We start from the raw sequence: 106,730 nt of genomic DNA, 5'->3' as shown, positions 1-106,730 counted from the left end.
AGGAAATCAGTTCCAAGTGATTTTAATTTAATTTGCGGTCTACAAATGATTTGTAATTCCGTTCTGGCCCCCTGACCATCCGCTCAAGAAAAAATAGTCCCGCAGCTGAATCTAGTTGATGTGTAAGGGGGGAAAAAGGTGAAATTATAGGATGGGCAAATGGGGGCTTGCTCCCCTTTTGTAAGCCTGTGGATCAATTCTCTCTACCCCATGGTAAAATGAGTAGAATTGCAGTAAAATTGCTCTACAACTGCAACGTTTTTCTCTACGCTGTCAAGAGGAGGGCCCAAAATGTTTTGCTGGTAAGGTGTGGAGGCCCCCGAACACAATGTTGCTTAGGGCCCCCAAAAGGCTACTTTAATTATTTTCTGACTGCATCTGTGGGTATGGATGTGTGTACGCAGACCCGCAAACCACTGCGGCCCCTCATGATGAGTTCAGATTTTTTTGTGGCCCCACCCCACCATCACAGTTGCCCATCCGTGTTTGAACTAATACAATTGCACAGAGAAAGGCATTTTGTTTAAAAAGTAATACTTTTTATCTTAAAAAGGTAGGGGTCAAAATTATTGACACCCCTGTTTTCAATGCCTTTCAATATCTCACCTTGGGAGGATAACGCCACTCCGCTTTTATATCAAATGTTTGATGAGTTGGAGAACACATTGGGAGGGATTTTAGACCAGCAGTGGTGGGTTTGGTGTCGAAATGAGAATGCATGAGCAGAAAATAATCCCATACCTACTGTAAAATATTGTCACGTTCTGACCCTAGTTATTGTGTTAATTGTTTGTTTTAGTGGGTCAGGACGTGAGTTGGGTGGGCATTCTATGTTATGTGTTTCTATGTTGGGTTCATGTTAACTAGCCTGATATGGTTCTCAATCAGGGACAGGTGTTTTACGTTTCCTCTGATTGAGAACCATATTTAGGTAGGCTGTTCACACTGTTTGTTTGTGGGTGATTGTTGCTGTGTCGGTGTTTGTGCACCACACGGTACTGTTTAGTTTTGTTTAGTCTGTTCGTGCGTTCTTCGTGTTTATGTTAGTTCGCATGTTCAGGTCTGTTGATGTCGTTTGTTGTTTTGTAGCTTGTATTTTCGTATTTGTTATTATAATTAAATATCATTATGTCTACATACCTCGCTGCGTGTTGGTCCGATCCATGCTCCTCCTCGTCTGAGGAGGAGAACGACTTCGACAACCGTTACAAATATGGTGGTTTGAAGTTATTGGGCTATTTTGTTTCAACTCAACTGGTCATCATGAACTTTACCCAGTACCAGGACATTTTAGCCAAAAACCTGATTGCCTCTGCCAGGAGGCTGAACCGTGGCCACAGCTGGATCTTCCAGAAAGACAATAAAGAAATGGTTAATTGGCCACAAAATCAAGCATATTTTAAAACAAAATGTAATATACTTAAATCATACTTCATTAATATATTTAAGTATGCCCCTGATATACTAAAGCATATTTAAAATGATTTAAATTTGAACTATTTTTAATGCATTTAATGTCAATTTTATTTGTGTTTTATTAGCATTGCATTCGGAAAGTTAAGACCCCTTCACTTTTTCCATTACGTTACAGCCTAATTCTAAAATGGATTACATACATTTTTCCCTCACCAATCTACACACAATACCCCATAATGACGAAGTGAAGATAGTATTTTTTTTTTTTTTTTTGCAAATTTATAAAAAAAAATATTAAAAAAATACCTTATTTACGTACCGCACCTGTCAAAAGTTTGGACACCTACTCATTCAAGGGTTTTTCTTTCTTTTTAGTATTTTCTAAATTGGAGAATAATAGTGAAGACATCAACACTATGAAATAACACATGGAATCATGTAGTAAGCAAAAAAGTGTTAAACAAATCAAAATATATTTTATATTTGAGATTCTTTGCCTTGATGCCAGCTTTGCACACTCTTGGCATTCTCTCAACCAGCTTCAAGAGGAATGATTTTCCAACAGTCTTGAAGGAGTTCCCACAGATGCTGAGCACTTGTTGGCTGCTTTTCTTTCAATCTGTGGTCCGACTCATCCCAAATCATCTCAATTGGGTTGAGGTGGGGTGATTGTGGAGGCCAGGTCATCTGATGCAGCACTCTATCACTCTCCTTGGTCAAAAAGCCCTTACACAGCCTGGAGGTGTGTTGGGTTATTGTCCTGTTGAAAAACAAATGATAGTCTCACTAAGCCCAAACCAGATGGGATGGCTTATCACTGCAGATTTCTGTGGTAGCCATGCTGGTTAAGTGTGCCTTGAATTCTAAATAAATCATTGACAGTGTCACCAGCAAAGCACCTCTACACCATCACAACTCCTCCTCCATGCTTCACGGTGGGAACCACACATGCAGAGATCTTCCGTTCACCTACTCTGGGTCTCACAAAGACACGTCGGTTGGAACCAAAAATCTTGAATTTGGACTCATCAGACCAAAGGACAGATTTCCACTGGTCTAATATCCATTGCTCGTGTTTCTTGGCCCAAGCAAGTCTCTTCTTATTATTGGTGTCATTTAGTAGTGGTTTCTTTGAAGCAATTTGACCATGAAGACCTGATCCACGCAGTCTCCTCTGAACAGCTGATGTTGAGATGTGTCTGTTACTTGAACTCTGTGAAGCATTTATTTGGGCTGCAATCTGAGGTGCAGTTAGCTCTAATTGTCACACCCTGATCTGTTTCACCTGTCTTTGTGCTCGTCTCCACCCCCTTTCCAGTGTCGCCCATCTTCCCCATTATCCCCTGTGTATGTATACCTGTGTTCGCTGTTTGTCTGTTGCCAGTTCATTTGTTAATGAAACCTACCAGCGTTTGTTCCCCTGCTCCTGCCAGTTTCTTGCTCCTGTTTTCTAGTCCTTCCCGGTTTTGACCGTTCTGCCTGCCCTGACCCTGAGCCTGCCTGCCGTTCTGTACTTTACCTCACCTTACTTGATTATTGACCTCTGCCTGCCCTGACCCTGAGACTGCCTGCCGTTCTGGACCCTTTGCACCTTCTCTGGATTATTGACCCCTGCCTGCCTTTGAGCTGTCATTTGCCTGCCCTTGTTTTAGAAATAAGCTTTTGTTTCTTCAACACTGTCTGCATCTGGGTCATACCTGACACGTGATAATAATGAACTTATCCTCTGCAGCAGATGTAGCCGGTTTCATTATAGCGCTTGATGGTTTTTGCGACTGCACTTGAAGAAACTTTAAAAGTTCTTGAAATTTTCCAGATTGACTGACCTTCATGTCTTAAAGTAATGATGGACTGTCATTTCTCTTTGCTTATTAGAGCTGTTCTTGCCATATGGACTTGGTCTTTTACCAAATAATCTATCTTCTGAATACCACCCCTACCTTGTCACAACACAATTGATTGGCTCAAATGCATTAAGATGGAAAGAAATTCCACAAATTAACTTTTAACAAGGCACACCTTTTAATTTAAATTCATTCCAGGTGACTACCTCATGAAGCTGGTTGAGAGAATGCCAAGAGTGTGCAAAGCTGTCATCAAGGCAAAGGGTGGCTACTTTGAATAACACTTTTTTGGTTACTACATGATTCCATATGTGTTATTTCATAGTTTTGATGTCTTCACAACTATTCTACAATGTAGAAAATAGTACAAATAAAGAACAACCCTGGAATGAGTAGGTGTGTCCAAACCTTTGACTGGTACTGTATATTTCTCATAAATTAGAAGTATACTAAAATGGTATTTGAATTAGAATTCCTGTATTATTATTTTTACAAATAAAGTGTATTTATAATGTTTCAAGTTTACTTTTACAAATACACTTCTACTCATTAACCACATTAGTGTTGTAATTAGCCATGTATAGGTTACCTTTTTTCAGTGAATGTTCAAATCAAATGTATTTATATATACTTACATCAGCTGATATCTCAAAGTGCTGTACAGAAACCCAGCCTAAAACCCCAAACAGCAAGCAATGCAGGTGTAGAAGCACGGTGGCTAGGAAAAACTCCCTAGAAAGGCCAAAACCTAGGAAGAAACCTAGAGAGGAACCAGGCTATGGGGGGTGGCCAGTCCTCTTCTGGCTGTGCCGGGTGGAGATTATAACAGAACATGGCCAAGATGTTCAAATGTTCATAAATGACCAGCTTGGTCAAATAATAATAATCACAGTGGTTGTAGAGGGTGCAACAGGTCAGCACCTCAGGAGTAAATGTCAGTTGGATTTTCATAGCCGATCATTCAGAGTATCTCTACCGCTCCTGCGGTCTCTAGAGAGTTGAAAACAGCAGGTCTGGGACAGGTAGCACGTCCGGTGAACAGGTCAGGGTTCCATAGCCGCAGGCAGAACAGTTGAAACTGGAGCAGCAGCACGGCCAGGTGGACATGTTAACATGCTATATAGAAAGCAGGTGTGGCTGGAGCAACAATTTAAAAGTAACATATATGATGCAGTACTTGTGCATCAGTGGCATTTCACACTTTAGTTGTTCACATTACAGTGATAAAGTACCATTTCAATAAAATGTGTAATTAAAAGCACAACATTATTCCGTTTGAAAATGAACATCAAAACATTTGAATAAGCTAAAAATTTGAACAATATAATATTATAAATGATAAAAAACTGTAGAAAAGGATGCTATTATTATTATTAACTATTATTTTTTAACGTAAACTTTAAATAAATTTTGTGGACATTTAAGTTAAATATACTTTTGTGAAAGTATACTTAAGTATATTTTCTTGAGATATGAAAAGTATACTTTCAGGAAGCATGTTCCTCAGCTGTGCATGTTTCCTTCGTGGAATAAACAATTGTCATCATTGTCAATTTTCTCTGCACTCTTCTGAACAGGAATTAAGAAAATACTTAAAAACTCCTCATTGGCACTGAAACTACATTACCTCGCAAAAGTATTCATACCCCTTTGGATTCTTCACATTTTATTGTTACAAATGGGACTATGCATTTAATGTGATATAGATTAGATTATAAATCAGGCAGGGTTGTCATCATGGAGAGAATTTGCAGAGATGATCACATGTACTGTTGACAAAATACTCCGGAGTCAGTTACCATGTTGAGGATGACAAGAAACACCCACATGCTTATTACCAGTTGGCCAGATACTGGTTAGATGAGTAATAGAGGCCTACGGAACTGGCTCCATACTCCTTTGGACTTATTCACATTTTATTGTTACAAAGGGGGATTAAAATGGATTTAATTGTCATTTTTTGTCAACAATCTACACAAAATACTCTGTCAAAGTGGAAGATTTTTTTTTTAATTGTAAAGATTGATAAAAATGTAATAGTTAAAATATAGTCATTGCATAGGTATTCAGCCCCCTGAGTCAATACATGTTAGAAACACCTTTGGCAGTGATTACAGCGGTGAGTTATCTTGGGTAATTCTCTAATTGTTTTACAAACCTGGATTGTGCAATATTATCCCATTATTCTTTTCATAATTGTTCAAGCTCTGTCAAGATGTTGGGGATTGTGCATTTCCCTCCCAGTGTCTGATGTAAAGCAGAATGAAGCAGGTTTTTCCCTACAATTGTGCCTGTGCTTAGCTCCGTCCTGTTTCTTTTTATCCTGAAAAACTCATCAGTATCTGCTGATGTCAAGCATAGCCATACCATGATGKGCTTACCACCATGCTTGAAAATAAGTAGGCAGTTACTCAGTGATGTGTTGTGCTGGATTTACCCCCAAACATAAGGCTTTGCATTTAGGCCAAAAAGTGTATTGCTTTGTCGTGTGTTTTAGCAGTCTTACTTTAGTGCCTTGTTTGCATACAAGATGCATGTTTTGAATTTGTATTCTGTATATTCGTATTCTTCTTTTCACTCTGTCATTTAAGTCATTGTGGACTCACTACAATGTTGTTGATTCATCCTCAGTTTTCTCCCATCACAGGCATCGAACTCTAACTGTTTTAAAATCACCAAAACGGTTAAAGAGAATTTGAGTTCATTGTTGACAAAAATAATTTTATTAAATACATTTTAATCCCACGTTGTAACACAATATAGAGTGAAGAATACACTTGCTGTATACTTAAGTTTCTGTATACTTATAGTGTACTTGATCACTCATAAGCAGAGTTTGAATGAATATACTGAATTCCAATTAGTGTTTGAAGTTGAAGTACAGTTTTAATGAGTCTGTACGTTTAATGATAGTGAGCATATAGTATACTTAAAGACTGAAAAACAATTAATTTAAAGTACACTTTTAATAAGCATATTGAAGGTTGATGATAGTGTATTTATAGTATACTAAAAGGCTGAAATAGCAATGAATATAAAGTACAATTTTAATAAGTGTGTTGAAGTGTAATTATAGTATATATATATATACTGTATATACAGTGGGGCAAAAAAGTATTTAGTCAGCCACCAATTGTGCAAGTTCTCCCACTTAAAAAGATGAGAGAGGCCTGTAATTTTCATCATAGGTACACTTCAATGACAGACAAAATGAGATTTTTTTTCTCCAGAAAATCACATTGTAGGATTTTTAATGAATTTATTTGCAAATTATGGTGGAAAATAAGTATTTGGTCACCTACAAACAAGCAAGATTTCTGGCTCTCACAGACCTGTAACTTCTTCTTTAAGAGTCTCCTCTGTCCTCCACTCGTTACCTGTATTAATGGCACCTGTTTGAACTTGTTATCAGTATAAAAGACACCTGTCCACAACCTCAAACGGTCACACTCCAAACTCCACTATGGCCAAGACCAAAGAGCTGTCAAAGGACACCAGAAACAAAATTGTAGACCTGCACCAGGCTGGGAAGACTGAATCTGCAATAGGTAAGCAGCTTGGTTTGAAGAAATCAACTGTGGGAGCAATTATTAGGAAATGGAAGACATACAAGACCACTGATAATCTCCCTCGATCTGGGGCTCCACGCAAGATCTCACCCCGTGGGGTCAAAATGATCACAAGAACGGTGAGCAAAAATCCCAGAACCACACGGGGGGACCTAGTGAATGACCTGCAGAGAGCTGGGACCAAAGTAACAAAGCCTACCATCAGTAACACACTACGCCGCCAGGGACTCAAATCCTGCAGTGCCAGACGTGTCCCCCTGCTTAAGCAGGTACATGTCCAGGCCCGTCTGAAGTTTGCTAGAGAGCATTTGGATGATCCAGAAGAAGATTGGGAGAATGTCATATGGTCAGATGAAACCAAAATATAACTTTTTGGTAAAAACTCGCCGTGTTTGGAGGACAAAGAATGCTGAGTTGCATCCAAAGAACACCATACCTACTGTGAAGCATGGGGGTGGAAACATCATGCTTTGGGGCTGTTTTTCTGCAAAGGGACCAGGACGACTGATCCGTGTAAAGGAAAGAATGAATGGGGCCATGTATCGTGAGATTTTGAGTGAAAACCTCCTTCCATCAGCAAGGGCATTGAAGATGAAACGTGGCTGGGTCTTTCAGCATGACAATGATCCCAAACACACCGCCCGGGCAACGAAGGAGTGGCTTCGTAAGAAGCATTTCAAGGTCCTGGAGTGGCCTAGCCAGTCTCCAGATCTCAACCCCATAGAAAATCTTTGGAGGGAGTTGAAAGTCCGTTGCCCAGCAACAGCCCCAAAACATCACTGCTCTAGAGGAGATCTGCATGGAGGAATGGGCCAAAATACCAGCAACAGTGTGTGAAAACCATGTGAAGACTTACAGAAAACGTTTGACCTCTGTCATTGCCAACAAAGGGTATATAACAAAGTATTGAGATAAACTTTTGTTATTGACCAAATACTTATTTTCCACCATAATATGCAAATAAATTCATTTAAAATCCTACAATGTGATTTTCTGGATTTTTTTCTTCTCATTTTGTCTGTCATAGTTGAAGTGTTTTCATATTTTAAGCATATTATTCAATTTTTTTATATTTAAGTACACTTTAGTATACTTGTAATTTATTTTTGCTTTGGATTTCATTCTCCGGACTTGAAACCCACTGAAAACCTATGGTTTGAATTGAAGAGGGCAGTCTATAAGCACAGACAAAGGATATCAAGGATCTGGAAGGATTCTGTATGGAGAAATGGTCTTAAGATCCCTCCCAATGTGTTCTCCAACGCATAATTTTTTTCCGAAAAAGACTTCACGCTGTTATTCTCGCAAGGCGAGGTATTGAAAACAGGGGTGTCAATCATTTTGACCCCTACCTTTTTGAGAGAAAAACATAATTACTTGWTAAACAAAGTATTTTTCTCTGAGCAATTGTATGAGTTTAAAATAATAGAATTTCCCCATTTATTTGAGCATAGCTCAGTATTTTAATTATTTATTTCATACAGTCATTTTTGCTCATCTTTATCAAGGCTGTCAATAATTTCAGACCCCACCGTGTATATACAAATTTAAAACACTCACTGATAAAATGTTTTCTGATTATGTTCCCGCCTCCCAAAAGACTTAACTCTCCACCAATTTTTTTTTAAATACATAATTATTGCTTGCTTTTACTGAAAATGTGTTAATTATGGAATAGCACTGAATAACTAGAATCACTGTTTTGTGACTATGAAATACATTTACCACCATTTGTTCAAGACACCTGCTACCCTAGCAGGGGAAAGTGTTACATAGTGACTCATATTCATCACAGTGTGTATTTAAAGCTGCTTTTTGGATCAAGGTCAGAGAATTACTGGCCAGTTGAAATTCAATTAATTGAATGCAGTTTTGGGAGTTCAATTGTAGTTTCGATAAAGATTTAAATATTTTAACATCTGATGTTGTGAGAGATAAGATTATCTAAATTTAACTTACTCAACATGAGACCCCCACCTATACTTTAGAAAATGTTCTGTGTGAAATAACTATGTGAAATGAACTTTTACTGCATAGTGTGGGAGTGTATTGCCAACCCATGTCCAATGTGGATAGTAGAGCAGCATTTTGAATTGAAACCCCTGTGTCATCAGTATTACTGTGAAACCCAGCGCTTTAATAGTTTTGTATTTTCAGCAGATTCTCTAAAACACAAAACTCATCCCATGTGATTGGTTGTGGCTCAGCATGCTCTATTGTGCCTCGAGGCCGTTTGTTCGCCTGGTTTCCGACACACAAACTTAACTTTCCTGCCATCCTGGGCAATACTGGGCTCCGGAGTGCATTGACAACCCCCCTGTATTATTGGAATTTCTGACTTTTTTTTCAAAAAGGATATAGGTAGGTTATTACTTGCCTAAAATTTGACGTCATGTGTGCTTTGACATAATGTAGGTGACTTAAAGTTAATATTTCTTCATAGAAAGGACAGAAAGAGGACAGAAGAGAGAGGACAGAAGAGAGACAGATCAGTCATGTCAGGGTAAATACAGTGTATCAAAGCCAAAACTAAACCACATTTGAAAATACCTTGCTCTAACAAACTGTCTAAAAGCAGCAGGCCTATGGTAAAACAAGTGAATATGAATGTGTACCTTGAAAGATTATTCTTTGGAAAATGTAATTGTTCAGACCCTTTCAACTATTCAAAGCATGCAATGTTGTGTTACTCTATGCTGTATTCACCAGCCATGTCCCAGCCAGTTGTACTGTAGGATAACTGTCTCCTCTGTCAGTGTGCTTGGCAGGATGTACAGCTTCATGGGCGGTGGGTTGTTCTGGCTGGAGTCGGGAACATACTCCTTATTATCTCCACAGCAACCGATTACTGGATGCAGTATCGTCAATCTAACAACACATATGCATCAGGGCCTGTGGCGCTACTGTTGCCAGGGAAATGCATGACACATACAGATAGCATTGGTAAGAGCAACATGTCTCCTTTGTCATCAAATGTACTGTAAGTTAAATAAAGGCCTTGATGAGGTACATCTCAGTCACTTGTTCCATGCTGTGAATATCTAGTGTAAAATTATTTACACATAAAGGAATCAGCTCCTTTTATTTGAGCAGGTTTAGTTGGGAATAAATCACCACATTTCAATATTTGGTGCAATATATTGAATATTGTGTAATAAGTAATTGTTAAGTGATGTCACATTTTAGTAAAGTGTGAAATGTAATTCAGTAGTAGACAGGAATGGTAGTAATGCTTATTGGGTAAGTACCTGTACTGTCATGAGTATCAGCCTTGTCCTCTCTGTGCCTCTCTGTCACCAGCGTACTGGGATGCCACCCGTGCCTTCATGATCCTCTCCCTGCTGGCCTGCTTCATTGGCATCGTGATCGGCGTCATGGCTTTCATACGCTCCTCCTCCTTCAGTGGGTTTGACAAGACGTTTGCTGCCGGCATCCTCTTCTTCATCTCCTGTAAGTGTTTCCTTCCCACTTCTACTGTAATTTCTCCCTGTCACTCTCTATATCAAGCATAGAAATAGAAGGAATTCATTCCATGCTATCAAGTCCCTGTTGAGGGATGTGATAAAGGGAATAAAGCAGTGTTTGATTGACTACTCTCCACAGGTTTCTTTGTACTGCTGGCGATGGCTGTGTACACTGGGGTGACGGTGAACTACTACGGGAAACGATATGGGAACTGGCGCTTCTCCTGGTCCTACATCATGGGTTGGGTGGCCGTGGTCCTCACTTTCTTCTCAGGTAGGATGATGTGGTTCTGCCTTTAGAGCTAAATGCATTACTTTTCTATCTGTGTCCCAAATGGCATACTATTGCCTTTAGTGTTCTACATTTGACCAAGGCCCATAGGGCTCTGGTCAAAAGTAGTGCACTATATAAGCAGTAGGGTGCCATTTGAGATGGCTCAGAATATTTTCTTCTTCTTCACATAAGTAAATAATCCAGTGGACAGTATGTCCATGAACTGAATGGTATTGTCTTCCCATTTTCTTGTACAGGTATCTTCTACATGTGTGCCTACAGGATGCATGAATGCCCGAGAAACTCCAACTCCCGCTGATTTGAAACAACAAAAAACACAGCTGACACCGGGGTTTACACACCAACAGTAGCTACGTCATTTCTTGTTTACCTGACCACTATTGAATAAGCAATAAAAAGGCTAAATCCAATTGTGTTTCTTCTTTCTATTGAGTGTTATTCATCTGTCTGATAAAAATATACACCACAGTTATGATTATGTTCAGTTATAAGTTAGAACATTTCTTTAATGCTGCATTGTGTAACTTTTTGGGTGACCAGACAAATTCATAAAAATGTGAGTTATAGATCAGTCACTCTGATTAATAGCAAATCAAAGTGGTAAATATGTTTTTATTTGCACCATTTCTATGCTTCCCTTAAGTTTCATTTTTGCATCTTTTACTTTCAGTTTTGTACACCAGCTTCAAACAGCTGAATATACAATATGTTTCATTATGGAAATATATTTCAGCGGTTTAAATGGTACAGTGATTCTCTCCACACACTACATGTGTTTTTTTTGTCACAACTGAAATTAGGCAAACTATTATAATTTTAGCAACCAGGAAATGGCGAGTGATTTCTGCATAGCACAGCTTTAACATCTATATGATAAACCCTGATGGTCATCAAGACTGCCATAGGTGTCAAAATTAAAGGAGGATCTGGAAGAGTGTGAATTCAAGAGATTCTTTATTTTTTAATAGTTATCTTTAGCCAACAGTGCAGTGCAAAGGCAAAAACATTTTGCAGTCACAGAATTCCACTTGTGAAAAACCTGCTCTGTATAGTAACCATTCACTGGTTGAACTGAAAACGTTTAACAATAGGTAGAACAGTGCCCATGAAAAATATTCAATTAATTGGTTGCTTTCAGCATAAAAAGATGAATGACCAAAACAAACAAAAGTAGTCAATGCAGATTGTGAAAATAAATGTTCAGCCCATTTCAAGCTTTAGAATGGTGACCACTATTTAGCCATATCCAATCAGGAGTAAAGGTATACTCTGAATGGTTTAGTAGACTTCCTCAATGGTTGGTCCAGAGGATCCGCAGTGCGTCGACACCGACCTCGGGGACGACCCGGGGGGCGAGGCGCAGGGAGATCCGGATGGAGACGGTGGAACTCTCGCAGCATAGAAGGATCCAACACGTCCTCCACCGGAACCCAACACGTCCTCCACCGGAACTCAGCATCTCTCCTCCGGACCATATCCTTCCCAGTCCACGCGGTACTGAAGGCCCCTCGCCTGACATCTCGAATCCAGTATGGAACGAACAGAGTACGCCGGGGCCCCCTCGATGTCCAGAGGGGGTGGAGGAACCTCCCGCACCTCAGACTCCTGGAGCGGGCCAGCCACCACTTGCCTGAGGAGAGARACATGGAAAGAGGGGTTAATGTGGTAATCGGGGGGAATCTGTAACCTGTAACAAACCTCGTTCACTCTCCTCAGGACTTTAAATGGCCCCACAAACCGCGGACCCAGCTTCCGACAGGGCAGGCGGAGGGGCAGGTTTCGGGTCGAGAGCCAGACCCGGTCCCCCGGTGCGAACATCGGGGCCTCACTGCGGTGACAGTCTGCGTCAACTTTCTGGCGCAGAACCAGTCATTCACAGAACCAGTCATTCACAGAACCAGTCATTCACAGAACCAGTCATTCACAGAACCAGTCATTCACAGAACCAGTCATCCACAGCAGGAGCCACGGTCTGACTGATGCCCCAATACACACTGGAAGGGAGAGAGGCCAGTGGAGGAGTGGCGGAGCGAGTTCTGGGCTATCTCTGCCCAGGGCACGAACGCTGCCCACTCCCCCGGCCGGTCCTGGCAATAAGACCTCAGAAACCTACCCACATCCTGGTTAACTCTCTCCACCTGCCCGTTACTCTCGGGGTGAAAACCTGAGGTACGGCTGACTGAGACCCCCAGATGTTCCATGAACGCCCTCCAGACCCTCGACGTGAACTGGGGACCCCGATCAGACACTATATCCTTAGGCACCCCGTAGTGCCGGAAGACGTGTTTAAACAGGGCCTCCGCAGTCTGTAGGGTCGTAGGGAGACCGGGCAAAGGAAGGAGACGACAGGACTTAGAAAAATGATCCACAACGACCAGGATCGTGGTGTTACCCTGTGAAGGAGGAAGATCGGTCAGGAAATCTACCGACAGGTGCGACCACGGCCGTTGTGGAACGGGTAAGGGTTGTAACTTACCTCTGTGCAGGTGCCTAGGAGCCTTACACTGGGCGCACACCGAGCAGGAGGAAACATAAACCCTCACATCCTTAGCCAAAGTGGGCCACCAGTACTTCCCACTAAGACAGCGCACCGTCCGACCGATCCCAGGATGACCAGAGGAGGGTGACGTGTAGATCAGCCGGTCGCAGACAGCAGGCGGAACGTACAGACGCCCAGAGGGGAGCGGGCTCTGCACGTGACGCCCGCACAATGTCCGCGTCCAGCTCCCACACTACCGGCGCCACCAGGCAAGAGGCGGGGAGTATGGGAGTGGGATCCATGAGCCGCTCCTCTGTGTCATACAATGCGTCTGCCTTAACTGATCTGTAAGAAAGAGTAAACACAAAACGGGTGAAAAACATGGCCCACCTTGCCTGGCGATGGTTCAGTCTCCTCGCCGCCCGGATGTACTCCAGATTGCAGTAGTCAGTCCAGATGAGAAAGGGTGTCTAGACCCCTTAAGCCAATGTCTCCACGCCTTCAAGGCCTTAACGACAGCAAACAACTCCCGTACCCCCACATCATAGTTTCGCTCCGCCGGGCTGAGCTTCTTCGAGAAGAAGGCACAGGGGCGGAGCTTCGGTGGCGTACCCGAGCGCTGAGAGAGCACAGCTCCTATCCCAGCCTCGGACGCGTCCACCTCCACTATGAACGCCAGAGGGATCCGGATGGGCCAACATGGGAGCCGAGGTAAACAGAGCCCTCAGGTGACTAAAAGCCCTGTCCGCCTCAGCTGACCACTGCAAGTGCACTGGGCCCCCCTTCTGTAGTGAGGTAATGGGAGCCGCTACCTGACCAAAACCCCGGATAAACCTCCAGTAGTAGTTGGCAAACCCTAAGAATCGCTGCACCTCCTTTACCGTGGTGGGAGTCGGCCAATTACGCACGGCTGAAATGCGGTCACTCTCCATCTCCACCTCTGAGGTGGAAATGCGATACCCTAGGAAGGAGACAGACTGTTGAAAGAACAAGCACTTCTCAGCCTTGACGTACAGGTCATGCTCCAATAGGCGACCAAGCACCCTGCGCACCAGGGACACATGCTCGGTGCGTGTAGCAGAGTATATCAAAATGTCATCAATATACACCACCACACCCTGCCCGTGCAGGTCCCTGAAAATCTAATCTACAAAGGCTTGGAAGACTGATGGCGCATTCATCAACCCGTACGGCATGACAAGGTACTCATAGTGCCCTGAGGTGGTACTAAAAGCCGTCTTCCAATCGTCTCCCTCTCGGATACGCACCAGGTTGTAAGCGCTCCTGAGATCTAGTTTAGTGAAGAAGCGCGCCCCGTGCATTGACTCTATCGCTGTGCCTATGAGTGGTAGCGGGTAACTATACCTCACTCCCTCCTTCTTCGTCACAAAAAAGAAACTCGAGGAGGCTGGTGAAGTGGAGGACCGAATGTACCCCTGACGCAGGGATTCGGAGACATATGGTTCCATAGCCTCCGTCTCCGCCTGTGAGAGGGGATACACATGACTCCTGGGAAGTGCAGCGTCTACCAGGAGATCTATCGCACAATCGCCCCGTCGATGAGGTGGTAATTGTGTCGCCTTCTTTTTGGAGAAGGCGAGAGCCAAATCGGCATATTCCGGGGGAATGCACGGTGGAGACCTGTTCTGGACTCTCCACCGTAGTACCACCAACGGAAACCCCTAAACACCTACCTGAGCACTCTCGCGACCACCCCGTGAGAGCCCTCTGTGGCCAAGAAACAGTGGGGTTATGACAAGCTAACCAGGGTAGGCCCAAAACCACGGGAAATGCAGGAGAGTCAATAAAGAAAATACTAATTTTCTCCGTGTGACCCCTCTGCGTCACCATGCCCAAAGGAGCAGTGACCTCCCTAATCAACCCTGACCCTAATAGTCGACTATCTAAGGCGTGAACGGGGAAAGGCACATCCACGGGAACAATGGGGATCCCTAAACTATGGGCTAACGCTCTATTCATGAAATTCCCAGCCGCGCCTGAATCGACGAGCGCCTTATGCTGGGAAAACTCAGGAAAAGTGACAAACACAAACAGTTGTGCAACAGAGGGCTCTGGGTGAGAATGGTCCCGGCTCACCTGGGGTGATGCCAGAGCGCCCTGCCTGCTGCCTCGCTTCTTAGAGGAACCAACCCGGCACCGACCAGCAGTGTGACTTCTGCGGCCACAGATGGTACACGAGCGGGAACCCCCTCCGGTCTCCCTGCGTACCGCCCCTCCCAGCTCCATGGGTATCGGAGAGGGGGTGCGAGAGGATGGAACCACCAGACCCTGATCTGAACATCCGCGAGTAGCCAGCAGATTGTCCAGCCTGATGGACAGGTCCACCAGCTGGTCCAATGTGAGGGTGGTGACACTGCAGGCCAGCTCCCGGTGGACATCCTCGCACAGACTGCAGCGGTAATGGTCGATCAGGGCCCTGTTGTTCCATCCCGCACCGGCAGCCAGGGTCCTAAACTCCAGTGCGAACTCCTGAAGGTTCCTCGTCTCCTGCCTCAGATGTTAGAGGCGTTCACACGCCGCTCTACCCTCGGGCGGGTGGTCGAAGACTGCCCGGAAACGGCAGGTGAACTCCTCAAACTGGTCCAACGCCACATCTCCCTCTCTCCACATGGTGTTGGCCCACTCCAGGGCTTTCCCGGTGAGGCATGAGACGAGGGCGGACACCCTGTCACGGCCAGATGGAGCCGGGTGGACGGTGGCCAGGTATAGCTCCAGTTGAAGTAGGAACCCCCTGCAGCCCGCAGCCTCTCCGTTGTACTCCTGGGTCAGGGAGAGACGAATCCCATTGGAACCAGGATGAAGAGGGGCGCTCAGGGGAGACCCCGGRTGTGCTGGTGGAGGCGCTGGAAGAACTCCCTGTCTCTCCCAGCGGTCCATTTTCTGGACAACGCGGTCCATGGCGATACCAAGATGGTGAAGTATTGCTGCAAGCTCCTGGACGCTCTCCTCCACCTCTATGGCCGGGGTACCTTGTCCTGCTGACTAAATGGGTCGGTGATTCTGTAATGGGTGCGTGCTGGTGGCAGGGAAGTCAGGCGCAGGAGAGTGAACTTGGTATAAACGGAGCAGTTTAATAAATGCTAAAAAACTCTGAAAAACAATATATACAACATTTGTATYAAAGGATTCAAAACCCGTCACACACCAGAACATGACTTGCACAAAACATACAACAAACAATCACTGACAAAGACATGAGGGGAAACAGAGGGTTAAATACACAACATGTAATTGATGGGATTGAAACCAGGTGTGATGGAAGACAAGACAAAACCAATGGAAAATGAAAAATGGATCAGCGATGGCTAGAAGGTCGGTGACGTCGAACACCGCCCGAACAAGGAGAGGGACCAACTTCGGCGGAAGCCGTGACATTCTCTCTACTATTATTCTGACATTTCACATTCTTAAAATCAAGTGGTGATCCTAACTGACCTAAAACAGGGAATTTTTACTAGGATTAAATGTCAGGAATTGTGAAAAACTGAGTTTAAATGTATTTGGCTAAGGTGTATGTAAACTTTTCACTTCAACTGTATACCTATATATATATACCTAATCAATTTCACAGTATTATTCCAACCTCATAGTGTAGACATATATATGTCTACACTATGAGGTTGGAATAATACTGTGAAATTGATTAGGTGGGATGGAGTTTTTGACTGCTTAGCGACATCACCAGGGGGTAAATTAGTTGATAGACCAATAAGAAAGACAGTTCCAAAATTGTCTGCGAATAACAGTTTGTTTTCAGTTTTCCCCTCCCCACTCAGACCACTCCTAGAGTCCTAGCTTAGTTCTTGCTTGAGAAATGGCTCTTTGCTAAGAATCTATTTTTGTTTATTTTTGTCCTTTTAAATTGAAAACTATCTCAGTAAGGTACTAAATTGTAACCCAGAAATGATTTGATATTGAGATGAAAACAGATTTTTTTGTGACGCTTGCATTCAACTAATTGCCTCTCCCCTACCTTTTGGAGAGCAATTGTATGAGTTTAAAAGAATAGAATTTCCCCATTTATTTGAGCATGGCTCATTATTTGAATTATTTATTTTATACAGTCATTTTTGCTCAACTTTATCAAGGTTTTATCAACTTTATCAAACTTTATCAAAGAATTTCAGACCCTACCGTGTAAAATGTTTTGATAAAATGTTTTCTGATTATGTTRCCGCCTCCCAAAAGACTTAACTCTCCACCAAAAATGTTTGAATACATAATCATTGATTGCTTTTACTCAAAATGTGTTACTTAAGGAATAACACTGAATAACTAGAATAACTGTTTTGCGATTATAAAATAAATGTACCATCATTTGTTCTAGACACCTGCTACCCTAGCAGAGGAGTGTTACATAGTGACTCATATTCATCACAGTGTGTGTTTGAAGCTGCTTTTTGGATCAAGGTCAGAGAATTACTGGCCAGTTTAAATTAAATTAATTGTAAGCAGTTTTGGGAGTTCAAATGTAGTTTCGATAAAGATTTGAATACTTTAACATCTGATGTTGTGAGAGATAAGTTTATCTAAATTTAACTTACCCAACATGAGATCCCCAACTATACTTTTTAAAAATGTCTGTGTGAAATAACTATGTGAAATGTACTTTAACTGCATAGTGTTGGAGCCTATTGCCAACCCATGTCCACTGTGGATGGTAGTGCAGCATTTTGAATTATACCCCTGTGTTATCAGTATTACTGTGACTTACCCAGCACTTCAATAGTTTTGTATTTTCAGCAGATTCCCTAAAACACAAAACTCATTCCCTGTGATTGGTTGTGGCTCAGCATGCTCTAGTGTGCCTCGAGGCCGTTTGTTCGCCTGGTTTCCAACGCACAAACTTAACTTTCCTGCCATCCTGGGCAATGTCAGGCTCCGGAGTGCTTTGACAACCCCCCTGTAATATTGGAATTTCTGACTTTTTTCCAAAAAGGATAATAAAGGTAGGTTATTACTTACCTAAAATGTTATGTCATGTGTGCTTTGACATAATCTAGGTGACTTAAAGTTAATATTTCTTCATAGAAAGGACAGAAGATATGACGTGATCTGTTTCTTCTGTCCTGTCAGGTTAAATGCAGTGTATCAAAGCTAAAACGATGTAATGGCCATTTGAAAATACCTTGCTCTAACAAACTGTCTAAAAGCAGCAGGCCTATGGTAAAACAAGTGGAATATGAATGTGTACCCTGAAAGATTATTCTTTGGAAAATGTAATTGGTTTCAGACCCTTTCAACTATTCAAAGCATGCAATGTTGTGTTACTCTATGCTGTATTCACAGCCATGAGATGGTAGTGTATAGAGAGGCTTCAGTGTCCAGCCAGTTGTGCTGTAGGCTAACTGTCTCCACCTCCTGTGCTTGGCAGGATGTACAGCTTCATGGGCGGAGGGTTGTACTGCGCTGGAGTCGGCTCAGCTCATTTTATTTGAGCAGGTTTAGTTGGGAATAAATCACCACATTTCAATATTTGGTGCAATATATTGAATATTGTGTAATAAGTAATTGTTAAGTGATGTCACATTTTAGTAAAGTGTGAAATGTATTTCAGTAGTAGACAGGAATGGTAGTAATGCTTATTGGTAAGTACCTGTACTGTACTGAGTATCAGCCTTGTCCTCTCTGTGCCCTCTCTGTCACCAGCGTACTGGGATGCCACCCGTGCCTTCATGATCCTCTCCCTGCTAGCCTGCCTTCATTGGCATCGTGATCGGCGTCATGGCTTTCATACGCTCCTCCTCCTTCAGTGGGTTTGACAAGACGTTTGCTGCCGGCATCCTCTTCTTCATCTAACCACTAGGCAGGTAGCCAAGTGGTTAGAGTGTTGGATTAGTGACCGAAAGGTTGCAAGATCGAATCCCTTAACTGACAAGGTAAAAATCTGTCGTTCTGCCCGAGCAAGGCAGTTAACCCACTCTTCCTAGGCCGAATTAGAATTTGTTCTTAACTGATTTGAATATGTATGTTGGCAGCAGCCTCTATGTTAGTGATGGTTGTTTAACAGTCTGATGGCCTTGAGATAAAATAGCTTCTTCAGTCTCTCGGTCCCAGCTTTGATGCACCTGTACTGACCTCGCCTTCTGGATGATAGCGGGGTGAACAGGCAGTGGCTCGGGTGGTTGTTGTCCTTGATCTTTTTGGCCTTCCTGTGACATCGGGTGATATAGGTGTCCTGTAGGGTGCCATTTGAGATGGCTCTGTCCAACATGATTCATTTGAATTATTTTTTCTTCTTCACATAAGTAAATAATCCAGTGGACAGTATATCCATGAACTGAATTGTAATCTCTTCCAATTTTCTTTTACATGTGTGCCTATAGGATGCATGAATGCCCGAGAAATGCCAACTGCCGCTAATTTTATATAAAAATTTTAAAAAACACAGCTGAGACCGGGGTTTACGTACCTACGTAATTTCCTGTTTACCTTACCTCTACTGAATAAGCGTTAATTAAATTGTCTGTGTCTTCTTTCTATTGAGTGGTATTCATCTGTCTGATAAGAATATACACCACAGTTATGATTATGTTCAGTTATAAGTTAGATCATTTCTTTAATGCTGCATTGTGTAACTTTTTGGGTGACCCGACAAATTCATAAAAATGTGAGTTATAGATCAGTCACTCAGTAAAAGCAAATCTAAGTGGTAAATGTTCTATTTGCACCCTTTCTATGCTTCCCATTCTGAAGTTTAATTTTGGCATCTTTTACATTTCAGTTTTGTACACCAGCTTTAAACAGCTGAATATACAATATTTTTGGTTATGTAAATATATTMCAGCTGTTTAGATGGTACAATGATTCTCTCTATACACTATGTGCTTTTTTTTGTAACAACTGAAATAAGGCAAACTATAATAATTTTAGCAACCAGGAAATGGCAAGTGATTTCTGCATAGCACAGCTTTAACATCTATATGATAAACCCTGATGGTCATCAAGACTGTCATAGGTGTCAAAATTAAAAGGAGGATCTGGAAGAGTGTGAATTCAAGATATTCTTTATTTTTTAATAGTTTTTTTTGGCCAACAGTGCAGTGCAAAGGCAAAAACATTTTGCAGTCACAGAATTCCACTTGTGAAAAACATGCTCTGTATACAGTAGTAACCATTCACTGGTTGAACTGAAAATGTTTAACAATAGGTAGAACAGTGCCCATGAAAAATATTAAATCCATTGGTTGCTTTCAGCATAAAAAGATTAATGACCAAAACAAACAAAAGTAGTCAATGCAGATTGTGAAAATAAAGGTTCAGCACATTCCAAGCTATAGAATGTGGACCATTATTTAGCCATATCCAATCAGGAGTAAAAGTATACTCAATGGTTTAGTCAACTTCCTCAATGGTTGGTCCAGAGGATCCGCCTCCTCCGGGTGTGGAACCACCAGCCCCTGGCATCCCTCCTGGCATCCCCCCGGGCATGCCCCCTGCACCCTGGTACAGCTTGGTGATGATTGGGTTACACACCTTCTCCAGCTCCTTCTGGTGGTGCTCAAACTCCTCCTTTTCTGCAGACTACAAGGAGAGAGAAAGAGAAAGATAGACATTAGTGCTCCAACCTCCTTGTTGAACCACCAGACATTTGTATAATCAAATTACAATGAGGGACTCAGAGCGCAATACTTGATTTTAAATATGAATGTTAACCCACTCCATTCTGGTTGAAAGACCCAGAGCCAGCACTGTACCTGGTTCTTATCCAGCCAGCTGATGACCTCGTTGCACTTGTCCATGATCTTCTGTTTGTCCTCGTCGCTGAGCTTGCCCTTGAGCTTCTCGTCCTCCACGGTGGACTTCATGTTAAAGGCGTACGACTCCAGGCCGTTTTTGGACGCCACCTTGTCCCTCTGGACGTCGTCCGCAGCTTTGTACTGCTCAGCCTCCTGGACCATGCGCTCTATGTCCTCCTTACTCAGACGACCTATGGAGAGAGGGACAGACATTGAGATGGCTTTGTTAAAGCATTGTTGGAGAGAACATCCCTATTTAAAAATGGTGTGCATACCTTACAATGGCATAGTGTTTAAAGCTCATTCTGGGATTTGGATGTTCAAGAATTAAAGGGTAAATATCAACAATTTAATTGCCATGAACAGATACCCAGATCCCAGACTATAGATTTACAAGGCAGACTATAGATTTACAAGGCAATCTGTGATTGGTTCATCCATGTTTGGACTTTTGAATATACATCTACACACACCTAGTCATTCAAGGGTTATTCTTTATTTGGACTATTTTCTACATTGTAAAGTAATAGTGAAGACATCAAACTATGAAATAACACATATGGAATCATGTAGTAACCAAAAATGTTAAACAAATATATATTTTATATTTGAGATTCTTCAAAGTAGCTTCAAATTCTAGTCCAACAGTAGTACCCCGTCGGAACCAAAAATAATATTCAAATATTACACGTTTCTAATTTTGTCAGAAAGTCATTTTCATTTAAGTTGAAGTGTACTGTTAGCGAGCTAGCTAATGTTAGCTGGCTCTCTAGCGAACTTTACGTGCATGATCTTTGTAGAAATATTATTCATACCGCAGAGCAATTTGCTTGCTAGTTATAGACTAATGTTAGCTAGCTAACATTGAACCTGGTTTTTGTTGCCTGCAGATCCATGCAGGGTAGTAACGTCATGAGCTGGGATTATGGATCATTGTTTAGCTAGCTACATGTCTTAAAAGTTAATGATGTCACTGCGACAACTGTTGATAGACGTTGTTGGTAAATTCAGAGCGCAGAATAACTGACAAATTTACAAACGCTCAACAGCCATTGAATATGGCCCATGTCAGTAAACGTTGGGAAAAAAGCGCAATTAAATTGTTGCCAGCAGCACAGTTGCAGTCACTTACGATCTGGATAACATAAAACAGCCTAACCAGCTCTGCTAGGACAAGTAAAATGGTCAGAGTGAGCTGTTCTCTCATTTGTGTCTGGAAGTCGCTAGCAAGCTAGCCAATGTTAGCCAGTTAGCTAGGGTGCTTGACTGCTGTTAGGACAGAATGCTTGGATCTACCCTACTCCTCGGCCTCACATGCAAATTCTTAAAGAGATGGGTGGGGCTAAAGCTTAAGAGGGTGTGAACGATGCTGAATAGGTGTAGACAAAGAGGGGCTCTCCAGTAGATGCACCAAAACATTCCAAGGTCATTTTCTCTCTAAGTTTATCAAACWTTCAAAGCAGAATTACTTTCCCATTGTTCCTCAACTGTAGCGTATGATATACCATTATCCAGCTCAGTCTCCACTTTGATCCAAAGTAAAAAATGATTGAACATTTTGCTACATAAGACCGGATCGAGTCGGTCGGTCACATATAAGCTAGTTTAATTAACTCCTTTGTTTGTAAACAATATAATTGTAAACAAACACTGTTCAGCCTCAAAACATGGTTAAAACTAGAATTTTGATATCATGGATGATCAGTCCTTGCATCTATAGCTAGGTCTATAAATTTGAGAGTGGGTACATTTCTCCAGCCCCATCCCTCAACTTTTCCCCCAAAACAGTGGCGGGTGGGTGCTATTTTATTGTTTGAAAATCAGATTTGTCCTTTAACTGTAACTACTACTAAGTCTACCTTTGTCATTGGTGATGGTGATCTTATTCTCCTTGCCAGTGCTCTTGTCAGAGGCGGACACGTTCATGATGCCGTTGGCGTCGATGTCAAAGGTGACCTCTATCTGAGGCACACCCCGGGGGGCTGGTGGGATCCCACACAGCTCAAACTTCCCCAGTAGGTTGTTGTCTTTGGTCATCGCTCTTTCCCCCTCATACACCTGACAGGACACAAACACACACTCAGGTCAACACATGTGGATACATTCAAATTCTCATCTCGAGTTTAAATGTAAACACTAACAAATAAATGAGTGTGTGGGTCAATATTGACTCCGATCCAAATTCAACTTAAATATCAACTGGAGTATATGCTAACATTTTGACACTGATGGACACAATCCATTGAGGTACCTAGGAATGAGTCATAGTACATTCCGCTCACCTGAATGAGCACCCCAGGCTGGTTGTCTGAGTATGTGGTGAAGGTTTGCGTCTGCTTGGTGGGGATGGTGGTGTTCCTCTTGATGAGCACAGTCATGACCCCTCCGGCCGTCTCAATGCCCAGGGACAGAGGTGTGACGTCCAGCAGCAGCAGGTCCTGCACGTTCTCAGACTTGTCTCCGGACAAGATGGCCGCCTGGACAGCTGTCAACAGACACAGGGTCATCACTCATTCTTAAACAAACCATCAAAGAATTTACAATGTCCTTTCCATATTAGTCTCCACCCGGCACAGCCAGAAAAGGACTGGCCCACCCCTCATAGACTGGTTCCTCTCTAGGTTTCTTCCTAGGTTTTGCCCTTTCTAGGGAGTTTTTCCTAACCACCGTGCTTCTACACCTGCATTGCATGCTGTTTGGGGTTTTAGGCTGGGTTTCTGTACAGCACTTTGAGATATCAGCTGATGTAAGAAGGGCTATATAAATACATTTGATTTGATTAGGGCTTCTCTGGATGAAGATTAGAAATGGTAGAACAGAAAAAGTAGGTTGTGACAAGAAGGTTTACTGGGCAAAGCTTTAGATAAAAGAGGGAGCTCGAAAAATAAAGAGCCTCACCTGCACCATAGGCGACAGCCTCGTCAGGGTTGATGCTCTTGTTGAGCTCCTTCCCGTTGAATAAGTCCTGCAGCAACTTCTGGATCTTGGGGATGCGCGTGGAGCCTCCCACCAGGACAATGTCGTGGACCTGGGCTTTGTCCATCTTGGCGTCCCTAAGAGACTTCTCAACAGGGTCCAGGGTGCCTCTGAACAGGTCAGCGTTCAGCTCCTCAAAGCGAGCCCTGGTGATGGAGGTGTAGAAGTCGACACCCTCATACAGAGAGTCGATCTCGATGCTGGCCTGGGTGCTGGAGGAGAGGGTGCGCTTGGCACGCTCACAGGCAGTGCGCAGACGACGCACGGCCCTCTTGTTGTCGCTGATGTCCTTCTTGTATTTGCGCTTGAATTCTGAGATGAAGTGGTTGACCATGCGGTTGTCGAAGTCCTCTCCTCCAAGATGGGTGTCTCCGGCAGTGGACTTCACCTCAAAGATCCCGTCTTCGATGGTCAGGATGGACACATCAAACGTACCACCGCCCAGGTCAAAGATTAGGACGTTTCTCTCCATTCCCACCTAAAAACATTTTTTGGGTGAGTTAAATTATTTTTAGGGTGAAATTTGTCTCTCAAAACACATGGTCAATGGGCCTCAGGTACGCATTACAGTTCTGGGTTCTAAGTACTGTTGTTAGTGTTGATAAATATACATAAATTAACCTTCTTGTCCAGGCCATAGGCGATAGCAGCAGCGGTTGGCTCATTGATGATGCGGAGTACGTTGAGACCTGAGATAGTCCCTGCGTCTTTGGTTGCCTGGCGCTGAGAGTCGTTGAAGTAAGCTGGCACAGTGACCACTGCATTGGTTATAGTCTGCAGGAGGAAATATTTACAACTAAGTGAACAGACAAGACAGTCTTCATTTTTGAAAGTCACCTCTAGTGTGAGAAAAATGCATTTATATTTTGTTAAACCATTCAGTAACACCCAAAAGACCATAACATGCGTTGCTATGAAGACAGAGTGATAGGACTGTTGTGATGCTCACCTTGCCCAGGTAGGCCTCTGCAATCTCCTTCATCTTGACCAGCACCATGGAGGAGATCTCCTCTGGGTAGAAGGCCTTGGTCTCTCCCTTGTACTCCACTTGGACCTTGGGCCGTGTCGAGTCGTTGATCACTGTAAACGGCCAGTGTTTCATGTCTGCCTGGACAACACTGTCGTCAAACTTCCGCCCAATCAGCCGCTTCGCATCTGGATAAAGATAAGGGGGTAAACAGGAGTTAATGCCACACGTACATCTTACATACCGTACATGGTATTCGATCAATTTCTCCAAGTGAATTTCTTACCAAACACTGTGTTTGTGGGGTTCATGGCCACTTGGTTCTTGGCGGCGTCCCCAATTAGCCTTTCTGTGTCTGTGAAGGCGACGTAGCTGGGTGTGGTCCTATTGCCCTGGTCGTTGGCAATGATCTCCACTTTGCCATGCTGGAACACACCCACACATGAGTAGGTGGTGCCCAGGTCAATGCCAACTGCTGGTCCTTTTGACATGGCGTCTGAAAATGAAGAGTGATATCATTAAAACAAACTGTGTGGTGGCAAAGTAGAGATTTTTTAAGAGATCTAGGTATGAACTCATTGACCCAGGTAAGTGATCCTGGGGGTAGACTCTAGGGGACAACTCTGTACAACTGGTCAAGTTGGGTCTATTTTGGTATAGGCCTGTGACACATGATGCTATTTTCAGAAAAGTTCATACAATAGTAGCCTATTGTGTCATTGAAAGACCCCGGGACCACCTGTTCAAAAAGGAGTATCGCATTATTGGATACTCACACTGCTCTCAAGGCAGCTCTGCTGGTTTTTACTAGCGGAAGTGACTTTTCATAGCAGGTTTATGAGAACTTAAGCAGCAGGTTAGGATAATTAATGTGGCATGTTAGGAGAATTAATCTGTAATGTTAGGATAATTAGATTAAGGTTAGGAAAAGGGTTAGAAATTGCTAAAATTGTCCCAACCCCACAAATCTAGATACAAACAGGTCTGCCCTGAGAACAGTCTTGGTTTCCACTAATGCGATTCTGCATTCAAAAAAAGACTCATCCCTGTCTTGACCTTCAGTGTAACAGCTGTCTTTCAACCAGACATTCTTCAAAGCATTTCGTCTCGATACAGACAGTTATTTTAGTAGCAGGTTAGAAGAGCCTGCTACGACAAAGTAACTTCGGTATCGAAGCAGCGTGAAGAGTGTTTCTCTAGTTACAGGTTGGGAGTAGGCAGGGGGGTAAAGAAGACGTGCTTTATTACAGCATTTTACATTTTAGTCATTAACAGACACTCTTATCCAGAGCGATTGACAGTTAGTGCATTCACAGGCATAGAAAGTACATTTTTCCTCAAAGTAGCTATCGGCAGTCAGAGTTAGAAAGAGGGGGGGTTAAGTACTGTTTACGTTTTTTTTTAATGTCCGCCTGTTTTAACTGAATAGCTAAAGTAATTCCATGCTTAACACTTTAACCAAATGAACATGATAGAACAAATCCTGGAAGCGATTCCTCACTATCACCTACTAAAATACAAAACAAACATTTTGCCGGGAGTTGTGTCACTGAGGGCACGCCCCTGCCCTGCGGCGGGTGTGTTGGGAAATTGCTAGAACATTCCGTTCAGCTTCATCACCATCCAACTCACGTAGGCTAGACTTGATAGGCTTGCCATTAAAATAAGTTTCACACCCAATTATTTAAACTCGAACATATGTTACATCGAAAAAGTAAACCAATTGTTCAACTGAATAGGTTAATGTTGGAAGGCAAGCCTTCTTCACAGTTAGCCTAACAAGAGAGCGTCCCTTTAAACTGGAGGCAAACTGAAACTGCCATATCCGATGACGCAAACGTTGAAACTATTTTTGCATTCAAAAATAATGTAGCCATTTTCAATTAGAATCTGGGTTTACAGGAGACGTTGAATATGAAACCCAACCGTAGGTAACGTTTCCTGTGAATCCATATTATGCCTAATATAGCCACTTATTGCTTGCTGTTTCAGTATTGCTTCAAGTTTGTTAGCCTGACTTACTGTTTTTCCATCTCCAACAATTGTAATGCTGATATTCAACCTCCATTTCAAAATGCTTACCTTATTAAAGATTAGAAATCAGCCAGAAAATGTAGCTTCACCCTGAATAGTACAGAAGGTTTCCGCCTCTACAATATTCTCGGAAGAAAGTAGGCGGGCTGGTGATTTCTGAGGAATATAAAGATTTCCGCAGAACAGTCTAGAACTGAGCGATGTAGCCAATCAAGTCAAGCTTCTTGTGTGCCACAGGGAGGGGCAGTTAATTGAATGCAAGTGTCACAAAAAAAAAGTGATGGTGATGTCCTAGGCAGGCCAAAACTCCATCCCACCTAAACAATTTCACAGTATTATTCCAACCTAATTTCTTCTTTTTTTTAACCTTTATTTAACTAGGCAAGTCAGTTAAAAACGAATTATTATTTACAATGATGGCCTACTAAAGCATCAGCTACTCTTCCTGGGGTCCAGCAAAATTAAAGCAGTTATAAACAACTGAAAACATTACATTTCACAACAGATTTCACAACACATTAAGGGTGCGTTCATAAATTCACTCTGGCTGTCTACTCCGTTTTCAGAGCACTCTTGTCTGAGAGTGCTAGTGTTCAGAATAACTGATTAATTTATGAACGCTCAACACCTGTTGAATATGGCCGGTGTCAGTAAACATCGGCAAAAAACGCGTAATTAAATTGTTGCGAGCAGCACAGTTACAGTCACCAACGCTCTGGGGAAAAAAAATGGAAACAGCCAAACCAGCTTTGCTAGGGCAAGTAAAATGGTCAGAGTGAGGTGTTCTCTCATTTGTGTCTGGAAGTACTGTAGCTAGCAAGCTAGCCAACGTTAGCCAGTTAGCTTGGGTTCTTGACTGCCTTTGTGAGGTCAGAACTCTCGGATCAAACCTACTCCTCCGCCAGAGCATCCAGTATGCGGTCTGAACGCTCGGATAGAAACGCTCGGAGTACACTCTGGCACTCCAGAGTGAATTTACGAACATATGCCCTCCGGCCACTACTCTATTATTACATATCTACAACACAAAATCCATGTGTACATGTGTGTATAGTGCGTATGTTATCATGTGTGTGTCTCTTCACACTCCCCACTGTTCCATAATATGTATTTGTATCTCTTTTTTAAATCAGAGTTTACTGCTTGCATGAGTTACTTGATGTGACATAGTTGAATGTAGTCATGGCTCAAGGTAGTTCTGTGAGCCTCCCATAGTCTGTTCTGGACTTGGGGACTGTGAAAAGACCTCTGTTGGCATGTCTTGTGGTATGGATGGGTGTCTAAGCTGTGTGCTAGTAGTTTAAACAGATGCATTCAACATGTCAATCTCTCCACTTACTTTGAGCCAGGAGAGATCGACATGCATATTATTGTTAGCTCTTCTTGTACATTTAAAGGCCAGCCGGGCTGCCCTGTTCTGGGCCAATTGTAATTGTCCTAAGTCCCCTTTTGTGACAAAATTTGGGCCTGTAGGACCTGCCTTGTTGATAGAGATGTTAAGAAAGCAGAGCAGCGCTTTATTACGGACAGACCTCTCCCCATTTTTCGACAACTGTTGTATATGTTTAGACCATAATAGTTTACAATCCAGGGTTACTTCAAGCAGTTTAGTCTCCTCAACTTGCTCAATTTCCACATTATCCATTACAAGATTTAGTTGAGGTTTAGTGAATGATTTTTCCCAAATACAATGCTTTTCATTTTTGAAATATTTAGGACTAACCTATTTATTTGAAGTTACACTACCGGTCAAAAGTTTTAGAACACCTACTCATTCAAGAGTTTTTCTTTATTTTTTACTATTTTCTACATTGTAGAATAATAGTGAAGACATTAAACTATGAAATAACACATATGCAATCAAAAAAGTGTTAAACAAATCAAAATATATATTTATATTTGAGATTCTTCAAATAGCCACCTTTGCCTTGATGACAGCTTTGCACACTCTTGGCATTCTCTCAACCAGCTTCATGAGATAGTCACCTGGAATGCATTTCAATTAACAATTGTGCCTTCTAAAAAGTTAATTTGTGAAATGTATTTCCTTCTTAATGCGTTTGAGCCAATCAGTTGTGTTGTGACAAGGTAGGGGGTATACAGAAGATAGCCCTATTTGGTAAAAGACCAAGTCCATATTATGGTAAGAACAGCTCAAATAAGCAAAGAGAAACGACAGCCAATCATTACTTTAAGACATGAAGGTCAGTCAATATGAAACATTTCAAGAACTTTGAAAGTCTCTTCAAGTGCATTCGCAAAAACCATCAAGCGCTATGATGAAACTGGCTCTCATGAGGACCGCCACAGGAATGGAAGACCCAGAGTTGCCTCTGCTGCAGAGTATAAGCCTCGGAAATTCCAGCCCAAATAAATGCTTCACAGAATTCAAGTAACAGACACATCTGTGTGAATCAGGCTGTGTGAATCAGGCCATCATGGTCGAATTTCTGCAAAGAAACCACTACTGCCGTTGTGAGGTCAGAACTCTCGGATCAACCCTACTCCTCCGCCAGAGCATCCAGTATGCGCAAATAATAAGAAGACACAAATAATAAGATGAGACTTCSTTGGGCCAAGAAACACGAGCAATGGACAGTGGAAATCTGTCCTTTGGTCTGGAGTCCAAATTTGAGATATTTGGTTCCAACAGCTGTGTCATTGTGAGACGTGATGTGGGTGAACGGATGATCTCCGCATGTGTTTTATCCACCGTAAAGCATGGAGGAGGAGGTGTTATGGTGTGGTGGTGCTTTGCTGGTGACAATGTCAGAGATTTATTTAGAATTCAAGGCATACTTAACCAGCATGGCTACCACAGCATTCTGCAGCAGTAAGCCGACCCATCTGGTTTGGGCTTAGTGGGACTATCATTTGTTTTTCAACAGGACAATGACCCAACACACCTCCAGGCGGTGTAAGGGCTATTTTACCAAGAAGGATAGTGATGGAGTGCTGCATCAGATGACCTACCCTCCACAGTCTCCCGACCTCAACCAAATTGAGATGGTTTGGCATGAGTTGGACCGCAGAGTGAAGGAAAAGCAGCCAAGAAGTGCTCAGCATATGTGGGAACTCCTTCAAGACTGTTGGAAAAGCATTCCAGACGAAGCTGGTTGAGAGAATGCCAAGAGTGAGAGAATGCCCTTGAATGAGTAGGTGTTCTAAAACCTTTGACCGGTAGTGCATGCTCGACCCGCTCAGATTTCCACCACAAGCACAAAAAAATTGCCCAAAACAATAAAACCATCTCACCTGCTTTTACACTATGATTTGACACTGGTTTTCATCCAACCTTTTAATGTTTTCATCCAACCTTTCAAAACAACATTTCTCTGTCAACTTTCCAAATGTTGACAAAACAAAATACGCTAGACCAGGTGGATCGTTTTATGTGGTAAAATTAATTACACGAAAAATGTTGGTGGAAACGCTTTTATGAGCAAATATTGATATAGGCCAATAACCATTATATCAAAGTAAATTTGGAGTCACGTGATGACATGTTGTGTGGTCCTCCCACTACGACTCATCAGGAAAGCATACAGTTTATGAAGTTAAAGATTAAATAAATGATGATGAACTTCACAGGGTTGGGAAAGTGCAAGGTGATGAGCTTTATTCTCCTTTCCAATAAATATCGATGGTCTTATTCTGGTTACATGATAATCTATGCTTGGCAAATACAAATAAACTCGCTATTTTGTCCATAATAATCTCATAATGTAAACTATACAACCGCAGATAGTACTGTTGGCTAGAGCGCCCCTAACAATACCCGAGCGGGCACACTCGCTATATAACCCAACATTTGTTGTGAGAAAACCATCAGTAGAGTTGAAAATGCGATGGAAACCCATTTAACTTGTAGTTTTTTATTCGGTACATTGGAATTTAACRGCAAAATGTTATTTTTATGTGCACTACGTCATCACGCACAACCTTTTAGTAAATTTTATGGAAACACACATCTTTGGTGCGGATTTTATTTTATGCGGATTTTTGAATATTCGCATGAAAATCTGTCACTAATTGGATGGAAACCTACCTACTGAGATAAATATTGAAAAAAGAGTTCAGTTCACATAACAGGGCTGAACTTGTGGGACAGGTTGTTGTTTTCTTGCCAAAATATTAATAATAATCTTCAGAAATGACATTTTTCGAAGCAACAAAATAACGAGGGTTTTACAATGATGGTGAAAACTTGGAGAAATGTTGGGCTTAAGTGGGTGAAAATCTTACTAGTAGTCACAGAGGATGCATGTCAAAATGCATGTAAAAATGCTGAATTGTTGCACTTTAGCAAGTCTTGTTTCCGGAGTTATTGAATTTTTCATGCAATGTGTTCTATATTAAAGGGTATTATTTGTACACAATTTCTACTTAAAATATCAAAGTGACGCAAAATACACTCATTTCGTGGAATGACCTCTCATGGTCTTTCACTTTAGTTGTTTAATTTATACTGTCAGCAAAGAGCATAGGCCTACCATGTAATTGTAATATGCATTGCATTTTGCATATCAACAACATAATGTGAGTCTGGTTTTATATAATTAATGACACTAAACTGAAGAAATTATATTTATCGTTATTCTACTGTTKGAAAGGTCAGGTGTCATATCATGAAAAAGGAACAGAGACAAGTCAAAACATGCAAACAGTCCCCTGTTGCTATGTGGGGTTTGTTTGTCCATTGCTCATGTTGTTTGTGCTTGGATGGAATGGAATAGGGAAACTAGAGTACACGAGATGAGAGCAGAGAACATGTTTGTCTCCTCTCCTGCCATCTGACTCATACCCCTGAGAGAGAGAGAGAGTAAGAGAGAAAGAGAGAGAGAGAGAGAAATAAGTTTGGGATTTAGCTAAAGAGGGTGCCTCACTGAACAATTGCTGCCGTCTGGCCTGGAGCAGGTTGATAGAGAAAGCCTGCACAGAAAGAAGAAATAGCTGCAGGGTGGAGTGCCATTATCAGAGAACCCTTCAGATTATAGATGAAAAATAATGAAAGACATATGTCAGATACATGGTGGCAGTCCTATAAATGTGTTGTTTGTTTATGGTTCTTATGTAATGGTAAAAACATCTCTAGGCCTACAGTAAACAACACCAATGGCATGCCTTGGAGAAAAATAGATATACATATAGTAAACAAAGGCAAAATCCAAARGGACTTTTATCATTGGATACCTCAAGAGTAATCTAACATGGGTCTTTATTGGGCTGTCCTCATACAGGCTATTGTAGTGCTGTCTCTGGTGGATCCAGGGAAGTTAGAAGTCCCTTTCATGTTGGGGTGCCACACAAAAGACCCTGGCTCTCTCTCTTCAATAGGTGTGTCTTTTATTCCTGGACAGGGAATADATATTCTGGTTAGTGCCAGTTTGCTCTGTTCTGTGAAGGGAGTAGTACACAGCGTTGTACGAGATCTTCAGTTTTTTGTCAATTTCTCGCATGGAATAGCCTTAATTTCTCAGAACAAGAATAGACTAACGAGTTTCAGAAGAAAGTTATTTGTTTCTGGCTATTTTGATCCTGTAATCAAACCCACAAATGCTGATGCTCCAGATACTCGACTAGTCTAAAGATGGCCAGTTTTATTGCTTCTTTAATCAGAACAACAGTTTTCAGCTGTGCTAACATAATTGCAAAAMGATTTTCTAATGATCAATTAGCCTTTAAAATGATKAACTTGGATTAGCTAACACAATGTGCCATTGGAACACAGGAGTGATGGTTGCTGATAATGGGCCTCCTTTCACCTATGTAGATATTCCATTACAAATCAGCCGTTTCCAGCTACAATAGTCATTTACAACATTAACAATGTCTACACTGTATTTCTGATAAATTGTATGTTATTTTAATGGACAAAAAAATGTTATTTTCTTTTAAAAACAAGGACATTTCTAAGTGACCCCAAACTTTTGAACGGTAGTGTACTTGAATTGAATGTGCTTGTTACATTATGCCCGAGACTATTCATTATGTAGTCTTTACATAACACCATTAATGCCTATTAACACCTTAATAATAACACCTTCCATCCAACCTACCATCACGGCTCTCTTTTCCATGGACAGTATGTGCTTGGTGTGGACTTGATTGTAACTCAATTGAGACAGACATAAAATTACATTAATTATGTCATCAAGTTGTTRCRSGAGCACTGAGCTCATCCTGTGGCTCTATATCAGATCCACAACTCTGTTGAAGTCAATTGGCTTTAATCAGCACAAAAATCATACAATTACTGTCAGAGGATATGTKATGAAATTGTCTGACTTTAAAGTGCATTCGTGTACTTCTTTTCACCATGTTAATAATTCACTTTTAGTCTTGCATTCTAAAGCGTCATTGTAGGTATGTCTACTGACAGATATCATTGGCAAAATACGAAATTTCAAAAAAAACAAAAACTTAATAATTAAGTATATAGCCATGTTGAAAATACAACAACATACAGTGCCTTCGGAAAGTATTCAGACCCCTTGACTTTTTCCACATTTTGTTACGTTACAGCCTTATTCTAAAATGTATTAATGTATTGTTTTTTTCCCCCTTCATCACTCTACACACAATACCCCAATACCCCAATACAATATAGACAGGTGTGTGCCTTTCCAAATCATGTCCAATCAATTGAATTTACCACAGGTGGACGCCAATAAAGTTGTAGACACATCTCAAGGATGATCAATGGAAACAGGATGCACCTGAGCTCAATGTTGAGTCTCATAGCAAGGGTCTGAATGCTTATGTGAATAATTTTTTAAAGTTTGTTATTGTTAATACATTTTCACAAAAATGTCATTATGGGGTATTGTGTGTAGATTGCTGAGGAAAAACWTTTATTTAATCCATTTTAGAATAAGGCTGTAACATAATAAAYTGTGGAAAAAGTCAACGCGTCTGAATACTTTCCGAAGGCACTCTACAGTAGTGAGATGTTTCTGAACATCCATATCCCATGTTGTCTTTTGTATGGGATGTTTTTCTTTCACTCCCTTCTGCACCTTAGGAGGCCAGTATAAATACAGGGAGCTGGAGAAAGAGATAAAGACAAGATGAACACTTACAGGGTCTTTTTTTTGCCATATCTCTGGAATGTCATCAACCAGAGGAATATTAGCTTATTTTCTTAATAATATATGCATAAAAATGTGTGCTTTAATTAGTGCACAAATGTAAGAAGCTTGTTTGCCTTTAATCTATTAATGTGCAAGATTAATCAGTAAAATCTTTCCTGTTTCCTGTTTATTTGTGATTTTGTAATTGGCTAACCTTTTCAAAAAGTGGATTGTGAGTTTATAGACAAAGTCATATCGATGTGTGATGTTTTTTCAGATAATGGCCTCAGAAGAAGTTGGTGAATGCCTTGATCCTCATTGTGGTGTGTCTTGTACTTGCAGACTGAGAACAATGTGGCTGCCCCTGCTTCTGTGTCAACTTGGCCTGATTCTGCAGAGTGAGGCCCAGACACGCACACACCATTCAGACCACCAAGTTAGTGAATACACTGCTCAGGTGATACAAGTACTTCCATCCCCTCTTATTTCAACAGAGGTTAGGGTGATAATAAAACACATCAACATCACCAAAATGTCAGGTAATTACTATTATAGTATTTCAGTATTATTGTACCACATTGTACACTATTCCTTTGCCTTATCTAATGGTTCATATCTCTGGTCTTTCTCAGTGAACTTTGACATCACATTGACCTGTGGTACTGAGGTTATGGAGATGAGTATCTTGTTATGCCCAGTCTACTGATGGCCCTTAATGCACAGTTCCTCCTCCCTGAGTGCTATGGAATGCCTGACTGCTCCTGAAATTCAATCTGTCAATAACTGCTGATCCTGTGGCTGTCTGCTCCAACACATTCAGGGTAAATCAACTACAGGAATGTAGTTACCTGCTGGTTAATTAGAGGATATAATTTAACTTCAGTATGGTGAGGCAAAATTAGTATTTGATTTGTTGAGTTGCCCCTACTGTTCTAAACTGGGTGTTTTTGTCACGTTCCTGACCTTATTTCCTTTATTTTGTCTTTGTTTAGTATGGTCAGGACGTGAGCTGGGTGGGRATTCTATGTTATGTGTTTCTATGTTGGGTTCTTTTCAATTAGCCTGATATGGTTCTCAATCAGGGGCAGGTGTTTTACGTTTCCTCTGATTGAGAACCATATTAAGGTAGGCTGTTCACACTGTTTGTTTGTGGGTGATTGTTGCTGTGTCTGTGTTTGTTGCACCACACGGTACCGTTTCGTTTCGTTCTTTCCTGTTCGTGCGGTCATTGTTATATGTTCTCAAGTCTGTTTACGTCGTTTTGTCATTTATCAAGTGTGCTTCGTGTTCGTCTTTCTTTAAATAAATCATTATGTCTTCATACCTCGCTGCATATTGGTCCGATCCTTGCTCCTCCTCAGAGGAGAACGAACGTTACKGTTTTGAATCTATTTGTCTTGACTGCACATAATCAATTAAGTTGGGACTGGATTATTTTCTGACTTCTCAAATGTCTAGTTTGTTATATATCTGGCATCATCAACTCGTTGGACTCCAGTGCGGCTATTGTCACCTATCTCCTGTCGCTACCCTCTGCAGTATCTGGTCAACAATAGTAAAGTCGCGGTGTTCACCACCTACTCTACTATAACTCCAAGTATAATTCTGCATCCTTTCATCTAATGACTCAATTATTGAGTGTTAACCATGTACAGTATGTGTCTCTGTAACATTCCCCCCACTTGATTGTCCACAGATCGGGTGTGAGTCTGGCAGTGAGGGACAACAGCGGCAGCTTCGTCAGTACTCTGAGTATGTGGCTCTACAGTGTAAGTGGTTTGTCTTTGTGTGTACCTTGAGCACATGGCTGCCATAAGTACACAGTGCACTTCTACAGGATATGAAGCAATTGTGTTGTGCTTATAATAGACTGGTGTTTTGCTGTGAAACAGGACACTGACTACACTCAGAAACTCATTGTTCCAGAGAATGGAATAAATCTGAAGACCTGAATCTTTGTGGGGGTGAAAGCCACCAATCTAACAGAGGTTAGGACTACAATACACAGATAAAATCTAACTCAATAAAAGCCTTTTGTAAAGTACCATACTGCAAAACGTACAATGTATCACAAGAAAAAACATATCTTTAAGAAAAAAAGTGTTGTAGTTATACTGCATTCTAGAATCAGTCCCTCTCTTCCTTTCCACGTTCTGCTTGACCGATGCTACGCAACAACAAGTCCCGTTCCCAACAACAGCACCTAATATGACCTCTTTGTTGGGTGAGTCAATATTATTCACCCAGTTTAATTTCTATAGATTTATGATAACTCTGTAACTGAAACTGAAGCCTTTTTTGTTTCCGGTCACGCCTAAATCGTGTATGCGTACAGTATGTGTATGATTCATATCTCTTGTCTCATAGAAGGTGTACGTACACATGATGGACAAACCAGGGTCAAGTTGAATGGAGCGTCTCAGCATGCACACCTTCCGTTTCATTGAACACAAGAACATGACCGTCGCCACTTTCTATCTGCACTGTCACCCGACTCTGTGAGGTGTCCTCCTGTTCGTCCTTAGTAAGTATCAACAATTAGAAAATAACACACAGGTCACTGCCTTCACTCAGAGAAACAAAACTAAACGTTTTGCGACAATACATTGTGGCGGTCACGATCCCGTTCACCATATTGCTTTTTGACTCTCTAGACATCTGGGATGCCTACAACAACGTTCTAATGTTCCGGCTTAAAACCTGTTGCCTAGAGTCTGGGTTTCACAGACATTATTACCCTCTGAAGAACTCAAATTTCTTAGACAACCAACCCTATGCTATTCTAAGCTTATTCAACTGACTAGACAAATGTTTCAAACCGGTAGGAACTGAAAACTGACTTCCTGTCTGAACTTTGCCTGTTTGATCTCAGAATTGTTCAGATATCTCTAGGAGAAAGAGAGGACAACGGTGTAGCCATACTATACCACTGGACCAGTGGTGTGACATGATATCAGACATGAATGATATATCAGACATTAATTAATGGCACTTGATGAGAGTGAAATTGATTAGTCACCTCATTGCTCATACAGTATGAGTAATTAAATGGATCGTTATGTAAGTCACTTCATTCTTGACCACCTTATTCTGTTTCCCTCTGCTACAGGTCTTCCAACAGCTTCACAATGTAAGAAATTCTTCCAAGTTGCCCTTGATAATCACAGTCATCAAAGCCTATGGCTTTCATTAAAATAAAATAAATGTGCTACAGTGTTGATATATCCCTCCTGCCCTTCCAACAGTCTCCTCCCAGTCCCAGAGAAGCCCAATGGGCCGTATGGACGTCACAACTTCGGTGCTGGTTGTGATCTGTCTCTCCATGGCCCTGTTCATTGGTCTGTTCCTGAGGAGGGGAAGGTTATCCATCCTCCAATTAAATATGGTCTAGGACTAGGGACACCGTCTCTCCTGACATGGCTGAAGACTGGGACCAGTCTCCTAGCTAACAGTCAGTGGGGTATTTTACATTCCTAGAACATGTAGACAGCTGTTGTGAATACATGATACAGTGGCAGGTTATGAGTAAAATTAGTAAAGGATGGTAGTTCTGAATCCATGAGTAAAGGATGATTAGTTCTCAGTTCATAAGTAAAGGATGGTTAGTTCTCAATCCATGAGTAAAGGATGGTTATTTCTCAGTTCATAAGTAAAGGATGGTTCATTCTTGGTAACAGGAGTAAATAATGGTTAGTTATCAGTTCATGAGTAAAGGATGGTTAGTTCTTAGTAACATGAGGAAAGGATGGTTAGTTACCAGTTCATGAGGAAAGGATGGTTAGTTCTCAGTTCATGAGTAAAGGATGGTTAGTTCTCAGTTCATGAGTAAAGGATGATTAGTTCTTGGTAACATGAGTAAAGGATGGTTGGAGTTTCTCAGTTCATGAGTAAAGGATGTTCAGTTCTGAGTCACATAAGTAAAGAATGGTTAGTCTAAGTTCATGAGTAAAGGATGGTTAGTTCATTGTACATGACAGTAAAGGAGGGGGGGGTGTTAGTTCTCAGTTCATGAGTAAGGAAGGTGGTTAGTTCTTGGTAACATGAGTAAAGGATGGTTAGTTCTTCGTACATGAGTAAAGGATGGTTAGTTCTATCAGGAGTAAAGGATGGTTAGTTCTTGTAACATAAGTAAAGATGGTTAGTCCTCAGTTCATGAGTAAAGGATGGTTAGTTATTGGTAACATGAGTAAGGATGGATTAGTTCTCAGTTCATGAGTAAAGGATGTTTAGTTCTTGGTACATGAGAAAGGATGGTTAGTTCTTGTAACATGAGTAAAGGATGGTTAGTATCTCATTGGAACAGAGTAAATGGATGGTTAGTTCTCAGTTCATGAGTAAAGAAGGTTAGTTCTCAGTTCATAAGTAAAGGATGGTTAGTTCTCAGTTCATGAGTAAAGGATGGTTAGTTCTTGGTAACATGAGTAAAGGATGGTTAGTTCTTGGTAACATGAGTAAAGGATGGTTAGTTCTCAGTTATTGTAAAGGATGGTTAGTTTCTGGTAACATGAGTAAAGATGGTTAGTTCTCAGTTCAATGAGTAAAGGATGTTTTAGTTCTTAGCTAACATAAGTAAAGATAGGTTAGTTCTCGTTCATGAAGAAAGGATGGTTAGTTCTGCAGTTCATGAGTAAAGGATGTTACTTCTTGGGTAAATTCATGAAGTAAAGGATGGTTAAATTCTCGTAGCATGAGTAAAGGAATGGTTAGTTCTCAGTCATGAGTAAGGATGGTTAGAGTTCTCAGTTCATGAGTAAAGGATGGTTAGTTCTCAGTTCATGAGTAAAGGATGGTTAGTTCTCGGTAACATGAGTAAAGGGTGGTTAGTTCTCAGTTCATGAGTACAGGATGGTTAGTTCTCAGTTCATGAGTAAAGGATGGTTAGTTCTTGGTAACATGAGTAAATAATGGTTAGTTCATGCATATTGTTAAGAAACATAGCAATTTATAATTGAAGTAGCAGCAGGGCACTAGAGGTAAACCTCTACACACCTAAATGTATAGTTCCTATATGGCATGTACAGATTTCTGTAAGAATCTTTTGTATGGTAGCTGACTGCTAGTCAGAGTAAATGTTTGATAGCTAAAGGCCAGAGCAAATGTTGTATGCACTTGCTTGACAGATTCATATTAAAGTATTTTATTAATATTTTTTGTGTGAAATAATTGTCCATCCTCCATATCATTTTTAGATGTTTGCTCTTGGGCCAACAAAACTGGCAACTCTAGTCTTGGCCTTTACCTAAGAATAGTTATACTAGTTTGATTCTCCTATCTTTTATTTTGTGACAGTGCGTGCCTTATTACTGGGAAAGCAGCCGTGGACTGTCAGTGGGGAGAGTATCATGGATGTCTTGGTTGGGTGATTATGTAGATGTATCATACAAATGTTCAAGTGTAGCTTCAGCTTGATTATAGAGAATGTTCTCCCTTTGTGCAACAAGTCAAAACAGCAGCATGTTGAAAAGCTTTCACAGAACCTACACAAGTAATTATTTTTGACTATTTGTCTTATTTAAGAAATTTCACCTGGRACCTATCTTTTGGTTTCTGTATATTCAGTAGCCTAAATACAATATTAGTTCAGTCAAAGAACGTGTAAAAGTCTAAAGAAAACCTAAACCAGCAGCATAACAAAGTACAGTTTTGGTAACAGATTTAAGTACTAGTAGTCTAAATACTCACATCCATCAGTATTCTAAAACACTCTTTTGGCGTGATATGTATGTACAGAACTGTTTGGGTTCTCTTTGGGTGTGTGTACTGAATGCCTAGTTGACTGGCAGGGCTTTTTTGGGCTGCACACATCCTGGCTATGGTCTGCCAAGAAATGGATTAAGACGATAAAGAGATAAATTACTCTTCAAACCCACAAGAGAAAAAGGAGCTGATGGACTTTTTAGGCACAAGAAAAGGCATAAAAACGTTATAAAAAAGGAGAGTTAATATATTATCCCATAGGTGACAAACATGTAAAGCAATTCAAAATGTAGCAGGGGGTGGCACCCACTAATGTACGAAAATTGTACTGTGTTGTACTGTACAGTATTGCACTGTGGGAAACTTCTAAATAAGGAATGCACATAGCTCTGCGTCTCTGCCACTAACAGTTTCATACTTATATTTACCCCTATGACTCATGGTCTAAATCCCAAATGGCACCCTATGCCATTGATAGTGCACTAATTTTGACCAAAGCCCTGGTCAATAGTAATGCACTATATAGGGAATAGGATGCCATTTGGGARGCTGATTGAGACATTGACTCTCCACTGCCCTGGATCAGATGCACCTGTTCCCTTTACACTCTGAGGGAGGGCTGGGAGCCAGACGTGAGGTTGAGGTCTTTTGAGACGGTGCTGACGGACCGTCAGCTGTACTGCAGTGACACGCTGGCCCAGCTCTGTATCTCCCTCTGCTTCTCCAGCACCATGGAGTTCATGAGCAACCAGCCCTGTCTCAATGATCACTTCTGTCATCACCTGGGAACCCTCACAAAGCCCACTAGTGTGAGGATGTAGAGATGACAATTAACATACATAATATATACAGTGTATATACAGTGGGGAGAACAAGTATTTGATACACTGCCGATTTTGCAGGTTTTCCTACATACAAAGCAGTCGATGTTAAATTTTTGCATCATAGGTACACTCAACTGTGAGAGACGGATCTACACACAAAATCCAGTAATCTCATTGTTTTGCATTCTTTATTGCCTGACAATAAGTATTGAATCACCTACCAACCAGATAGAATTCCAGCTCTCACAGACCTGTTAGTTTTTCTTTAAGAAAGCCCTCCTGTTCTCCACTCATTAACCTGTATTAACTGCACCTGTTTGAACTCGTTACCTGTATAAAAGACACACCTGTCCATCACACTCAATCAAACACGACTCCAACCTCTCCACAATGGCCAAGACCAGAGAGCTTGTGTAAGGACATCAGGGATAAAATTGTAGACCTGCACATGCTGGGGATGGGTACAGGACATAGGCAAGCAGCTGGAGAGAAGGCAACAACTGTTGCGCGCAATTATTAGAAAATGTGGAAGAAGTTCAAGATGACGGTCAAATCACCCTCGGTCTGGGGCTCCATGCAAGATCTCACCTTGTGGGGCATCAATGTCATGAGGAAGGTGAAGGATCAGGCCCAGAACTACACGGCAGGACGCTGGACAATGACCTAAGAGAGCTGGGACCACAGTCGCAAAGGAAACCATTAGTAACACACTACGCCGTCATTGATGAAATCTCCGTGCAGCGCACGCAAGGTCCCCTTGCTCAAGCCAGCGCATGTCTAGGCCGTCTGAAGTTTGCCAATGACCATCTGGATGATCCAGAGGAGGAAGGAGAGTCATGTGCGGTAGGTCGATGAGACAAAAATAGAGCTTTTTGGTCTAAACTCCACTCGCAGTGTTTGGAGGAAGAAGAAGGATGAGACAACCCCACGACTCATCCCAACCGTGAAACATGGAGGTGGAAACATCACTTCTGGGGATGCTTTTCTGCAAAGGGGACAGGACGACTGCACCGTAATTGAGGGGAGGATGGATGGGGCCATGTATCGCGAGATCTTGGAAAACAACCTCCTTCCTCAGTAAGAAGCATTGAAGATGGTCGTGGTGGGTCTTCCAGCATGACAACGACCCAAACACACAGCCAGGGCAACTAAGGAGTGGCTCCGTAAAGAGCATCTCAAGGTCCTGGAGGGGGCCTAGCCAGTCTCCAGACCTGAACCCAATAGAAAATCTTTGGAGGGAGCTGAAAGTCTGTATTGCCCAGCGACAGCCCCGAAACCTGAAGGATCTGGAGAAGGTCTGTATGGAGGAGTGGGCCAAAATCCCTGCTGCAGTGTGTGCAAACCTGGACAAGAACTACAGGAAACGTATGAAACAAAGGTTTCTGTACCAAATATTAAGTTCTGCTTTTCTGATGTATCAAATACTTATGTCATGCAGTAAAATGCTAATTAATTACTTAAAAATCATACAATGTGATTTTCTGGATTTTTGTTGAAGTGTATCTATGATAAAAATTACAGACCTCTACATGCTTTGTAAGTAGGAAAACCTGCAAAATCGGCAGTGTATCAAATACTTGTTCTCCCCACTGTATATATACAGTATATATATATATAAAGAGAGAGAGAGAAGATAGCCCTATTTGGTAAAAGAACAAGTCCATATTATGGCAAGAACAGCTCAAATATGCAAAGAGAAATGACAGTCCATCATTACTGTAAGACATGGTCAGTCAAGAACTTGATCAAGCCCCACAGGAAGCACTATGATGAAACTGGCTCTTATGAGGACCGCCACAGGAAAGGAAGACCCAGAGTTACCTCTGCTGCAGAGGATAAGTTCATTAGAGGTAACTGCATCTCAGATTGCAGCCCAAATAAATGCTTCACAGAGTTCAAGTAACAGACACATCTCAACATCAACAGGCAACATCAACTGGCAATAAGAAAGCAAGGCTATATATTCCCAATATTCAACATCAACTGTCCTTTAGTAGTGGGTTCTTTGAAGCAATTCGACCATGAAGGCCTGATTCACGCAGTCTCCTCTGAACAGTTGATGTTGAGATGTGTCTGTTACTTGAACTCTYTGAAGCATTTATTTGGGCTGCAATTTCTGAGYCTGGTAACTCTAATGAACTTATTCTCTGCAGCAGAGGTAACTTTGGGTCTTCCATTCCTGTGGCGGTCCTCATGAGAGCCAGTTTCATCATAGCGCTTGATGGTTTTTGGGACTGCACTTAAAGAAACTTTCAAAGTTTTTTTGACTGACCTTCATGTCTTAAAGTAATGACGGACTGTCGTTTCTCTTGCTTATTTGAGCTGTTCTTGCCCTTATATGGACTTTTTTTTTCTCCAAATAGGGCTATTTTCTGTATACCCCTACCTTGCCAACTCAACTGATTGGCTCAAATGCATTAAGAAGGAAAGAAATTCCACAAATTAACTTTTTAGAAGGCACACCTTTTAATTGGAATGAATTCCAGYTGACTACCTCATGAAGGTGCTTGAGAGAATGCCAAGACTGTGCAAAGCTGTCATCAAGGCAAAGGGTGGCTATTTGACGAATCTCAAATATAACATATATTTTGATTTGTTTAACACTTTTTTGGTTACTACATGATTCCATATATGTTATTTCATAGTTTTGATGTCTTCACTATTATTCTACTTTGTAGAAAATTGTAAAAATAAAGAGAAACTATGGAATGAGTAGGTGTTCTAAAACCTTTGACCGGTAGTATAGATATATATATATTGTCTACCAAAAAGATCCCATTCCAGAATGATACCAACAGTTTGAAAATAATGAAAATCAGTCACAGGTTCCCAAACCAACAATTTCCTGACCTTGCATGGTAAAATAATAGTCCTGCTGTTTGAGTGTTGGTCCATCTGGTGGGGCTGCTGATGCAGTGCGCTTAGTGCTTTCTGGCCAAAGTGATCTGTCACACTATGTACAAAGTCACATGTAGTGAGGGCCGTTACTCAGGCAGTTATGTTTGAAGAGATGGGTACAGAGTAGACTGTACATCACCCCCACACACAGACAGACCATGGAGCTACTAAAACTTTTCACATCTTCTGGACTAACTATCAATTCTCAAAACACTGAATACTCATCATTGCACATTCTTTAATTTTGGTTAATAATGTTAGGATGTACATTCGTCATGGAAAATTCTGTCATAACAAATATAAATAATGGAGTGAGTAAGCTTGTTGTAATTGAGGATTAAACACCAAAAATAAGTGTGTTTTGGCTGATGATAATAATAATATTTGGCTTGTATGATTATCATTAATATAACAAATGTATTAAAGAGACATATGATCATCAAKTTGTTCAGTAGATTTTTACAAGTGCTTCTTCATTCCTATATATTCCAATATAAAATGTATTTGATTCATCTAGATTACACATCACAGTATATAATATAAAAAGCAACAATGTTATTTAAACTGTGGCAGGTTGAAGACTTTCTCTCAGAGTCGTTCTCATTTTAGCACAGTCTTTGCTGTGGTCAGCATTCTCAGTGGCAGCACATCCTCCACCCATTCGTTTGGAGAGGTCATCATTCGTTCCCATAGAGCTACCTCGTCAGCATTCGAGTCCATCCAATTCACCACCGCCCCATAACTTCTGCCTGTATGGAGAGATGGAGAGAATCTAGGCTTAGCCATTGTAATCAATTGAATAAAATGAATGTGTTTCTATGGAGAAATCTAGAAAATGTAATAGAAAAGTCCATTAGTACCTGTGCCAGGCCCCAGTCTTAGACCCCCCAGGAAGTTACTAGCCAACTTGTCACGGTCCCACACGGTCAGCTCCACGCAAGCCTCCTTCAGGTCTTCCTGTCTGAAGCCGTCGTACACCATGGTGTGGTTAAACACCGGCTCCACCGTCCTCCTCAGCACCCGTGTCTTCTGACGACCCTTTCTGCTCGTGTCTGGGAGCACGAAGCTACGGAGGAGATAGTCTCACAAGTCAGGCAATTGTTTCAGAAATATTACATATACAAGCTACAACTATCCTGAGCAAAGCAAATTTGAAAGGCTGGAAATCGAGGCTAAGAAGGAAATATGTCTTTATGATAGGCCTCCACATCTTCTGTTCTCCCCAGATACTGTAGTTCTCCTTGATCATATTTTGCCATTCATACATTTCAAATGTTGATATTATTTATGGCATGTGTCGTACGTACCACTTGACATATGGGTCGACGGTGGCCCCTCTAATGAGGGGAAGGTTCTTGCAGTCTTTCACCCAAATGTGAACCTCACCTTTGTTAGAGGGGGGGTCCTTTCCTAGGCCTAGGGATCAGAATCAAGCATGATTCAGTGAACGTGTACACAAGCTTTCTATTGCACAAAAGTCATATTTTAATGTAAGGTAACTAGTTAACGAAAGCAACACATTTTCTTGATAAAATATACATTTTCTATATAATAAATTGCTTATAGAGACTGGTGACAGTTAAGACATGTGAGGCGTACAGACTTTTACTGTGGGAGACTTGAGGCAGGAAGCGTATGGCCAGTTTCATCTCCCCTCTGTCATCTGAGGGCTGCAGACTGGAGGTGGGCTGAGGAGACCAGGGGAAGAAAGTCAGCACAGAGAGTACGCCAATTTACGATATAGCACCACCACCTCACTGGACACACTCCAAACCACACTCACACCTCCACAACCTACTGTGTATAGCAGCATACACATGTCATGTCAAACAATACTAACACGCACAGCCATTGAAATAAATAACAAAAGCAGAGATATGGATTTCAGTCTTGGATTATTGTTTTAGTACAGTACTGAATGAGACCAGTACACAGACAAAGCAGATGTGTTGTTGTCTTACTCTGGATTTCAGAGCTAAGTAGTTCATCTGGGTGTGGTTAAAGTCCCATTTGGACAGGTCCACATCCACCTCCCCCAGAAAACTGTTCCTGCCAAAGGTGTCATGGTGCCAGACGGAGAGAATGAGGGTCTGAGTTCGGAGGTACTCCATACGAAGCCGATACTGATAAAGGAACAAAAGAGAGAGCTTTTGCTAAAAGCACTTTATGTCAGACCTGATGTATGTGTAATGATACATTACTCTATTTAACGTAAATCATATAGAGTTTTTAGAAAATCTCTTACTCTGAGGAGCTCGTTGAAAATGGGGTTGACAGTCTTCTTCTTCACAGACGTTTTCCTCTTCCCTAGATTGGCTTTGTCAGGCACCAGGTAACTTTTAACATACCTACGACAAGAAACACAAGAATCATACACACAAAGTACCATGTATTTCAGCAGTGTCCAATCAATTATGGAGTAGTAAATAAGAACGCAAGGCTATATATTCCCAATATTCAAGGACCATAAGGAATCCAATCAGGGGCCTAGTGTAATAGTGGTACTATACTCACGGGTCAGAGCGGCCCCTCTTGGGTTCGATGGCCGCCAGATCTTGGCACTGAGCCACAAAMATGTGGAACTCCCTGAGCTTCTGGACGTAGTTGATGGAGAACTGGATGTTCCCCTGCACCTCCACACCTCCATAGTCGCCACTGTACATTGTCATCACACTGCCACTCAGCTAACACACACACAGAGTTAAAAACGTTTAAACAGTTTACATAAAACCATAGCCTTGCAGGCAGTTCTCATTAAAGTCAGGATGTGAAAAACTATCAAATTTGTGGTTAACGGGACAATTAAGAGATTTAATAAGACTGTTAATATTGTATAATCATGATAGTTGCCAATAGAAAATGCCAGTTAAACTTGGTTAGGCAGAAAATGTGCATGCTTTGAATGTGAACAGTGGTTGCGTCTTAGCAGGGCATGCGTGAAGTGAACATACAGAGGACACAGATGCCATGCCAGAGGAGCTGCTGAGTTTAGTCATAGATCTGCCCGTGTTCTGCCTGCCACCATGGTAACTGTCCTCAGAGGAGGAGTCAGTGTCTCTGCCATCGCTCTAGAACACAGACAGCAGAGCTAGAATGCCCAGTGCACATACAGACATACAGTGTTCTTTGACCTAAAGCGCTCACATGGAATAAAGCTGCAGTGACTTTACCTCATTTTGCAGGAACGAGGGAACAGATTTGCTCATCTTCTTCAAATGTTCAGTGTCAGAGTAGAGGGATGAGGAGGGAGAGGGGAGGGTAGATGCTGAGGGAGGACATAACAAAGAGAGGGATGAGAGGTTAATTGTTCGGCTTGGTACCTAAAACCCTCAGAAACTTTTACAGATGCACAATTGCGAGCATCCTGTCGGGCTGTATCACAGCCTGGAACGGCAACTGCACCGCCCGCAACCGCAAGACTCTCCAGAGGGTGGTGCGGTCTGCCCAACGCATCACCGGAGGCAAACTACCTGCCCTCCAGGAAACCTACAGCACCCGATGTCACAGGAAGGCRAAAAAGATCATCAAGGACAACAACCACCTGAGCCACTGCCTGTTCACCCCGCTATCATCCAGAAGGAGAGGTCAGGGACCGAGAGACTGAAAAACAGCTTCTATATCAAGGCCATCATACTGTTAAAAAGCCATCACTAGGCGGCTTCCACCCGGTTACGTAACCCTGCAGCTTAGAGGCTGCTGAACTACAGTTGAAGTTGGAAGTTTACATACACTTAGGTTTAAGTCCCTTTGAACGGGGTATGGTAGTAGGTGCCAGGTTGTAATGCTGCTGGGTTCCACTCGACAAATTTCTTGTTAACAAACTATAGTTTTGACAAGTCGGTTAGGACATCTACTTTGTGCATGACACAAGTAATTTCACTTATAACTCACTGTATCACAATTCCAGTGGGTCAGAAGTTTACATAKACTAAGTTGACTGTGCCTTTAAACAGCTTGGACAATTCCAGAAAATGATGTCATGGCTTTAGAAGTTTCTGATAGGCTAATTGACATAATTTGAGCCAATTGGAGGTGTATTTGTGGATGTATTTCAAGGCCTACCTTCAAACTCAGTGGAGTTTAGGAAAATCATAAGTAATCAGCCAAGACCTCAGAAAAATAATTGTAGACCTCCACAAGTCTGGTTCATCCTTGGGAGCAATTTCCAAACGCCTGAAGGTACCACGTTCATCTGTACAAACAATAGAACTCAAGTATAAACACCATGGGACCACGTAGCCGTCATACCGCTCAGGAAGGAGACGCGTTCTGTCTCCTAGAGATGAACGTACTTTGGTGCGAAAAGTGCAAATCAATCCCAGAACAACAGCAAAGGACCTTGTGAAGATGCTGGAGGAAACGGGTATCTATAGCCACAGTAAAACGAGTCCTATATCGTCATAACCTGAAAGGCCGCTCAGCAAGGAAGAAGCCACTGCTCCAAAACCGCCATAAAAAAGCCAGACTACAGTTTGCAACTGCACATGGGGACAAATATCATACTTTTTGGAGAAATGTCCTCTGGTCTGATGAAACAAAAATATAACTGTTTGACCATAATGACCATCGTTATGTTTGGAGGAAAAAGGGGGACTCTTGCAAGCCGAAGAACACCATCCCAACCTTGAAGCACGGTTGTGGGGGTGCTTTGCTGCAGGAGGGGCTGGTGCACTTCACATAATAGGTGGCATCATGAGGATGGAAAATGATGTGGATATATTGAAGCAACATCTCAAGACATCAGTCAGGAAGTTAAAGCTTYGTCGCAAATGGGTCTTCCAAATGGACAATGACCCCAAACATACTTCCAAAGTTGTGGCAAAATTGCTTAAGGACAACAAAGTCAAGGTATTGGAGTGGCCATCACAAAACCCTGACCTCAATCCTATAGAAAATTTGTGGGCAGAACTGAGAAAGCGTATGTGAGCAAGGAGGCCTACAAAACCCAACTCAGTTACACCAGCTATGTCAGGAGGAATGGGCCAAAATTCACCCAACTTATTGTGGGAAGCTTGTGGAAGGCTACCCAAAACGTTTGACCCAAGTTAAACAATTTAAAGGCAATGCTACCAAATACTAATTGAGTGTATGTAAACTTCTGACCCACTGGGAATGTGATGAAAGAAATAAAAGRTGAAATAAATCATTCTCTCTACTATTATTCTGACATTTCACATTCTTAAAATAAAGTGGTGATCCTAACTGAAGACAGGGAATTTTTACTCAGATTAAATGTCAGGAATTGTGAAAAACTGAGTTTAAATGTATTTGATTAAGGTGTATGTAAAGTTCCGACTTCAACRGTATGTCTCACAGCCCTTTGCCTCTTGTTTCTTAGTTTTTCCCGGTTCTGACCGGTTCTGACAACTGTACATAAACTTGAAATCACTGGCCACTTTAATAATGGAACACTAGTCACTTTAATAATGTTTACATATTTTTGCTTTACTCATCTCATATGTATATACTGTATTCTATTCTACTGTATTTTAGTCAAAGCCACTCTGACATTGCTCATCCTAATATTTATACGGTAAGGGAAAAAAGTATTTGATCCCCTGCTGATTTTTTACGTTTGCCCACTGACAAAGAAATGATCAGTCTATAATTTTAATGGTAGGTTTATTTGAACAGTGAGAGACAGAATAACAACAAAAAAATCCAGGAAAACGCATGTCAAAAATGTTATAAATTGATTTGCATTTATTGAGGGAAATAAGTATTTGACCCCTCTGCAAAACATGACTTAGTACTTGGTGGCAAAACCCTTGTTGGCAATCACAGAGGTCAGACGTTTCTTGTAGTTGGCCACAAGGTTTGCACACATCTCAGGAGGGATTTTGTCCCACTCCTCTTTGCAGATCTTCTCCAAGTCATTAAGGTTTTGAGGATGACGTTTGGCAACTCAAACCTTCAGCTCCCTCCACAGATTTTCTATGGGATTAAGGTCTGGAGACTGGCTAGGCCACTCCAGGACCTTAATGTGCTTCTTCTTGAGCCACTCCTTTGTTGCCTTGGCCGTGTGTTTTGGGTCATTGTCATGCTGGAATACCCATCCACGACCCATTTTCAATGCCCTGGCTGAGGGAAGGAGGTTCTCACCCAAGATTTGATGGTACATGGCCCCCGTCCATCGTCCCTTTGATGCGGTGAAGTTGTCCTGTCCCCTTAGCAGAAAAACACCCCCAAAGCATAATGTTTCCACCTCCATGTTTGACAGTGGGGATGGTGATCTTAGGGTCATAGGCAGCATTCCTCCTCCTCCAAATACAGCGAGTTGAGTTGATGCCAAAGCGCTCCATTTTGGTCTCATCTGACCACAACACTTTCACCCAGTTGTCCTCTGAATCATTCAGATGTTCATTGGCAAACTTAAGACGGGCATGTATATGTGCTTTCTTGAGCAGGGGGACCTTGCGGGCGCTGCAGGGTTTCAGTCCTTCACAGCATAGTGTGTTACCAATTGTTTTGTTGGTGACTATGGTCCCAGCTGTCTTGAGATCATTGACAAGATGCTCCCGTGTAGTTCTGGGCTGATTCCTCACCGTTCTCATGATCATTGCAACTCCACGAGGTGAGATCTTGCATGGAGCCGAGGGAGATTGACAGTTCTTTTGTGTTTCTTCCATTTGCGAATAATCGCACCAACTGTTGTCACCTTCTCACCAAGGTGCTTGGCGATGGTCTTGTAGCCCATTCCGGCCTTGTGTAGGTCTACAATCTTGTCCCTGACATCCTTGGAGAGCTCTTTGGTCTTGGCCATGGTGGAGAGTTTGGAATCTGATTGATTGATTGCTTCTGTGGACAGGTCTTTTATACAGGTAACAAACTGAGATTAGGAGCACTCCCTTTAAGAGTGTGCTCCTAATCTCAGCTCGTTACCTGTATAAAAGACACCTGGGAGCCAGAAATCTTTCTGATTGAGAGGGGGTCAAATACTTATTTACCCCATTAAAATGCAAATCAATTTATAACATTTTTTACATGCGTTTTTCTGGATTTTTTTGTTGTTATTCTGTCTCTCACTGTTCAAATAAACCTACCATTAAAATTATAGACTGATAATTTCTTTGTCAGTGGGCAAACGTACAAAATCAGCAGGGGATCAAATACTTTTTCCCCCTCACTGTATATCCTTACTTCCATTATTTTACTTTTAGGTTTGTGTGTATTGTTGTGAAGTGTTAGATATTACTGCACTGTTGGAGCTAGAAATACAAGCATTTTACTACACCCGCAGTAACATCTGCTAAACATGTGTATGTGACCGATACAATTTGATTTGATTAACCTTATCATAGATCACTTACTGTAGCTATTGAATTACCCAACAATGCTAGCATTCTACAACATAGAATAAAAAGTCTGTATTCTACATTATATTTGGTATAAACTGTTTAACCCAATATCAATCCAAAGGCAAATAACATGTATAAGAAAGGTACAAAACAAATCTTAACCATCACTGCTTCGCCTGATGTCATCAAGAGGAGCTAGCCTTCTATCTTGTCCTGTAGGGAATGGTGGAAAACAAAGACAACATTACTTTTTCACCTCAACCTGCATTAATACTGGTACCTGAGCCATCCTGACAGCACCCCTATAATGCTTGTATAGTGGTTGAGAAGACAAGGGACATTTCTCACGTGGTGGCATGGATGCTGTGATGTCCTCAAGACTTTTGGCCAGATTTCGTGGGCGGGCCTGAGCTCTCTTCAATGCCTTCTGTACATGGTCCTGATCCTCATCATAATTGTCACCTAAAACATCAGACATTAGAGAAAGAGTTGCTCATACTGTACATGCAGATGCCTTCAATAAAGACCACACATGGACGTGTTAAAAAAAACATTACATGCGGCCTCTTTACACTGATCATTTACACTGAGGGTACAAAACATTAACCTTCCTAATAATGAGTTGCACCCCCCCTTTTGCCCTCAGAGCAGCCTCAATGTGTCAGGCATGGAATCTACAAGGTGCCGAAAGCGTTCCACAGGGATGCTAGCCCATGTTGACTCCAAAGCTACCCACAGTTGTGTCAAGTTGGCTGGATGTCCTTTGGGTGGTGGACCATTCTTGATACACATGGGAAACTGTTGATTGTGAAAAACCCAGCAGCATTACAACCTGGCACCTACTACCATACCCCGTTCAAAGGGACTTAAATCTTTTATCTTGTCGATTCACCCTCTGAATGGTACAAGTATACAATCCATGTCTCAATTGTCTCGAGGTTTAAAAACCTTTTTAACCTGTCTCCTTCCCTTCATCTACACTGATTGAAGTGGATTTAATAAGTGACATCAATAAGGGATCATAGCTTTCATCTGGATTCACCTGGTCAGTCTATGTCATGGAAAGAGCAGGTTTTCATAATGTTTTGTACACTCAGTGTATGTAGTCTGTTGTTTACACAAGCTTCTCTAGAGTTTTTAAGTTGAAAGAGAAAAATATATTTGAGGTTGTCGAAAATCATTTGTTTTACTGGCTATATTGTAAATATCACCACTCATAAAAGTAAACTCAAGAATGTTCTTGATCTATCCTGAACTGGAATGCTTAACTCAAACAAAGCAAAACTTGGCTACTTGGCTGTTGGCTCTATTAGAAAACCATGTGATGTCAATAAAGTTACAAAAGCATATTGTCCAACCCACAAATTAAACACAGGCAGCTGATTCCCTTCACACACTCTATTTACACTGACACAGATAGCCAAGGACACTGCATCCTGGATGCTGCCTCATCTACAAAAACATCAACAAGTAGATGACTTCACATGGAACCCAGATAAACTAATAAATATTGTATATTTTCATGAAATGACACAGGTTACATAACACTTGTACTAAGACAACAGGGTGTTACAGTAGATCATCAAAACTCACGGTTTGAACTGATCCTGGAGTTAGACCAAGTTTCAGACGTGCTGCTCGATGCTCTCTCAGACGCACTGAATGATGACTCATGTCCTGTGTCAGTGCTGCCCTGGTTTGACCAGAGGGCCAGGGGGCGCTGGGTTACCTTGCTGTTCCTCCTGCTGTAGCGCTCCTCTGAGCCCACTAGGGTGCTGGATCTGACAAGCCCACAACTCAGGTCAAGTTCAGCCCCAGGCGGGCCTTCTGCCTCCTCCTGCTCCTTCACTGCCAGGGCCAGAGCAGTGTGGACGCTGGTCTTCTCTGTGATCCCCAGGTAATGGCGGTAGTCTCTGGGAACAAAGGCCCGAGCGCGAGGTGTCAGAGTTTCAGACTCGTCTGATGATTTTGAGGACCTCCTTGGACCAAGAAGTGCTTGCTTGTCAGCACTCTGTCGTCTACCCTGTGTCCTTTTAGCTTGAAAAGGACCAATATCTAGTGTCTTTTTAGGGTACAACAGAGAAGTTTGGTCCTGTTCCTCATTCATGTCTAATGTGAACATACTGGTGGCACGCCGAAGGGAACTTGCACGTCCACTTCCACTTGAGTTTCCAAAACTGTCTTTTCTAGCTTTGTGAGACCAAGATTCCTTTCCTGAGGTGCTTTTGGGCTTCCGGGCCTTTTCCTCTTTGGTGAAGTCCTGTTCTGAGCCCCTTGGTACACCAGGGGCTCTTTGCAGCTCTGACTCTACGGTGACTTGAGGTGAGAAGTTGGCTTTAGTGTCAATCATAGCTCCTGATCCCACCCCAACTGATCTAGACTTTGACTGGTGCGCTTTAGTGTCAATCATAGCTCCTGAACCCGCTCCAATCGATTTAGACCTCGACTGGTGCRCTCTGTRTTTGTTCCCCCTGACTAAAGATGGAGGGCGAGATGGAGAAGATGGTGAAGAAGGTGAAGATGTTTTCTTAAGCCGACTCTCATCCAAAGGTGGTCTAGCACTGACCTTTTGTGACTGGCCGGGGGAAGATTTGCTATAGAAATCAGGATCAACACATTGCTTTAACTCAAGCATGGAGTTCTGGGCATCCATTGGCTCCTTCTTTTTGAGGCTTTTGGGTTCGTCAGAAGAGATCGGCCCTCTGCTATTCGAAGTGGCCTCACCCCAGAAGTTACGAAGATTCTTAAACTGCGAGCGGTTTGCTCCAAGACCTGGGGACGACTTCTCCAGTCTTTGATTCATTGTGAAGACTGTGAAATTCTGTCTTTTTCTGTCAGAGGAAAGGTTGGAATKSCCTTTGTGGTCGCTGTCTGATTCGTTGCAGATTGACCTCAGGTCAAACTCAGACTTGGTAAACCTTTTATTCAGCTTTCCTGGGGTCGATGATGGAATTTGAGTCATGCTGGAGTCCCCTGCTTCTTTTGATTTACCTGTATAAAATATAGGCCTGTTCTTCTCCTGCTCCCAGAAGCACTTGAGCTGCTTTATCTTGTCTGCCTTGCTGTCCTGCCGAGGGGGAACCTGTTTCAGAGTGTGTGGGCTATTTCCTTTATCTGTAATGGTGTGGTCTTGTTTTTTACTGGACACACTTGACTGCACAAAATMTCCTTTCAATTCTTTACCCTCCTTTGTTTCTTCATTGACATAGCTCTGCTGAGTTTTGGGGAAAAACTGTTCACTTTCTTTTTCAACCTTGTGTCTAGACTGATGGAACTTCTTAGAGTCTGGGCTGGTTGCAGGCTGGAAGAGTAGTTCAGGCAGTGGATTGGGACTGAACGGCATGTCAGGTTGGGGTTTTGGTATGGCAGGTGAGAGCTTCACAGGCTGGGGGTTAACTGTGGGCTGGAGGAGCAGTTCAGGCTGAGTACTAAGTGTGGATGGGGAGAATCTCTGAGGTTCTGGACTGAGTCTGGACTGGGACACCGTGTCAGGCTGAGGATGGAGTCTAGTTAGGAAGACTATTTCGGCCTCTGAGCTTCTTCTGTCTACTGTCATTGGGGATCTTCTGAGATCTTCTTCTGTTAATGTCAAATCATCCTCCTCACTTTGAGCCCCAGGAGTGTAGCTAACATCCCAGGTTGGCAGTGTACATATCTCTATAGATGGAGCAATAACAACACTCTGTTTGGGTGTGTATACCTCCTGTTTGTAAGGCCTAACACTCGGCTGAACACTTCTCACATCTTGACTAGCAGAGTTTTGTTGAGTATCTAGGCTTAACCGTTCATCCTCTTTTCCATCCCAGAGATTCTTCCTGGACGACCCCTCCACACTGTATGACTCAGAGCCAGGAACAGTTCTATGAGACTTCTCTGCTAGTTCTCTCTCTTTCTCTTTCTTCATTTGTTTCTGTGCTTTGTCAGTGATTGATCTGCTGATGAGTATCTTGGGCCCGGTATTGCCCTTCTCCCAGAAGGACTTCAGGTGGGAGATTTTGGGTGGTTGGTTCTCATCTTGGAACTCCTCCTTCTCTTTGACTTCCTGTGTTGTGACCTGTGGTCCAGTAGCTTTGCCTGGAGGGCCACTGACCTTCTTCACATCCTCTTGCCTATATATCACATCCTCTTCTCTATCTAACATCACTTGCTTGAACTCCTTCCTATATGCTGCTCTCAGCCTCTCAGCCTCAGACATACGTCTCTTGGGCTGGTATGATCTTTCTGTATTCAGAGGTGACTGGTCAGGAGGTTGATTCACAGAGGATTCAGACTGAGATCCATCCTCTACATCTGGTGTTAAACACACTGACACTCCTTCTCCAATACTTTGTATATCCAGGCTGGGGTCAACATGTAGAAGCTTTCTCTTCATCTCTGGAGCTTTCCCCTCCGTCTGCTGAGACCTGCTCTCAAAGGTAGGCCGATCATCTGTATCTGTTTTCGCAGGGCCAATCAAGTCTTCCTCCATGTCTGGATGATCACTTTCAGTCTCCAGCCAGTCATTGCTGTCTGTGCTGCGGCTGAACCACTCTAAGACTTTAGATATGGAGTCGCCCTCCTCCCCTGTGGATTGGGGACTACGGGGGGCTAATTTAGAGGCAGGTTTGTGCCCTAATCGTTTTTTACGAACATGCTTATCAGGCTTATCCCCAGGGTTATGGAGTTCATGATGCATCCATTGATCTGAAAAAAGAAAGTTAATAAAAGTGTTATGATGAATGAGAAAATAAGCTGAAAAACTGAAGGTTTGACATTTCAACAGTGGCCTAGTAATATCCTTCATCATTAGTGAGAATTCCATTGATTGATCACGTTCATGTATAAACAGTACCCTTGAGCCAAGCACTTGAATGACTTTGAATACATTTTCACACTGGTTTTAGATTGTAGTGTGGGCTCCATGAATTCTCACTTTCTGTCTTTGGACTTACCTACAGTGCTTGGAAGCAGACTATGGTCCTCCTGTCTGATTGCGGTTCCCACATTGCAGGGTCTTATCATCTCCTTGTCCTGCATCTCAATTAGTTGAAAGGCTGCATGCTGAGAAGCCTGGTGGTGAGTAGGGGCTGTTAGTTCTGAACTCGGAGAGAGTGGTATGGACAGAGGTTCTGAAAATGGACCATCAGACCTCTCTCTGCCCTGAGGAGGACCCACACTGACAAACTCTCTCTGGATGAGACCATCGCTACTCTTCTGACCACCTGTGTAGGATTTATCTGTGTGTCTGTCATTATCAGAGTGTGTGGCTGGTCTAAGGTCCAACAGTCTGAGAGGCTTTGGCTCACTCAGGGGCCTCAATGGAACTTTGGAACTCTCAGTTTCCCTAAGAAGAGAGGTGGCCCTCACTGAGTTATCTGAGGGCTCCTCTGCTCTCTTCTCTCTCTCATGGGCCTCTTTCTCTCTCTCCAGCTCAGTATTGGTGGAGACTAGGGTTAAATCCTTCAGTGGCTTATGGGAGAGGTGACTCAAAGTGTTCAGTTGCTGACTAGAGGGAGAAACTGGAGTTGCATTGTTCTGTAACTCACAGATGGAAGATGGAGTAATTTTCTGTGACTGAACGTCCAATGCCCCCTGGCTGGACTGGTTGGAGCCCCAGCTGGAGCCATGTTGGAGACTTCCCTGAGTGGCAGGGGCGGTAACCTTTGACCCAGCTACATGACCTTGCTGCCTAGGGACGGAGACATCACTGCCTGTAAGAGAGCTCTGAGAGCGCCGGGAGAGGAAGGTTCTCTTCTTGGGCACAGGCCTGAATCCTAGAGAGGACCCTTCGGAGGTGGCAGACCCTGCTGAGTTGTGACTGGTGGAGTCTGCTGTCATGTGAATCTTCAGGGGAGATAAGGGCTCTGTGTGCGTGAGGAGATGGAGGAAATTATGATTATTTACTATGATAAGTTCTTGCCTTGTCACAGGCCTGGTTGGCATCAGTATCAACTTACTACAGATGTAGGATCTTAATTTGACCTATATTGCCACAGCTGAAATAATCCCGCAGCAAAAGGATTTGAAAGTTTAGTCCATAATGTTGCTTGATCGTGAATATGCTATTATCTAGCCAAAAGGTGGCTCCATGAAAAGTGCAATACTGTTAATATAAACGTGTGTTTTTTCAGAATTTATGTAAATCACGAAGCTCATCTGAAGTCCAGGAACATTCTGAGCAACAAAAGAATGACCAAATGAAGATCCTACATTTGTAAATCCTTATTGTGAATCAGCCAAAATAGGTTCTCATAGCATCCTGAAAGATCAGGTTACTCAATTTGACTCAACCTCTTTTTCTTCTATTTACCTGTATGTTTGCATAATGCTTGATTGTGTAAAAAGGTGTATGCACTGCACTCTAACCTTTTTCAGATGCTTTCTCTGCATCTTGATTTCCATTGGATAACTGTTTTTCTGTCTTCTCTACCTCCAGAATAAGGGATGCTCGATTAAAAGGATTGTGCCTTGGCTGGAATGAGAAGAGAAGAACATGATTAGGAAATGCAATTGGTTTATGATTCTATATTTCATAATACTGTCGTACTGTGATTGGAAAAACAGAAGTAAATCAGAACAAGATGAAAATGCTTTGTTTGGTTATTCTGTTCATGCTTCACATATATTCTCTGCAAATGAAATCTCACATACCCTTCCCGGGGAGCGCACCACTGAATTTAGTCTCTCTTTCTCTGCATCTGATGCACTGAGGCTTTCGCTGCAAAAAAAGACAGAATAACCACAATCAAAATAGAATAGGCTTTGGGGTTGGGGCTGTATACTATAAATGAGTAGCCCTCAGAGCACCAGGATACACTGTACTGTAATCTGTGGCTTATTTGCATTTCCTCATTAAATTCCTGAGCACCTCTGTGACTGGCTGTTCAGTGAACACGCCTCCTGCATAACTGATGCCTGCTCACATGTGATTAATTGTGACATCAAAGGGAGGCAGGGCTGTGGAAGAGCCGACTCACCTAGAGAGCTGGCTGCTGCCCACTGGGAGTCAGGGAGGTAAACACAGCCCATATGACCTCATGCATAGCATGCCAAACACACCAAGCTTCACTACAAGACTTCACTTTGTATTGACTTTAAGAAGTGGTTTAAGATATCAGAATTAAACATTTTCGGGAAACAATTTCCAAAATCTTCCAAAACCCCTCCCTACGCAAACCCTTGGCAGCCCCCCTCCGAAACTTGAACCGATTCAAATACAAGTGACTGGGCAGAGAATCATACTGCCACGTTATCTGTACAGTAACAGCCAAAAGTAAAATAACAGGAAAATCAAATMGAATTACCGACTTCTCAAAATTATTACTTTTTATAGCATTCCCATAGTGACTGACTCCTAGCCTCGTGAGACCACATCCTGTAAGTATAACAGAGCAGACAGATTCCATGCAAACAGTGAGCACCACCTATGTTGACTCCAATTGAGTCACGAGACACACCTAAGACGCACACACACCACAGGACTCAGGAGCTGTTCAAACACCCGAGTATCTCACTCACTCTGTGCAGGTAAGCACTATGATTGATCAATCATGATGAACTGCTATACTGACTTAGCCTTAAGCCATGGTTATGAGACTAGGTAAAGTTATGAGACTAGTAAAGAGGAATGGGTTAGGGATGGATGAGGAAAGAGGGGTGCATTGGATCACCTGTTCTCTTGGGGACGTGTTGGTGCCACCAGGAGCCTGGCAGGTTTTGGAGGGGGGGTGATGTCTGAGACTTTACCGCTGACTGCTCTGGGTCTGGACAGAGACCCATCTGCAAGAAAGAAAGAAAGAAAGAAAGAAAGAAAGAAAGAAAGACAGACAGACAGACAGACAGACAGACAGACAGACAGACAGACAGACAGACAGACAGACAGACAGACAGACAGACAGACAGACAGACAGAGACAGACAGAGACAGACAGACAGACAGACAGACAGACAGACAGACAGACAGACAGACAGACAGACAGACAGACAGACAGACAGACAGACAGACAGACAGACAATAAGTGCTTCCAGTACCCTCACTATAAACTCAAAAACCCATGTCTGCTGATCTGTACATACCAACCCGATATCATAAACTTTTCTTATACCACAGCATTGTTGAATAGTCGTTCCTGATTGGTTAGAAGGGCGTTCTAGAATAGACATTAAAACCAGATAATGGGACAGTTGGAAAGATATCGGGACACCTTGCAATCATGACGCAATAAGCGTTTAGTACTAAATACAGTACCTTTGCGGCCTGACTTTGAACTCAAAACAGTGTGGTTTGGTAGCACTCTTCCGTACACATTCTACTCTGATGTTTTGCTTTTTCATTATTTGGCAGTATGTGTGTACTGTACACACGCTTATCTTTGTGTGAGAATGACTTACTGTATGCAGCACTCAATTAGTGTTTGAACAGTGTTTTTGACCCACCTAAAGAACCTGCTTTCCTCTGCTTCATGGAGGCCAGGATGATTTCGGAGCCATGGATCTTATCCCTGTGTCTAAGAGACTTTGCCTCGTAAAACCACTCTCCTGTCAGATACTTGAGCCTGCTCTCCACTGGGGCGCTGGTTTTCTGCAGCTGCCTGATGTGAAAAACACACACAGGTGCATTACAGTATACAGGATACGGTACAGTTACCCATTAAACACATTACATAAGCAGAGGTCATGGCTAGAACACAGTTCAGTCAAGGATATGATTCTGAATAATTACCTTTAGGTAATGCCATTGAATTAAATGGATTTAATAAATGTATCACTAGTCACTTTAAATAATGCCACCTTAATAATGTTTACATATCCTACATTACTCATCTCATATGTACATTTGAAGTCGAAAGTTTACATACACTTAGGTTGGAGTCATTAAAACTCATTTTTCAACCACTCCACACATTTCTTGTTAACAAACTATAGTTTTGGCAAGTCGGGTAGGACATCTACTTTGTGCATGACACAAGTCATTTTTCCAACAATTGATTACACACAAATGATTTCACTTATAATTCACTGTATCACAATTCCAGTGGGTCAGAAGTTTACGTACACTAAGTTGACTGTGCCTTTAAACAGCTTGGAAAATTCCAGAAAATGATGTCAAATGCTTTAGAAGCTTCTGATAGGCTAATTGACAGTCATTTGAGTCAATTGGAGGTGTAGCCTGTGGATGTATTTCAAGGCCTACCTTCAAAAAACTCACACGCCTCTTTGCTTGACATCATGGGAAAAATCAAAAAGAAATCAGCCAAGGACCTCAGAAAAACAAGTGTAGACCTCCACACAAGTTGGTTCATCATTGGGAGCAATTTCCAAAACGCCTGAAGGTACCACGTTCATCTGTACAAAACAATAGTACAAACACCATTGGACCACGCAGCCGTCATACCGCTCAGGAAGGAGACGCGTTCTGTCTCCTAGAGATGAATGTACTTTGGTGCGAAAAGTGCAAATCAATCCCAGAACAACAGCAAAGGACCTTGTGAAGATGCTGGGAGGAAACGGTACAAAAGTAATCTATAGCCACAGTAAAACGAGTCCGATGTCGACATAACCTGAAAGGCAGCTCAGCAAGGAAGAAAGCCACTGCCTTCCAAAACCACCATAAAAAAGTCAGACTACGGTTTGGCAACTGCACATAGGGACAAAGGATCGTACTTTTTGGAGAAATGTCCTCTGGTCTGATGAAACAAAAATAGAACTGTTTGAACAATATGACCATCGTTATGTTTAGAGGAAAAAGGGGGAGGCTTGCAAGCCAAAGGACACCATCCAACCGGATTTCCCTTAGAAATTCATTGTTGGTGTTAAGTAACATGTTTTCTTTGTACAACATTGTTTAGCTGGAATATGCACTGAGAGTCATACAATATTTGCCTGTGAACAAGTGAACAAGCGAGTTTGACCAAGACAGTGACACCATTACTAGTTTCTGGGTGTTCTGTGTAACTCTACTCTCATATTATGAGGGAAACATAATTCCTTGGGCAAACAAAAGGGCCATACCACCACAGGCAACCACCTGAAGCTGCAGCATATCTGTTTGAACACAACTCCTCACTAATACCACATCATAAACTCAGCAAAAAAGAAAACGTCCTCTCACTGTCACTGCGATTATTTTCAGCAAACATCACGTGTAAATATTTGTATGAACATAACAAGATTCAACAACTGAGACATAAACTGAACAAGTTCCACAGACATGTGACAAACAGAAATTGAATAATGTGTCCCCTGAACAAAGTGGGGTCAAAATCAAAAGTAACCGTCAGTATCTGGTGTGGCCACCAAGCTGCATTAAGTACTGCAGTGCATCTCCTTCTCATGGATTGCACCAGATTTGCCAGTTCTTGCAGTGAGATGTTACCCCACTCTTCACCAAGCACCTGCGGTTTCCCGGACATTTTCGGGGGGAATGGCCCTGCCTTACCCTCCGATCCAACAGGTTCCAGACGTGCTTAAATGGGATTGAGATCCGGGCTTTCTTGCTGGCCATGCAGAACACTGACATTCCTGTCTTGCAGGAAACCACGCACAGAACGAGCAGTATGGCTGGTGGCATTGTCATGTGGGTCAGTTGGAGGGTCATGTCAGGATGAGCCTGCAGGAACGGTACCACATGAGGGAGGAGAATGTCTTCCCTGTAACGCATAGCGTTGAGATTGCCTGCAATGACAGTCCGATGATGCTGTGACACACCGCCCCAGACTGTGACGGACCCTCCACCTCCAAATCGATCCCGCTCCAGGAGTACAGGCCTCGTGTAACGCTCATTCCTTTGACGATAAACGCGAATGCGACCATTTTTTAAAATTTGTTTTTATTTTACCGTTATTTTACCAGGTAAGTTGACTGAGAACACATTCTCATTTGCAGGAACGACCTGGGGAATAGTTACAGGGGAGAGGAGGGGGATGAATGAGCCAATTGTAAACTGGGGATTATTAGGTGACCGTGATGGTTGAGGGCCAGATTGGGAATTTAGCCAGGACACCGGGGTTAACACCCCTACTCTTACGATAAGTGCCATGGGATCTTTAATGACCTCAGAGAGTCAGGACACCCATTTAACGTCCCATCCGAAAGACGGCACCCTACACAGAGCAGTGTCCCCAATCACTGCCCTGGGGCATTGGGATCTTTGTTTAGACCAGAGGAAAGAGTGCCTCCTACTGGCCCTCCAACACCACTTCCAGCAGCACCTGGTCTCCCATCCAGGGACTGACCAGGACCAACCCTGCTTAGCTTCAGAAGCAAGCCAGCAGTGGTATGCAGGGTGGTACCATCACCCCTGGTGAGAAAAAAACGCGACTCGTCAGTGAAGAAACGTCCAAACGAGCTTCAATGCCATACAGCACTCCTTCCGTGGCCTCCAATTGCTCTTAAACACTAGTAAAACTAAATGCATGCTCTTCAACCGATTGCTGCCCGCACCCGCCCGCCCGCCTAGAATCACTACTCTGGACGGTTCTGACTTAGAATATGTGGACAACTACAAATACCTAGGTGTCTGGCTAGACTGTAAACTCTCCTTCCAGACTCATTTTAAGCATCTCCAATCCAAAATGAAATCTAGAATCGGCTTCCTATTTCGCAACAAAGCCTCCTTCACTCATGCTGCCAAACATGCCCTCGTAAAACTGACTCTCCTGCTGATCCTTGACTTCGGCGATGTCACTTACAAAGTCTATCACAGTGCCATCCGTTTTGTCACCAAAGCCCCATATGCTACCCACCCTTGTGACCTGTATGCTCTCGTTGACTGGTCCTCGCTACATATTCGCCAAACCCACTGGCTCCAGGTCATCTAGAAGTCTTTGCTAGGTAAAGCTCCGCCTTATCTTAGCTCGCTGGTCACCATAGCAACACCCACCCGTAGCACGCGCTCCAGCAGGTATATTTCACTGGTCATCCCCAAAGCCAACACCTGCTTTGGCCGCCTTTCCTTCCAGTTCTCTGCTGCCAATGACTGGAACGAATTGCAAAAATCACTGAAGTTGGAGACTTATATCTCCCTCACTAACTTCAAGCATCGGCTGTCAGAGCAGCTTACCGATCGCTGCAGCTGTACACAGCCCATCGGTAAATAGCCCATCCAACCAACTACTTACCTCATCCCCATATTTGTTTTTTAGTTTTTTTCTGCTCTTTTGCACACCTGTATTTAGTGTTAATTGCTAAATTGTAATTACTTCGCCACTATGGCCTATTTATTGCCTTACCTCCTTACTTCATTTGCACACACTGTATACAGATTTTCTATTGTGTTATTGACAGTACGTTTGTTAATCCCATGTGTAACTCTGTGTTGTTGTTTTTGTCGCACTGCTTTGCTTTATCTTGGCCAGGTCGCAGTTGTAAATGAGAACTTGTTCTCAACTGGCCTACCTGGTTAAATAAAGATAAAATACTTTTCCCCCCCAAAGAACACTTTTTGCCAGTCCTGTCTGGTCCAGCGATGGTAGATTTGTGCCCATAGGCGATGTTGTTGCCGGTGATGTCTGGTGAGAACCTGCCTTACAACAGGCCTACAAGCCCTCAGTCCAGCCTCTCTCAGCCTGTTGCGGACAGAGCACTGATGGAGGGATTGTGCATTCCTCGTGTAACTCAGGCAGTTGTTGTTGCCATCCTGTACCTATCCCGCAGGTGTGATGTTCGGATGTACCGATCCTGTGCAGGTGTTGTTACATGTGGTCTGCCACCGTGAGGACGATCAGCTGTCCACCCTGTCTCTCTGTCTTAGGCATCTCACAGTACGGATTGCAATTCTTTGCCCTGGCAGTCCTCATGCTTCCTTACAGCATGCCTAAGGTACATTCATGCAGATGAGCAGGGACCCTGGGCATCTTTCTTTTGGTGTTTTTCAGAGTCAGTAGAAAGGCCTCTTTAGTGTCCTAAGTTTTCATAACTGTGACCTTAATTGCCTACCGTCTGTAAGCTGTTGGTGTCTTAACGACCTTTCCACAAGTGCATGTTCATTAATTATTCATGGTTCATTGAACATGCATGGGAAACAGTGTTTAAACCCTTTACAATGAAGATCTGTGAAGTTATTTTGATTTTTACTAATTATCTTTGAAAGACAGGGTCCTGAAAAAGGGACGTTTCGTTTTTTGCTGAGTTAATATAACACACTTTATTCGATTACAGAAGTGATATCAGGTTTCTAATCAAATAATATTTAATTGCATTTGTTTACTTTTTAAATATGCAAACTAAAGAAAAGGCTAAACTGGAACTTGATGAACCTGACCTTTGCTGTTTGCCAACTTTCTTGTGAAACATAATTCTGTTACAATAAGAGAAACAGTGCACATGATTGGGAATCTCAAAGGTCCACTAGCAGGGTTAGGAATCATCTTTCCTTTTGCATTTGACATTTTAGTCATCCAGACGTTATCCTGAGTGACTTATAGTAAGTGCATTCATTTTAAGATAGCGAGGTGGGACAACCACATATCACAGTCATAGTACAGTAAGTACACTTTTCCTCTATCAACAAGCTATCAGCAAAGTCAGAGGGGGGTAAAGTGCGAGTGTTAGTTCACGAAAGGCCATTTTCAAATGTTTTATTTTTTTATTTGGGGGGCGGGGGTTGCGGTGAGAAGTGTGGGTGCTGTGGGATTATTTAAGATACTCTTTGAAGACGTAGGGTTTCATATGTTTTTGGAAGATGGACACGGACCCTGCTGCCCTCAGCTTCAGGGGGAAGCTGGTTCCACCATTGGAGTGCCAGGGCAGAGAAAGGCTTGGACTGGGCTGAGTGGGAGCTGCCCTCCCGTAGGGGTGGAAGGGCCAAGAGAACAGAGGTGGCAGAACATAGTACTCAGGTTGGGGTGTAGGGTTTGAGCATAGCCTGAAGGTGGGGAGGGGCAGTTCCTCTTGCTGCTCCGTAGGCAAGTACCATGGTCTTGTAGTGGATGTGAGCTTTGACTGGAAGCCAGTGTAGTGTGGGGAGGAGCGGGGTGACATGGGAGAACTTCGGAAGGTTGAACACCAGGTGGGCTGCAGCGTTCTGGATAAATTGCAGGGATTTGATGGCACAAGCGGGGAGCCCAGTCAACAGCGAGTTGCAGTAGGCCAGACGGGAGATGACAAATTTCTGGATTAGGACCTACACCACTTCCTTTGTGAGGAAAGGTTGTACTATATGGATGTTGTAGAACATGAACCTGCAGAGCGAGTCACTGCTTTGATTTGCAGTGAATGACAGGGTGTTGTCCAGGATCACGCCAAGGTTCTTTGCATTCTGGGAGGGGGACCCCGTGGAGTTGTCAACCGTGATGGAGAGGTCTTTGAGCGGGCAGGCTTTCCCTGGGAGGAAGAGCAACTCCGTCTTGTCGAGGTTGAGCTTGAGGTGGTAGGCCGACATTCAAGATGAAATATCTGCCAGGCACGCAGGTGCGTGTCGCCACCTGGGTGTCAGAAGGGGGGAAGGAGAAAAATACTTGAGTGTCATCCGCATAGCAATGATAGGAGAGACCATGTCACGGAGCTGAGTGACTTGGTGTATAGAGAAAAGAGGAGAGGGCCTAGAACCGAGCCCTGATGGACACCAGTAGTGAGAGTACGTGGTGCAGACACAGATCCTCTCCAAGTCACCTGGTAGGAGCGGCCTGCCAGGTAGGATGCAATCCAAGAGTGTGCAGAGCCTGAGACGCCCAGCCCTGAGAGGGTGGAGAGGAGGATCTGATGGTTCACGGTGTCAAAGGCAGCGGATAGATTTAGGCGGATAAGAACAGAGGGAGTCAGCTTCGGCGATGTGGAGAGCGTCCGTGACACAGAGAAGAGCAGTCTCGGTTGAGTGACCTGTCTTGAAGCCTGACTGGTCAAGAAGATCGTTATGAGAGAGATAGCGAGAGAGTTGGTCAGAGACAGCACGCTCAAGTGTTTTGGAAAGAAAAGAAAGAAGAGATACAGGTTGTAGTTTTTGACATCAGAGAAGTTGAGTGTTGGTTTCTTGAGGGGAATCACTTGGGACATTTTGAAGTCAGAGAGGACATAGCCAGTGGTCAAGGATAAGTTGATGAGGGAAGTGAAAAGTTCTCCAGAGATGGTCTGGAAAAAGGAGGAAGGGATGGAGTCGAGCGGGCAGGTTGTTGGGCGCCGACCTCCCTAGTCGCTGGATTTCATCTAGAGAGAGGGGAGAAAGAGATCAAGGTGTAGGGTACTTCTGTGTGAGTGGGACCAGTGGACTCTATAGGTTGAGTGAATAAGGAGCGGATATCGTCAACCTTCTTTTCAAAATGATTGAAAAAGTCGTCCGCAAAAAGGGAGAAGGGGGAGGGGGGGGGGGGTGGAGGATTAAGGAGGGAGAAGGTGGAAAAGAGAATGTAAACAACCCTGGTCATGTGAAAGGGGGTAGCACAGTATTACACATGATTGGCGCTAATCCTTTTACGCTAAGGCAATGGCTGTACACAGACAAGTCAACCATACAGAGTCAGTCTCCAGTCTTCTACTGTTAGAAATAGACTTGTCTGGCCAACTCCATTACAGAATGAATAGGCCTTTGTTTCTCAACTTTTGTCTCACTGTGGAACTGCTTTGACAAGAAGGTTAAAGACTGAAGCTAATTTAAGATGCCCAGTTGTCCTTAGTTGGCACGTCTGAATGTGTAATGACATGACAAGAAATTATAAGTATGTCTGAGTATACATCAACACAACGTTGTTTATGTAGTGGATGTGCCTCAGGATTCCATGGTTAAATGCAGTGAGATGTATCTCTGTGTTCTACCTCTGAGGGTAGCTATTTCGGACCATCGAGCCTGCATTTTTCTCTCCCACGTGGTTCTGTAACGTTGAATTGGAGTGATAATCGAATTCCTTATCTCACATTGAAGCCTCTCTGTGGTGTAGGCTGTGTCTGTATCCGGCTGAGTTGTTATTATATTACAGACAGACAAACATCACCAGCCTGTTTACCACTCCCACACAGGTTGGGGAGGTTGTCATAGAACCACTGTCTCCATAGAATGAAAGGGAACGAATAGGCACTAAATAATAAAACAATATTGAAAACATAACATTATCTAATAAAATATTGCATATTTACTTGCAATACACAAAGCATGTATTTGATTACATAACTATAATTTCAGCTAGAGGGTGGAGATGCTAAGTGGGGCAACACTAATGCTGTAAAAATAAGATGTGAAAACTAGGAAATACTCTCATCACAGTCATGGTTCAGAGCTGTGAGAATATGGCTATCACAAACTCACTTGATCCTCTCCTCCTCTGCTTTCTTCAGCTCTTCGTCTCTCTTCAGCACAGTCATGATCATCGACTGTTCCTCCTCCGTCAGATGGCTCAAGTCTATCATGGTGACTCAGGTTTTCTCTCTCACCCAGGCTGGTATGGAAAGGGCCTGGAGTTGGGCCTTGTGGCCTGTTGAAGCAGTCAGTGATGGGATGTGATGGGCAGCGTCTGTCTCTAAGCTCAGAGCTCCAGAGGCATTGCTCAGGTAGCTAGCATCTGCAGAGTTGATATGAATATTCAAGGTAAGGTGATAAACCTGGAGAATGTTGTGAAGACTGTAAATGAACAGTAAATCAAGCTGGATCAAACACGAATTCAGAAAACCATGCTGGATCAAACAGTAATTCAGAAAACCATGCTGGATCAAACAGTAATTCAGAAAACCATGCTGGATCAAACAGTAATTCAGTAAATCATGCTGGATTAAACAGTAATTCAGAAAACCATGCTGGATCAAACACGAATTCAGAAAACCATGCTGGATCAAACAGTAATTCAGTCAATATGCTGATTAACGTGTATTCAGTCAATCATGCTGGTAAACAGTAATTCCAGTCAATCATGCTGGTCAAACAGTAATTCAGTCATCATGCTGGATCAAACACTAATTCAGTCAATCGTGCTGGATTAAAGTAATTCAGTCAATCATGCTGGATCAAACAGTAATTCAGTCAATCATGCTGGATTAAACAGTAATTCAGTCAATCATGCTGGATTAACAGTAATTCAGTCAATCATGCTGGATCAAACAGTAATTCAGTCAATCATGCTGGATCAAACATAATTCAGTCAATCGTGCTGGATTAAACAGTAATTCAGTCAATCATGCTGGATCACAAACAGTAATTCAGTCAATCATGCTGGATCAAACACTAATTCAGTCAATCATGCTGGATCAAACAGTAATTCAGTAAATCATGCTGGATCAAACACTAATTCAGAAAAGCATGCTGGATCAAACACTAATTCAGTCAATCATGCTGGATCAAACACTAATTCAGTCAATCATGCTGGATCAAACACTAATTCATTCAATCATGCTGGATCAAACAGTAATTCAATAAATAAGGCTGGATCAAACAGCAATTCAGTAAATCATGCTGGATCAAACACTAATTCAATAAATAATGCTGGATCAAACAGCAATTCAGTAAATCATGCTGGATCAAACAGTAATTCATTTAAGTTAATGTGATTTTCCTCTGCGGTCACATGGACTAAGTGTACTCTGTATTATTTTCTCTCAACTACAAACAGCTCTGCTGGTGTGCAGTGGGTGGAGAGTTGGACTAAAGTGGTTCAATTAATGTGCTTTAGTTTTTTCTGAACACTGGAGAGATCAACGCCTTGTTAAATAAATCGCATACAGTGAGTGAAATAAGGTGATTCATCATGATTTACAGTCATTGAGAAACAAAAGACTATGTTGAGTTGGCAGTCAGTTGAAATCAGAATGACCGTAATTTTGCCATATCTATGCTGGGTATAATTAATCCCTAAATAGGTAAGGATTTATTCCTGTGTAAACCACAAATTAGTCTTTTGACCAATCACATCAGATCTTTTCACATCAGATCTTTTTCAGAGCTGATCTGATTAGTCAAAAGACCAATTACTGAAAAAAAGATCAGCATTGGGCTGCCTGTCTAAATGCCATGTTGAAACCCCTCATTCAAATGTTTTTTTCCCTTCTCAATGAAATTCTGCTGACTTCCCTTAGTTTGAATTCAGACGGGTTGCCTGCTTTACTTAAATCAATCACATCTCTATAAATAAATGTTATTGTTTGTGCTACCCAGTAGGCTACAGTCAAAGACAGAACTTAAGTATTGTTATCACCAACTCGGTGATAAAGTAAAATAAAATTGATGTTGACACTAGAATTCACTGTCAATTGAATATTCTGAGACATGTTCCTTGATCCATAAAGCCAACTTTTGCACGTTAAATACTACACAACTCGAGTTGACCAGAGATCTCCTGTTGACTTCAGGTCAACTTATGAATACTTTGTCCTTCATTATCAACAGCAAATACAACACCAGCAACCTTGTGAAGACTTTTTAGTGAAAATGGCTTATAAATGTTGGGCAAACAGCTAAAAAAGCATACAGCTAAAAAGAATACAGCTAAAAAGCATACAGCTAAAAAGTTGTCAGATAAAAAGATACATGAATATGGAAGCCACATAATGCATGCTACCTCTGTCCTGTCTCAGTGATTTGGACATTGATGTTAGCTATTCACATTATAGTTTAATGTAAGACATTTTGTAATGTCATATTGTGGGTGTGAATGGTCTATAAATCAGAGGTAGGCTTTTTTAAATTTTATATATAGTAGCAGACTACAGTGATAACTTTTAAAAGGAAATGTTTTGTGCAATGTGATGTTTTTGCCTACTTAATCTGTCTCATAACTAAGTTAGGGTAATTGGATAATTAAATTGCATAGACTCATGTCTTCTCAGAAAGAGACGCCCTAAAGCTCTTTAAAATAAGTTTACATTTGTTGTATATAGGACAACAATGAGATTAGCCTCATAAAGAAAAACATTTTATCATTATTATTTATATATTTTTTAATGTACACCTGCACATGCCCACGACATGAAAAACACCACCAAAAAGTAGCCTAAATAAAGAATACACAGCAAAGTTCTCTGAAGTCTAAATTCATTGTATGATATTTTCTGTCTAGCCTTAGGACATTTGAGGCAGCTTGTAATCATATTCTTTCACAAGTGTTGCCTTCTGAACTGTGAGGATTGACAGCGAATAAAAAGCCTGTGTAATGTTAAGAACAAATGTCATTGTGGGTAAGGCTTCACAACGCCCTCATGTTTTCCTCATAAAACGTTCAAATCTGAAAGAACAGTAGGTTGATATCTTATTTTGTAACTTTTTGTAGACAAATACAGACCAACCAAAAAATAGTAAGTAAAAAGTTTTACCTTGTTTTGGAAGCTACCTCTGTAGAGAAATTCGGACATCCACTGGAGGGAGGTGGGTCAGACTCAGGGGAGGTATGCGCTTCACTCAAACGGGTTAAGTGCCCATAATGACTGCTGGTCACTGTTCAATGTCAACGGCCAACTTTGATAGCAGCCTATAATGTAGCAACTTCAAGTGTATGATGAGCTAAAATCATTGAAAAGACAGCTGTCCCAACAAAACGAGTGTTAAAGTTTTTTCATACGGGTATCTAGGCTAACGTAATGTAATCGTACTACAATCTTATTACAGTGCCAATGCCACAATGGGAATCAGTAAAATTGTGTAAAATGTACACGAGGTGCTAATTTATTAGCCGTGCCATCTGGCATATTCCCTGCCAATTGTGACATTCTTAACTTCAAGATCCAACCCACAAAGTCATGATGATTGTTGCGATAATAGCGGTGAGTATGTTTGTCAAGGAGGAGTGTAGACCTGAGGCTTGTTGGACAGGTGTTTAAACAGGCTGGCGTGAAAAAATGCAAACGTGAATGTTGATAAAAACACTGTAAATAGTCTCCAAGTGATTGCATACATGCTGTTGGAGTAAAGTAGATTTTATCCAAATGCAGTATACACATATACAGTAAGCTACATTACTGTATAATAACCACAGGTTTGTAGTATAGAAATTGGACACAGGGTGGCAGTCTTGTTCAGATAAAGTATACAAGTATACAATACGTTTTGTGGAGAGGCTCCATGAAATCTCCTACAAAGGAAGCGGAGGACATAAAATATTAAAATACAGGAGAAAGGCAAAAAGTCATCCAAAAGCTAAGAGAATCCACATATATACTAACCATAGTGCCAAAGATGCCATCACTGTTGCAATATTCACCAACACATTTGAATAAAATGTTTAAGAACATCACTTTGTGGAAGCTGCTCTTTATTTGAAAAAGAAAAAAACTCAAGTTAATGTCTGCTACACGTTCTAATTACATAAACAAAATATAATCTGCGCAGGACAAATGCAGAAAATATCCTGAATCAAACTTAGGTAGAGTTAAATTTTGATTGAATTGCTTTCATATTTCATACATCTTTCACTTCCCTCTCCGTTGAACAGTCAGTTTTATATACACAGAGCACCGATCAACAGTGCCCCTCTCTCACCCTGTTCCACTGGATCTTTATACAACTAATTTACATCAAAACTGTAACCCTTGTTTCGTATCTGCAACACCCAGACACACTCTCCTCTCGTCTGGCTCCCAGGGAGTCAGAGCTGAGGAGCTGTTGCGGGTAGCGTGTAAAGATGCGTGCAATATAAAAGCAATTCTTTCACATTCAGAGTAAAGGCAGCCATTTAAATGGTCAGTGAGTCGATGGCATGCCAAGCTTAAAGCAAAATGGATCCCACCCCAGTGTGATGCTTCAGAAACGTGGATGAAGTGTTTTTCAAAAAGACAGAAAAGTTGTTCCATTGCAAAAAACTCTAGGCACAGAATTGACTATATAGATTACTGACTCATACCGGAACCCCCTACTCCGCTTGTACAGGGGAAATCACGAGATTTGAGCTAGTAAGAATTGTTCTTAACACAAAACTTGGAGAACATTTAGTGCTCTATCATTGCATTTATATGTGTATTTTATATAATATCTATTTTCTTTACCTCTCCAATGAAACAATCCAACATCCATGTTTAATGCTGAAGCACTCCCACAGGTGTTCAATGTACTATAGATTTTCCCCCCAGTCTTAAAACCAAATAATAAATAAATAAAACACACAAGGAATGTCTACTGTAAACACAGTAAAAAAGACAAACTAAAACAGGTGTAAACGTCATTAGCATCACTACTCAGTGACAGTTAAATAACTAGGAAATGGATGACTGATGATCGGATCAAGAGAGTGAAGGATTCCTCTTTCTTCATGTCCCCCCTCCCCCTCGATTAGAACACCAAGCTGTTATATCCAACCACAGTAGTATTTCCAAGTACATTAGATATCAAAGTCTCTCAGCACCCATAGCTATCTTTACAGATTATAAAATGGCGGTGGAATCCCTATAGGTTTATTTCATTTTTTTTTWCAGCAGCATCACTTGAGGTCTTGGACAAATGACAGAATAATGGGTGGTGAATTCTCTTCTTCCCAGCGTCATTTGGACATGGTTTCCATGGTTTTCCTCCAGTCGTTGCACTGTTCGTTGTGTTCTTGACATGTCTGTATTTGGGGGGAGGGGGTGAACATTTCTGTGAAGAGTTAGACTGGCAACGAGGACAAAGCTTTGCTGCTAAGTGCTTCATCTTCTGAGAGACACTTCGTATTACATGAACTGCATCTGTGGGTGGAAATCATCATACAAGGATTGATTAGACCAGAGTTTTACCAGCTCACTCATGGTGGTGCTGAAATGGTAAACTGAATAAATGCAATGAAAAGGCATCACAATGTCCTCAGAGCAAAAGCAACTGTCACAATGGCAACCTATTGGCTGAAAACTACAATACTATATCTGAAGTCATGGCATGGGGGGAAAACGCATATCAGCAAAGACGTAATGGCTACCGTGTCTGTGGAAAGTGTAAAACAAAGTAAAAAATGCTGAAATGCATCTGCTGATTGTTTAAGCGAGCAAGACACAAACCAATTAAATCAGGCCCATATAAAGTGCAAGAGATATAGCCAGAGGAAATAAACAGCAGTGGTTGATCAGATGGAAGAAGCAGTGAGTTTTCAAATGAAGGAAGAGTAATGAAGAGAAAAAAAAGAGAAGCATGAGTGTAAAGCCGCGCTGTGCATGCATGTACATCCGCAAGCACAGAGCATGCTGTACCTAAGAGACGCTCTACAAGAAATCCTTGAGAGAGAGCTGTGCAAATGGGTCCTGTCCAGGGGCTCTGAGAGGACTCTGGCTGGAAGGACTAGAGGCTGCAGAGGGCTATTACAGGGAGAGGGAGAAACACATGGAGAGGAGAGGTCAGAGAGAGCGAGAGTGTGCGTGAGAGGGAGGGATCAGATCAAGTGAAAGACAGGTTACACCAAGGGGGGTAAAATTGCGGACTCTTGAGGAAAGGGATGACAGACAGATTTTGTCCCTCTCCTCCTGAGAGGTAAGAGTAAACTAGAACACTGTTGTTATCACAGGGGATAGTACACACACACACACACAGCTAATGTAACAGCACTGAATACACCTGGACACTGAACTCACGTGCATGGTACACACACACACAACTGATTATTATACAAACACACACCTGGGCGCTGGATACAGAGCTGAAGGGGTTGGGCGGCCTCATGACGGGCTGGTTGTACATCATGTTGGGTTGGTTCATCATACCCATAGAGCCAAGCTGTTGGGGTGGCTAAAGACAATAGCATAGAGAAGCATCAAGCATAAGAGACACGCTACAGTAGATTGCATAAGAGCTGTAAGCCTTTATTCTGTTTTACTATTCGCTATTATCCTCTCAGTCTATCTCTGCTGTATGGCTATTACACGGTCAGTGCTATCTCTGCTGTATGGCTATTACCTCTCAGGGCTATCTCTGCTGTATGGCTATTACCTGTCAGTGCCATCTCTACTGTATGGCTATTACCTCTCAGTGCTATCTCTGCTGTATGGCTATTACCGGTCAGTGCTATCTCTGCTGTATGGCTATTTACCTCTCAGTGCTATCTCTGCTGTAGTGGTATTACCGGTCAGTGCTATCTCTGCTGTATGGCTATTACCTCTCAGGGCTATCTCTGCTGTATGGCTATTACCTGTCAGTGCCATCTCTTACTGTATGGCTATTACCTCTCAGTGCTATTCTGCTGTATGGCTATTACTCTCAGGGCTATCTCTGCTGTATGGCTATTACCTTGTCAGTGCCATCTCTACTGTATGGCTATTACCTCTCAGTGCCATCTCTGCTGTATGGCTATTACTTCTCAGGGCTAGCTATACTTTCCGCCTATTCCCTCCGTAAATAATAATAACATGTTATTTAGCGGACACCTTTTACAAATACTTAAGGACATCTCACATTAAAAGTAGGCCTACATAAAATCAAGTGCATGACAATAAAATCAAGTGCATCAAGAGGTGTGTTTGAGTTTTTTTTTAAATGACATGACTGTCTGTATGTCGTATGTGTGTGTGTGGGGGGGGGGGGGAGGAGACCAGCAGAGGAGCAATAAGCTAATGCATGGCTAGTCCTCAGTGCTAGCTAATGCATGGCTACGCCATTAGTGTAGCTAATGCATGGCTACGTCCCGTGCAGTATGTGCTAGTCCTAGTACTATGCATGGTACGTCCTCAGTGCAGCTAATGCATGGCTACGTCCCTCAGTGCCAGCTATGCATGGCTAGTCTCAGTGCAGCTATGCATGGCTAGTCCCTCAGTGCCAGCTAATGCATGGCTAAGTCCCTCAGTGCAGCTAATGCATGGCTAAGTCCCTCAGTGCCAGCTAATGCATGGCTAATCGCAGTGCCAGCTAATTGCATGCTAAGTCCTCAGTGCCAGCTAATGCAATGGCTTAAGTCCCTCAGTGCCAGCTAATGCATGGCTAAGTCTCAGTGCCAGCTAATTGCATGGCTAAGTCCCTCAGTGCCAGCTAATGCATGGCTAAGTCCCTCAGTGCCAGCTAATGCATGCTAAGTCCCTCAGTGCCAGCTAATGCATGGCTAAGTCCTCAGTGCCAGCTAATGCATGGCTAAGTCCCTACAGTGGCCAGCTAATGCATGCTAAGTCCTCATCATAATGCCTGCAGTCTAGTGCCAGCTAATGCATGGCTAGTCCTCAGTGCAGCTAATGCACTGCTAAGTCCCTCAGCCATAATGCATGGCTAAGTCCCTCAAGTGCCAGCTAATGCATGGCTACGTCCCTCAGTGCCCCTAATGCAAGGCTACGTCCCTCAGTGCCAGCTAATGCATGGCTACGTCCCAGTGCCAGCTAATGCATGTCTACGTCTCCGTGCTAGGCTAATTGCATGGCTACGTCCCTTCGTGCTAGCTAATGCATGGTACGTCCTCAGTGCAGCTAATGCATGGCTACGTCTAGGTGCTAGCTAATGCATGGCACGTCCTTAGTGCTAGCTAATGCATGGCTAGTTCCTTAGTGCTAGCTAATGCATGGTACGTCCTTGTGCTAGCTAATGCATGGCTACGTCCTTAGTGCTAGCTAATGCATGGCTACGTCCCTTAGTGCTAGCTAATGCATGGCTTAGTCCCTTAGTGTAGCTATGCATGGTCGTCCTTAGTGCTAGCTAATGCATGGCTACGTCCCTTAGTGCAGCTAATGCATGGCTACGTCCCTTAGTGCTAGCTATGCATGGCTACGTTCCTTATGCTACTAATGTGGCTTCGTCCTTAGTGCTAGCTAATGCATGGCTACGTCCTTAGTGCTGCTAATGCATGGCTAAGGTCCTTAGTGCTAGCTAATGCAATCGGCTACGTCCTTAGTGCTAGCTAATGCTGGCTTGTCCTTAGTGCTAGTATGCTGGCTACTCCCTTAGTGCAGCTACTGCATGGCTATCGTCCTTAGTGCTCGCTAATGCTGGCTCGTCCTTAGTGCTAGCTAATGCATGGCTTACGTCCCTTTAGCTGCTAGCTAATGCATGCGCTACGTCCTTAGATGGCTAGCTAATGTGCATGGCTACGTCCTTAGTGCCAAGCTAATGATGGTACGTTCCCTTAGTGCTAGCTAATGCATGGCTACGTCCCTTAGTGCTAGCTAATGTATGGCTACGTCCCTTAGGGGTAATGGAGCCAGACATCCAGCTGACAGATACTGACCATGCCATATCCTCCCATCATGCCTGTGGGTGTTGTTGCAGGGTAGGCCATGACTGGGGGGGTCTGTGGAGATACAAACACACAAATGATGACGCAACATCTTCTCCCACAGAGAATACAGCAGACCAATGTCAAGTCAAGAACTTCTTAACATTGTTTGTTTGAAACCAACACTCGAGTGATACATTAGCTAAAACACTCATCACAGGCAGATAAGAGCACCAGTACTTAAGAGGCCAGTGTAGTGTGTATTACCATGGAGACGGGGTTCCAGGTGGTGTTTGGGGCTGCTTTGGGCTGCCAGTTGCTACCGCCAGTCAGCCTCTTCTCCCCAGGCTGGCTCCAGTGGATGTCACTGTAGATTAAGACAGCTAATATTAGCACTGGCTCCTAACTGCTGCTGGCTATACAGAACAGTTCTTCATCTAGCACTGACCACAGCACGTTGAAGAGACTGAACAGCATGAACAGCTCACTTACTTTTTCGTTGTGCCATTTCCAATCCCGAGATCTATAAGAGGATAGTAATATAAATGTGATATACACATCCAGAAACAGTTAATTCTGCTGCTATAGCTGTGCGGTCTAACCTAGGAGTATATAAAATAAAATATAAATAGACACCATGATTCACTCAGGCAAAGATGGGTGTTGATCTCTCTTAAATTCATCGTTTTCTGTTCTGGGCATTTAACCTGAATGAAATATCCTAGCATGACGTTGTGACACCTACTTCCCACCAGGTTGGCCAGGGAGGAGTCCAGGTCATCTCCTACCAGTTTGTCTGACAGCTGATTGATTGAGCACAGGGCCTGATTGGAGCCAACCATGGTGGGTTTCAGGATGTCTAAGGAGGACAGAGAGATGTACATTGGTTGGATGTGAAACACCATGTGTATCAAACAGTATAATAGTCAACACCTCACCATCAGATTCCATGTTATTAGCACCGGAAGCTTTGGCTCCAAAGACTGACTCGAAGTCCACTTGGAGTGCTCCTGGGGGAGGGGCCTGTGTTGCTGTGGAGTACCCTGTAAAGAGGTCAGAGGGGAGGCTGCTCAGAACACAGCAGGTGCAATGATGGAGAAGTATTATTCCATTGGTGTCACAGCTGCTAAATAGTTACAGAAAGTCACCTGACAGAAAATGGTGGTCTCCTTCTAAATGGCTAGTAGAACTACTCTACCTCTGAATAGACCTGCTACAGTAGAGCTACAGCTTCTCTAGTACTCTACCTCTGAATAGACCTGCTACAGTAGAATCCTTACAGCTTCTCTAGTACTCTACCTCTGAATAGACCTGCTACAGTAGAGCTACAGCTTCTCTAGTACTCTACCTCTGAATAGACCTGCTACAGTAGAGCTACAGCTTCTCTAGTACTCTACCTCTGAATAGACCTGCTACAGTAGAGCTACAGCTTCTCTAGTACTCTACCTCTGAATAGACCTGCTACAGTAGAGCTACAGCTTCTCTAGTACTCTACCTCTGAATAGACCTGCTACAGTAGAGCTACAGCTTCTCTAGTACTCTACCTCTGAATAGACCTGCTACAGTAGAGCTACAGCTTCTCAAGTACTCTACCTCTGAATAGACCTGCTACAGTAGAGCTACAGCTTCTCTAGTACTCTACCTCTGAATNCCTGCTACAGTAGAGCTACAGCTTCTCAAGTACTCTACCTCTGAATAGACCTGCTACAGTAGAGCTACAGCTTCTCTAGTACTCTACCTCTGAATTGACCTGCTACAGCAGAGGGCTCAGTGGGGTAGGGAGCCTGGTGTGGAAGGTGCTGGGCCATGGCCACTGGACCACCACAGAAGGAGTCTGACAACGCCAAAGGATGAGCAGGAAGAAGAAGAGAGCAATGGAAGGCATTTCAAGGCACGGCAAGAAAGGCAAGCAAGGCAAAGTGACAGTACAGACAAAAAGGAGACAGTTTTACTTTTTTGTTAGAATTAGGGACACTAACAAAATCAAAACAGGAACTGCAGAGTACAAGGATATAAAAATATCCTATTGATATAAAAATATCCTATTGACACTAAAGTCATCTAAATCACCAGACTACCCTAACCATAGGGTTATTATGGGGCCACTAAACACATTACATGGGTTGAGGGGTCTATGTTTGCCTATGGGCTCAGGAAACATAGGCTGGGATGGTGAGCCATCGTAGTACCTGAGATGGAGTGTTCTATCCGCACTGTGCGTTTGTAATTGGTTGAAACGGACGAGTTTGTGTCAGTAAAGGGATTATAACGATCTAGAGAATCAAAAATAATATTAGTAAGGGAAACAGATTTAAACTTAAACTGCTAAGAGGATACTACAAGAGAAAATAATCAAATTATTGGTTTGTAATATCAGAATCTAGAAGCAATGGCCTATTTGAATACATTATGAAACAATATATATCAGCAGCAGGAAGACCATAATTTGAACATAACCACTTATTCAGAATAATCTTGGACATGGGTTTACTAGACACTAAAATGTGTGATAAAGCCTCATATTAGACTGAACTGGCATGGGAGCCTATCAAAAGAACATAACCATTAACTCCACCGTCACAGTGTTAGCTTGTGGTTCAAACCTTAGCTTCCATTATAGGACTGTGCTACAATACAAATATGGCAAGTGGAGGCTTTGCATTTCGAGGTACACAACAAACACTTAACTTTAGACAGCCATGAGATCATTTACAGTGCATTCAGAAAGTATTCAGATCCCTTGACGTTCACATTTTGTTACGTTACAGCCTTATTCTAAAATTGATTAAATACAATTTTTCCTCGTCAATCTATACACAATACCACATAATGACAACAGGTTTTAGAAATTTCAGCAAACGTATTAAAACACCGAAATACCTTATTTACAAAAGTATTCAGACTCTTTGCTATGACACTCGAAATTAAGCTCAGGTGCATCCTGTTTCCATTGATCATCCTTGAGATGTTTCTGCAACTTGGAGTCCACCTGTGGTAAATTCAATTGATTGGACATGATTTGGAATGGCACATACCTGTCTATATAAGGTCACAGTGCATGTCAGAGCAAAAACCAAGCCATGAGGTCGAAGGAATTGTCCATAGAGCTCCGAGACGGGATTGTGTCGAGGCACAGATCTGGGGAAGGGTACCAAAACATTTCTGCAGCATTGAAGATCCCCAAGAACACAGTGGCCTCCATCATTCTTAAAAATGGAAGAAGTTTGGAACCACCAAGACTCTTCCCAGAGCTGGCCGCCTGGCCAACTGAGCATTCAGGGGAGAAGGGCCTTGGTCAGGGAGGTGACCAAGAACCTAATGGTCAATCTGAGTTCTTCTGTGGAGATGGGAGAACATTCCAGAAGTTCAACCGTCTCTACAACACTCCACCAATCAGGCTTTTATGGTAGAGTGGCCAGAGAAGCCACTCCTCAGTAAAAAAGGCACACAACAGCCTGCTTGGAGTTTACCAAAAGGCTCCTAAAGGACCAAGATTGAACTCTTTGGCCTGAATGCCAAGCTTCACGTCTGGAGGAAACCTGTCACCATCCCTATGGTGAAGCATGGTGGTGGCAGCATCATGCTGTGGGGATGTTTTTCAGTGGCAGGGACTGGGAGACTAGTCAGGATTGAGGGAAAGCTGAACGGAGTAAAGTACAGAGAGATCCTTGATAAAAACCTTTTCCAGAGTGCTCATGACCTCAGAATTGAGCGAAGATTCACCTTCCAACAGGACAACGACCCTAAGCACACAGCCAAGACAACACAGGAGTGGCTTCGGGAAAAGTTTCTAAATGTCCTTGATTGGCCCAGCCTGAGCCCGGACCCGATCAAACATCTCTGGAGATACCTGAAAATAGCTGTGCAGCGATGCTCCCCATCCAACCAGACAGAGCTTGAGAGGATCTGCAGAGAAGAATGGGAGAAACTCCCCAAATACAGGTGTGCCAAGTGTCACACCCAAGAAGACTCGAGGCTGTAATTGCTGCCAAAGGTGCTTCAACAAAGTACTGAGTAAAGGGTCTGAATACTTATGTAAAATGTGAGTTTAAAAAAAATTATTATACATTTGCAAAAAAATCTAAAAACCTGTTTTTGCTTTCTCATTATGGGGTATTGTGTGCAGATTGATGGGGTGAACAATTTAATCCATTGTAGAATAAGGATGTAACGTAACAAAATGTGGAAAAAGTCAAGGGGTCTGAATACTTTCCCAATGCACTGTACATGTAGACAGAAGTAACAGTTATGAGAGACTTCCTTCAAACTCCCACAGACACAGGAAGGATATTTCAGGAGGAACAAAGAGCATCTTTACCACTAAACATTTCATGACCAGACGTCCTAGAGGAATAGCTAACACCGTCGGAGGACACGACAGGTAAGTGAGCGGCTGCATCGACAACGACTTTTGACAGGAAAGGGTTAAGGTTTGGCATGGAGTCATCTCCAGCTTCAGCAGAGGTGAAAGGATCTAGGCAGGCAGAGGAGAGAAAGAAAGACGAGATACAGAAGAGAAGAACAGGAGGACATCAGAGTCAGACAAAACAGGAAGAGAGGGAGAGCACGCAGAACAGAACATGGTAGAAGATAGTAGACAATAGAGTGGTCCTGTGGTGGTGGCTGTTTCTCCTACCTGCCCATGCTGTGGCCACAGGAAGCCCTGTAGAACTGGCCTGCATTGAAGGGTTAAACGTCTGCTGAATGTCAAACAGGTCACTCTCCATCTTCAGAGCACTGAGGAGAGAAGACAGCAGTAATGGGATACCTGAATCCACACTGGGACATGTAGCTAAACATAAGCATTACCAGATACACACAGAAGTATTGAGGTAGAGGTTCCCCCTAACCACAGATCTAGAATCAGAGCACTCTAAATCCTAACCTTAACCACTAGGAAAATAAAGAAATATCTGACCCTGTATCAGTGGTTAGCAGCAATTTATACATAATCCACGCTGACCTCTCTGGTCAACCACATGAGTGGGTAAGCTTCACAGGTCGTAGGTGAACATTTACCCATTGGAGCAGCTGGGTGTGGAGAAAAGGTCGATGGCTGGGGCTGTGCTGATAGTGACCCCGGTGGTGGAGACAGGAGACGRGTCTGTGGTGGCAAAGGAAGGCCTCTTCGAGAGCTCCTTCAGCCTCTGTTCCTGGGTGGAAAGAGTCCAAGTCAAATACAGTAGGCGATGATTGTAGTTATGCATGTGGGCCATACTGGATCCACCAAACAAGGCTTTGAATTGTTCAAATCATTGCCTGCATACTGCAACATATCACTGTCCTTCACATGTAGATGGGACAGGCAACATGAAACCATGTCCATTCTAATCATTTTGGTGTTGTGATCCACGCGTCATGACGGCTGTACCTTCAGTGCTTTGAGACGAGCCTGTTCCTCCTCCAGAGCAGCCTGCTTCTCCCGCTCGTCTACTTTAGTAAAAGACATCCCTGTACTGGCCAGCGAGGACACTGCGTTGGATAGAGTACTGGCCCTGAAACAACAGTAAGCACCTTTAGGCAGAATACTACAGCAACCCTGGCTGAAAACATCAATAACCATTACCATGAATAATAATTAAAGCAATCTTGGCTTAACAGCTTGTGCACAAAGCAAATCAGTTATTATAGCGGCAGCCGCTTCTAGGCTACCTGCAGGGGGAATAGTGGACTCAGTGCCAAAGACACTCCAGTGTGAGACATAGGATACGTCCCAAATGGCACCCTGTTTCCTATGCACTACTTTTGACCAAGGTCTGTTCAAATGTAGTGCACTATGTAGGGAATACGGTGCCATTTGGGATGTAGCCCATCCTGTACATACCTGCTGGCAGCGGTGGAGTCTTTGACTTTCTTCCCCTCTAGTGAGGCCAGGTGCTGCTCCAGAGCTTCCAGAAGGCTACTGGGAGCCTGTTGTAATGGAGAACAGCAGTTAGTAAAGGCCAGGGTTGGAAACATGCAGCTACACTGTACTATATCAACACAACCATCTAAGGCAGTGGTGGGCAACCTAGTTCATCTAATGTACTGTACATACACTAGCTATATGACTTGAGTGTTTCCTGACAACTTTTCAGAAAACATTCAGCTGGTCATGTTACGTGGTGAGAAAAACTCAGGTCCCTAACTATACTGTCCCATATACCACTATACCTTAGTTACTGGATTCTAGCACTTTTTACATTTTATTTAACCTTTATTTAACAAGGCAAGTCAGTTAAGAACAAATTCTTATTTACAATTACAGCCTACCAAAAGGCAAAAGGCCTCCTGCGGGGACGGGGACCTGGGATTAAAAAATACTAATAAATACAATATAAATATAGGACAAAATACTTCACTGGGAAGTGTTTAGCTCCTCACTAAGGGACAAACACTAACCCGAGACACTACAGAAATACATTGATGGACAAGCAGAAACACAAAGGACTGTGGGTAGCCCACCACCAGTCAATGGTTGTATGCGTTTCAGCTAAAAGCTCCATTGGATGAGTGATATTGAAATGTATGTGGATGACACACCACAGCACTTTCAACATCATACAGTATGTGGTGTTGAATTTGCAATGCCTAAGCACACCTGGGCAGCCATGTTGGATGGGCTATGTACATTTAATGTGACAAAGAGACCTTTGTGTTTTATAGGAGTGAGGCAAATTGTACACAATGTCAATCAGACACAGAGTTAGAGTAGAGGCATGCAAAGACAACACCAAAGCAAGTCACAGACACAGAAGAAGAGTGAGATGAGAATACTTACACAAACTGTGAACTAAAGGTGGAAAGATAAGGGGAAATACAGAATATAAAGGTGGTGATGGTCAGAGATAAATAACTATAATGTATTTGAAGGGTATAACACTGTTACAGGTGCCTCATAAAAAATGTATTAGGGGACATAACACACAATTAGTGCACTTGTACTTTCAAGGAAAAGTATGATCCTTGGTCGAGGAGGGATTTTTCTTGGAAATACTGTAATATAACCAGTGCCACTGCAAAGACTGACTGTAGCGCAACAGGTGTGGGGGGCCATCTATTCAATTTGCTGTACAGTGTGAAATCAGAAGTACTGTAAGATACACAGTCAGTTTGGACTCTTAACAGCTTAACACCTTTATTTACTGTAGATAGAGGCTAATCAAGAAGAAGAAAAATGAGAAGAAAAATAAGGCAACAATTGGCAACATGCACTGGAGGACTTCATGCACTGAGCAGTGCCTTATCTCTGGGAGACAGTTGTGCAGGGTGGAGTAAATATAGTGCGGTGGGGCAACAGAGCTGATTAAATAAGAGGAGTTAATACTGAGAGAGACACATACAAAGAGAATACAGAATGAGAGAAGAAAATAGGAAGTGACAGCGAGAAATAAGGGAGAGAAACTGAGAGCGAGAGAGAGATGGAGACAGAGTAGTAATCCAACTGTAGAGACAAATGGATAGAGTAAGTTTGGTGTGTAGGCTTTTTGTTCAGAGTGTGTCTAATACGTTTTACCAGTAAATCCCTCATATTGCAAGGCTCATTCAGGGAGTTGAGTGTAAGTCCTTACCTGGGAAAGGTCTGGAATGTCTCCTCGATCAATCCCCACCTGCTGTCAAACGAGAATATGTGCAAACTTATAGTGGTGCCTCTAAATTAAAACTTATTTTCTACCACTACCTAATTTCTGCCACCACAATTTTCTCACAAAAATTGAAATATATCTGAGGATGTTCCCTTCAATTAATGGTATTGAATGAATGAATGAATAGCATCAAACTCAAAGCAGGTGAAGAAGAAATCACCTCTGCCACTTTAAGGAACTCTGAGATTCGGGTCATTCGGGTCAGGAACTTCTTGTAGATATCCAGGCCCTCTTTACACTGGGTTTTCTTCATGTCAAAGTACTTCTCTGTGGTAAAATAAAAATAAAAAACAGCAGGCATCAACTCTGAAAGTCTGTAGACACACTAGGGATAAATGCTGTAGAGAATCCAGTCTCCATTAGTAAAATGTAGTACTGTACATATCAAAAGATCTACAGTACAATGATCTACAAAGCATCTCCAGACTAAACATTTTAAAAGAGTATTGATCAGAAACTAGCGAAGAAAATACAGTTGGAGTTGAGGTTTTACCCAGCAGGTTGATGATGCCTTCGTTATATGCAGCAAAAAGCCTAATGGAATCTTTGAAGAGGAGCATGAACCCTGCATTGATCACTCCGTTTGTGAGCTCATTGGCATTAACCTGAAGGAGACACATCATTCAGTTTCACATAAGCCATAAGTTGCCCTTTTAACACACAATAATGACTTTGGCTTCGCTGACAAACAATTAAAGAGCAGGTCAGTGTGGAGGAATGTGTCCATCTCTGGTTTCAGCACTGTCCATTCAGTAATCAGTATGCCTGACAATCTGTTAGCCCCAGGAACCTTCTAATATTACAGTACATATTACAGGACCTGAGCAGCACAGTTTTGGGGAGGTTGACCTCAGACTCACATTGAAGTCGAGGAGGGCGTCCATCTGGTTTTGTATGATAGGGATGGTCTTCAGTAGCTTCTCTGTATTCATGGTCCTCATCACCCCATCCACCCTGTTGAGATGTGTGTGTAGTGTTAGATAGGTGTTAGAAGCACAAAGGACAGAGAGGGAGGGAATCAGTGAGAATAGCCGCAGCCAGTCAATTTCTACTGCATGTTAACAAATCGTTCCCAGAGTTACAGAAATACCCCTGTGATTACTTCATGGGATATAAAAAGCGTTAAACATTTTGAAAAAAATGACATTCTGTCGTTAAACTGACAGGAATCTTATTCTCTTCTAAACTAAATATTTGAGCTGTCATAAATATTTTAATTATTTCTACACCTGCGGGCAGCTCTGCAAGGGGAAAGTGTTTATTGTAAGAAATAGTTTGAGCCTTTATAACTCCATAGACATACATTCAGGTAAGGAGAGGGTCAGTCAAAAACAAACATACCACTTTCTTTTGTTGATATGTTGGGAATTTCTTACCCTCGCTTTACTTTAGTGAAGTCAAAGGCAACCTGTCTGTATGACACAGCCTTCTCATTCAGATATCGACTGTACCTCCGGATAAATGTGGACATATCGTAGCCTGGGAGAGAGAGACCTGAGAAGTGATATAAATCTTACATTTGTCATGAAAACCTACATGAGAATCATGCTATAGTCGTTCATAAGTTATATTGTTTCAGCTTATAAGTATTTGTCACTAATAGTTAAGGATGAGCTTGAAAACAGCAGTTGAGAGCCAAGTACTCATACTTTACCTTGTAAACCACTTTTGTCCAAAAAATTGCTGAGGTTGAATAATGTGTTCCTTGAAGCCAAGTACTGGACAAAACGCTGTATCAAAGAAAAAGAGGGGTATCAACACGTGTTCTTAATTTCCATTGATCTACAGAAATAGAATAGGACCGGCGCACCAGAGTAATTTCCAGATTCTTATAAAAATATTGATTATGATATAAACCTAGAAATTCCATGGTTAGCAATTGATTGTCTTAATGTCTGAACTGAAAACTTCAACACTATAGCATTGCTATTATATAAATAATATATATTACAGACAATAATGTAATGAGTGGTGAATGTAGCCATAGACAATACTGTAGAGAGTGGTGATTGTAAGCTCAGCTCACCTCATTGCCGTAGACCATGAGGTGGTGTGTGGCGATGAGCGACTTGAACACCACCACCCAGCTCGTGCTGGTGGTCCTCTCAAACAGTGAGTCAGCCAGCTGGGGAATGTTCACGTTCATCTCATTGGTGCAATGGATCAGGTCTAAGGATGAGACAAACAGACAGAGAGAGACATGTTAGCGATAGCTCGATGTCTACGAAGACCATGGATAATTGATGTCAAGTAGTAACAGTAGTGGCCAGTAGAGGTTAAAACAACTTTGGATACAAGGCCTTTCCCCTATGGGGGAGTTGAATTTTGGGTTCAAGTCAGTTGATAGTCTATGAAAGACAATGTTTTTAAATCTGTGCAAACAGAGACACGGGCACTCTCCCCTTAACTAAAACCTCATTCAATTAGCTTTAATTCAAGGTCTTGCTAATTGCCTAACTATACTCAAGCCACTTAATTACTATGCTACGGTACTACAGGCTGCCTCTCTCTTTTAAGTTTTTTGCCATGGCAATTCCTCAAGAGGGTCTACTGAAGTTCAATAGATGAAAGCCTGATGAATATGTCACCATCTTTAAATCAAACAATATATTTTTGGTCAAATATCTTAAGTAACTACTAGTTGCTCCTTCCGCCACCAGTTCTCTCCACTCGTCTATAGCCTCAGTTGGCCTAAAGCTCTACTCTAATGAGCCCCATGAACCAGTACAAGTCAGCTACTAGGCTAAGTTCCTTTCAAGCTTATTTTCTCTTCACAACATAACATTTTTTAAGAAGAAAATGGATTTTCAACCGTTTGTGTAAGTTTTCTATTTGAGGCCTGGGTCTTTTCTTGGGCACACAGACAAGACAATCTTATCAGCTCTTAACCAACCATGCTATTCTCCCCCCCCCTCCCCACACTCTATCGGCAGGATAGAACAGCAGCCTCTGGTAAGACACGGGGCGGGGGCCTATGCATATATGTAAACAACAGCTGATGCACGATATCTAAGGAAGTCTCAAGGTTTTGCTCGCCTGAGGTAGAGTATCTCATGATAAGCTGTAGACCACACTATCTACCTAGAGAGTTTCTATCTGTATTTTTCGTAGCTGTCTACATACCACCACAGACCGATGCTGGCACTAAAACCGCACTCAGTGAGCTGTATACTGCCATACGCAAACAGGAAAACGCTCATCCAGTGGCAGTGCTCCTAATGGCCGGGGACATTAATGCAGGAAAACTTTAATCAGTTTTACCTAATTTCTATCAGCATGTTTGCAACCAGAGGGAAAAAAATTCTAGACCACCTTTACTCCACACACAGAGACGCGTACAAAGCTCTCCCTCGCCCTCCATTTGGGGAATCTGACCATAATTTTATCCTCCTGATTCCTGCTTACAAGCTAAAATTAAAGCAGGAAGCACCAGTGACTTGGTCTATAAAAAAGTGGTCTGATGAAGCAGATGCTAAACTACAGGACTGTTTTGCTATCACAGACTGGAATATGTTCCGGGATTCTTCCAATGGCATTGAGGAGTACACCACATAAGACAATGGCTTTATCAATAAGTGCATCGAGGACGTCGTCCCCACAGTGACTGTACGTACATACCCCAACCAAAAGCCATGGATTACAGGCAACATTCGCACTGAGCTAAAGAGCAGAGGTGCCGTTTTCAAGGAGCGGGACTCTAACCCAGAAGCTTATAAGAAATCCCGCTATGCCCTCTGACAAACCATCAAACAGGCAAAGCGTCAGTACAGGACCAAGATCGAATCGTACTACAGCGGTTCTGACGCTCATCAGACGTGGCAGGGCTTACAAACTATTACAGACTACAATGGGAAGCACACCATTATCCCAGAAACCCTAGACCCACTCCAATTTGCATAACGCACCAACAGATCCACAGATGATGCAATCTCTATTGCACTATACACTGTCCTTTCACACTTGGACAAAAGGAACACCAATGTGAGAATGCTATTCATTGACTACAGCTCAGCATTCAACACCATATTGCCCTCAAAGCGCATCACTAAGCTAAGGACCCTGGGACTAAACACCTCCCTCTGCAGCTGGATCCTGGACTTCCTGACGGGCCGCTCCCAGGTGATAAGGGTAGGTAACAACATCCGCCACGCTGATTCTCAACATGGGGGCCCCTCAGGGGTGCGTGCTCCGTCCCCTCCTGTACTCCATGTTCATTCATGCCTGCACAGCCAGGCACAACTCCAAACACCATCATTAAGTTTGCTGATGACACAACAGTGGTAGGCCTGATCACCAACAATGAGACCACCTATAGGGAGGTCAGAGACCTGACCGTGTGGTGCAAGGACAACAACCTGTCCCTCAACGTAATCAAGACAGATGATTGTGGACTACAGGAAAAGGAGTACCGAGCACGCCCCCATTCTCATCGACAGGGCCAACAAACTAACATGGTTCAAGAGCTATTCCCCCTCAGGAGACTGAAAAGATTTGGCATGGGTCCTCAGATCCTCAACGAGTTTTACAGCTGCACCATCAAGAGCATCCTGACGAGTTGTGTCACTGCCTGGTATGGCAACTGCTCGGCCTCCGATCGCAAGGCACTACAGAGGGTAGTGCATACGGCCCAGTACATCAATGGGGCCAAGCTTCCTGCCATCCAGGACCTTTATACCAGGCGGTGTCAGAGGAAGGCCCTAAAAATTGTCAAAGACTCCAGCCACCCTAGTATTAGACTGTTCTCTCTGCTACCGCACGGCAAGCGGTAGCGGAACGCCAAGCCTACCCCCAAGCCAAAAGACTCCTGAACACCTAATCAAATGGCTACCCAGGCTATTTGCATTTCCCGCCCCCCTCTACTGTATGTTATTATCTATGCATAGTCACTTTAATAACTCTACCTACATGTACATATTATCTCAATTACCTCGACACCAGTGCCCCTGAACATTGACTCTGTACTGGTACCTCCTGTATATACAGTAGCCCCGCTATTGTTATTTACTGCTGCTCTTTAATTATGTTACATTTATCGCTTACTTTTTTTTGGGGGGGGGGGGGGGGTATTTTCTTAACTGCATTGTTGGTTAAGGGATTGTAAGTAATCATTTTCCTGTAAGGTCTACACATGTGACAAATAACATTTGATTTGAAAACTACTACGTCAAAATTGGTCTATTGGACTTATTGGTCTCTGTTGCTTCCGATAATACACATTTAGAAAACATTAAAACATTTCAGTCTCATTCCTCCGCATATAGTAACTCATGTCATACTACTGAATGCGCTCATGCATCGAGCCAACCGTAATATTGCACACCTGATTCTAATAATTTGCTGGTTGATAAGCTGAACCAGGTTAGTCAAAACTGGGGTCGGAGCGAAAACCTACAGAAGGGTAGCTCTCCAGAAACATGGTTAGAGAATTCATGTAGAGCAGGGCTCTCCAACCCTGTTCCTGAAGAGCTACCCTCCAACTTCAGTTGTAACTAACCTGATTAAATCTATCAACCAGCTAATTATTAGAATCAGGTGCGCTAAATTAGGGTTGGAGTGAAAACCTACAGGACAGTAGTTCTCCAGGAACAGGGTTGGAGCCCTGATGTAGAGAATGGGGGATGCCAGTCAAACCTGTGCTTACCCATTCTCATTCAGAGTCAGACTGAGTGATGAACAGATAGTCAGTCTAATAACCAGGCCTGGCTTTCTGGCCTATATTCTCATGTTTTCAGGAGTAAGTAGGACAGTATAACCTTCCAGAGCAGCAGTTAGCATGGCTAGCTGATTATTCAAGGAAACTTGGGAGGGACAACTTTCACTCATAATGTTAGATCAAGACTCCTGTACCTCAGGAGAGTACTGTAGACCTAAACTCAACTAACAGGTGTGAAACAGGCTGGCTGAATCAATTCACAACTTTAGCATAGATAGTCCATAGGATTAAAAAGTGATTAAAAGTGGACACTTTCAGATTAAGTGACCAGTGATCACCTTGGTTTCACACAGATTTCCAGTAGTTCCAAAAACCAATGTCTCCCAAAATAATTTAGGAAATTAAATAAAGTATGTAGCTAGCCTACTACATGCTTTAGTTGGGGTCTGAACCAGCAACCTCCACGCCATTATACCTGTGTGTCATGCAATATGCTCCCATAATCACGATGAAAATGACATTTGAATGGTAACCTATTATGCATAACCTGCTTGCAGAAGAGATATAACATGCATGAAATTGAAACACATATACTGAAGAAAAATATAAAACAACATGTAAAGTGTTGGTCCCATGTTTCTTGAGCCGAAAAAAAAATCCCAGACATTTTCCATATGCACAAAAAGCTTGTTTCTCTCAAATTTAGTGCACAAATTTGTTTACATCCCTGTTAGTGAGCATTTCTCCATTGCCAAGATAATCCATCTACCTGACAGGTGTGGCATATTAAGAAGCATTTTCATTACACAGGTGCACCTTTTGCTGGGGGCAAAAAAAAGGCCACTTTAAAATGTGCAGTTCTGTCACACAACACAATGCCACATATGTCTTAAGTTGAGGAAGCATGCAAATTGGCATGCTGACTGCAGGAATGTCAAACAGGGCTGTTGCCTTCAATGTCGTTTTAGAGAATTTGGCAGTATGTCCAACCGGCCTCACAACAGCAGACCACGTTTAACCACGCCAGCCCACGAACTCCACATCCAGCTTCTTCACCTGCGGGATCGTCTGAGACCAGCCACCCAGACAGCTGATGAAACTGAGGAGTATTTCTATCTGTAATAAAACCTTGGGAGGAAAAACTCATTCTGATTCGCTGGGCTTCGCTCCCCAATGGGTGGGCCTGGCTCCCAAGTGGGTGGGCCTATTCCCTCCCAGACCCACGCATGGTTGCACCACTTCCCAATCATGTGAAATCCATAGATAAAGGGCCTAACACATTTATTTCATTTGACTGATTGCCTTAAATTAACCATAACTCAGTAAAACTGTTGCGTTCATATTTTTGTTCAGTATATAATTAAATGTATTAAAGTGAGGGTGAATTCAATAGAGAGGTCCTTCGTTGCATTCACTGATACTTTTGCATCTTTGTGACGAATAGCATTTCTGAGGATGATCACACCGATTAAAAAAGGTTTGACACTAACATCAAGTTATTTATTTTTTAACATACAGTGCCTTCGGAAAGTCTGCCTTACTTAAATCATACAATGTGATTTTCTGGATTTTTGTTTTAGATTCCGTCTCTCACAGTTGAAGTGCACCTATGATAAAAAAATTACAGACCTCTACATGCTGTGTAAGTAGGAAAACCTGCAAAATCGGCAGTGTATTAAATACTTGTTCTCCCCACTGTATATATACATTAGTACCAGTCAAAAGTTTGGACACACCTACTCATTCAAGGGTTTCTTTATTTTTACTATGTTCTACATTGTAGAATAGTGAAGATATCAAAACTATGAAATAACATATGGAATCATATAGTAACCCTCCCCAAAAAACAAAAAAGTTAAACAAATCAAAATATATTTATATTTGAGATTAGAGATCGACCGATTAAATCGGAATGGCCGATTAATTAGGGACGATTTCAAGTTTTCATTACAAACGGTAATCGGTATTTTTGGACACCGATTTGCCGATTTAAAAAAATAATATTTATTTATTTATTTATCTTTAAAAAATTACACCTTTATTTAACTAGGCAAGTCAGTTAAGAACAAATTCTTATTTTCAATGACGGCCTAGGAACGGTGGGTTAACTGCCTTGTTCAGGGGCAGAACAGATTTTTACCTTGTCAGCTCGGGGATTCATTTTTGCAACCTTCCGGTTATTAGTCCAACGCTCTAACCACCTGCCTTACATTGCACTCCACGAGGAGCCTGCGTGGCAGGCTGACTACCTGTTACGTGAGGGCAGCAAGAAGCCAAGGTAAGTTGCTAGCTAGCATTACACTTATCTTCTAAAAAAATAATCAATCTTAACATAATCACTAGTTAACTACACATGGTTGATGATATTACTAGTTTATTTACATTTACGTCATTTAGCAGACGCTCTTATCCAGAGCGACTTACAAATTGGAAAGTTCATACATATTTATCTTGGTCCCCCCGTGGGGAATGAACCCACAACCCTGGCGTTGCAAGCGCCATGCTCTCTAAAAAAGCACTGTCGTTGCACCAATGTACCTACCCATAAACATCAATGCCTTTCTTTAAAATCAATACACAAGTATATATTTTTAAACCTCCATATTTAGTTAATATTGCCTGCTAACATTAATTTATTTTATCTAGGGAAATTGTGTCATTTCTCTTGCGTTCCATGCAAGCAGTCAGGGTATATGCAGCAGTTTGGGCCGCCTGGCTCATTGCGAACTGTGTAAAGTGCATTTATTCCTAACAAAGGCCGTAATTAATTTGCCAGAATTGTACATAATTATGACATAACATTGACGGTTGTACAATGTAACAGCAATATTTAGACTTAGGGATGCCATCCGCTAGATAAAATACGAAACGGTTCCGTATTTCACTGAAAGAATAAACGTTTTCTTTTTGAAATGATAGTTTCCGGATTCGATCATTTTAATGACCAAAGGCTCATATTTCTGTGTGTTATGTTATAATTAAGTCTGTGATTTGATAGAGCAGTCTGACTGAGCGATGGTAGGCACCAGCAGGCTTGTAAGCATTCATTCAAACAGCACTTTCGTGCGTTTGACAGCAGCTCTTCGCAATGCTTCAAGCATTGCGCTGTTTATGACTTCAAGCCTATCAATTCCCGAGATTAGGCTGGTGTAACCGATGTGAAATGGATAGCTAGTTAGCAGGGCGCGCGCTAATAGCGTTTCAATCGGTGACGTCACTCGCTCTGAGACTTGGAGTAGTTGTTCCCCTTGCTCTGCAAGGGCTGCGGCTTTTGTGGAGTGATGGGTAACGCTGCTTCGAGGGTGGCTGTTGTCGATGTGTTCCTGGTTGGAGCCCAGGTAGGAGCGAGGAGAGGGACGGAAGCTATACTGTTACGCTGGCAATACTAAAGTGCCTATAAGAACATCCAATAGTCAAAGGTATATGAAATACAAATGGTATAGAGAGAAATAGTCCTATAATAACTACAACCTAAAACTTCTTACCTGGGAATATTAAAGACTCATGTTAAAAGGAACCACCAGCTTTCATATGTTCCCATGTTCTGAGCAAGGAACTTAAACGTTAGCTTTCTTACATGGCACATATTGCACTTTTACTTTCTTCTCCAACACTTTGTGTTGTTTCATTATTTATTTGAGGCTAAATTGATTTTATTAATGTATTATATTAAGTTAAAATAAGTGTTCATTCAGTATTGTTGTAATTGTCATTATTACAAATAAATAAATAAACATTTTTATTTATTTATTTATAAAATCGGGCGATTAATTGGTATCGGCATTTTTTGGTCCTCCAATAATCAGTATCGGCGTTGCTGATGCTGATGCTCTAGATACTCAACTAGTCTAAAGAAGGACTGTTTTATTGTTTCTTTAAATCAGCACAACAGTTTTCACATGTGCTAACATAATTGCAAAAGGGTTTTCTAATAATCAATTAGCCTTTTAAAATGATAAACTTGGATTAGCTAACAACGTGCCATTGGAACACAGGAGTGATGGTTGCTGATAATGGCCCTCTGTACGCCTATGTAGATAAAAAAAAAAAAAAAATTATCTGCCGTTTTCAGCTACAATAGTCATTTACAACATTAACAATATCTACACTGTATTTGATCAATTTGATGTTATTTTAAATGGACAAAAATGTTTTGCTTTTCTTTCAAAAACAAGGAAAAACAAGTGACCCCAAACTTTTGAATGGTAGTGTATATATATATAGCAGTCTGATGGATGCCTCGTCTGATTAAGCAGGCTGTAATTTACAATTAATTGGTATATACAGCCTGAAACTAATGCCTGCGAAAATTTGTAAATGTTCCTTACAAGCCAGAATGTTGAATACAATTACATTCACCAGTTGTCTGTGTGGTTTGTCCTTCAGCTGCTCAAAATTTGTGATAAAGTATATACCAATTAATTGTGTATTACAGCCTGATTAAATCAGACTACTGGAGTCCAGAGGAAAATCCTTGTGCCTGGCCCTGACTGCTATAAAGAGCTCTCTGTACCAAATAACTCTTACTCCACTAGCAAGTTACCAGGCAGCTCTGCTACACAGACAGCCAAACCATTCACAGACCTCAAGTGCAAACACAGCTTTGGCTAGGACTATAGTTGGCTTCTTGACTTCTGATTTTCTGATTGAGCAAATATTGCAAAGGGATAGGCCTACCAACCAATATTGAGAAAACAATTCTAAAATGATTTGAGTGTACTACACTTGATTATAAAAAATAAATAAACATTTTAAAAACACCCACAATCATGAATTGATTATTGATAAAACTCTACTAGTCCATTTGAATTTCAATTATGCATAACACTCCATTGCAATGAAAGGGCATCCTGACACATTCTATTTCCCTTTCCTGTGAGCAATTGCTACACTTTTGTAACTAGAGACAAGGTGAGTGAGACAGACCATACAATAGTTGGAAGTGACATACACCCCTTGATTTTTCCAACATTGTGTTAAATGGATTTAAAATTAATTAAATTGAGATTGTGTCACTGGCCTACACACAATACCCCATAATGTAATTATGTTCTTAGAAATGTTTACAAATTAATTAAAAATCTAAAGCTGAAATGTCTTGAGTCAATAAGTATTCAACCCCTTTGTTATGGCAAGCCTAGAGTTCAAGAGTAAAAAAAAGTCACATAATAAGTTGCATGGACTCACTGTGTGCAATATGTGTTTAACATGATTTTTGAATGACTACCTCCTCTCTGTACCCAACACATACAGATAWTTATAAGGTTCCTCAGTCGAGCAGTGAATTTCAAACAGATTCAACCACAAAGACCAGGGAGGTTTTCCAATGCCTCGCAAAGGGCACCTATTGGTAGATAGGTAATAAATAAAAAATTAAAGACATTGAATATCCATTTGAGCATGAAGTTATTAAATTACACTTTGGATGGTGTATCAATACACCCAGTCACTACAAAAATACTGGCGTCCTTCCTAACTCAGTTGCCGGAGTGTAAGGAAACCGCTCAGGGATTTCACCATGAGGCCAACTTTAAAATAGTTAGAGTTTAATGCAGGGTTTCCCCTAATATGAAATTGATTGATGAATTACGGTCACTAATTAGTAAGAAACTCCCCTCACCTGGTTGTCTGTCATAATTGAAAGGACAAAACAAAAACCAGCAGACACTTGGCCCTCCATGGAATGAGTTTGACACCCCTGTACTAAAGTAAAACTGCCAAACAATGTGGCAAAGAAATGTACTTTACAAGCATTTCGCTACACCCGCAATAACATCTGCTAAACACGTATGTGACAAAAAATGTTATTTGATATGTCCTGAATACAAAGGTTATGTTTGGGGCAAATCCAACATAAGAGTACCACTCTTTATATTTTCAAGCATAGTGGTGGCTGCACAATGTTATGGGTATGCTATTCATTGGCAAGGACTGGGGAGTTTATTTTAAGCACAGGCAAAATCCTATAGGAAAACCTGGTTCAGTCTGGTTTCCAACAGACACTGACGGTAAAACATTAACCTTTCAGCAGGAAAATATCCTAAAACACAAGGCCAAATATACACTGGTGTTGCTTACCAAGACGACATTGAATGTTCCTGATTGGCCTAGTTACAGTTTTGACTTACATCTGCTTGAAAATCTACAGCAAGAAATGTAAATCTCTGTCTAGCAATGATCAACAACAAACTTGACAGAGCTTGAAGATCTTTTTAAATAATGTGCAAATATTGTACAATCCAGGTGTGCAAAGCTCTTAGAGACTTACCCAGAAAGACTCACAGCTGTAATTGCAGCAAAAGGTGATTCTAACATGTATTGACTCAGAGGTGTGAATACTTATGTAAATTGGATATCTGCATTTCATTTTCAAAACATTTGAAAAAATATATATATTGGGTATTATGTGTAGATGGGAGAGGAAAAATTGATATTTAATCAATTTAGAATTCAGGCTGTCACACAACAAAATGTGGAATAAGTCAAGAAGTATGAATACTTTCAAAAAGGCACTGTACATGTGCGGCCCCCAGCAGTGACACACACCTAGTAGTGATGATAATGTAGGCTACACCTTACATATGAGACAAAGCATTCTACTCTGAAAAATGAACAAGGTAGTTTCCACAGCTGAGCTGTTCAAATGTGGTTGTTCTTCTTATGGTAAATAGATCAAATAGGTCTACCGAATTTACTCCCTGGAACATATATTTTGGGGGGCATTTTTGTATAGCCAAAACGTTAATGTACTGTACATGGAGAACTTGTCAATAAATTGTAAGATAAGATACACTATGACTGATAATTACATGATAACTGTTTAGGTCAGGGAGGGCAGCCTAAAGCTATGCAGAATGAATGAAACCACTTAACAGACGGCTAGAAAGCTAGCTATGTGTGACAGTGATGATGAGTAGGCCTACACTGAAATGATCAAAATCTGATATTACTGTTAATGTCCAGGTAAATAATGTTACGAGCGGTCTCATTGTATGCTCTTGTTTTGCTAAAATGTATGCTTGATACATTTTGACAGGAGCTAACATAGCAATAACATTAGCCTATCCACTCAGGCTTCAGGCCTTGTCGGCATCGCCATAACTCACGAGAAGCAGACCTCCGACTGGTTTTAATGAATGACACATCAGAAACTCTAGATAATTTCGATACTTACAATCCAAATGTTTCTTTTTCGGACCCATTATTTCATGTGTGGTGGCCTTGCATACTGTTTTCGACACAGCAGATCCAGTTACACTGTGCTGGGCTGCAGTTATCCTGTCAGTAATGCTCTGCCCCGACATCTTCGTTTATTGATGCAACAAAGAATTTGAAAAATCACTATGTCTATAAAGTTCCAAATGAATTTTAATTATATAATCTCCACGGTCGACCCCTCCAGTCCACCACCTATTTAAAAATAAAGAAAAGGGAAAAACTGAAAGAAAAAGACAGGGCGACGAGGCAGAAGAAAAATTATACAACAAAATTCAAACGTATTCAAAGCTTGATTATTTCAGTCCAGTGTTGATCCGAAAAACGCCTTTGATCAAATTGATTTCATAAATAAAGATGCGGTGGTACATTTGGTAGGCTGACTCATTCTCTGCCTATCTCTCATCCCGATCTGTCGCTCACTGGATCCCTGTGTGTCTTCGTATCGCCACTCCTACTGGGTTTAAAGGACTAGAAGCATTCAGGGAAATGGCGGGCCTGCTCTGTTCTCAGAAAGGTTAGAATGTATGACGTTTACACGGAGCATGCCGACCTGGAATCAGATTTGACATCATATTCCATCAAATGCTATTCTGTGCAGGTGTCCACAACTGATTGTGGTTTTGGTGGGACTGTAATATGCCAGACCAAAGCAGTTAGACCTTAATTTTCAGCAATAATATAATAATATTTTCCAAATCTCAAGGTAAACTGCTAAACAGGCATATGCCCACAGTTATTTATTTTTTGCAACACATTTGTCCAAGTCCCACTCCCTGCATACTGCTATTGACTCGTTTGTGTTGATTAGGCCTAGGCTACACAGGCTCTGTAAGTGCATTCACACAGACAGCCAAGATTCTGATCTTTTCCCACTAATTGGTCTTTTGACCAATCCCATCAGATCTTTATCAGAGCTGATATGATTGGTCAAAAGACCAATTAGTGAAAAAAATATCAGAATTGAGCTGCCTGTGTGAACGCAGCCTATGGAATCATCTTGGAAGTTATTTAACTGTGGTTCAATTCAGTGCTACCACTACCAAATACCACCGGGGGGAAGTATAGTGCCACAAAACTCTCAACTAACATGATCACATCCTTCATCCCCATCACACCCTGAACAATGAACATCCATTCATCTGTTCATAATAGGCTGTAAAGAAAAAGGTTTGTACAGTTACTGTGAAAAAGCAGAATCACTCTAGGTATTAAGTTTACGTCTATAGAAACAGTTTAGAGCCCCTTTGATAACTAAATGACTGCTAAAGTTATTGGATAACCTCAAATTAGATTAATTTGAACTGTTTGTAATCATTTTTCAATTACAAAGTAGCCCCCCCGAGCCATATATTTTATCCTAATATGGCTCTGGCTTTGAGTAGGCCTATACATCACAACACTGGAAGGAAAAAGTTACATTTGTGTGTCAAGTGCCTTGACCCATGCGGCAGGCTGTATCAGGCTGTATCACAACTGGCCATGATTGGGAGTCCCATAGGGCGGTGCACAATTGGCCCAGCATCGTCCGGGTTTAGCCGGTGTAGACCGTCATTATAAATAAGAATTTGTTCTTAACTGACTTGCCTAGTTAAATAAAGGTTAAATAAAAATAAATGTAAAAATGAGACATAGGCTGTAATGTACAGCACCTTAAAAGAAAAGGGCTAGTGTTGAACAACAAATGTTTTATTTCTTAATTTTGTCTTGACAGTCCAATAGCCTATGTCAATTCTTAATTTATTATAATTACATCAGATTATTGCAGGTGCATCCATCATGACTTCACTATCTCCTCTATTCTCATTGCGCTGGATATAAAGCCCATTATTCATTTCCCTTATCCTACTTGCCTTTCTTTTCTATTTTCAATGAAGATGGATGACTGATATTTGACTGAGTATTTATGACACTCTCCTTATTCTCTATGTAAAGGGTTGCGTTACATACATAAACAATACAGTTGAAGTCGGAAGTTTACATACACTTAGGTTGGAGTCATTAAAACTCGTTTTTCAACCACTCCACAAATTTCTTGCTAACAAACTATAGTTCTGGCAAGTCGGTTAGGACATCTACTTTGTGCATGACACAAGTAAATTTTCCAACAATTGTTTACAGACAGATTATTTCACTTATAACTCACTGTATCACAATTCCAGTGGGTCAGAAGTTTACATACACTAAGTTGACTGTGCCTTTAAACAGCTTGGACAATTCCAGAACATGATGTCATGGCTTTAGAAGTTTCTGATAGGCTAATTTACATAATTTGAGTCAATTGGAGGAGTACCTGTGGATGTATTTCAAGGCCTACTTTCAAACTCAGTGCCTCTTTGCTTGACATCATGGGAAAATCAAAAGAAATCAGCCAAGAGCTCAGAAAAATAATTGTAGACCTCCACAAGTCTGGTTCATCCTTGGGAGCAATTTCCAAATGCCTGAAGGTACCTCTTTCATATGTACAAACAATAGTACGCAAGTATAAACACCATTGGACCACGCATCCATCATACCACTCAGGAAGGAGACGCGTTCTGTCTCCTAGAGATGAACGTACTTTGGTGCGGAAAGTGCAAATCAATCCCAGAACAACAGCAAAGGACCTTGTGGAGATGCTGCAGGAAACGGGTACAAAAGTATCTATAGCCACAGTAAAACGAGTCCTATATCGACATAACCTGAAAGGCTGCTCAGCAAGGAAGAAACCACTGCTCCAAAACCGCCATAAAAAAGCCAGACTACAGTTTGCAACTGCACATGGGGACAAAGATAGTACTTTTGGAGAAATGTCCTCTGGTCTGATGAAACCAAAATGGAACTGTTTGGCCATAATGACCATCGTTATGTTTGGAGGAAAAAGGGGGCGGCTTGAAAGCCGAAGAACACTATCCCAACAGTGAAGCACGGGGGTGGCAGCATCATGTTGTGGGGGTGCTTTGCCGCAGGAGTGGCTGGTGCACTTCACAAAATAGATGGCTTCATGAGGTAGGAAAATTATGTGGATATATTGAAGCAACATCTCAAGACATCAGTCAGGAAGTTAAAACTTGTTCGCAAATGGGTCTTCCAAATGGACATTGATTGACCCCAAGCATACTTCCAAAGTTGTAGAAAATGGCATAAGGACAACAAAGTCAAGGTATTGGCGTGGCCACCACAAAGCCCTGACCTCAACCTATAGAACATTTGTGGGCAGAGCTGAAAAAGCGTGTGCGAGCAAGGAGGCCTACAAACCTGACTCAGTTACACCAGCTCTGTCAGGAGGAATGGGCCAAAATTCACCCAACTTATTGTGGGAAGCTTGTGGAAGGCTACCTGAAACATTTGACCCAAGTTAAACAATTTAAAGGCAATGCTACCAAATACTAATTGAGTGCATGTAAACTTCTGACCCACTGGGAATGTGATGAAAGAAATAAAAGCTGAAATAAATCCTTCTCTCACCTATTATTCTGACATTTCACATTCTTACAATAAAGTGGTGATCCTAACTGACCTAAAACAGGGAATTTTTACTAGGATTAAATTTCAGGAATTGTGAAACTGAGTTTAAATGTATTTGGCTAAGGTGTATGTAAACTTCCGACTTCAACTGTATGTCATCCTGTGGTTTTCCTCTCCCACATGGAATATTTGCAGCATGGTTCTCGCCCAACATAAGACCCGTGCACATTTCCATTCATGGTCAAAGTTCAAGAGAGACCCAAAGCTCTGCTTACATTACCATAAAATATTGCACTCATGTAAGCATACATAAGGCTTTTATCCTAGTAGTTTAGTGTCATTTATATCCTAAAATTCAAGACCCAGCGGAATTTGGTTCTCCCAGAGTGTTTTCTTTAGTCTCTTTTATCAATGAGCAACTCTTGCTGTGTCTACTACATAAGTAAGTAAGCATTTCACGATAAGGTCTACACTTGTTGTATTCGGTGCATGTGACAAAGTTTGATTTGATTTTGATGTATCAATTTATTTGTGTATATTGAATAAGAGAAACTCATGGGACAGGCTCATATAAAGTGGTTTTAAATCCACTTTAAACCCAGTCCCATGGTAGAAGAATGTTATGGCTTTTTAGAAACATTGCTCACTGAAGATCAAATGGCAGAACAGTCTTTGATGAGGACTAGGTTTCTATGTTCGTGTTAAAGCTGGAGAGTCAAATTTCACTGAAACTCACCAGTTTTGCGATGAACTCAGATTGTAGGATTTGCGTGTCTGTTGGGCCAGGCTGTTTTTAGAAGGTGATCTGATAGAGACTGTAATATCTGGCAGAACTCACAACTCACCTAAGTGACCTTGGAGATTTCAGAACACTATAGAAATCACTTTCTCCTAAAGCCCAGAGGATGAACATCAAGGACATAGGGTAGGCTATGGTACAGTGTAAAAGCATGGCAGAATCTCACTAAGCAAACATTTCATTCCAGCATACAAATAAATTATGTTACTTGTATTATGGAATGTACAGTATATGCTGTAATAACCATAAGATTGAAAATAAGATTTCTAAATAACGAAGAACATCTCACCCACACACACACACCTTAAAATGTGGTCTTGACAATATATGCTTCTTATTAAAAGTAATGTCTTAAGTGGAACACATGGCCGAGTAGGGCATGTGTTAGATGGTAATGGTTTCACTATGTGTATAGATGTAGGATCTTAATACACTACATGTTTCATTTCCTGAAAAATTCTCAGCAACAAAAGTGATCAAATCCTACATCTGTATACAGATACAGGAGCTTAATTTGATCTGTATATAGATGTAGGATCTTAATTTGATCACTCTTTTGTTGCCAAGAATGTTCCTGCATGGCAGGAAATGAAAACTTCTAGTGTATTCAAGGTTTAGAAATTTTTCTAAAGTTTGAAATTTCCACTTTAAAATTTCAGACTTGATTTGCCCTAAAGGAAAATGTATAAGCCCCTAACAAACAATGCCCATAATTTTGAATCCACATAATAATTCACAATTCCTGTTGCTGAAAGACTATTTTCCTGTAGCAAACTGGCTCAAATTAAGATCCTACATCTGTAAATGTTTTGTGTACATGGCCATCTGATCCTATTTGTTCTCAATGGCAGTTGTGGTCTTGTGTGCGCTTCATATTTGATTACAGCCCAGCCTCACCATGCTAATGAATAGCAGGGTCCCCTTTCCCGTTGTGTGCTGAAGGCTTTGTGACCAGCTGTGGCCTAGCTTCAATCTAACACCAAGTGTGACACATGAGGGAGGCTGCTATCAATACACTAATGCTCTATTGGGGTGCATACAGTATTATGGGGTGTTAACAAACAAACAAAAATACATATGACAAACACACACACACAAGGACAATACACACATACAGATGTATGATCTTAATTTGGTCACCCTGTTGCAGGAGAACTTTCCTGCAATGCAGGACATTTAAAATGTTTAGTGTATTAAAAAGGCTTCTAGAGTTTGTGATTTCTACTTTGACATTTGTTTCAGACTTGATTTTCCCTCATGAAGTGTGTATTGATCCAAGAAGGAAATACACCAGACATATTTCATGAGTAGCCTACAACATGACACACTGCTCTTCATACTTAAATCAATGCAAACACCAATGTTATCTTGCAAGCTACCTTAACATACTCTGCTCTTTATATACTGTAGAAGCGGCTCTCCTAGCGGCCGGGGACTTTAAAGCAAGAAAACTTTAATCTGTTTTACCTAATTTCTACCAGCATGTCACGTGCAACCAGAGGAAAACAACTCTAGACCACCTTTACTCCACACATAGAGATGGATACAAAGCTCTCCCTCAACCTCCATTTGGCAAATCTGACCATAATTCTATCCTCCTGATTCCTGCTTACAAGCAAAAACTCAAGCAGGAAGTACCAGTGACTCATTCAATACGGAACTGGTCCGATGACATGGATGCTAAGCTACAGGACTGTTTTGCTAGCACAGATCCGTGATTCATCCAATGGCATTGAGGAGTATACCACATTAGTCACAGGCTTCATCAATAGGTGCATCTACGACGTCGTCCCCACAGGATTACAGGCAACATCCGCACTGAGCTAAAGGCTAGAGCTGACGCTTTCAAGGAGAGGTACACTAATCCGGACGCTTATAAGAAATCCCGCTATGCCCCTGACGAACCATCAAACAGGCAAAGCGTCAGTACAGGACTAAGATTGAATCCTACTACACCGGCTCTGACGCTCGTCGGGTGTGCCAGGGAACACACCAAGACAGTCATGAAGAGGGCACGAAAACGCCTATTCCCCAGCAGGAGACTGAAAAGATTTGCATGGGTCCTCAGATCCTCAAAAATAGAGCATCCTGACTGGTTGCATCACCGTTTGGTATGGTAACTGTTAGGCATCCGACCGCAAGGCGCTACAGAGAGTAGTGCAACGGCCCAGTACATCACTGGGGCCAAGATCCTGCCATCCAGGACCTCTATACCAGGCGGTGTCAGAGGAAAGCCCTAAAAATTATCAAAGACTCCAGCCACCCTAGTCATAGACTGTTCTCTCTGCTATCGCACGGCAAGTGGTACCGGAGCTCCAAGTCTAGGTCCAAAAGGTTCCTAACAGCATCTACCCCCAAGCCATCCAGGATCCAGTTGCAGAGGGAAGTGTTTAGTCCCAGGGACCTTAGCTTATTGATGAGCTTTGAGGGCACTATGGTGTTGAACACAGCTGTAGTCAATGAATAGCATTCTCACATAGGTGTTCCTTTTGTCCAGGTGGGAAAGAGCAGTGTGGAGTGCAATGGAGATTGAATCATCTGTGGATCTGTTTGGGCGGTACGCAAATTGGAGTGGGTCTAGGGTTTCTGGGATGATGGTGTTGATGGTGTTGATGTGAGGCTTGACCAGCCTTTCAAAGCACTTCATGGCTACAGACGTGAGTGCTACGGGTTGGTAGTCATTTAAGCAGGTTACCTTAGTGTTCTTGGGCACAGGGACTATGGTGGTCTGCTTAAACATAATTTAGTGTCCTGTGCGCTCTGACTCTCGTTACATTTCATTTTATTATTTGAGTGGCATYCATCACAAGCAAAGTCGATACATTGGCTTTTTTTCATTTGGGCAAAAGTCTGTCCTCTCGCCTCTTTCCCCTTTCCACCTTGACCCGGAAACAGATAAGTGGTCAAGTAGTCGAGGAGAGTGTAAGTTTGTTCGTAGGCGAATGGAAGTGTGTCCTGCCTCCTCGGTTGCCATGGATGTGTATCCTGCCTGACTCCTTCACAGAAGATTTTTGATACACTACAAGACCAAAAGTATGTGGACACCTGCTCGCCGAACATCTCATTCCAAAATTATGGGCATTGGTATGGAGTTGGTCCCCTCTTTGCTGCTATAACAGCCTCCACTCTTCTGGGAAGGCTTTCCACAAAATTTTGGAACATTGCTGCGGGTACTTGCTTCCATTCAGCCACAAGAGCATTAGTGAGGTTGGGCCTGGCTCGCAGTCGGCATTCCAATTCATCCCAAAGGTGTATGATGTGGTTGAGGTCAGGACTCTGTGCAAGCCAGTCAAGTTCTTCCACACCGATCTCGACAAACCATTTCTGTATGGACCTCGCTTTGTGCATAGGGGAATTGTCATGCTGAAACAGGAATGGGCCTTCCCCAAACTGTTGCCATAAAGTTGGAAGCACAGAATCATCTAGAATGTCATTGTATGCTGTAGCATTAACATTTCCCTTCACTGGAACTAAGGGGCCTAGCCCGAAACATGAAAAACATCCCCAGATCATTATTCCTCCTCCACCAAACTTAACAGTTCGCACTATGCATTTCGACAGGTTGCGTTCTCCTGGAATCCGCCAAACCCAAATTCATCCTTTGGACTGCTAGATGGTGAAGCGTGATTCATCACTCCTGAGAAAGCGTTTCCAATGCTCCAGAGTCCAATGGCGGCGGGCTTTACACCACTTCAACCAACGCTTGGCATTGCGCATGATGATCTTAGTGTCACACCCTGATCTGTTTCACCTGTCTTTGTGCTTGTCTCCATCCCCCTCCAGGTGCCGCCCATCTTCCCATTATCCCCTGTGTATTTATACCTGTGTTCTCTGTTTGTCTGTTGCCAGTGCGTCTTGTCTTGTCAGGTCTTACCAGTGTTCTTTCCCGCCTTCCTGTTTCTCTAGTTCTGTTTCATAGTTTTCCCCGGTTCTGGCCATTCTGCCTGCCCTGACCCTGAGCCTACCTGCCGTCCTGTACCTGCCTGACTCTGACTCTGACCTGACCACAAACCTCTGCCTGCCCTCGACCTGCCCTTTGCCTGCCCGGTGTTTCTAATAAATCATCTGAGAACTGTGCTATTCGCCTCCTGTGTCTGCATCTGGGTCATATCCTGAGTCGTGATACTTAGGCTTGTGTGTCGCTGCTTGGCCATGGAAACCCATTTCATGAAGCTCCCGACGAACAGTTCTTGTGCTCATGTTGTACTATCCACTTCCCGTATCTGCATCTGGGTCATATATTGAGTTGTGATAGTATGAACTGGCCATGACTGACACAGCAGACTCGGACCATCTCCGCAACGCTGTCTGCTCCCAGGGAGCCACCATTGGAAGACACAAGGAGTTACTTTATGGTCTTATGGAAGGATTCCAGACCTTGGCAGAACGCCAGGACCGTGCCTTCAACACATTGCTGGAGCAATTCCGTGGATTGTCTGTGAGGCAGCCCGCCACTACAGTAACCCCCCAGACTGTCAATTTCCCCGCTACCAGCGACGTTTCTCCTCAATCTACCCCATCTTCCCAAGAACACTGTTTCCCTCCTCCGGAGCGCTATGCTGGAGATCCTGGATCCTGCCAGGTGTTTCTCTCCCAGTGTTCTCACATCTTTGAGCTGTACCCCTCTTAATTTCCCTCGGATTGCTCGAGGATAGCGCACGTGATAACGCTGATGTCCGGGAGAGCTCTTGCCTGGGCTACGGCGGTGTGGGAGGAACAATCCATCATTTGCCTCAGATTGGAGGAGTTTGTGGCGGAGGTACGGAAAGTGTTACATTCTCCGTTGTCCGGGAAAGAGGCAGCTCGTAAGCTACTCCAACTATGCCATGATTCCCGTGGTGTGGCAGACTGCGTGGTGGATTTTCGCACGTTGGCGCTGAGAGTGCCCACAACCCGGAAGCCCTGTTCAATGCATTCCTTCACGGGTTGTTGGAGGGGATTAAAGAGGAGCTCGCAGTCTGGGAGCTGCTCTTGGACCTCGACTCCCTCATAGCCTTGACCATCCGGATCGATGGGCGGCTACGGGAACGTAAGAGGGAGAAGGAGTCTGTTCCCTGTTGTCCATGCAACTGGGCAGGGCTAGATTGTCTCCTGCTGAGCGCTTACGCAGACCTAACATCCAGAGCTGTCTGTATTGTAGAGCTACGGGACATGTTTTATCTACCTACCCATTAAAGAACCAGGCTCATCAAGGAGGTACTAGTACGAGTACGCTGGTGAGCCGTACAGGGAGTTTCCTATCTTCCATTGCTCGCACCCCTCTCCATGCTACCCTGTTGTGGCATGACCGGTCCAAATCTCTCTGGGTGCTCATAGACTCTGGGCCCAATGAGAGCTTTACGCTGGGAACCCCCACACAACCCATCTCCATTCCCATGGACTTCAGAGCGTTGGATGGGCGCTCTATTGGCAGTCACCCACACCACATGTCCCGTTAACCTGAGCGTGTCAGGTAATCACAGTGAGTTTATGCAGTTCCTGCCCATCGAATCCCCTCATGCACCTGTGGCTTTTGGGTTTTCCTGGCCCCAGAGGCACAATCCCCTGATTGACTGGGCTACTGGTTCTTCTGGACTCCCTGGCTGCAGGGGGTATCCATCCTTCTGCCTCCCCGCCGGAGCAGGTTCTTCTTCGTGGAGAAGAAGGACAAATCCCTGATCCGTGTATCGACTAGGGCCTGAATGACGGTTAAAAACCATTACCCACTTCCACTCATCGCCTCGGCTTTCGAGTCTCTCCAGGAGGCTACCATCTTCTCCAAGTTGGACCTCCGGAACGCCTACCATCTGGTACGGATCATGTCCTCCATGTCAGACAAGTCCTCCACCGTCTTCTGAAGAACCTGCTGTATGTCAAAGCGGGAAAATTTGATTTCCATCGCTCCACCATCTCCTTCCTGGGGTACATCATAGCTGCAGGCAACATCCAGATGGATCCTGAAAAGGTGAGAGAGGTGGTGGATTGGCCGCAACACACCTCCAGAGTGCAGCTGCAATGCTTCCTGGGGATTCTACCACTGGTTCAACCGGGGCTACAGCACCCGGGCTTCCCCCTTCCCCCCTGCAATCACCTCTCCCAAGGTCCCGTTTAAGTGGACTCCAGCTGCAGACCAGGCGTTCTTGGACCTCAAACACCAGTTCACTACCGCCCCTATCCTAATCCATCCAGATCCGTCCCGGCAGTTCGCGGTGGAGGTTGACGGCACGGACGTTGGAGTAGTGGCTGTCCTGTCCCAGCGTCCTGTCCCAGCCCAAGACCAAAAGCTGCATCCTTACGCTTTCCTCTCCCATCGTCTCACCCCCACGGAAAGGAATTACGACTGGGTAACCAGGAACCTCTGGCAGTGAAGATGGCATTGGAGGAGTGGAGACACTGGTTAGAAGGGGCGGAACACCCATTCATAGTATGAACAGACCCTGAAATATCT

The 106,730-nt window shown here is 42.5% G+C and overlaps 3 protein-coding genes, 1 long non-coding RNA gene and 2 pseudogenes across 15 annotated transcripts; 2 read left to right on the top strand and 4 right to left on the bottom strand.

Moving 5' to 3' along the window:
• The first annotated feature begins 8,996 nt into the window (after positions 1-8,996).
• LOC111957456 (lens fiber membrane intrinsic protein-like) lies at positions 8,997-10,998 on the top strand (annotated as a pseudogene).
• A 9,081-nt stretch (positions 10,999-20,079) lies between these two features.
• Positions 20,080-26,955, bottom strand: LOC111958384 (heat shock cognate 70 kDa protein). The gene is made up of 9 exons (XM_023979642.2): positions 26,853-26,955; positions 25,057-25,266; positions 24,753-24,958; positions 24,425-24,577; positions 23,726-24,281; positions 23,110-23,312; positions 22,687-22,885; positions 20,786-21,018; positions 20,080-20,612 (listed from the first exon to the last, which is right to left on the bottom strand). The coding sequence occupies exons 2-9, from the start codon at positions 25,259-25,261 to the stop codon at positions 20,424-20,426; spliced, it is 1,944 nt and encodes a 647-aa protein (XP_023835410.1). The 5' UTR covers positions 25,262-25,266; positions 26,853-26,955; the 3' UTR covers positions 20,080-20,423.
• An 8,157-nt stretch (positions 26,956-35,112) lies between these two features.
• Positions 35,113-40,395, top strand: LOC111957450 (zona pellucida-like domain-containing protein 1; annotated as a pseudogene).
• Positions 40,396-42,840: 2,445 nt separating this feature from the next.
• Positions 42,841-70,458, bottom strand: LOC111958299 (uncharacterized). 2 transcript variants are annotated; one of them, XM_023979530.2, is made up of 19 exons: positions 69,797-70,458; positions 66,807-67,059; positions 59,009-59,163; positions 58,244-58,352; positions 57,225-57,291; positions 56,940-57,045; positions 55,526-56,437; positions 52,188-55,277; positions 50,943-51,056; positions 50,757-50,807; positions 46,467-46,561; positions 46,248-46,364; positions 45,811-45,980; positions 45,542-45,644; positions 45,258-45,419; positions 44,900-44,984; positions 44,604-44,712; positions 44,157-44,362; positions 42,841-44,045 (listed from the first exon to the last, which is right to left on the bottom strand). In XM_023979530.2, exons 2-19 carry the CDS (start codon positions 66,905-66,907, stop codon positions 43,897-43,899), a joined length of 5,901 nt encoding a protein of 1,966 aa, XP_023835298.1. In that variant the 5' UTR covers positions 66,908-67,059; positions 69,797-70,458; the 3' UTR covers positions 42,841-43,896. The 2 variants fall into 2 exon arrangements, with proteins under 2 accessions (XP_023835298.1, XP_023835305.1); XM_023979537.2 differs by lacking the exon at positions 46,248-46,364.
• A 256-nt stretch (positions 70,459-70,714) lies between these two features.
• Positions 70,715-96,569, bottom strand: LOC111958317 (phosphatidylinositol-binding clathrin assembly protein). 11 transcript variants are annotated; one of them, XM_070437056.1, is made up of 24 exons: positions 96,017-96,569; positions 85,216-85,358; positions 84,844-84,919; positions 84,566-84,683; positions 84,050-84,143; positions 83,683-83,794; positions 83,350-83,456; positions 83,115-83,156; positions 81,389-81,474; positions 80,936-81,059; positions 80,584-80,717; positions 80,201-80,301; positions 79,883-80,038; positions 77,754-77,837; positions 77,315-77,398; positions 76,812-76,823; positions 76,503-76,607; positions 76,310-76,423; positions 76,057-76,087; positions 75,832-75,931; positions 75,577-75,639; positions 73,056-73,163; positions 72,632-72,736; positions 70,715-72,136 (listed from the first exon to the last, which is right to left on the bottom strand). In XM_070437056.1, the coding sequence occupies exons 1-23, from the start codon at positions 96,144-96,146 to the stop codon at positions 72,644-72,646; spliced, it is 2,217 nt and encodes a 738-aa protein (XP_070293157.1). In that variant the 5' UTR covers positions 96,147-96,569; the 3' UTR covers positions 70,715-72,136; positions 72,632-72,643. The 11 variants fall into 11 exon arrangements, with proteins under 11 accessions (XP_070293157.1, XP_023835325.1, XP_023835339.1 ...); XM_023979557.1 differs by lacking the exon at positions 76,812-76,823 and having other exon boundaries at positions 77,303-77,398; XM_023979571.1 differs by lacking the exon at positions 76,812-76,823 and having other exon boundaries at positions 77,303-77,398; positions 84,566-84,668.
• LOC139023519 (uncharacterized) lies at positions 73,350-73,938 on the bottom strand. The gene is made up of 2 exons (XR_011474641.1): positions 73,682-73,938; positions 73,350-73,582 (listed from the first exon to the last, which is right to left on the bottom strand). It is a non-coding gene; the product is annotated as an uncharacterized lncRNA (long non-coding RNA).
• Positions 96,570-106,730: the final 10,161 nt, after the last annotated feature.

This window comes from Salvelinus sp. IW2-2015, linkage group LG4p (genome assembly GCF_002910315.2).
Source record: "Salvelinus sp. IW2-2015 linkage group LG4p, ASM291031v2, whole genome shotgun sequence".
NCBI lineage: Eukaryota > Metazoa > Chordata > Actinopteri > Salmoniformes > Salmonidae > Salvelinus > Salvelinus sp. IW2-2015.
The sequence above is the reverse complement of the archived record's forward strand: the minus strand, read 5'-3'. Positions and strand labels throughout refer to the sequence as shown.

Bases quoted from the DNA above. Each gene is read 5' to 3' on its own strand.
- LOC111958384 (XM_023979642.2), bottom strand. From the start codon at position 25,261: ATGTCAAAAGGACCAGCAGTTGGCATTGACCTGGGCACCACCTACTCA. The intron at 24,959-25,056 runs GTAAGAAATTCA...ATCTTTATCCAG, and splicing joins CCCCACAAACACAGTGTTTG to ATGCGAAGCGGCTGATTGGG. The intron at 23,313-23,725 runs GTGAGGCTCTTT...GTCTGTTGACAG, and splicing joins GGCTGTCGCCTATGGTGCAG to CTGTCCAGGCGGCCATCTTG.